Genomic DNA, 108,834 nt, shown 5'->3' with positions numbered 1-108,834 from the left:
CCAGAGAGTTCAATCTTGGTTTCATCAGACAAGAGAATCTTGTTTCTCACGGTCTGAGAGTCTTTAGGTGCCTTTTGGCAAACTCCAAGCGGGCTGTCATGTGCCTTTTACAGAGGAGTGGCTTCCGTCTGGCCACTCTACCATAAAGGCCTGATTGGTGGAGTGCTGCTGAGATAGTTGTCCTTCTGGAAGGTTCTCCCATCTCCACAGAGGAACACTGGAGCTCTGTCAAAGTGACCATCGGGTTCTTGGTCATCTCCCTGACCAAGGCCCTTCTCCCCCGATTGCTCAGTTTGGCCGGGCGGCCAGCTCTAGGAAGAGTCTTCGTGGTTCCAAACTTCTTCCATTTAAGAATGATGGAGGCCACTGTGTTCTTGGAGACCTTCAATGCTGCAGAAATGTTTTGGTACCCTTCACCAGATCTGTGCCTCGACACAATCCTGTCTTGGAGCTCTACGGACAATTCCTTCGACCTCAAGACTTGGTTTTTGCTCAGACATGCACTGTCAACTGTGGGACCTTATATAGACAGGTGTGTGCCTTTCCAAATCATGTCCAATCAATTGAATTTACCACAGGTGGACTCCAATCAAGTTGTAGAAACATCTCAAGGATGATCAATGGAAACAAGATGCAACTGAGCTCAATTTCGAGTCTCATAGCAAAGGGTCTGAATACTTATGTAAATACGTTTTTTATTTTTTTATTTTTTTATTAAAATTAATGTAATCGCTTTTAGAATAAGGCTGTAACGTAAAAATATGTGGAAAAAGTCAAGGGGTCTGAATACTTTCCGAATGAACTGTATGTAAAATTAGTTCAGATTTAGAATGGCCCATTTTCCAATGGGCAGAAACAGGGGAAGGGGGAAAGATATGTAATCCGTATCCACTCTAATAGTGAATGGAGAACGCTTTCCCACCCGTTTGTTTTTCACTCATGCTGGGTCGGCTACTCCGGTTATTTCACTGCACACATCAACCACTGCTTGAGGAGCATGCAGCCTCTCGCTGCGCGACAGGTGATATTCCGTCCAAACTCTGTATGCCATGGGCTCTCCAACCCTGTCCCTCCAGCTACCCAGTACTCTGTATGCCATGGGCTCTCCAACCCTGTCCCTCCAGATACCCTGTACTCTGTATGCCATGGGCTCTCCAACCCTGTTCCTGTAGCTACCCAGTACTCTGTATGCCATGGGCTCTCCAACCCTGTTCCTGTATCTACCCAGTACTCTGTATGCCATGGGCTCTCCAACCCTGTTCCTCCAGCTACCCAGTACTCTGTATGCCATGGGCTCTCCAACCCTGTTCCTGTATCTACCCAGTACTCTGTATGCCATGGGCTCTCCAACCCTGTCCCTCCAGCTACCCAGTACTCTGTATGCCATGGGCTCTCCAACCCTGTTCCTCCAGCTACCCAGTACTCTGTATGCCATGGGCTCTCCAACCCTGTTCCTCCAGCTACCCAGTACTCTGTATGCCATGGGCTCTCCAACCCTGTTCCTCCAGATACCCAGTACTCTGTATGCCATGGGCTCTCCAACCCTGTTCCTGTATCTACCCAGTACTCTGTATGCCATGGGCTCTCCAACCCTGTTCCTCCAGCTACCCAGTACTCTGTATGCCATGGGCTCTCCAACCCTGTTCGCCCAGCTACCCAGTACTCTGTATGCCATGGGCTCTCCAACCCTGTTCCTGTATCTACCCAGTACTCTGTATGCCATGGGCTCTCCAACCCTGTCCCTCCAGCTACCCAGTACTCTGTATGCCTAGGCATTTCAAAATCAAATACAAATTCACTAATTGTATGCTAACTCTGTAAGCCGCCCTGCACAATCAATGAACCAACAGCATCACCTAGATCTATACGTTCTCTCCCAATGAACCAACAGCATGGCCTAGACCTATACGTTCTCTCCCAATGAACCAACAGCATCACCTAGACCTATACGTTCTCTCCCAATGAACCAACAGCATGGCCTAGACCTATACGTTCTCTCCCAATGAACCAACAGCATGGCCTAGACCTATACGTTCTCTCCCAATGAACCAACAGCATCACCTAGACCTATACGTTCTCTCCCAATGAACCAACAGCATCACCTAGACGTTCTCTCCCAATGAACCAACAGCATCCCCTAGACCTATACGTTCTCTCCCAATGAACCAACAGCATCACCTATACGTTCTCTCCCAATGAACCAACAGCATCACCTAGACCTATACGTTCTCTCCCAATGAACCAACAGCATCACCTAGACCTATACGTTCTCTCCCAATGAACCAACAGCATCACCTAGACCTATACGTTCTCTCCCAATGAACCAACAGCATCACCTAGACCTATACGTTCTCTCCCAATGAACCAACAGCATGGCCTAGACCTATACGTTCTCTCCCAGTGAACCAACAGCATCACCTAGACCTATACGTTCTCTCCCAGTGAACCAACAGCATCACCTAGATCTATACGTTCTCTCCCAATGAACCAACAGCATGGCCTAGACCTATACGTTCTCTCCCAATGAACCAACAGCATCACCTAGACCTATACGTTCTCTCCCAATGAACCAACAGCATGGCCTAGACCTATACGTTCTCTCCCAATGAACCAACAGCATGGCCTAGACCTATACGTTCTCTCCCAATGAACCAACAGCATCCCCTAGACGTATACGTTCTCTCCCAATGAACCAACAGCATCACCTATACGTTCTCTCCCAATGAACCAACAGCATCACCTAGACCTATACGTTCTCTCCCAATGAACCAACAGCATCACCTAGACCTATACGTTCTCTCCCAATGAACCAACAGCATCACCTAGACCTATACGTTCTCTCCCAATGAACCAACAGCATCACCTAGACCTATACGTTCTCTCCCAATGAACCAACAGCATGGCCTAGACCTATACGTTCTCTCCCAGTGAACCAACAGCATGGCCTAGACCTATACGTTCTCTCCCAATGAACCAACAGCATCACCTAGACCTATACGTTCTCTCCCAATGAACCAACAGCATCACCTAGACCTATACGTTCTCTCCCAATGAACCAACAGCATCACCTAGACCTATACGTTCTCTCCCAATGAACCAACAGCATCACCTAGACCTATACGATCTATCCCAGTGAACCAACAGCATCACCTAGACCTATACGTTCTCTCCCAATGAACCAACAGCATCACCTAGACCTATACGTTCTCTCCCAATGAACCAACAGCATGGCCTAGACCTATACGTTCTCTCCCAATGAACCAACAGCATCACCTAGACCTATACGTTCTCTCCCAATGAACCAACAGCATCACCTAGACCTATACGTTCTCTCCCAATGAACCAACAGCATGGCCTAGACCTATACGTTCTCTCCCAATGAACCAACAGCAAGGCCTAGACCTATACGTTCTCTCCCAATGAACCAACAGCATCACCTAGACCTATACGTTCTCTCCCAATGAACCAACAGCATCACCTAGACCTATACGTTCTCTCCCAATGAACCAACAGCATCACCTAGACCTATACGTTCTCTCCCAATGAACCAACAGCATCCCCTAGACCTATACGTTCTCTCCCAATGAACCAACAGCATCACCTAGACGTTCTCTCCCAATGAACCAACAGCATCCCCTAGACCTATACGTTCTCTCCCAATGAACCAACAGCATGGCCTAGACCTATACGTTCTCTCCCAATGAACCAACAGCATCACCTAGACCTATACGTTCTCTCCCAATGAACCAACAGCATCACCTAGACCTATACGGTCTCTCCCAATGAACCAACAGCATGGCCTAGACCTATACGTTCTCTCCCAATGAACCAACAGCATCACCTATACGTTCTCTCCCAATGAACCAACAGCATCACCTAGACGTATACGTTCTCTCCCAATGAACCAACAGCATCCCCTAGACCTATACGTTCTCTCCCAATGAACCAACAGCATGGCCTAGACCTATACGTTCTCTCCCAATGAACCAACAGCATCACCTAGACCTATACGTTCTCTCCCAATGAACCAACAGCATCCCCTAGACCTATACGTTCTCTCCCAATGAACCAACAGCATCACCTAGACGTTCTCTCCCAATGAACCAACAGCATCCCCTAGACCTATACGTTCTCTCCCAATGAACCAACAGCATCACCTAGACGTTCTCTCCCAATGAACCAACAGCATGGCCTAGACCTATACGTTCTCTCCCAATGAACCAACAATATCACCTAGACCTATACGTTCTCTCCCAATGAACCAACAGCATCACCTAGACCTATACGTTCTCTCACAATGAACCAACAGCATCCCCTAGACCTATACGTTCTCTCCCAATGAACCAACAGCATCACCTAGACCTATACGTTCTCTCCCAATGAACCAACAGCATCACCTAGACCTATACGATCTCTCCCAGTGAACCAACAGCATCACCTAGACCTATACGTTCTCTACCAATGAACCAACAGCATCACCTAGACCTATACGTTCTCTCCCAATGAACCAACAGCATGGCCTAGACCTATACGTTCTCTCCCAATGAACCAACAGCATCACCTAGACCTATACGTTCTCTCCCAATGAACCAACAGCATCCCCTAGACCTATACGTTCTCTCCCAATGAACCAACAGCATCACCTAGACGTTCTCTCCCAATGAACCAACAGCATCCCCTAGACCTATACGTTCTCTCCCAATGAACCAACAGCATCACCTAGACGTTCTCTCCCAATGAACCAACAGCATCCCCTAGACCTATACGTTCTCTCCCAATGAACCAACAGCATCACCTAGACTATACGTTCTCTCCCAATGAACCAACAGCATGGCCTAGACCTATACGTTCTCTCCCAATGAACCAACAGCAAGGCCTAGACCTATACGTTCTCTCCCAATGAACCAACAGCATCACCTAGACCTATACGTTCTCTCCCAATGAACCAACAGCATCACCTAGACCTATACGTTCTCTCCCAATGAACCAACAGCATCACCTAGACCTATACGTTCTCTCCCAATGAACCAACAGCATCCCCTAGACCTATACGTTCTCTCCCAATGAACCAACAGCATCACCTAGACGTTCTCTCCCAATGAACCAACAGCATCCCCTAGACCTATACGTTCTCTCCCAATGAACCAACAGCATGGCCTAGACCTATACGTTCTCTCCCAATGAACCAACAGCATCACCTAGACCTATACGTTCTCTCCCAATGAACCAACAGCATCACCTAGACCTATACGGTCTCTCCCAATGAACCAACAGCATGGCCTAGACCTATACGTTCTCTCCCAATGAACCAACAGCATCACCTAGACGTATACGTTCTCTCCCAATGAACCAACAGCATCCCCTAGACCTATACGTTCTCTCCCAATGAACCAACAGCATGGCCTAGACCTATACGTTCTCTCCCAATGAACCAACAGCATCACCTAGACCTATACGTTCTCTCCCAATGAACCAACAGCATCCCCTAGACCTATACGTTCTCTCCCAATGAACCAACAGCATCACCTAGACGTTCTCTCCCAATGAACCAACAGCATCCCCTAGACCTATACGTTCTCTCCCTATGAACGAACAGCATGGCCTAGACCTATACGTTCTCTCCCAATGAACCAACAGCATCACCTAGACGTTCTCTCCCAATGAACCAACAGCATGGCCTAGACGTATACGTTCTCTCCCAATGAACCAACAGCATCCCCTAGACCTATACGTTCTCTCCCAATGAACCAACAGCATCACCTAGACCTATACGTTCTCTCACAATGAACCAACAGCATCCCCTAGACCTATACGTTCTCTCCCAATGAACCAACAGCATCACCTAGACGTTCTCTCCCAATGAACCAACAGCATCCCCTAGACCTATACGTTCTCTCCCAATGAACCAACAGCATGGCCTAGACCTATACGTTCTCTCCCAATGAACCAACAGCATCACCTAGACCTATACGTTCTCTCCCAATGAACCAACAGCATTCCTAGACCTATACGTTCTCTCCCAATGAACCAACAGCATCACCTAGACCTATACGTTCTCTCCCAATGAACCAACAGCATGGCCTAGACCTATACGTTCTCTCCCAATGAACCAACAGCATCCCCTAGACCTATACGTTCTCTCACAATGAACCAACAGCATCCCCTAGACCTATACGTTCTCTCCCAATGAACCAACAGCATCACCTAGACGTTCTCTCCCAATGAACCAACAGCATCCCCTAGACCTATACGTTCTCTCCCAATGAACCAACAGCATGGCCTAGACCTATACGTTCTCTCCCAATGAACCAACAGCATCACCTAGACCTATACGTTCTCTCCCAATGAACCAACAGCATTCCTAGACCTATACGTTCTCTCCCAATGAACCAACAGCATCACCTAGACCTATACGTTCTCTCCCAATGAACCAACAGCATCACCTAGACCTATACGTTCTCTCCCAATGAACCAACAGCATGGCCTAGACCTATACGTTCTCTCCCAATGAACCAACAGCATCACCTAGACCTATACGTTCTCTCCCAATGAACCAACAGCATCACCTAGACCTATACGTTCTCTCCCAATGAACCAACAGCATGGCCTAGACCTATACGTTCTCTCGCAATGAACCAACAGCATCACCTAGACCTATACGTTCTCTCCCAATGAACCAACAGCATCACCTAGACCTATACGTTCTCTCCCAATGAACCAACAGCATGGCCTAGACCTATACGTTCTCTCCCAATGAACCAACAGCATGGCCTAGACCTATACGTTCTCTCCCAATGAACCAACAGCATCACCTAGACCTATACGTTCTCTCCCAATGAACCAACAGCATCCCCTAGACCTATACGTTCTCTCCCAATGAACCAACAGCATCACCTAGACGTTCTCTCCCAATGAACCAACAGCATCCCCTAGACCTATACGTTCTCTCCCAATGAACCAACAGCATCACCTAGACCTATACGTTCTCTCCCAATGAACCAACAGCATCCCCTAGACCTATACGTTCTCTCCCAATGAACCAACAGCATCACCTAGACGTTCTCTCCCAATGAACCAACAGCATCCCCTAGACCTATACGTTCTCTCCCAATGAACCAACAGCATCACCTAGACGTTCTCTCCCAATGAACCAACAGCATGGCCTAGACCTATACGTTCTCTCCCAATGAACCAACAATATCACCTAGACCTATACGTTCTCTCCCAATGAACCAACAGCATCACATAGACCTATACGTTCTCTCACAATGAACCAACAGCATCCCCTAGACCTATACGTTCTCTCCCAATGAACCAACAGCATCACCTAGACCTATACGTTCTCTCCCAATGAACCAACAGCATCACCTAGACCTATACGATCTCTCCCAGTGAACCAACAGCATCACCTAGACCTATACGTTCTCTCCCAATGAACCAACAGCATCACCTAGACCTATACGTTCTCTCCCAATGAACCAACAGCATGGCCTAGACCTATACGTTCTCTCCCAATGAACCAACAGCATCACCTAGACCTATACGTTCTCTCCCAATGAACCAACAGCATCACCTAGACTATACGTTCTCTCCCAATGAACCAACAGCATGGCCTAGACCTATACGTTCTCTCCCAATGAACCAACAGCAAGGCCTAGACCTATACGTTCTCTCCCAATGAACCAACAGCATCACCTAGACCTATACGTTCTCTCCCAATGAACCAACAGCATCACCTAGACCTATACGTTCTCTCCCAATGAACCAACAGCATCACCTAGACCTATACGTTCTCTCCCAATGAACCAACAGCATCCCCTAGACCTATACGTTCTCTCCCAATGAACCAACAGCATCACCTAGACGTTCTCTCCCAATGAACCAACAGCATCCCCTAGACCTATACGTTCTCTCCCAATGAACCAACAGCATGGCCTAGACCTATACGTTCTCTCCCAATGAACCAACAGCATCACCTAGACCTATACGTTCTCTCCCAATGAACCAACAGCATCACCTAGACCTATACGGTCTCTCCCAATGAACCAACAGCATGGCCTAGACCTATACGTTCTCTCCCAATGAACCAACAGCATCACCTAGACGTATACGTTCTCTCCCAATGAACCAACAGCATCCCCTAGACCTATACGTTCTCTCCCAATGAACCAACAGCATGGCCTAGACCTATACGTTCTCTCCCAATGAACCAACAGCATCACCTAGACCTATACGTTCTCTCCCAATGAACCAACAGCATCCCCTAGACCTATACGTTCTCTCCCAATGAACCAACAGCATCACCTAGACGTTCTCTCCCAATGAACCAACAGCATCCCCTAGACCTATACGTTCTCTCCCAATGAACGAACAGCATGGCCTAGACCTATACGTTCTCTCCCAATGAACCAACAGCATCACCTAGACGTTCTCTCCCAATGAACCAACAGCATGGCCTAGACCTATACGTTCTCTCCCAATGAACCAACAGCATCCCCTAGACCTATACGTTCTCTCCCAATGAACCAACAGCATCACCTAGACCTATACGTTCTCTCACAATGAACCAACAGCATCCCCTAGACCTATACGTTCTCTCCCAATGAACCAACAGCATCACCTAGACGTTCTCTCCCAATGAACCAACAGCATCCCCTAGACCTATACGTTCTCTCCCAATGAACCAACAGCATGGCCTAGACCTATACGTTCTCTCCCAATGAACCAAAAGCATCACCTAGACCTATACGTTCTCTCCCAATGAACCAACAGCATTCCTAGACCTATACGTTCTCTCCCAATGAACCAACAGCATCACCTAGACCTATACGTTCTCTCCCAATGAACCAACAGCATCCCCTAGACCTATACGTTCTCTCACAATGAACCAACAGCATCCCCTAGACCTATACGTTCTCTCCCAATGAACCAACAGCATCACCTAGACGTTCTCTCCCAATGAACCAACAGCATCCCCTAGACCTATACGTTCTCTCCCAATGAACCAACAGCATGGCCTAGACCTATACGTTCTCTCCCAATGAACCAACAGCATCACCTAGACCTATACGTTCTCTCCCAATGAACCAACAGCATTCCTAGACCTATACGTTCTCTCCCAATGAACCAACAGCATCACCTAGACCTATACGTTCTCTCCCAATGAACCAACAGCATCACCTAGACCTATACGTTCTCTCCCAATGAACCAACAGCATGGCCTAGACCTATACGTTCTCTCCCAATGAACCAACAGCATCACCTAGACCTATACGTTCTCTCCCAATGAACCAACAGCATCACCTAGACCTATACGTTCTCTCCCAATGAACCAACAGCATGGCCTAGACCTATACGTTCTCTCCCAATGAACCAACAGCATCACCTAGACCTATACGTTCTCTCCCAATGAACCAACAGCATCACCTAGACCTATACGTTCTCTCCCAATGAACCAACAGCATGGCCTAGACCTATACGTTCTCTCCCAATGAACCAACAGCATGGCCTAGACTTATACGTTCTCTCCCAATGAACCAACAGCATCACCTAGACCTATACGTTCTCTCCCAATGAACCAACAGCATCCCCTAGACCTATACGTTCTCTCCCAATGAACCAACAGCATCACCTAGACGTTCTCTCCCAATGAACCAACAGCATCCCCTAGACCTATACGTTCTCTCCCAATGAACCAACAGCATCACCTAGACGTATACGTTCTCTCCCAATGAACCAACAGCATCCCCTAGACCTATACGTTCTCTCCCAATGAACCAACAGCATCACCTAGACCTATACGTTCTCTCCCAATGAACCAACAGCATCACCTAGACCTATACGTTCTCTCCCAATGAACCAACAGCATCACCTAGACCTATACGATCTATCCCAGTGAACCAACAGCATCACCTAGACCTATACGTTCTCTCCCAATGAACCAACAGCATCACCTAGACCTATACGTTCTCTCCCAATGAACCAACAGCATGGCCTAGACCTATACGTTCTCTCCCAATGAACCAACAGCATCACCTAGACCTATACGTTCTCTCCCAATGAACCAACAGCATCACCTAGACCTATACGTTCTCTCCCAATGAACCAACAGCATGGCCTAGACCTATACGTTCTCTCCCAATGAACCAACAGCAAGGCCTAGACCTATACGTTCTCTCCCAATGAACCAACAGCATCACCTAGACCTATACGTTCTCTCCCAATGAACCAACAGCATCACCTAGACCTATACGTTCTCTCCCAATGAACCAACAGCATCACCTAGACCTATACGTTCTCTCCCAATGAACCAACAGCATCCCCTAGACCTATACGTTCTCTCCCAATGAACCAACAGCATCACCTAGACGTTCTCTCCCAATGAACCAACAGCATCCCCTAGACCTATACGTTCTCTCCCAATGAACCAACAGCATGGCCTAGACCTATACGTTCTCTCCCAATGAACCAACAGCATCACCTAGACCTATACGTTCTCTCCCAATGAACCAACAGCATCACCTAGACCTATACGGTCTCTCCCAATGAACCAACAGCATGGCCTAGACCTATACGTTCTCTCCCAATGAACCAACAGCATCACCTATACGTTCTCTCCCAATGAACCAACAGCATCACCTAGACGTATACGTTCTCTCCCAATGAACCAACAGCATCCCATAGACCTATACGTTCTCTCCCAATGAACCAACAGCATGGCCTAGACCTATACGTTCTCTCCCAATGAACCAACAGCATCACCTAGACCTATACGTTCTCTCCCAATGAACCAACAGCATCCCCTAGACCTATACGTTCTCTCCCAATGAACCAACAGCATCACCTAGACGTTCTCTCCCAATGAACCAACAGCATCCCCTAGACCTATACGTTCTCTCCCAATGAACCAACAGCATCACCTAGACGTTCTCTCCCAATGAACCAACAGCATGGCCTAGACCTATACGTTCTCTCCCAATGAACCAACAATATCACCTAGACCTATACGTTCTCTCCCAATGAACCAACAGCATCACCTAGACCTATACGTTCTCTCACAATGAACCAACAGCATCCCCTAGACCTATACGTTCTCTCCCAATGAACCAACAGCATCACCTAGACCTATACGTTCTCTCCCAATGAACCAACAGCATCACCTAGACCTATACGATCTCTCCCAGTGAACCAACAGCATCACCTAGACCTATACGTTCTCTACCAATGAACCAACAGCATCACCTAGACCTATACGTTCTCTCCCAATGAACCAACAGCATGGCCTAGACCTATACGTTCTCTCCCAATGAACCAACAGCATCACCTAGACCTATACGTTCTCTCCCAATGAACCAACAGCATCCCCTAGACCTATACGTTCTCTCCCAATGAACCAACAGCATCACCTAGACGTTCTCTCCCAATGAACCAACAGCATCCCCTAGACCTATACGTTCTCTCCCAATGAACCAACAGCATCACCTAGACGTTCTCTCCCAATGAACCAACAGCATCCCCTAGACCTATACGTTCTCTCCCAATGAACCAACAGCATCACCTAGACTATACGTTCTCTCCCAATGAACCAACAGCATGGCCTAGACCTATACGTTCTCTCCCAATGAACCAACAGCAAGGCCTAGACCTATACGTTCTCTCCCAATGAACCAACAGCATCACCTAGACCTATACGTTCTCTCCCAATGAACCAACAGCATCACCTAGACCTATACGTTCTCTCCCAATGAACCAACAGCATCACCTAGACCTATACGTTCTCTCCCAATGAACCAACAGCATCCCCTAGACCTATACGTTCTCTCCCAATGAACCAACAGCATCACCTAGACGTTCTCTCCCAATGAACCAACAGCATCCCCTAGACCTATACGTTCTCTCCCAATGAACCAACAGCATGGCCTAGACCTATACGTTCTCTCCCAATGAACCAACAGCATCACCTAGACCTATACGTTCTCTCCCAATGAACCAACAGCATCACCTAGACCTATACGGTCTCTCCCAATGAACCAACAGCATGGCCTAGACCTATACGTTCTCTCCCAATGAACCAACAGCATCACCTAGACGTATACGTTCTCTCCCAATGAACCAACAGCATCCCCTAGACCTATACGTTCTCTCCCAATGAACCAACAGCATGGCCTAGACCTATACGTTCTCTCCCAATGAACCAACAGCATCACCTAGACCTATACGTTCTCTCCCAATGAACCAACAGCATCCCCTAGACCTATACGTTCTCTCCCAATGAACCAACAGCATCACCTAGACGTTCTCTCCCAATGAACCAACAGCATCCCCTAGACCTATACGTTCTCTCCCTATGAACGAACAGCATGGCCTAGACCTATACGTTCTCTCCCAATGAACCAACAGCATCACCTAGACGTTCTCTCCCAATGAACCAACAGCATGGCCTAGACGTATACGTTCTCTCCCAATGAACCAACAGCATCCCCTAGACCTATACGTTCTCTCCCAATGAACCAACAGCATCACCTAGACCTATACGTTCTCTCACAATGAACCAACAGCATCCCCTAGACCTATACGTTCTCTCCCAATGAACCAACAGCATCACCTAGACGTTCTCTCCCAATGAACCAACAGCATCCCCTAGACCTATACGTTCTCTCCCAATGAACCAACAGCATGGCCTAGACCTATACGTTCTCTCCCAATGAACCAACAGCATCACCTAGACCTATACGTTCTCTCCCAATGAACCAACAGCATTCCTAGACCTATACGTTCTCTCCCAATGAACCAACAGCATCACCTAGACCTATACGTTCTCTCCCAATGAACCAACAGCATGGCCTAGACCTATACGTTCTCTCCCAATGAACCAACAGCATCCCCTAGACCTATACGTTCTCTCACAATGAACCAACAGCATCCCCTAGACCTATACGTTCTCTCCCAATGAACCAACAGCATCACCTAGACGTTCTCTCCCAATGAACCAACAGCATCCCCTAGACCTATACGTTCTCTCCCAATGAACCAACAGCATGGCCTAGACCTATACGTTCTCTCCCAATGAACCAACAGCATCACCTAGACCTATACGTTCTCTCCCAATGAACCAACAGCATTCCTAGACCTATACGTTCTCTCCCAATGAACCAACAGCATCACCTAGACCTATACGTTCTCTCCCAATGAACCAACAGCATCACCTAGACCTATACGTTCTCTCCCAATGAACCAACAGCATGGCCTAGACCTATACGTTCTCTCCCAATGAACCAACAGCATCACCTAGACCTATACGTTCTCTCCCAATGAACCAACAGCATCACCTAGACCTATACGTTCTCTCCCAATGAACCAACAGCATGGCCTAGACCTATACGTTCTCTCCCAATGAACCAACAGCATCACCTAGACCTATACGTTCTCTCCCAATGAACCAACAGCATCACCTAGACCTATACGTTCTCTCCCAATGAACCAACAGCATGGCCTAGACCTATACGTTCTCTCCCAATGAACCAACAGCATGGCCTAGACCTATACGTTCTCTCCCAATGAACCAACAGCATCACCTAGACCTATACGTTCTCTCCCAATGAACCAACAGCATCCCCTAGACCTATACGTTCTCTCCCAATGAACCAACAGCATCACCTAGACGTTCTCTCCCAATGAACCAACAGCATCCCCTAGACCTATACGTTCTCTCCCAATGAACCAACAGCATCACCTAGACCTATACGTTCTCTCCCAATGAACCAACAGCATCCCCTAGACCTATACGTTCTCTCCCAATGAACCAACAGCATCACCTAGACGTTCTCTCCCAATGAACCAACAGCATCCCCTAGACCTATACGTTCTCTCCCAATGAACCAACAGCATCACCTAGACGTTCTCTCCCAATGAACCAACAGCATGGCCTAGACCTATACGTTCTCTCCCAATGAACCAACAATATCACCTAGACCTATACGTTCTCTCCCAATGAACCAACAGCATCACCTAGACCTATACGTTCTCTCACAATGAACCAACAGCATCCCCTAGACCTATACGTTCTCTCCCAATGAACCAACAGCATCACCTAGACCTATACGTTCTCTCCCAATGAACCAACAGCATCACCTAGACCTATACGATCTCTCCCAGTGAACCAACAGCATCACCTAGACCTATACGTTCTCTCCCAATGAACCAACAGCATCACCTAGACCTATACGTTCTCTCCCAATGAACCAACAGCATGGCCTAGACCTATACGTTCTCTCCCAATGAACCAACAGCATCACCTAGACCTATACGTTCTCTCCCAATGAACCAACAGCATCACCTAGACTATACGTTCTCTCCCAATGAACCAACAGCATGGCCTAGACCTATACGTTCTCTCCCAATGAACCAACAGCAAGGCCTAGACCTATACGTTCTCTCCCAATGAACCAACAGCATCACCTAGACCTATACGTTCTCTCCCAATGAACCAACAGCATCACCTAGACCTATACGTTCTCTCCCAATGAACCAACAGCATCACCTAGACCTATACGTTCTCTCCCAATGAACCAACAGCATCCCCTAGACCTATACGTTCTCTCCCAATGAACCAACAGCATCACCTAGACGTTCTCTCCCAATGAACCAACAGCATCCCCTAGACCTATACGTTCTCTCCCAATGAACCAACAGCATGGCCTAGACCTATACGTTCTCTCCCAATGAACCAACAGCATCACCTAGACCTATACGTTCTCTCCCAATGAACCAACAGCATCACCTAGACCTATACGGTCTCTCCCAATGAACCAACAGCATGGCCTAGACCTATACGTTCTCTCCCAATGAACCAACAGCATCACCTAGACGTATACGTTCTCTCCCAATGAACCAACAGCATCCCCTAGACCTATACGTTCTCTCCCAATGAACCAACAGCATGGCCTAGACCTATACGTTCTCTCCCAATGAACCAACAGCATCACCTAGACCTATACGTTCTCTCCCAATGAACCAACAGCATCCCCTAGACCTATACGTTCTCTCCCAATGAACCAACAGCATCACCTAGACGTTCTCTCCCAATGAACCAACAGCATCCCCTAGACCTATACGTTCTCTCCCAATGAACGAACAGCATGGCCTAGACCTATACGTTCTCTCCCAATGAACCAACAGCATCACCTAGACGTTCTCTCCCAATGAACCAACAGCATGGCCTAGACCTATACGTTCTCTCCCAATGAACCAACAGCATCCCCTAGACCTATACGTTCTCTCCCAATGAACCAACAGCATCACCTAGACCTATACGTTCTCTCACAATGAACCAACAGCATCCCCTAGACCTATACGTTCTCTCCCAATGAACCAACAGCATCACCTAGACGTTCTCTCCCAATGAACCAACAGCATCCCCTAGACCTATACGTTCTCTCCCAATGAACCAACAGCATGGCCTAGACCTATACGTTCTCTCCCAATGAACCAACAGCATCACCTAGACCTATACGTTCTCTCCCAATGAACCAACAGCATTCCTAGACCTATACGTTCTCTCCCAATGAACCAACAGCATCACCTAGACCTATACGTTCTCTCCCAATGAACCAACAGCATCCCCAGACCTATACGTTCTCTCACAATGAACCAACAGCATCCCCTAGACCTATACGTTCTCTCCCAATGAACCAACAGCATCACCTAGACGTTCTCTCCCAATGAACCAACAGCATCCCCTAGACCTATACGTTCTCTCCCAATGAACCAACAGCATGGCCTAGACCTATACGTTCTCTCCCAATGAACCAACAGCATCACCTAGACCTATACGTTCTCTCCCAATGAACCAACAGCATTCCTAGACCTATACGTTCTCTCCCAATGAACCAACAGCATCACCTAGACCTATACGTTCTCTCCCAATGAACCAACAGCATCACCTAGACCTATACGTTCTCTCCCAATGAACCAACAGCATGGCCTAGACCTATACGTTCTCTCCCAATGAACCAACAGCATCACCTAGACCTATACGTTCTCTCCCAATGAACCAACAGCATCACCTAGACCTATACGTTCTCTCCCAATGAACCAACAGCATGGCCTAGACCTATACGTTCTCTCCCAATGAACCAACAGCATCACCTAGACCTATACGTTCTCTCCCAATGAACCAACAGCATCACCTAGACCTATACGTTCTCTCCCAATGAACCAACAGCATGGCCTAGACCTATACGTTCTCTCCCAATGAACCAACAGCATGGCCTAGACTTATACGTTCTCTCCCAATGAACCAACAGCATCACCTAGACCTATACGTTCTCTCCCAATGAACCAACAGCATCCCCTAGACCTATACGTTCTCTCCCAATGAACCAACAGCATCACCTAGACGTTCTCTCCCAATGAACCAACAGCATCCCCTAGACCTATACGTTCTCTCCCAATGAACCAACAGCATCACCTAGACGTATACGTTCTCTCCCAATGAACCAACAGCATCCCCTAGACCTATACGTTCTCTCCCAATGAACCAACAGCATCACCTAGACCTATACGTTCTCTCCCAATGAACCAACAGCATCACCTAGACCTATACGTTCTCTCACAATGAACCAACAGCATCCCCTAGACCTATACGTTCTCTCCCAATGAACCAACAGCATCACCTAGACCTATACGTTCTCTCCCAATGAACCAACAGCATCCCCTAGACCTATACGTTCTCTCCCAATGAACCAACAGCATCACCTAGACCTATACGTTCTCTCACAATGAACCAACAGCATCCCCTAGACCTATACGTTCTCTCCCAATGAACCAACAGCATCCCCTAGACCTATACGTTCTCTCCCAATGAACCAACAGCATGGCCTAGACCTATACGTTCTCTCCCAATGAACCAACAGCATCACCTAGACCTATACGTTCTCTCCCAATGAACCAACAGCATCACCTAGACCTATACGTTCTCTCCCAATGAACCAACAGCATCACCTAGACCTATACGTTCTCTCCCAATGAACCAACAGCATGGCCTAGACCTATACGTTCTCTCCCAATGAACCAACAGCATCCCCTAGACCTATACGTTCTCTCACAATGAACCAACAGCATCCCCTAGACCTATACGTTCTCTCCCAATGAACCAACAGCATCACCTAGACGTTCTCTCCCAATGAACCAACAGCATCCCCTAGACCTATACGTTCTCTCCCAATGAACCAACAGCATGGCCTAGACCTATACGTTCTCTCCCAATGAACCAACAGCATCACCTAGACCTATACGTTCTCTCCCAATGAACCAACAGCATTCCTAGACCTATACGTTCTCTCCCAATGAACCAACAGCATCACCTAGACCTATACGTTCTCTCCCAATGAACCAACAGCATCACCTAGACCTATACGTTCTCTCCCAATGAACCAACAGCATGGCCTAGACCTATACGTTCTCTCCCAATGAACCAACAGCATCACCTAGACCTATACGTTCTCTCCCAATGAACCAACAGCATCACCTAGACCTATACGGTCTCTCCCAATGAACCAACAGCATGGCCTAGACCTATACGTTCTCTCCCAATGAACCAACAGCATCACCTAGACCTATACGTTCTCTCCCAATGAACCAACAGCATCACCTAGACCTATACGTTCTCTCTAAATGAACCAACAGCATGGCCTAGACCTATACGTTCTCTCCCAATGAACCAACAGCATCACCTAGACCTATACGTTCTCTCCCAATGAACCAACAGCATCCCCTAGACCTATACGTTCTCTCCCAATGAACCAACAGCATCCCCTAGACCTATACGTTCTCTCCCAATGAACCAACAGCATCACCTATACGTTCTCTCCCAATGAACCAACAGGATGGCCTAGACCTATACGTTCTCTCCCAATGAACCAACAGCATGGCCTAGACCTATACGTTCTCTCCCAATGAACCAACAGCATCACCTAGACCTATACGTTCTCTCCCAGACTCATGGATAGACATTCTGGAGCGTAACATAAGGTAACCAGTCCATCCATAAGGTAACCAGTCCATCCATAAGGTAACCAGTCCATCCATAAGGTAACCAGTCCATCCATAAGGTAACCAGTCCATCCATTAGGTAACCAGTCCATCCATAAGGTAACCAGTCCATCCATAAGGTAACCAGTCCATCCATAAGGTAACCAGTCCATCCATAAGGTAACCAGTCCATCCATTAGGTAACCAGTCCATCCATTAGGTAACCAGTCCATCCATTAGGTAACCAGTCCATCCATAAGGTAACCAGTCCATCCATAAGGTAACCAGTCCATCCATAAGGTAACCAGTCCATCCATAAGGTAACCAGTCCATCCATAAGGTAACCAGTCCATCCATAAGGTAACCAGTCCATCCAGTATGAATAATAATACAGTCCACACTCCGAGGCCATTACTAGAATGTGTATAATGTTGGAGTCTAGGTTAGACCAATGATGTACCAAAGACATCTCCAATCAGTGTATTTAAATGTGTTTCTGCCATGTGTAATATGGGGTAGACTATGTATTGTATAACGACACAATCATTATTTAATTCAGTTTTTTGGGGGGGGAGGGGCTTGGGCTCATATACAGTGGGGGGAAAAAGTATTTAGTCAGCCACCAATTGTGCAAGTTCTCCCACTTAAAAAGATGAGAGAGGCCTGTAATTTTCATCATAGGTACACGTCAACTATGACAGACAAATGGAGAATTTTTTTCTCCAGAAAATCACATTGTAGGATTTTTAATGAATTTATTTGCAAATTATGGTGGAAAATAAGTATTTGGTCACCTACAAACAAGCAAGATTTCTGGCTCTCACAGACCTGTAACTTCTTCTTTAAGAGGCTCCTCTGTCCTCCACTCGTTACCTGTATTAATGGCACCCGTTTGAACTTGTTATCAGTATAAAAGACACCTGTCCACAACCTCAAACAGTCACACTCCAAACTCCACTATGGCCAAGACCAAAGAGCTGTCAAAGGACACCAGAAACAAAATTGTAGACCTGCACCAGGCTGGGAAGACTGAATCTGCAATAGGTAAGCAGCTTGGTTTGAAGAAATCAACTGTGGGAGCAATTATTAGGAAATGGAAGACATACAAGACCACTGATAATCTCCCTCGATCTGGGGCTCCACGCAAGATCTCACCCTGTGGGGTCAAAATTATCACAAGAACGGTGAGCAAAAATCCCAGAACCACACGGGGGGACCTAGTGAATGACCTGCAGAGAGCTGGGACCAAAGTAACAAAGCCTACCATCAGTAACACACTATGCCGCCAGGGACTCAAATCCTGCAGTGCCAGACGTGTCCCGCTGCTTAAGCCAGTACATGTCCAGGCCTGTCTGAAGTTTGCTAGAGTGCATTTGGATGATCCAGAATAGGATTGGGAGAATGTCATATGGTCAGATGAAACCAAAATAGAAATTTTTGGTAAAAACTCAACTCGTCGTGTTTGGAGGACAAAGAATGCTGAGTTGCATCCAAAGAACACCATACCTACTGTGAAGCATGGGGGTGGAAACATCATGCTTTGGGGCTGTTTTTCTGCAAAGGGACCAGGACGACTGATCCGTGTAAAGGAAAGAATGAATGGGGCCATGTATCGTGAGATTTTGAGTGAAAACCTCCTTCCATCAGCAAGGGCATTGAAGATGAAACGTGGCTGGGTCTTTCAGCATGACAATGATCCCAAACACACCGCCTGGGCAACGAAGGAGTGGCTTCGTATGAAGCATTTCAAGGTCCTGGAGTGGCCTAGCCAGTCTCCAGATCTCAACCCCATAGAAAATCTTTGGAGGGAGTTGAAAGTCCGTGTTGCCCAGCGACAGCCCCAAAACATCACTGCTCTAGAGGAGATCTGCATGGAGGAATGGGCCAAAATACCAGCAACAGTGTGTGAAAACCTTGTGAAGACTTACAGAAAACGTTTGACCTGTGTCATTGCCAACAAAGGGTATATAACAAAGTATTGAGAAACTTTTGTTATTGACCAAATACTTATTTTCCACCATAATTTGCAAATAAATTCATTAAAAATCCTACAATGTGATTTTCTGGATTTTTTTTCCTCATTTTGTCTGTCATAGTTGACGTGTACCTATGATGAAAATTACAGGCCCCTCTCATCTTTTTAAGTGGGAGGACTTGCACAATTGGTGGCTGACTAAATACTTTTTTCCCCCACTGTATACACCAATACCTATGAATAAGCTGTGAGATGGAGTATGGGTGTTTTGAAATAATCATCCCCTTAGAAAGCGCTGTCCATTTCGTTGTGTTTGGCTTTGAAACAACATCCCCAATCCACAACGATCATGTTTCCACTCAGTTTCAACCTGTTGTTGAACTTCTTTCAGTCACAGTGAGGTGAGTTTTAAAAGCATGATACTGTTTTGATGATAAGTGTTTGATGTGATTTTAGATGGCAGTGATGTCAGAGTGGTTAGAGGGACAATAGAGCCCTGAGTACCAGGCCATTAGGACCTGATGGTTAGAGGGACAATAGAGCCCTGAGTACCAGGCCATTAGGACCTGATGGTTAGAGGGACAATAGAGCCCTGAGTACCAGGCCATTAGGACCTGATGGTTAGAGGGACAATAGAGCCCTGAGTACCAGGCCATTAGGACCTGATGGTTAGAGGGACAATAGAGCCCTGAGTACCAGGTCATTAGGACCTGATGGTTAGAGGGACAATAGAGCCCTGAGTACCAGGCCATTAGGACCTGATGGTTAGAGGGACAATAGAGCCCTGAGTACCAGGTCATTAGGACCTGATGGTTAGAGGGACAATAGAGCCCTGAGTACCAGGCCATTAGGACCTGATGGTCAGAGGGACAATAGAGCCCTGAGTACCAGGCCATTAGGACCTGATGGTTAGAGGGAAAATAGAGCCCTGAGTACCAGGCCATTAGGACCTGATGGTCAGAGGGACAATAGAGCCCTGAGTACCAGGCCATTAGGACCTGATGGTTAGAGGGACAATAGAGCCCTGAGTACCAGGCCATTAGGACCTGATGGTTAGAGGGAAAATAGAGCCCTGAGTACCAGGCCATTAGGACCTGATGGTTAGAGGGAAAATAGAGCCCTGAGTACCAGGCCATTAGGACCTGATGGTTAGAGGGACAATAGAGCCCTGAGTACCAGGCCATTAGGACCTGATGGTTAGAGGGACAATAGAGCCCTGAGTACCAGGCCATTAGGACCTGATGGTTAGAGGGAAAATAGAGCCCTGAGTACCAGGCCATTAGGACCTGATGGTTAGAGGGACAATAGAGCCCTGAGTACCAGGCCATTAGGACCTGATGGTTAGAGGGACAATAGAGCCCTGAGTACCAGGCCATTAGGACCTGATGGTTAGAGGGACAATAGAGCCCTGAGTACCAGGCCATTAGGACCTGATGGTTAGAGGGACAATAGAGCCCTGAGTACCAGGCCATTAGGACCTGATGGTTAGAGGGACAATAGAGCCCTGAGTACCAGGCCATTAGGACCTGATGGTTAGAGGGACAATAGAGCCCTGAGTACCAGGCCATAAGGACCTGATGGTTAGAGGGACAATAGAGCCCTGAGTACCAGGCCATAAGGACCTGATGGTTAGAGGGACAATAGAGCCCTGAGTACCAGGCCATTAGGACCTGATGGTTAGAGGGACAATAGAGCCCTGAGTACCAGGCCATTAGGACCTGATGGTTAGAGGGACAATAGAGCCCTGAGTACCAGGCCATTAGGACCTGATGGTTAGAGGGACAATAGAGCCCTGAGTACCAGGCCATTAGGACCTGATGGTTAGAGGGACAATAGAGCCCTGAGTACCAGGCCATTAGGACCTGATGGTTAGAGGGACAATAGAGCCCTGAGTACCAGGCCATTAGGACCTGATGGTCAGAGGGACAATAGAGCCCTGAGTACCAGGCCATTAGGACCTGATGGATAGAGGGACAATAGAGCCCTGAGTACCAGGCCATTAGGACCTGATGGCCATCAGTAAGTTGGGTTCTACCAACGCATGTCCACAGTGCATAAGAGGAGACTGATGACTGTGGGTGTGGCAGTAATACGGTCACCACAACAGCCCTACACACACACACACACACGGCATACCCGAGCAGAGGTTTCTCCAAACAGAGGTCTGTTGTCAAGGCCGCTGGTGCCATATGTTCTGGTGGTGAAGTCATTGGTAGTGAAGTCATCCATGGCTCAGCAGCTCCACCTCATGGACACACAGAGGAACTGCATGCTAGCACCTCCACAGGGGCAGGTCTTACTGGACAGGAAGCAGGGCCAGCCAACCAGATGGAAGGAAGAGGAGAGGGAAGTTAATAGCCTGTCCCTCACCCCATAATGGGACTGGCTGTAACACTTCCTCCACTGCATTTACAATCCCAAATCCGCCCCCTCCCATCTCTGTCCCCAGCCCAATCCCAAATCCACCCCTAGACACTATGCCCTATGCACTTGTGGAGATCTGAGATGATTGAATGGGTCTAAGCAATATGGTGAAACTTCCACCGTGTTTATCAGAGGGAAAGTTACAACTATTCTCCAACTGCTTCCACCTAGCCTCTCCTCCCCCACCCCCCCCCGCCCGCATCCCCTCTACTCCATCTCCTCCGTTCCCCCCTGCATCCCCTCTACTCCATCTCCTCCTCCGTTCCCCCCTGCATCCCCTCTACTCCATCTCCTCCTCCGTTCCCCCCTGCATCCCCTCTACTCCATCTCCTCCTCCGTTCCCCCCCTGTATCCCCTCTACTCCATCTCCTCTGTCCCCCCCTGCATCCTCTACTCCATCTCCTCCATTCCCCCCTGCATCATCTCCTCCTCCGTTCCCCCCCTGTATCCCCTCTACTCCATCTCCTCCGTCCCCCCCTGCATCCTCTACTCCATCTCCTCCATTCCCCCCTGCATCCCCTCTACTCCATCTCCTCCTCCGTTCCCCCCCTGTATCCCCTCTACTCCATCTCCTCCGTCCCCCCCTGCATCCTCTACTCCATCTCCTCCATTCCCCCCTGCATCCCCTCTACTCCATCTCCTCCTCCGTTCCCCCCCTGTATCCCCTCTACTCCATCTCCTCCGTCCCCCCCTGCATCCTCTACTCCATCTCCTCCATTCCCCCCTGCATCCATCTCCTCCTCCGTTCCCCCCTGCATCCATCTCCTCCTCCTCCTCCCTCTCCTACATTCTCCTGTGTTCAGTCCCAGTTTTCAGAAATGCTTTAATCCCAGAAGGAGTCTGTTTCCTCTCTACCCTAGCTGTATGTCACTGCACAGAGCAGAAGACCATTCTAGACTGTTTCCTGTTGCAACAACATTCTGGGTGAAAAGAAGCCAGAAGTCCTGATCCAGCTTTGTGCTCCGAACCCACAGGAACAAGAGGTCCATTATGACATGGGAACCAGCCGCCACTCTCTAGCCTCCAGCTCCATTCCAGCCTGGCCTTGTGATCCCCTGCATCCCCTCTACTCCATCTCCACTCTCTAGCCTCCAGCTCCATTCCAGCCTGGCCTTGTGATCCCCTGCATCCCCTCTACTCCATCTCCACTCTCTAGCCTCCAGCTCCATTCCAGCCTGGCCTTGTGATCCCCTGCATCCCCTCTACTCCATCTCCACTCTCTAGCCTCCAGCTCCATTCCAGCCTGGCCTTGTGATCCCCTGCATCCCCTCTACTCCATCTCCACTCTCTAGCCTCCAGCTCCATTCCAGCCTGGCCTTGTGATCCCCTGCGCTCCATAACACATCACAACCCTAAGATCTGATGCCTGGGATCATGTGAATAGCTACACTGAAAACAACAGCAGTCACCCAACTGGAGTCTAAATGGCCTTGCTAGTTACTAAACATCCTCTCATATTAATGAAGATGACTGAGTTTGACCATTATTATGATCCAAATCTTTTCATCCAATAACCCAACAGCTGTCAGCAGCCCAGCAGCCCTGAGAAGCCCACCTACAGCTTGTTACACCAGATCATTGTTGGAGTTACAGGATAGGTACTGTTTGGTGTAGCACAGAATTTGTGGAAACAGGAGTCTCACAAAAAATGTCCTTGTCCAGTTGCAGGGGGTCTGTTTGAATTTAGAAAATGCTCTGTTATTAAAATAAATACTTGTTTTGGTTCATGAAGTAATCCAACAATGTGTACGCCGCCATCTAATCTATTTCAAGTCTTCTCTCATTGATCGAGACAGACAATCTGGACCCTTTCTTTCTAAAACTAGCCGCCGAAATTGTCGCAATCCCTATTACTAGCCTGTTCAACCTCTCTTTCGTAACGTCTGAGATCCCCAGAGATTGGAAAGCTGCCCCGGTCATCCCCCTCTTCAAAGGGGGTGACACTCTAGATCCAAACTGTTACAGACCTATATCCATCCTGCCCTGCCTTTCGAACGTTTTTGAAAGCCAAGTTAACAAACAGATCACCGACCATTTCGAATCCCACCGTACCTTCTCCGCTATGCAATCCGGTTTCCGAGCTGGTCATGGGTGCACTTCAGCCACGCTCAAGGTCCTAAACGATATTATAACCGCGATCGATAATAGACAGTACTATGCAGCCGTCTTCATCGACCTGGCCAAGGCTTTCGACTCTGTCAACCACCGCATTCTTATTGGAAGACTAAATAGCCTTGGTTTCTCAAATGACTGCCTCGCCTGGTTCACCAACTACTTCTCAGATAGAGTTCAATGTGTCAAATCGGAGGGCCTGTTGTCTCTATGGGGGTGCCACAGGGTTCAATTCTCGGGCCGACTCTAGTCTCTGTGTATATCAATGATGTCGCTCTTGCTGCTGGTGACTCTCAGATCCACCTCTACGCAGACGACACCATTTTGTATACATCTGGCCCTTCATTGGACACTGTGTTAACAAACCTCCAAACGAGCTTCAATGCCGTACAACACTCCTTCAGTAGCCTCCAACTGCTCTTAAACACTAGTAAAACTAAATGCATGCTCTTCAATCGAACGCTGCTGGCACCCGCCCACCCGACTAGAATCACTACTCTCGACGGGTCTGACAACTACAAATACCTAGGTGTCTGGTTAGACTAAACTCTCCTTCCAGACTCACATTAAGAATCTCCAATCCAAAGTTAAATCTAGAATTGGCTTCCTATTTCGCATCAAAGCCTCCTTCACTCATGCTGCCAAACATGCCCTCGTAAAACTGACTATCCTACCGATCCTTGACTTCGGCGATGTCATTTACAAAATAGCTTCCAACACTCTACTCAGCAAATTGGATGTAGTCTATCACAGTGCCATCCGTTTTGTCACCAAAGCCCCATACACTACACACCACTGTGACCTGTACGCTCTTGTTGGCTGGTCCTCACTACATATTCGTCGCCAAACCCACTGGCTCCATGCCATCTATAAATCACTGCTAGGCAAATCCCCGCCTTATCTTAGCTCATTGGTCACCATAGCAACACCCACCCGTAGTCTGTGCTCCAGCAGGTATATCTCACTGGTCATCCCCAAAGCCAACACCTCCTTTGGCCGCCATTCCTTCCAGTTCTCTGCTGCCAATGACTGGAACGAACTGCAAAAATCTCTGAAGCTGGAGACTCTTATCTCCCTCACTAACTTTAAGCATCAGTCGTCAGAGCAGCTTACCGATCACTGCACCTGTACACAGCCCATCTGAAATTAGCCCACCCAACTACCTCATCCCTATATTGTTATTTATTTTGCTCATTTGCACCCCAGTATCTCTATTTGCACATCATCTCTTGCACATCATTCCAGTGTTAATACTAAATTGTAATTATTTTGCACTATGGCCTATTTATTGCCTTACCTCCATAACTTGCTACATTTGCACACACTGTATATATATTTTCTGTTGTATTTTTGACTTTATGTTTTGTTTACCCCATATGTAACTCTGTGTTGTTGTTTTTATCGCACTGCTTTGCTTTATCTTGGCCAGGTCGCAGTTGTAAATGAGAACTTGTTCTCAACTGGCTTACCTGGTTAAATAAAGGTTAAATTAAAAATTAAAAATAAAAAGGTGTCTGTCATCATGACATGCAGCACTTTGGGGTAGAGGTCTTCACGGTTCCACCTGTACCTGAATACCAGAGACCCGATCCGGGACCCGAGCGGGTCCGGATTCAGAATTCTAAATAATGTCACGGGTCTGGGTTGGATCTGATATGTGCAATATGAACTGACTTGTCCGGAAGGGCCCGTACAGACCCTAACAGACTGCTGCAGCAGAGAGAGAGATGAGAACAGAGGATCAATGCTAGCTGTAGTTGCTAGTTGACCAGAGGATCAATGTCAGCTGTAGTTGCTAGTTTACCAGAGGATCAATGTTAGCTGTAGTTGCTAGTTGATGAGAACAGAGGATCAATGTTAGCTGTAGTTGCTAGTTTACCAGAGGACCAATGTTAGCTGTAGTTGCTAGTTTACCAGAGGATCAATGTTAGCTGTAGTTGCTAGTTGATGAGAACAGAGGATCAATGTTAGCTGTAGTTGCTAGTTTACCAGAGGATCAATGTTAGCTGTAGTTGCTAGTTGACCAGAGGATCAATGTCAGCTGTAGTTGCTAGTTGACCAGAGGATCAATGTTAGCTGTAGTTGCTAGTTGACCAGAACAGAGGGTCAATGTTAGCTGTAGTTGCTAGTTGACCAGAGGATCAATGTTAGCTGTAGTTGCTAGTTGACCAGAGGATCAATGTTAGCTGTAGTTGCTAGTTGACCAGAGGATCAATGTTAGCTGTAGTTGCTAGTTGACCAGAGGATCAATGTTAGCTGTAGTTGCTAGTTGACCAGAGGATCAATGTTAGCTGTAGTTGCTAGTTGACCAGAGGACCAATGTCAGCTGTGACTGAAAACGTGTTTGATGTATTTTATACCATTCCACTCCAGCCATTACCACGAGCCCGTCCTCCCCAGTTAAGGTGTATTTTATCCCATTCCACTCCAGCCATTACCACGAGCCCGTCCCCATTCCACTCCAGCCATTACCACGAGCCCGTCCTCCCCATTCCACCCATTCCACTCCAGCCATTACCACGAGCCCGTCCTCCCCATTCCGCTCCAGCCATTACCACGAGCCCGTCCTCCCCATTCCACCCATTCCACTCCAGCCATTACCACGAGCCCCTCCCCATTACCACGAGCCCGTCCTCCCCATTACCACGAGCCCGTCCTCCCCATTCCACCCATTCCACTCCAGCCATTACCACGAGCCCCTCCCCATTACCACGAGCCCGTCCTCCCCATTACCACGAGCCCGTCCTCCCCATTCCACCCATTCCACTCCAGCCATTACCATGAGCCCGTCCTCCCCATTACCACGAGCCCGTCCTCCCCATTACCACGAGCCCGTCCTCCCCATTCCACTCCAGCCATTACCACGAGCCCGTCCTCCCCATTCCACTCCAGCCATTACCACGAGCCCGTCCTCCCCATTCCACTCCAGCCATTACCACGAGCCCGTCCTCCCCATTACCACGAGCCCGTCCTCCCCATTACCACGAGCCCGTCCTCCCCATTACCACGAGCCCGTCCTCCCCATTACCACGAGCCCGTCCTCCAGTCATTACCACGAGCCCGTCCTCCCCATTACCACGAGCCCCTCCTCCCCATTACCACCAGCCCGTCCTCCCCATTACCACGAGCCCGTCCTCCCCATTACCACGAGCCCGTCCTCCCCATTACCACGAGCCCGTCCTCCCCATTACCACGAGCCCGTCCTCCCCATTACCACGAGCCCGTCCTCCCCATTACCACGAGCCCGTCCTCCCCATTACCATGAGCCTGTCCTCCCCATTACCATGAGCCCGTCCTCCCCATTCCCCTCCAGCCATTACCACGAGCCCGTCCTCCCCATTACCACCTGCAGAGAGAGAGTCATTACCACGAGCCCCTCCTCCCCATTACCACGAGCCCCTCCTCCCCATTACCACGAGCCCCTCCTCCCCATTACCACGAGCCCGTCCTCCCCGTTACCACGAGCCCGTCCTCCCCAATTAAGGTGCCACCAGCCTCCTGTGGTGTGCATGTGGAAATGATTTTGATGCGATATGAAAATAAAAAGGGCTTTATGTTTCTAGAACTGTATCGCAATTGAGAACCGATTCACGTTTAGATGGAGTATTTGGCTATTTTGGGATATTTGGATGAAACCAGATCAAAGTATGATGACCAAAGTCTGAAAAATGACTGTTGCTTCTGCACTAATAAAGTTTGATCATAAAGTTACTGGTCCCCTCCCGTGTCAAACACTTGGATTAAGGAGGTGGGATTATTAAAACTGCAATAAGTAACTTTTTGGGCGACCTGACCAAATTCACATAGAAATGTGATTTATAGATCTGTCACTCATTGAAAGCAAGTCTAAGAAGCAGTAGATCTGTTCTATGTGGGCTATTTCTATGCTTCCTGTTCTTAAGTTTCGTTTTTGTATCTTTTACTTTCGGTTTTGGACACCAGCTTCAAAACAGTTGAAAATACAATATGTTTGGTTATTGAAAATATATTTCACAGCGGTTTAGATGGCACAATGATTCTCTACACTATACATTGCTTTTTTAATAATCGAACCGAAACAACGTAGAACATTTTGTTTAACAAGTAACCTAAGTTGCATGGACTCACTCTTTGTGCAATAATAGTGTTTAACATGATTTTTGAATGACTAGGCTACCTCATCTCTGTACCCCACACATTTATCTGTAAGGTCCCTCAGCCGAGCAGTGAATTTCAAACAAACATTCAACCACAAAGACCAGGGACGTTTTCATATGCCTCGCATAGAAAAGCAGACACTGAATATCCCTTTGAGCATGGTGATGTTATTAATTACACTTTGGATGGTGTATCAATACACCCAGTCACTACAAAGATACAGGCATCCTTCCTAACTCAGTAGCCGAAGAGGAAGGAAACCGCTCAGGGATTTCACCATGGCACCAATGGTGACTTTAAAACAGTTACAGAGTTTAATGGCTGTGATAGGAGAAAACTGAGGATGGATAAACAGTTAGAGTTTAATGGCTGTGATAGGAGAAAACTGAGGATGGATCAACAACATTGTAGTTATCCCACAATACTAACCTAAATGACAGAGTGAAAGGGAAGCCTGTACAGAATAAATAATATTCCAAAACATGCATCCTGTTTGCATTAAGGCACTAAAGTAAAACTGCAAAAAAAAATCCTGAATGCATACTTTGCTTGTCCTATCACACAAACTGAAATTAGGCAAACTATTAGAATTTTAGCAACCAGGAAAAGGCTGAGCCATTTCTGCATATTGCTCCTTTAACTCTAATTTTAATACACCAATGGTAACATGATATTCTCTTACCTCATTTAAATAATTACCGCCTTGCAACCATCATCGGAGAAGGTGTGTTTGCAGAGGGGCGTGGTTTATATAGCTAGAAGCTACTCTACTGGTGCCAAAATGTTACTGTAGGGTGTCAGAAAATATCATTAGAAGTTTACCCTATTCATCTATGGCAAAGATACTTATGTTTCCCCTATAATATGTCTGGTGTTAGCTAGTTACTGGCTAGCTAGGTCTTCATCTGTCTGGTGTTAGCTAGTTACTGGCTAGCTAGGTCTTCATCTGTCTGGTGTTAGCTAGTTACTGGCTAGCTAGGTCTCCATCTGTCTGGTTTTAACTAGTTACTGGCTAGCTAGGTCTTCATCTGTCTGGTGTTAGCTAGTTACTGGCTAGCTAGGTCTTCATCTGTCTGGTGTTAGCTAGTTACTGGCTAGCTAGGTCTTCATCTGTCTGGTGTTAGCTAGTTACTGGCTAGCTAGGTCTTCATCAGAGTCTGGTGTTAGCTAGTTACTGGCTAGCTAGGTCTTCATCTGTCTGGTGTTAGCTAGTTACTGGCTAGCTAGGTCTTCATCTGTCTGGTGTTAGCTAGTTACTGGCTAGCTAGGTCTTCATCTGTCTGGTGTTAGCTAGTTACTGGCTAGCTAGGTCTTCATCAGAGTCTGGTGTTAGCTAGTTACTGGCTAGCTAGGTCTTCATCTGTCTGGTGTTAGCTAGTTACTGGCTAGCTAGGTCTTCATCTGTCTGGTGTTAGCTAGTTACTAGCTAGCTAGGTCTTCATCTGTCTGGTGTTAGCTAGTTAATGGCTAGCTAGGTCTTCATCTGTCTGGTGTTAGCTAGTTACTGGCTAGCTAGGTCTTCATCTGTCTGGTTTTAGCTAGTTACTGGCTAGCTAGGTCTTCATCTGTCTGGTTTTAGCTAGTTACTGGCTAGCTAGGTCTTCATCTGTCTGGTTTTAGCTAGTTACTGGCTAGCTAGGTCTTCATCTGTCTGGTGTTAGCTAGTTACTAGCTAGCTAGGTCTTCATCTGTCTGGTGTTAGCTAGTTACTGGCTAGCTAGGTCTTCATCTGTCTGGTGATAGCTAGTTACTAGCTAGCTAGGTCTTCATCTGTCTGGTGTTAGCTAGTTAATGGCTAGCTAGGTCTTCATCTGTCTGGTGTTAGCTAGTTACTGGCTAGCTAGGTCTTCATCTGTCTGGTTTTAGCTAGTTACTGGCTAGCTAGGTCTTCATCTGTCTGGTTTTAGCTAGTTACTGGCTAGCTAGGTCTTCATCTGTCTGGTGTTAGCTAGTTACTGGCTAGCTAGGTCTTCATCTGTCTGGTGTTAGCTAGTTACTGGCTAGCTAGGTCTTCATCTGTCTGGTTTTAACTAGTTACTGGCTAGCTAGCTAAGTCTTCATCTGTCTCGTGTTAGCTAGTTAGTGGGTAGCAAGGTCGTCATCTGTCTGGTTTTAGCTAGTTACTGGCTAGCTAGGTCTTCATCTGTCTGGTGTTAGCTAGTTAATGGCTAGCTAGGTCTTCATCTGTCTGGTGTTAGCTAGTTACTGGCTAGCTAGGTCTTCATCTGTCTGGTGTTAGCTAGTTACTGGCTAGCTAGGTCTTCATCTGTCTGGTGTTAGCTAGTTACTGGCTAGCTAGGTCTTCATCTGTCTGGTGTTAGCTAGTTACTGGCTAGCTAGGTCTTCATCTGTCTGGTGTTAGCTAGTTACTGGCTAGCTAGGTCTTCATCTGTCTGGTGTTAGCTAGTTACTGGCTAGCTAGGTCTTCATCTGTCTGGTTTTAGCTAGTTACTGGCTAGCTAGGTCTTCATCAGAGTCTGGTGTTAGCTAGTTACTGGCTAGCTAGGTCTTCATCTGTGTCTGGTGTTAGCTAGTTACTGGCTAGCTAGGTCTTCATCTGTGTCTGGTGTTAGCTAGTTACTGACTAGCTAGGTCTTCATCTGTCTGGTGTTAGCTAGTTACTGGCTAGCTAGGTCTTCATCTGTCTGGTGTTAGCTAGTTAGTGGCTAGCTAGGTCTTATCTGTCTGGTGTTAGCTAGTTACTGGCTAGCTAGCTAAGTCTTCATCTGTCTCGTGTTAGCTAGTTAGTGGGTAGCAAGGTCGTCATCTGTCTGGTTTTAGCTAGTTACTGGCTAGCTAGGTCTTCATCTGTCTGGTTTTAACTAGTTACTGGCTAGCTAGGTCTTCATCTGTCTGGTTTTAACTAGTTACTGGCTAGATAGGTCTTATCTGTCTGGTGTTAGCTAGTTACTGGCTAGCTAGCTAAGTCTTCATCTGTCTCGTGTTAGCTAGTTACTGGCTAGCTAGGTCTTCATCTGTCTGGTGTTAGCTAGTTACTAGCTAGCTAGGTCTTCATCTGTCTGGTGTTAGCTAGTTACTAGCTAGCTAGGTCTTCATCTGTCTGGTGTTAGCTAGTTACTGGCTAGCTAGGTCTTCATCTGTCTGGTTTTAGCTAGTTACTGGCTAGCTAGGTCTTCATCTGTCTGGTGTTAGCTAGTTACTAGCTAGCTAGGTCTTCATCTGTCTGGTGTTAGCTAGTTACTGGCTAGCTAGGTCTTCATCTGTCTGGTGTTAGCTAGTTACTGGCTAGCTAGGTCTTCATCTGTCTGGTTTTAACTAGTTACTGGCTAGCTAGGTCTTCATCTGTCTGGTGTTAGCTAGTTACTGGCTAGCTAGGTCTTCATCTGTCTGGTGTTAGCTAGTTACTGGCTAGCTAGGTCTTCATCTGTGTCTGGTGTTAGCTAGTTACTGGCTAGCTAGGTCTTCATCTGTCTGGTTTTAGCTAGTTACTGGCTAGCTAGGTCTTCATCTGTCTGGTGTTAGCTAGTTACTGGCTAGCTAGGTCTTCATCTGTGTCTGGTGTTAGCTAGTTACTGGCTAGCTAGGTCTTCATCTGTCTGGTTTTAGCTAGTTACTGGCTAGCTAGGTCTTCATCTGTCTGGTGTTAGCTAGTTACTGGCTAGCTAGGTCTTCATCTGTCTGGTTTTAACTAGTTACTGGCTAGCTAGGTCTTCATCTGTCTGGTGTTAGCTAGTTACTGGCTAGCTAGGTCTTCATCTGTCTGGTGTTAGCTAGTTACTGGCTAGCTAGGTCTTCATCTGTGTCTGGTGTTAGCTAGTTACTGGCTAGCTAGGTCTTCATCTGTCTGGTTTTAGCTAGTTACTGGCTAGCTAGGTCTTCATCTGTCTGGTGTTAGCTAGTTACTGGCTAGCTAGGTCTTCATCTGTGTCTGGTGTTAGCTAGTTACTGGCTAGCTAGGTCTTCATCTGTCTGGTTTTAGCTAGTTACTGGCTAGCTAGGTCTTCATCTGTCTGGTGTTAGCTAGTTACTGGCTAGCTAGGTCTTCATCTGTGTCTGGTGTTAGCTAGTTACTGGCTAGCTAGGTCTCCATCTGTCTGGTGTTAGCTAGTTACTGGCTAGCTAGGTCTTCATCTGTCTGGTGTTAGCTAGTTACTGGCTAGCTAGGTCTTCATCTGTGTCTGGTGTTAGCTAGTTACTGGCTAGCTAGGTCTTCATCTGTCTGGTTTTAGCTAGTTACTGGCTAGCTAGGTCTTCATCTGTCTGGTGTTAGCTAGTTACTGGCTAGCTAGGTCTTCATCTGTGTCTGGTGTTAGCTAGTTACTGGCTAGCTAGGTCTTCATCTGTCTGGTTTTAGCTAGTTACTGGCTAGCTAGGTCTTCATCTGTCTGGTGTTAGCTAGTTACTGGCTAGCTAGGTCTTCAGCCAGCATGGTACAAGGGGGGGGGGGGATCGTTCAAAACTCTGACGCAGTTGTCATGTCAACACATCCGTCAGTGCTGCTGTGAACCACATCACAAGAGACATTTTTGACATCATTGATGCAATTTCGATGTTGTTTGAGTTGCTTTGTGGATCACCAAATTTGCTTGAGATGATTTTACTGCAACACTGCATCCAAGTTGCTTGACATTTCAAAGAGGAATATAATGAATATAAGCTCCCCGCCCACTCAGCCTGTCTTTTCAAACTTCCTGGTAGTTGGCCATGAGAGAAAAAGTACTTTTTCTCAAATGTTTTATAATTTCTATCCAAAACAAATATTATGGGTGATATTTTAGTCAGTCAAAAGGCTATTTTAGATGGGATTCAGAATGACTGTTCAGGACCTTTAAGGGATAAAGGTACCGTTTGGCTCCTTAGGAGTACATCTTGGGCTAGCTACAACCCATATCTAGCTAACGTTAGGCTCCTTAAGAGTACATCTTGGGCTAACTCCAACCCATATCTAGCTAACGTTAGGCTCCTTAAGAGTACATCTTGGGCTAGCTACAACCCATATCTAGCTAACGTTAGGCTCCTTAGGAGTACATCTTGGGCTAGCTACAACCCATATCTAGCTAACGTTAGGCTCCTTAAGAGTACATCTTGGGCTAGCTACAACCCATATCTAGCTAACGTTAGGCTCCTTAGGAGTACATCTTGGTCTAGCTACAACCCATATCTAGCTAACGTTAGGCTCCTTAAGAGTACATCTTGGGCTAGCTACAACCCATATCTAGCTAACGTTAGGCTCCTTAAGAGTACATCTTGGGCTAGCTACAACCCATATCTAGCTAACGTTTGGCTCCTTAAGAGTACATCTTGGTCTAGCTACAACCCATATCTAGCTAACGTTAGGCTCCTTAAGAGTACATCTTGGGCTAGCTACAACCCATATCTAGCTAACGTTAGGCTCCTTAAGAGTACATCTTGGGCTAGCTACAACCCATATCTAGCTAGCGTTAAATACTGGTAGACTCCTGTCGGTAAAAATGGCGTCCCTTAAGAGGGCAAGAACGAGATATGGAGGAGAAGTATACTTGGAATACGGAGGAGGAATGGAGGGAAAAAGAGGCAGAGAAGGTCGGAGAGAGGGAGGAAGAGGGGGAGCTTGAATCAGTTAAAAATGGCGGGAAAAAGGGAGATGGTTTGTCGATGAAGAATGGTAGAAAGTGTTAGCAGAGTGAGCTGAAGACAGGAGGAGAAATGGAAGAGAATGAGGGTGAATTATCGATGAATTATGGGGGTGAATTATCGTTAGTCGAGGTACTGCCCCTTGGATGCAGTACCTCGACTAACCTGTACCTCGGTACCGGTACCCACTGTATATAGCCTCGTTAATGTTATTTTATTGTGTTACTTTTTATTTTATTTTCGTAAATATTTTCTTAACTCTATTTCTTGAACTGCATTCTTGGTTAAGGGCTTGTCAGTAAGCATTTCACAGTAAGGTTGTATTCGGCGCAAGTGACAAATAAAACTGGATTTGATAGCAGGTTATTTGTTTATTTATTTCCGTTTTTCCAAGCAAAGTATAAGGGAGGTTTGTTTGTTGTTTTAGTCATTTAGCAGACGCTCTTATCCAGAGCGACTTACAGGAGCAATTTGGGTTAAGTGCCTTGCTCAAGGGCACATCGACAGATTTTTCACCTAGTCGGCTCGGGGATTAGAACCATTATACTCCAGTCTAGTAGGTGGCAGTAATACAACATGCATTGGATGCCAACAGCCTTAAGACCTAATCGAAGAAGAACATTAAATAATTCAATTGAACTGCCAATCATATTGGCTACTCCACACGACGTTAGGACATACGGGAACCCAAACTGGCTAGCTAACTAAATCACTCGTTGGAAATAGTCGGCTAACAGCTGGTAGTCGTTAGCTAAACTAGCTAGCTACCCACGCCTATCTTGGGCGCTGACCTCGCAGTTCTTCATTTAAAATTAATTTTAAAAAACTAATCAAAGCTCACAAAACATATTTACGAGCTTAATAGAAGACGGCTAGCTAGCTAGTAAGCCTGCTGGTTGTCTAACATTAGTTTGTTATTGATAGCATGTCCGCTAACAATAATACAGCTAGGACGGTTCCAATCATCTGCCGAAAAGGTTGAACCAAACTTTTATTTTATTTCAATGTACTTACGTGTCAGAGCATAATAAGAGGTTGTGTTTCAGATGAATGTGTGTCAACTACTTGTCACTTATCCAGTGTCCACAAAACTTCCAGGAGCAAAATTATTCTGATCGGGTCAACCAGAAATGACAGCCTGCCAGTTTAAAGGGAACGCGACAGTACTCTTAAAGGCAAAATGTCTTATTACGCCGATAAACATTTCGGCAAAGAAAGATTTGCCTTTATTTAATACAGTGTACTACATGCATTGATGGGTCTGTTTTAATTGAGTTGATGAGTGTAGATTAATGCAAACCTTCTTTATGGACACCATTCTGCAGAAATGTTTGTGGAAATCCAGTCGTTATCTTCATATCATATGAATGATCATTGTAAACTTGTAAGTATATTAATCAGAACCAATACTTAGCCCAAATAGTTGTAAAGTGTTTTACCTACCTGCTAACTGCCATACCAGTTCAGCTCTCAATCCACTCTAACTGGGCCCCATATCACCCACAGGAGTATCCAGGAAGATGCAACTTTACAGAACATTCATATAGAAATGTATGTTTATAGAATAACCATGAATGTCATGCAGCAGAATATGTCCTCAGCAGCTCTGTGTTTTAGTTGGAGTACTGGTATATGTGAATCATAGTTAGTGTACTGGTATGTGATTAACCACGTCAGGGGGTCCGAGTTTAAGTATTTTTTTTACGGTAATCCCAGTCCTCATACTAACATCACATGATGAGGGTGTGATAGCCTCCGTCCCAAATCCCCTCTCACACGCTTCAATACTTCATCTGGATCCACAATGAAACATTCATCAGAGGACCCTTATAACACACACACACACACATACCTCCCCTCACAGGTTCACACACATCAGACAGCTTCAGCCTCACACCCTTTATTCAGTGAACTGATCTACATTCCACAGCTGGGATGGTGCTGCCTTCCTTCCTACTGACGTCTTCTTCAAAAATATGGGAAAAGTTATTCAAAATGGAAAAGAGATGATAATATAATAATAATATATAATAATATAATATGCCATTTAGCAGACGCTTTTATCCAAAGCGACTTACAGTCATGCGTGCATACATTTTTGTGTATGGGTGGTCCTGGGGATCGAACCCACTACCTTGGCGTTACAAGCGCCGTGCTCTACCAGCTGAGCTACAGAGGACCACAGGATTGCTGTACACTTCTGACTTTAGTATGCATAGACCTTCACTTTATGGACTTCTCTGTCTGCACATTCTCTTTTTCTGTTGTAGTAATAGAATGTGTTGTCTCGACGCTGAAGCTTCTTCACAAACCCAGTCTCAGGCCACCTGTCAATCTAAGACAAAGAAGCAATTCCATAGTGACACATTCATCTTGTAATGAACCAACTGTCAGTGGCAATGCTTTTAGCCAGTGATTAAGGATTCATTTAAGTTGTTTACCAAGTCAACTTGCTTTACTTGTTTGTATTCCAGTTCATCTCTGTAGCCTGCCTGTTGGAATCTGTATAAGTTCTCCACCTCGTCAGTCCATTGTTTGGCTCTGCTCATGGACTTTGGCGTTGCGTTGCCATCTAAGTATGCTGCACAAGACATTGTGCTGCAGAGAGGATGTCCACAGGCGACCTACAGGAGCAAATAGTGGGCTCAATTAGCCAAGTTCAAGTTTCTCTATATACCCACATGACAGTCATAGACACTGAAATACATATGGACAAAATAAATAAACAGTAAAACACTATTTAAAAAGAATGGCAATTACATAGTAGGTTATATGGGGAGGGGGATCCTCTAATGTTCATTAGGTGGCAGAAGTAGGGTATGGCTGATATTCTATTTCTCTCCGTTCTCCTGTCCTGGGGTGCAGCAGGTGGTTCTGCCTGTCACTTGTCAGATAGCCAGTCTCGGTACAGGAAACTGTAGAGGGAGACCAGGCAGAACTGCTCTCTTCATTCTTACACGCTAACCATCTTAATGGCGAAAAAATACAATCTACATATTTCTCGAGCTGATTTCAGTTTCAATATTTGGCTGAAACCAATCAAATTGAATTTGCACACTTGACACTAACGTTGCCAAACGTACAGTTGCTAGCTAGCTAACGTTAGCTAGCTAGCCAAGATTAGAATTAACCCAAACATGTTAGCACTAGCTTCAGGCTATGGTAGATATAATATAGAAGTCACAATTACGAAAATAGACTGAATCTGGCTAGCTAGCTATACATTTTTTCTCAATTTGATTAAGTAGCTAATACCACGTTACTTACAGCTGTATCGGGCAAGACTCACAAGTCTCAAGTGTTGATGATGAGGTAGCTTGTCCTCAGTAGCCTAGCAACCCAAACCTTCCTCCTTCTTCTTCTTCTTCTTTGGTTTTGTATTGTGTAACCAAATATGTTTCATGTCTAGTCCATTTTATAACTAGCTAGCTCATTGTTCTATCTGTGGTGTGACCATCAGTTGAACATGTTCTTACATTGTAACTTGGCAGATAAGCTAGCTATCTAACAAGGTGTTGTTTTTGTAACTGACTAGTGGTTGCAAAGATATATGCTAGCGACGTGGTAGTTATTGTGAACAGGTCAAATTGAGATCCAATGCTGGCAGTGGCAACGTTTTGTTTTGGCTCCCATCCACTAGGTGGCTTAGTTAGCTAGTCAAGTCTCCCGACCAAAATCAGCACAAATGTCACCTAGCAGCAGTCAACGAGAGGGTGGGAGTTTCGAAAAGATTGGAGCTAATCTTCAATCAAAATGAGTTCGTTCGCCGGTCGCATGAAGGAGTATCCCAACATGTCGCTGGACCGTTTTGACAGGGAGAATCTACATGCAAGGGCTTATTTTTTATCTCACTGTCATAAAGGTAAAGAAATACTCTTTGAAATACAGTGAGCCAAACAGCAGTTAGCTAGCTAAAGATAACTAGCCAGGATTTGCTCTAACGTTAACTGTTACACAGTGTACATGTAACTAGCTAGCTACTTATCTGTCACGTATTCTCTGCAGATCACATGAAGGGACTGAAGGGGCCTCTGTTGAAAAGAAAGTTGAAATTCAGGTGATTTCACAACGTTTTATTTTGATGGTCTGAAAGTTCAATGAAAAGTTTCAAGCTTGTACAAGGCTGGCTAACTGATGTTGTTAATGGCCTAACGTTACTGTCTGTTCATTTGTTCCAGTCTGACAGTCAAACTGTACTGTTCATTTGTAACTAAGGAACTGTTGCTCAGCAATCCAAAATATGCCTTCTGGGAAGATCACATAGTAAGTAGCTAGTTGTCTAAAATCATTCTGAATACTGAACACTGGTTATGGACGTATTGCTAGGTAAGCTTTGTTTTGTTTGATTTGATTTGACATGCTTCTGTTTGTCCAGGTTGCTTTGGAACTGGAGAGTCCCACACTAATCACTTTGATAGATGAGGCTTCAGGAGAGGTACAACACTGGTTCATCATTACAACACATATAGGGTCATATTGATAGATGAGGCTTCAGGAGAGGTACAACACTGGTTCATCATTACAACACATATAGGGTCATATTGATAGATGAGGCTTCAGGAGAGGTACAACACTGGTTCATCATTACAACACATATAGGGTCATATTGATAGATGAGGCTTCAGGAGAGGTACAACACTGGTTCATCATTACAACACATATAGGGTCATATAAGGGCTGATCACTGTTAGTTTGCTATATGACCGCCTCTTTGATGACTGATATTGTGTGTGTCCACAGAGGGAAGAGCTTGTGGTGACTCTGCTTCCTGCAGGTCACTGTCCAGGCTCCGTCATGTGAGTATTGTGTGTGTGTGAGCATGCGAGCGTGTGTGTGTGTGTTTATGTGGTAAAATGACCTATCACCTAGCTGGTGTGTTTGTGTGTGTGTTAGGCTTGGGTGATATACCCTATATAGCTACCGTATACCGGGGTATTTAGAAATACTGACAGTTGGATATTTTTGTGGGGCGGCCTTCTAAAGCTCTGAATCTCGTGGGGCTTCGTGCTACGCCACTGCTTATAACTATAAGTTAACTAACTAAGATGTACCAAGTAAAGGATCTCCAGCCAGGGATCCAGCTCTGCGTTTGGTTTGCTAACTTGCTAGCTAAACATTAGACGGCAAGATCAAGCTTCTTGGTTACAGCAGACACAATCAATGTCTGGATCCAAATCCCTGCTGTCTTAATATTTGTTTTGTGCGTGCAGCAAACTGTGAGTAGCCTTTTGAGATAGTTGTAGAACTTTATGAGCTGGGTCGTCTGTCCTTGCAATTCGTTTATGTGCGCTTGTTAGCATTTAGCTAGCGTCCGCTATGGGAATTCGCTAGTAATTTGTAAGCATTTGTTGGGACCCCAACTGAAAACATTAGGAACACCTGCTCTTTCCATGACAGACTGACCAGGTGAATCCAGGTGAAAGCTATGATCCCTTATTGATGTCACCTGTTAAATCCACTTCAGTCAGTGTAGATGAAGGGGAGGAGACAGGTTAAAGAAGGATTTTTAAGCCTTGAGACAATTGAGACATGGATTGTGTATGTGTGCCATTCATGGGGGGGGGGTGCAACTCAATATTATGAAGGTGAGTGTACGAAACATTAAGAACAACTTCCTAATATTGAGTTGCACCCTTGATACACACAGGAAACTGTTGAGCGTGAAAAACCAAGCAGCGTTGCAGTTCTTGACACAAATCGTTGCACCTGGCACCTACTTCCATACCCTGTTCAAAGGCACTTCAATCTTTTGTCTTGCCCATTCACCCTCTGAATGGAACACATACACAATCCATGTCTCAAGGCTTAAAAATCCTATATATATATAATCATATATATATATATATATATAATTAACAGGTGTGCCTTTTTAAAAGTTCAAGCCAACTTGTGGGAGGTGCTTCAGGAAGCATGGGGTGAAATCTCTTCAGATTACCTCAGCAAATTGACAACTAGAATGCCAAAGGTCTGCAAGGCTGTAATTGCTGCACATTTATTTTATTTTATTTTTTTAGTCATTTAGCAGACGCTCTTATCCAGAGCGACTTACATGAGCAATTAGGGTTAAGGGCCTTGCTCAAGGGCACATCGACAGATTTTTCACCTAGTCGGCTCGGGGATTAGAACCAGCGACCTTTCGGTTACTGGCACAATGCTCTTAACCACTAAGCTACCTGCCGCCCCAAATGGAGGATTCTTTAATGAAAGCAAAGTTTGAAGGACACAATTATTATTTCAATTAAAAATAATTATTTCTAACCTTGTCAATGACTACATTTCCTATTAATTTAGCTATATTTCCTATTCAAACTAATTTCATGTATGTTTTCATGGAAAACAAGGACATTTCTAAGTGACCCCAAACTTTTGAACGGTAGTGTATATATTCATTCATTCAGTGACTGACAGTAATACCGTATACCCCGGTATGGTACAGGAACAATATAAAGGTATGCTAATCTGGTTATCACCCAACCCTAGTGTGTGTGGGTTATCACCCAACCCTAGTGTCTGTAGGTTATCACCCAACCCTAGTGTGTGTGGGTTATCACCCAACCCTAGTGTCTGTAGGTTATCACCCAACCCCAGTGTGTGTGGGTTATCACCCAACCCTAGTGTGTGTGGGTTATCACCCAACCCTAGTGTGTGTGGGTTATCACCCAACCCTAGTGTCTGTAGGTTATCACCCAACCCTAGTGTGTGTGGGTTATCGCCCAACCCCAGTGTGTGTGGGTTATCGCCCAACCCCAGTGTGTGTGGGTTATCGCCCAACCCCAGTGTGTGTGGGTTATCGCCCAACCCCAGTGTGTGTGGGTTATCGCCCAACCCCAGTGTGTGTGGGTTATCGCCCAACCCCAGTGTCTGTAGGTTATCACCCAACCCCAGTGTCTGTAGGTTATCGCCCAACCCCAGTGTGTGTGGGTTATCGCCCAACCCTAGTGTCTGTAGGTTATCACCCAACCCCAGTGTCTGTAGGTTATCACCCAACCCTAGTGTGTGTCTGTAGGTTATCACCCAACCCTAGTGTGTGTCTGTAGGTTATCACCCAACCCCAGTGTGTGTGGGTTATCACCCAACCCCAGTGTGTGTCATCACCCAACCCTAGTGTGTGTCTGTAGGTTATCACCCAACCCCAGTGTGTGTCTGTAGGTTATCACCCAACCCTAGTGTGTGTGGGTTATCGCCCAACCCCAGTGTGTGTGGGTTATCGCCCAACCCCAGTGTGTGTGGGTTATCGCCCAACCCCAGTGTGTGTGGGTTATCGCCCAACCCTAGTGTCTGTAGGTTATCGCCCAACCCTAGTGTGTGTGGGTTATCACCCAACCCCAGTGTGTGTGGGTTATCGCCCAACCCTAGTGTGTGTGGGTTATCGCCCAACCCTAGTGTCTGTAGGTTATCGCCCAACCCTAGTGTGTGTGGGTTATCACCCAACCCCAGTGTGTGTGGGTTATCACCCAACCCCAGTGTGTGTGGGTTATCACCCAACCCCAGTGTGTGTGGGTTATCACCCAACCCTAGTGTGTGTGGGTTATCACCCAACCCTAGTGTGTGTGGGTTATCACCCAACCCCAGTGTGTGTGGGTTATCGCCCAATCCTAGTGTGTGTGGGTTATCACCCAACCCCAGTGTGTGTGGGTTATCGCCCAATCCTAGTGTGTGTGGGTTATCACCCAACCCTAGTGTGTGTGGGTTATCACCCAACCCCAGTGTGTGTGGGTTATCACCCAACCCTAGTGTGTGTCTGTAGGTTATCACCCAACCCTAGTGTGTGTCTGTAGGTTATCACCCAACCCTAGTGTGTGTCTGTAGGTTATCACCCAACCCTAGTGTGTGTCTGTAGGTTATCACCCAACCCCAGTGTGTGTGGGTTATCACCCAACCCTAGTGTGTGTCTGTAGGTTATCACCCAACCCTAGTGTGTGTCTGTAGGTTATCACCCAACCCTAGTGTCTGTAGGTTATCACCCAACCCTAGTGTGTGTCTGTAGGTTATCACCCAACCCTAGTGTGTGTCTGTAGGTTATCACCCAACCCCAGTGTGTGTGGGTTATCACCCAACCCCAGTGTGTGTCATCACCCAACCCCAGTGTGTGTCTGTAGGTTATCACCCAACCCCAGTGTGTGTCTGTAGGTTATCACCCAACCCTAGTGTGTGTCTGTAGGTTATCACCCAACCCCAGTGTGTGTGGGTTATCACCCAACCCCAGTGTGTGTGGGTTATCACACAACCCTTGTGTGTGTAGGCTATCACCCAACCCCAGTGTGTGTGTTTGTGTGTAGGTTCTTGGTAGAGGGGGCCCAGGGGACGGTGTTGTACACAGGAGACTTCAGACTGGCAAAGGGAGACGCCTCCCGCATAGAACTCCTCCACTCTGGGAACAGGTACACACATATATATATACTACCTACAGTATATACAGACAGAATGACTACCACTACTATATACTAACTACAGTATATACAGACAGAATGACTACCACTACTATATACTACCTACAGTATATACAGACAGAATGACTACCAAAGGCTGTGAAGAAATACTACTTATCATAGGACAATAGAGAGAAGTTGGTCGTATCAGAGCTGTGAAGTGGAGCAGAGCATGCTGGGTGATCGTATCAGAGCTGTGAAGTGGAGCAGAGCATGCTGGGGGATCTCCAGCTCAGAGAACATCAGCTGAGGAGTCTAGTGACAGGAAGTTCCAGCCATCCTGTGTTTTCCCACCAGTTAGCTCTCGTTGTGTTAGAGGAGTCTAGTGACAGGAAGTTCCAGCCATCCTGTGTTTTCCCACCAGTTAGCTCTCGTTGTGTTAGAGGAGTCTAGTGACAGGAAGTTCCAGCCATCCTGTGTTTTCCCACCAGTTAGCTCTCGTTCTGTTAGAGGAGTCTAGTGACAGGAAGTTCCAGCCATCCTGTGTTTTCCCACCAGTTAGCTCTCGTTCTGTTAGAGGAGTCTAGTGACAGAAAGTTCCAGCCATCCTGTGTTTTCCCACCAGTTAGCTCTCGTTCTGTTAGAGGAGTCTAGTGACAGGAAGTTCCAGCCATCCTGTGTTTTCCCACCAGTTAGCTCTCGTTCTGTTAGAGGAGTCTAGTGACAGGAAGTTCCAGCCATCCTGTGTTTTCCCACCAGTTAGCTCTCGTTCTGTTAGAGGAGTCTAGTGACAGGAAGTTCCAGCCATCCTGTGTTTTCCCACCAGTTAGCTCTCGTTGTGTTAGAGGAGTCTAGTGACAGAAAGTTCCAGCCATCCTGTGTTTTCCCACCAGTTAGCTCTCGTTCTGTTAGAGGAGTCTAGTGACAGGAAGTTCCAGCCATCCTGTGTTTTCCCACCAGTTAGCTCTCGTTCTGTTAGAGGAGTCTAGTGACAGGAAGTTCCAGCCATCCTGTGTTTTCCCACCAGTTAGCTCTCGTTCTGTTAGAGGAGTCTAGTGACAGGAAGTTCCAGCCATCCTGTGTTTTCCCACCAGTTAGCTCTCGTTCTGTTAGAGGAGTCTAGTGACAGGAAGTTCCAGCCATCCTGTGTTTTCCCACCAGTTAGCTCTCGTTGTGTTAGAGGAGTCTAGTGACAGAAAGTTCCAGCCATCCTGTGTTTTCCCACCAGTTAGCTCTCGTTCTGTTAGAGGAGTCTAGTGACAGGAAGTTCCAGCCATCCTGTGTTTTCCCACCAGTTAGCTCTCGTTCTGTTAGAGGAGTCTAGTGACAGGAAGTTCCAGCCATCCTGTGTTTTCCCACCAGTTAGCTCTCGTTCTGTTAGGAGTCTAGTGACAGGAAGTTCCAGCCATCCTGTGTTTTCCCACCAGTTAGCTCTCGTTCTGTTAGAGGAGTCTAGTGACAGAAAGTTCCAGCCATCCTGTGTTTTCCCACCAGTTAGCTCTCGTTGTGTTAGAGGAGTCTAGTGACAGGAAGTTCCAGCCATCCTGTGTTTTCTCACCAGTTAGCTCTCGTTCTGTTAGAGGAGTCTAGTGACAGGAAGTTCCAGCCATCCTGTGTTTTCCCACCAGTTAGCTCTCGTTCTGTTAGAGGAGTCTAGTGACAGGAAGTTCCAGCCATCCTGTGTTTTCCCACCAGTTAGCTCTCGTTGTGTTAGAGGAGTCTAGTGACAGGAAGTTCCAGCCATCCTGTGTTTTCCCACCAGTTAGCTCTCGTTCTGTTAGAGGAGTCTAGTGACAGGAAGTTCCAGCCATCCTGTGTTTTCCCACCAGTTAGCTCTCGTTCTGTTAGAGGAGTCTAGTGACAGGAAGTTCCAGCCATCCTGTGTTTTCCCACCAGTTAGCTCTCGTTCTGTTAGAGGAGTCTAGTGACAGGAAGTTCCAGCCATCCTGTGTTTTCCCACCAGTTAGCTCTCGTTCTGTTAGAGGAGTCTAGTGACAGGAAGTTCCAGCCATCCTGTGTTTTCCCACCAGTTAGCTCTCGTTGTGTTAGAGGAGTCTAGTGACAGGAAGTTCCAGCCATCCTGTGTTTTCCCACCAGTTAGCTCTCGTTGTGTTAGAGGAGTCTAGTGACAGGAAGTTCCAGCCATCCTGTGTTTTCCCACCAGTTAGCTCTCGTTCTGTTAGAGGAGTCTAGTGACAGGAAGTTCCAGCCATCCTGTGTTTTCCCACCAGTTAGCTCTCGTTCTGTTAGAGGAGTCTAGTGACAGGAAGTTCCAGCCATCCTGTGTTTTCCCACCAGTTAGCTCTCGTTCTGTTAGAGGAGTCTAGTGACAGGAAGTTCCAGCCATCCTGTGTTTTCCCACCAGTTAGCTCTCGTTGTGTTAGAGGAGTCTAGTGACAGGAAGTTCCAGCCATTCTGTGTTTTCCCACCAGTTAGCTCTCGTTCTGTTAGAGGAGTCTAGTGACAGGAAGTTCCAGCCATCCTGTGTTTTCCCACCAGTTAGCTCTCGTTCTGTTAGAGGAGTCTAGTGACAGGAAGTTCCAGCCATCCTGTGTTTTCCCACCAGTTAGCTCTCGTTCTGTTAGAGGAGTCTAGTGACAGGAAGTTCCAGCCATCCTGTGTTTTCCCACCAGTTAGCTCTCGTTCTGTTAGAGGAGTCTAGTGACAGGAAGTTCCAGCCATCCTGTGTTTTCCCACCAGTTAGCTCTCATTCTGTTAGAGGAATCTAGTGACAGGAAGTTCCAGCCATCCTGTGTTTTCCCACCAGTTAGCTCTCGTTCTGTTAGGAGTCTAGTGACAGGAAGTTCCAGCCATCCTGTGTTTTCCCACCAGTTAGCTCTCGTTCTGTTAGAGGAGTCTAGTGACAGAAAGTTCCAGCCATCCTGTGTTTTCCCACCAGTTAGCTCTCGTTGTGTTAGAGGAGTCTAGTGACAGGAAGTTCCAGCCATCCTGTGTTTTCTCACCAGTTAGCTCTCGTTCTGTTAGAGGAGTCTAGTGACAGGAAGTTCCAGCCATCCTGTGTTTTCCCACCAGTTAGCTCTCGTTCTGTTAGAGGAGTCTAGTGACAGGAAGTTCCAGCCATCCTGTGTTTTCCCACCAGTTAGCTCTCGTTGTGTTAGAGGAGTCTAGTGACAGGAAGTTCCAGCCATCCTGTGTTTTCCCACCAGTTAGCTCTCGTTCTGTTAGAGGAGTCTAGTGACAGGAAGTTCCAGCCATCCTGTGTTTTCCCACCAGTTAGCTCTCGTTCTGTTAGAGGAGTCTAGTGACAGGAAGTTCCAGCCATCCTGTGTTTTCCCACCAGTTAGCTCTCGTTCTGTTAGAGGAGTCTAGTGACAGGAAGTTCCAGCCATCCTGTGTTTTCCCACCAGTTAGCTCTCGTTCTGTTAGAGGAGTCTAGTGACAGGAAGTTCCAGCCATCCTGTGTTTTCCCACCAGTTAGCTCTCGTTGTGTTAGAGGAGTCTAGTGACAGGAAGTTCCAGCCATCCTGTGTTTTCCCACCAGTTAGCTCTCGTTGTGTTAGAGGAGTCTAGTGACAGGAAGTTCCAGCCATCCTGTGTTTTCCCACCAGTTAGCTCTCGTTCTGTTAGAGGAGTCTAGTGACAGGAAGTTCCAGCCATCCTGTGTTTTCCCACCAGTTAGCTCTCGTTCTGTTAGAGGAGTCTAGTGACAGGAAGTTCCAGCCATCCTGTGTTTTCCCACCAGTTAGCTCTCGTTCTGTTAGAGGAGTCTAGTGACAGGAAGTTCCAGCCATCCTGTGTTTTCCCACCAGTTAGCTCTCGTTCTGTTAGAGGAGTCTAGTGACAGGAAGTTCCAGCCATCCTGTGTTTTCCCACCAGTTAGCTCTCGTTCTGTTAGAGGAGTCTAGTGACAGGAAGTTCCAGCCATCCTGTGTTTTCCCACCAGTTAGCTCTCGTTCTGTTAGAGGAGTCTAGTGACAGGAAGTTCCAGCCATCCTGTGTTTTCCCACCAGTTAGCTCTCGTTCTGTTAGAGGAGTCTAGTGACAGGACGTTCCAGCCATCCTGTGTTTTCCCACCAGTTAGCTCTCGTTCTGTTAGAGGAGTCTAGTGACAGGAAGTTCCAGCCATCCTGTGTTTTCCCACCAGTTAGCTCTCGTTCTGTTAGAGGAGTCTAGTGACAGGAAGTTCCAGCCATCCTGTGTTTTCCCACCAGTTAGCTCTCGTTGTGTTAGAGGAGTCTAGTGACAGGAAGTTCCAGCCATCCTGTGTTTTCCCACCAGTTAGCTCTCGTTCTGTTAGAGGAGTCTAGTGACAGGAAGTTCCAGCCATCCTGTGTTTTCCCACCAGTTAGCTCTCGTTCTGTTAGAGGAGTCTAGTGACAGGAAGTTCCAGCCATCCTGTGTTTTCCCACCAGTTAGCTCTCGTTGTGTTAGAGGAGTCTAGTGACAGGAAGTTCCAGCCATCCTGTGTTTTCCCACCAGTTAGCTCTCGTTCTGTTAGAGGAGTCTAGTGACAGGAAGTTCCAGCCATCCTGTGTTTTCCCACCAGTTAGCTCTCGTTCTGTTAGAGGAGTCTAGTGACAGGAAGTTCCAGCCATCCTGTGTTTTCCCACCAGTTAGCTCTCGTTCTGTTAGAGGAGTCTAGTGACAGGAAGTTCCAGCCATCCTGTGTTTTCCCACCAGTTAGCTCTCGTTCTGTTAGAGGAGTCTAGTGACAGGAAGTTCCAGCCATCCTGTGTTTTCCCACCAGTTAGCTCTCGTTCTGTTAGAGGAGTCTAGTGACAGGAAGTTCCAGCCATCCTGTGTTTTCCCACCAGTTAGCTCTCGTTCTGTTAGAGGAGTCTAGTGACAGGAAGTTCCAGCCATCCTGTGTTTTCCCACCAGTTAGCTCTCGTTCTGTTAGAGGAGTCTAGTGACAGGACGTTCCAGCCATCCTGTGTTTTCCCACCAGTTAGCTCTCGTTCTGTTAGAGGAGTCTAGTGACAGGAAGTTCCAGCCATCCTGTGTTTTCCCACCAGTTAGCTCTCGTTCTGTTAGAGGAGTCTAGTGACAGGAAGTTCCAGCCATCCTGTGTTTTCCCACCAGTTAGCTCTCGTTCTGTTAGAGGAGTCTAGTGACAGGAAGTTCCAGCCATCCTGTGTTTTCCCACCAGTTAGCTCTCGTTGTGTTAGAGGAGTCTAGTGACAGGAAGTTCCAGCCATCCTGTGTTTTCCCACCAGTTAGCTCTCGTTCTGTTAGAGGAGTCTAGTGACAGGAAGTTCCAGCCATCCTGTGTTTTCCCACCAGTTAGCTCTCGTTCTGTTAGAGGAGTCTAGTGACAGGAAGTTCCAGCCATCCTGTGTTTTCCCACCAGTTAGCTCTCGTTCTGTTAGAGGAGTCTAGTGACAGGAAGTTCCAGCCATCCTGTGTTTTCCCACCAGTTAGCTCTCGTTCTGTTAGAGGAGTCTAGTGACAGGAAGTTCCAGCCATCCTGTGTTTTCCCACCAGTTAGCTCTCGTTGTGTTAGAGGAGTCTAGTGACAGGAAGTTCCAGCCATCCTGTGTTTTCCCACCAGTTAGCTCTCGTTCTGTTAGAGGAGTCTAGTGACAGGAAGTTCCAGCCATCCTGTGTTTTCCCACCAGTTAGCTCTCGTTCTGTTAGAGGAGTCTAGTGACAGGAAGTTCCAGCCATCCTGTGTTTTCCCACCAGTTAGCTCTCGTTGTGTTAGAGGAGTCTAGTGACAGGAAGTTCCAGCCATCCTGTGTTTTCCCACCAGTTAGCTCTCGTTCTGTTAGAGGAGTCTAGTGACAGGAAGTTCCAGCCATCCTGTGTTTTCCCACCAGTTAGCTCTCGTTCTGTTAGAGGAGTCTAGTGACAGGAAGTTCCAGCCATCCTGTGTTTTCCCACCAGTTAGCTCTCGTTCTGTTAGGAGTCTAGTGACAGGAAGTTCCAGCCATCCTGTGTTTTCCCACCAGTTAGCTCTCGTTCTGTTAGAGGAGTCTAGTGACAGAAAGTTCCAGCCATCCTGTGTTTTCCCACCAGTTAGCTCTCGTTGTGTTAGAGGAGTCTAGTGACAGGAAGTTCCAGCCATCCTGTGTTTTCTCACCAGTTAGCTCTCGTTCTGTTAGAGGAGTCTAGTGACAGGAAGTTCCAGCCATCCTGTGTTTTCCCACCAGTTAGCTCTCGTTCTGTTAGAGGAGTCTAGTGACAGGAAGTTCCAGCCATCCTGTGTTTTCCCACCAGTTAGCTCTCGTTCTGTTAGAGGAGTCTAGTGACAGGAAGTTCCAGCTCTCGTTGTGTGAGCCAAGGCCAGTGTGCGTCCTTGCCGATATGTAAGTACATATTCTACATTCATGTGTTTATGCACTTACCTATGTTATTGTCATATTTTATGGTTCTTCTAATTAAGTGTTTAGCACGAGCTACTGCGGTAACGACCATCAGGTCCTGTGGACATGCATTGGTAGAGCCCAACTGGCTAACGACCATCAGGTCCTTTGGACATGCATTGGTAGAGCCCAACTGGCTAACGAACATCAAGTCCTAATGGCCTGGTACTCAGGGCTCTATTGTCCCTCTAACCATCAGGTCCTAATGGCCTGGTACTCAGGGCTCTATTGTCCCTCTAACCATCAGGTCCTAATGGCCTGGTACTCAGGGCTCTATTGTCCCTCTAACCATCAGGTCCTAATGGCCTGGTACTCAGGGCTCTATTGTCCCTCTAACCATCAGGTCCTAATGGCCTGGTACTCAGGGCTCTATTGTCCCTCTAACCATCAGGTCCTAATGGCCTGGTACTCAGGGCTCTATTGTCCCTCTAACCATCAGGTCCTAATGACCTGGTACTAATGGGCGGCAGGTGGCTTAGTGGGTAAGAGCGTTGTGCCAGTAACCGAAAGGTCGCTGGTTCTAATCCCCGAGCCGACTAGGTGAAAAATCTGTCGATGTGCCCTTGAGCAAGGCACTTAACCCTATTTGCTCCTGTAAGTCGCTCTGGATAAGAGCGTCTGCTAAATGACCAATTATTTTAATTATATGGTACTCAGGGCTCTATTGTCCCTCTAACCATCAGGTCCTAATGGCCTGGTACTCAGGGCTCTGTTGTCCCTCTAACCATCAGGTCATAATGGCCTGGTACTCAGGGCTCTATTGTCCCTCTAACCATCAGGTCCTAATGGCCTGGTACTCAGGGCTCTATTGTCCCTCTAACCATCAGGTCATAATGGCCTGGTACTCAGGGCTCTATTGTCCCTCTAACCATCAGGTCCTAATGGCCTGGTACTCAGGGCTCTATTGTCCCTCTAACCATCAGGTCATAATGGCCTGGTACTCAGGGCTCTATTGTCCCTCTAACCATCAGGTCATAATGGCCTGGTACTCAGGGCTCTATTGTCCCTCTAACCATCAGGTCCTAATGGCCTGGTACTCAGGGCTCTATTGTCCCTCTAACCATCAGGTCCTAATGGCCTGGTACTCAGGGCTCTATTGTCCCTCTAACCATCAGGTCCTAATGGCCTGGTACTCAGGGCTCTATTGTCCCTCTAACATCTTTTCCCTGCTGTCACATGACTGACTTTCAGCCCTGCTATTGGCTGTTCACAACAGACCTGAACACTGTCAGACAAATACCTCATTTTCATCCATGATTCCAAATGATTTCAATTTAGACAACACAGGTGTTGGTGAGCTGATCTGTTAGTAGTTAGTCCACATTGGAATGGGTTACATGTACTAGGGCTGTCCCCGACAATAAACTACAGTGGGGGAAAAAAGTATTTAGTCAGCCACCAATTGTGCAAGTTCTCCCACTTAAAAAGATGAGAGAGGCCTGTAATTTTCATCATAGGTACACGTCAACTATGACAGACAAATTGAGGGGAAAAAATCAAGAAAATCACATTGTAGGATTTTTAATGAATTTATTTGCAAATTATGGTGGAAAATAAGTATTTGGTCACCTACAAACAAGCAAGATTTCTGGCTCTCACAGACCTGTAACTTCTTATTTAAGAGGCTCATCTGTCCTCCACTCGTTACCTGTATTAATGGCACCTGTTTGAACTTGTTATCAGTATAAAAGACACCTGTCCACAACCTCAAACAGTCACACTCCAAACTCCACTATGGCCAAGACCAAAGAGCTGTCAAAGGACACCAGAAACAAAATTGTAGACCTGCACCAGGCTGGGAAGACTGAATCTGCAATAGGTAAGCAGCTTGGTTTGAAGAAATCAACTGTGGGAGCAATTATTAGGAAATGGAAGACATACAAGACCACTGATAATCTCCCTCGATCTGGGGCTCCACGCAAGATCTCACCCCGTGGGGTCAAAATGATCACAAGAACGGTGAGCAAAAATCCCAGAACCACACGGGGCGACCTAGTGAATGACCTGCAGAGAGCTGGGACCAAAGTAACAAAGTCTACCATCAGTAACACACTACGCCGCCAGGGACTCAAATCCTGCAGTGCCAGACGTGTCCTCCTGCTTAAGCCAGTACATGTCCAGGCCCGTCTGAAGTTTGCTAGAGTGCATTTGGATGATCCAGAAGAGGATTGGGAGAATGTCATATGGTCAGATGAAACCAAAATATAACTTTTTGGTAAAAACTCAACTCGTCGTGTTTGGAGGACAAAGAATGCTGAGTTGCATCCAAAGAACACCATACCTACTGCGAAGCATGGGGGTGGAAACATCATGCTTTGGGGCTGTTTTTCTGCAAAGGGACCAGGACGACTGATCCGTGTAAAGGAAAGAATGAATGGGGCCATGTATCGTGAGATTTTGAGTGAAAACCTCCTTCCATCAGCAAGGGCATTGAAGATGAAACGTGGCTGGGTCTTTCAGCATGACAATGATCCCAAACACACCGCCCGGGCAACGAAGGAGTGGCTTTGTAAGAAGCATTTCAAAGTCCTGGAGTGGCCTAGCCAGTCTCCAGATCTCAACCCCATAGAATATCTTTGGAGGGAGTTGAAAGTCCGTGTTGCCCAGCGACAGCCCCAAAACATCACTGCTCTAGAGGAGATCTGCATGGAGGAATGGGCCAAAATACCAGCAACAGTGTGTGAAAACCTTGTGAAGACTTACAGAAAACGTTTGACCTGTGTCATTGCCAACAAAGGGTATATAACAAAGTATTGAGAAACTTTTGTTATTGACCAAATACTTATTTTCCACCATAATTTGCAAATAAATTCATTAAAAATCCTACAATGTGATTTTCTGGAATTTCTTCTCTCATTTTGTCTGTCATAGTTGACGTGTACCTATGATGAAAATTACAGGCCTCTCTCATCTTTTTAAGTGGGAGAACTTGCACAATTGGTGGCTGACTAAATACTTTTTTCCTCCACTGTACATCCACCCTTACAGCACACTGGAGTGAACACATCAAGCAACACCTAGAGAATATACATCCACCCTTACAGCACACTGGAGTGAACACACCAAGCAAAACCTAAACAATATACTGTCACCAGTCCTCAGTTCCAATGCCAGACAGTATGCTGTGTGGTGTTCCAGGGTGAAAGACATCAAGAGTGTGTATCTGGACTCCACCTTCTACGACCCTCGCTTCTACCAGATCCCCAGCAGGGTGAGTGAGTGGGATTCGGAGAAAGCTAGAGAGAGGGAGGGAGAGGGAGAGCTAGAGAGGGAGAGCTAGAGAGAGGGAGGGAGAGAGAGAGAGGGAGAGGGAGGCTAGAGAGAGGGAGGGAGAGAGAGAGAGAGTGATACAAAGAGAGAGTTTTATAATATGTCAGATTGGTGAGTCTACTTTTGATGTCCTGTGGTATTCATTGTCTGGTACAGGACTGAGTCAGTAGGACTGTGTGTGTGTGTGTGTGTGTGTGTGTGTGTGTAGGAGACGTGTCTACATGCTATCCGGGGGCTGGTACAGGACTGGGTCAGTAGGAGTGAGTACCATGCAGTGTGGCTCAACTGTAAAGCTGCATACGGATATGAATACCTCTTCACTAACCTGGGGGACGAGTTTCACACACAGGTAGGTGACCAACACACACACACACACACACACACACTTTGTGTTAAGGATGACAAATAATGACACATGGTGTGTTGTAGATTCATGTCAACACCCTGGACATGTTTAAGAAGATGCCAGAGATTCTGAGTCATGTGACCACGGATCGAGCCACTCAGATCCATGCCTGCCGTCACCCCAAGGTAACGCTGCTTCACACCCCCTTTCCCTTACCAAGCCCTAACCAATGGAAACATTAGCCCCTTACCAAGCCCTAACCAACGGAAACATTAGCCCCTTACCAAGCCCTAACCAATGGAAACATTAGCCCCTTACTTTACCAAGCCCTAACCAATGGAAACATTAGCCCCTTACCAAGCCCTAACCAATGGAAACATTAGGCATGTTGTGGTCTGTGTGTAGGATGAGGAGTTTGTGCGTGCCAGCAGGCTGCCCTGTGGTTCCTCTGCACCAGATGGAACTCCTCTGAGGATCATCAGTATCAAACCCTCCACTATCTGGTTTGGAGAGAGAACACAGAGGACTAACGTCATCGTCAGGTACACACACACACACACAGTATAAACACACTCACACTCAGACAAACGCACACTATCATCTTACACAGATGTGGAATGTTTTCAGGACAGGCGCCAGTTCCTACAGAGCCTGCTTTTCCTTCCACTCATCCTACTCTGAGGTGAGACGCCTGCCTGCCTGCCTGCCTGCCTGCCTGCCTGCCTGCCTGCCTGCCTGCCTGCCTGCCTGCCTGCCTGCCTGCCTGTCTGTCTGTCTGCCTGCCTGGCTCTGTGTGTGATGCTCTTCTCTTCTTCCTGTTTTCAGATCAAAGACTTCCTGTCTTATCTCCAGCCAATCAACATCTACCCCAGTGTCATTCCTATTGGCCGAACCCACGCTGATGTCACAGAGCTGTGAGCCAATCATCATTCACTCTAGTCATCCTCTATATACTGAGTGTCCTCTCTCCACTCTAGTCATCCCCTCTCCACTCTAGTCATCCCCTCTCCACTCTAGTCATCCCCTCTCCACTCTAGTCATCCCCTCTCCACTCTAGTCATCCTCTCTCCACTCTAGTCATCCTCTCTCCACTCTAGTCATCCCCTCTCCACTCTAGTCATCCTCTCTCCACTCTAGTCATCCTCTCTCCACTCTAGTCATCCTCTATATACTGAGTGTCCTCTCTCTACTCTAGTCATCCCCTCTCCACTCTAGTCATCCCCTCTCCACTCTAGTCATCCTCTCTCCACTCTAGTCATCCCCTCTCCACTCTAGTCATCCCCTCTCCACTCTAGTCATCCTCTATATACTGAGTGTCCTCTCTCCACTCTAGTCATCCTCTCTCCACTCTAGTCATCCCCTCTCCACTCTAGTCATCCTCTATATACTGAGTGTCCTCTCTCCAATCTAGTCATCCTCTCTCCACTCTAGTCATCCTCTCTCCACTCTAGTCATCCTCTATATACTGAGTGTCCTCTCTCCACTCTAGTCATCCTCTCTCCACTCTAGTCATCCCCTCTCCACTCTAGTCATCCTCTATATACTGAGTGTCCTCTCTCCACTCTAGTCATCCTCTCTCCACTCTAGTCATCCCCTCTCCACTCTAGTCATCCTCTATATACTGAGTGTCCTCTCTCCACTCTAGTCATCCTCTCTCCACTCTAGTCATCCTCTCTCCACTCTAGTCATCCCCTCTCCACTCTAGTCATCTCCTCTCCACTCTAGTCATCCTCTCTCCACTCTAGTCATCCCCTCTCCACTCTAGTCATCCCCTCTCCACTCTAGTCATCCTCTCTCCACTCTAGTCATCCTCTCTCCACTCTAGTCATCCTCTATATACTGAGTGTCCTCTCTCCACTCTAGTCATCCTCTCTCCACTCTAGTCATCCTCTCTCCACTCTAGTCATCCTCTCTCCACTCTAGTCATCTCCTCTCCACTCTAGTCATCCTCTCTCCACTCTAGTCATCCCCTCTCCACTCTAGTCATCCCCTCTCCACTCTAGTCATCCTCTCTCCACTCTAGTCATCCCCTCTCCACTCTAGTCATCCTCTCTCCACTCTAGTCATCCTCTCTCCACTCTAGTCATCCTCTCTCCACTCTAGTCATCCTCTCTCCACTCTAGTCATCCCCTCTCCACTCTAGTCATCCTCTATATACTGAGTGTCCTCTCTCCACTCTAGTCATCCCCTCTCCACTCTAGTCATCTCCTCTCCACTCTAGTCATTCTCTCCACTCTAGTCATCCTCTCTCCACTCTAGTCATCCTCTCTCCACTCTAGTCATCCTCTCTCCAATCTAGTCATCCTCTCTCCACTCTAGTCATCCCCTCTCCACTCTAGTCATCCTCTATATACTGAGTGTCCTCTCTCCACTCTAGTCATCCCCTCTCCACTCTAGTCATCTCCTCTCCACTCTAGTCATTCTCTCCACTCTAGTCATCCTCTCTCCACTCTAGTCATCCTCTCTCCACTCTAGTCATCCCCTCTCCACTCTAGTCATCTCCTCTCCACTCTAGTCATCCCCTCTCCACTCTAGTCATCCTCTCTCCACTCTAGTCATCCCCTCTCCACTCTAGTCATCCCCTCTCCACTCTAGTCATCCTCTCTCCACTCTAGTCATCCTCTCTCCACTCTAGTCATCCCCTCTCCACTCTAGTCATCCCCTCTCCACTCTAGTCATCCTCTCTCCACTCTAGTCATCCTCTCTCCACTCTAGTCATCCCCTCTCCACTCTAGTCATCCCCTCTCCACTCTAGTCATCCCCTCTCCACTCTAGTCATCCTCTATATACTGAGTGTCCTCTCTCCACTCTAGTCATCCTCTCTCCACTCTAGTCATCCCCTCTCCACTCTAGTCATCCTCTATATACTGAGTGTCCTCTCTCCACTCTAGTCATCCTCTCTCCACTCTAGTCATCCTCTCTCCACTCTAGTCATCCCCTCTCCACTCTACTCATCCTCTCTCCACTCTAGTCATCCTCTCTCCACTCTAGTCATCCTCTCTCCACTCTAGTCATCCCCTCTCCACTCTACTCATCCTCTCTCCACTCTAGTCATCCCCTCTCCACTCTAGTCATCCTCTCTCCACTCTAGTCATCCTCTCTCCACTCTAGTCATCCCCTCTCCACTCTAGTCATCCTCTCTCCACTCTAGTCATCCTCTCTCCACTCTAGTCATCCTCTCTCCACTCTAGTCATCCTCTCTCCACTCTAGTCATCCTCTATATACTGAGTGTCCTCTCTCCACTCTAGTCATCCTCTCTCCACTCTAGTCATCCTCTCTCCACTCTAGTCATCCTCTCTCCACTCTAGTCATCCCCTCTCCACTCTAGTCATCCCCTCTCCACTCTAGTCATCCTCTATATACTGAGTGTCCTCTCTCCACTCTAGGGGGGGGGCAAGTCAATATTAGGAAGGTGTTCTTAATGTTTGGTACTTTAAGTGGTGGAACGTCCCTTTAACCAAGACACCCTCACACCCTATCCCTTCCACCCTAACCCTTCCACCCTAGCCCTTCCACCCTAACCCCCTTCCACCCTAGCCCTTCCACCCTAACCCTTCCACCCTAGTCCTTCCACCCTAGCCCTTCCACCCTAACCCTTCCACCCTAGCCCTTCCACCCTAACCCTTCCACCCTAGCCCTTCCACCCTAACCCTTCCACCCTAGCCCTTCCACCCTAACCCTTCCACCCTAACCCTTCCACCCTAACCCTTCCACCCTTCCACCCTAACCCCCTTCCACCCTAGCCCTTCCACCCTAACCCTTCCACCCTAACCCTTCCACCCTAGCCCTTCCACCCTAGCCCCTTCCACCCTAACCCTTCCACCCTAGTCCTTCCACCCTAGCCCCTTCCACCCTAACCCTTCCACCCTAGTCCTTCCACCCTAGCCCCTTCCACCCTAACCCTTCCACCCTAGTCCTTCCACCCTAGCCCCTTCCACCCTAGCCCCTTCCACCCTAACCCTTCCACCCTAGTCCTTCCACCCTAGCCCCTTCCACCCTAACCCTTCCACCCTAGCCCTTCCACCCTAGCCCTAGCCCTTCCACCCTAACCCTTCCACCCTTCCACCCTAACCCTTCCACCCTAACCCTTCCACCCTAACCCTTCCACCCTTCCACCCTAGCCCTTCCACCCTAACCCTTCCACCCTAGCCCTTCCACCCTAACCCTTCCACCCTAGCCCTTCCACCCTAACCCTTCCACCCTAGCCCTTCCACCCTAACCCCCTTCCACCCTAGCCCTTCCACCCTAACCCTTCCACCCTAGCCCTTCCACCCTAACCCTTCCACCCTTCCACCCTAACCCCCTTCCACCCTAGCCCTTCCACCCTAACCCTTCCACCCTAGCCCTTCCACCCTAGCCCCTTCCACCCTAACCCTTCCACCCTAGTCCTTCCACCCTAGCCCCTTCCACCCTAACCCTTCCACCCTAGTCCTTCCACCCTAGCCCCTTCCACCCTAACCCTTCCACCCTAGTCCTTCCACCCTAGCCCCTTCCACCCTAGCCCCTTCCACCCTAACCCTTCCACCCTAGTCCTTCCACCCTAGCCCCTTCCACCCTAACCCTTCCACCCTAGCCCTTCCACCCTAGCCCTAGCCCTTCCACCCTAACCCTTCCACCCTTCCACCCTAACCCTTCCACCCTAACCCTTCCACCCTAACCCTTCCACCCTTCCACCCTAGCCCTTCCACCCTAACCCTTCCACCCTAGCCCTTCCACCCTAACCCTTCCACCCTAACCCTTCCACCCTAACCCTTCCACCCTAACCCTTCCACCCTAGCCCTTCCACCCTATCCCTTCCACCCTAGTCCTTCCACCCTAGCCCTTCCACCCTAACCCTTCCACCCTAGCCCTTCCACCCTAACCCCCTTCCACCCTAACCCTTCCACCCTAGCCCTTCCACCCTAGCCCTTCCACCCTTCCACCCTAACCCTTCCACCCTAACCCTTCCACCCTTCCACCCTAGCCCTTCCACCCTAACCCTTCCACCCTAGCCCTTCCACCCTAACCCCCTTCCACCCTAACCCTTCCACCCTAACCCTTCCACCCTAACCCTTCCACCCTAACCCTTCCACCCTAGCCCTTCCACCCTATCCCTTCCACCCTAGTCCTTCCACCCTAGCCCTTCCACCCTAACCCCCTTCCACCCTAACCCTTCCACCCTAGCCCTTCCACCCTAGCCCTTCCACCCTTCCACCCTAACCCTTCCACCCTAACCCTTCCACCCTAATCCTTCCACCCTTCCACCCTAACCCTTCCACCCTAACCCTTCCACCCTAACCCTTCCACCCTTCCACCCTAGCCCTTCCACCCTAACCCTTCCACCCTAACCCTTCCACCCTAACCCTTCCACCCTAACCCTTCCACCCTAGCCCTTCCACCCTAACCCTTCCACCCTAACCCTTCCACCCTAGCCCTTCCACCCTAACCCTTCCACCCTAGCCCTTCCACCCTAACCCTTCCACCCTAACCCTTCCACCCTAACCCTTCCACCCTAACCCTTCCACCCTAACCCTTCCACCCTAACCCTTCCACCCTAACCCTTCCACCCTTCCACCCTAACCCTTCCACCCTAACCCTTCCACCCTTCCACCCTAGCCCTTCCACCCTAGCCCTTCCACCCTAACCCTTCCACCCTAACCCTTCCACCCTAACCCTTCCACCCTTCCACCCTAGCCCTTCCACCCTAGCCCTTCCACCCTAACCCTTCCACCCTAACCCTTCCACCCTAACCCTTCCACCCTTCCACCCTAACCCTTCCACCCTAACCCTTCCACCCTTCCACCCTAACCCTTCCACCCTAGCCCTTCCACCCTAGCCCTTCCACCCTAACCCTTCCACCCTAACCCTTCCACCCTAACCCTTCCACCCTAAAGGTGTCAGTATGCTTCAGTTCGGCTGGTGTCTAGCTGAACTCTGAACTCTGAACCCAATGCGTTGCTCCATACTCCCTTAAAAGACCTTCGCTTGAAGAAAGAGGAAAAAAGCGGCAATAGTACTTGAGACGCCGAGCCATTACACACTTCCTCAAAATAATCAGAATTCATCTAAGATAAATCTGTCATAAATGTTGACGTTTTTGTCGAGGAGATCTTAGTCGCTGGGCTGGTGTGTTATACGTGTTCTGCGGTTGTGAGACCCCCTACACCCTAACCCCTACACCCTACCCCCTACACCCTAACACCCTAACCCCTACACCCTAACCCCTACACCCTAACCCCTACACCCTAACCCTTAGACCCTAACCCCTACACCCTAACCCTTAGACCCTAACCCCTACACCCTAACCCCTACACCCTAACCCCTACACCCTAACCCTTAGACCCTAACCCCTACACCCTAACCCCTACACCCTAACCCCTACACCCTAACCCCTAAACCCTACCCCCTACACCCTAACCCCTACACCCTAACCCCTACACCCTAACCCCTACACCCTAACCCCTACACCCTACCCCTTAGGCCCTAACCCCTACACCCTAACCCCTACACCCTACACCCTAACCCTTAGACCCTAACCCCTACACCCTAACCCTTAGACCCTAACCCCTACACCCTAACCCTTAGACCCTAACCCCTACACCATAACCCTTAGACCCTAACCCCTACACCCTAACCCCTACACCCTAACCCTTAGACCCTAACCCTTAGACCCTAAACCCTACCCCTTACACCCTAACCCTTAGACCCTAACCCCTACACCCTAACCCCTACACCCTAACCCTTAGACCCTAACCCCTACACACTAACCCTTAGACCCTAACCCCTACACCCTAACCCCTACACCCTAACCCCTACACCCTAACCCCTACACCCTAACCCCTACACCCTAACCCCTACACCCTAACCCTTAGACCCTAACCCCTACACCCTAACCCCTACACCCTAACCCCTACACCCTAACCCTTAGACCCTTAAACCCTAACCCCTACACCCTAACCCTTAGACCCTAATCCTTAGACCCTAACCCCTACCCCCTACACCCTACACCCTAACCCCTACACCCTAACCCTTAGACCATAACCCCTAACCCCTACACCCTACCCCTTAGACCCTAACCCCTACACCCTAACCCCTACACCCTACCCCCTACACCCTACCCCCTACACCCTAATCCTTAGACCCTAACCCCTACACCCTAACCCCTACACCCTAACCCCTACACCCTAACCCTTAGACCCTAACCCCTACACCCTAACCCCTACACCCTAACCCTTAGACCCTAACCCCTACACCCTAACCCCTTACACCCTAACCCCTACACCCTAACCCTTAGGCCCTAACCCCTACACCCTAACCCCTACCCCCTACACCCTAACCCTTAGACCCTAACCCCTACCCCTACACCCTAACCCTTAGACCCTAACCCCTACACCCTAACCCTTAGACCCTAACCCCTACACCCTAACCCCTACACCCTAACCCCTACACCCTAACCCTTAGACCCTAACCCCTACACCCTAACCCTTACACCCTAACCCTTAGACCCTACACCTTACACCCTACCCCCTACACCCTAACCCCTACACCCTAACCCCTACACCCTAACCCCTACACCCTAACCCCTACACCCTAACCCCTACACCCTAACCCTTACACCCTAACCCCTAGACCCTAACCCCTACACCCTAACCCCTACACCCTAACCCTTACACCCTAACCCTTAGACCCTAACCCCTACACCCTAACCCCTACACCCTAACCCCTACACCCTAACCCCTACACCCTAACCCTTAGGCCCTAACCCCTACACCCTAACCCCTACCCCCTACACCCTAACCCTTAGACCCTAACCCCTACCCCTACACCCTAACCCTTAGACCCTAACCCCTACACCCTAACCCCTACACCCTAACCCTTAGACCCTAACCCCTACACCCTAACCCCTACACCCTAACCCCTACACCCTAACCCCTACACCCTAACCCTTAGACCCTAACCCCTACACCCTAACCCTTACACCCTAACCCTTAGACCCTACACCTTACACCCTACCCCCTACACCCTAACCCCTACACCCTAACCCCTACACCCTACACCCTAACCCCTACACCCTAACCCCTACACCCTAACCCCTACACCCTAACCCTTACACCCTAACCCCTAGACCCTAACCCCTACACCCTACACCCTAACCCTTACACCCTAACCCCTACACCCTAACCCTTAGACCCTAATCCTTAGACCCTAACCCCTACCCCTTAGACCCTAACCCCTACACCCTACCCCCTACACCCTAACCCCTACACCCTAACCCCTACACCCTAACCCCTACACCCTAACCCTTAGACCCTAACCCCTACACCCTAACCCCTACACCCTAACCCCTAAACCCTACCCCCTACACCCTAACCCTTAGACCCTAACCCCTACACCCTAACCCCTACACCCTAACCCCTACACCCTACCCCTTAGGTCCTAACCCCTACACCCTAACCCCTACACCCTACACCCTAACCCTTAGACCCTAACCCCTACCCCTACACCCTAACCCTTAGACCCTAACCCCTACACCCTAACCCTTAGACCCTAACCCCTACACCATAACCCTTAGACCCTAACCCCTACACCCTAACCCCTACACCCTAACCCTTAGACCCTAACCCTTAGACCCTAAACCCTACCCCTTACACCCTAACCCTTAGACCCTAACCCCTACACCCTAACCCCTACACCCTAACCCTTAGACCCTAACCCCTACACACTAACCCTTAGACCCTAACCCCTACACCCTAACCCCTACACCCTAACCCTTAGACCCTAACCCCTACACCCTAACCCCTACACCCTAACCCCTACACCCTAACCCTTAGACCCTTACACCCTAACCCCTACACCCTAACCCTTAGACCCTAATCCTTAGACCCTAACCCCTACCCCCTACACCCTACACCCTAACCCCTACACCCTAACCCTTAGACCCTAACCCCTAACCCCTACACCCTACCCCTTAGACCCTAACCCCTACACCCTAACCCCTACACCCTACCCCCTACACCCTACCCCCTACACCCTAATCCTTAGACCCTAACCCCTACACCCTAACCCCTACACCCTAACCCTTAGACCCTAACCCCTACACCCTAACCCCTACACCCTAACCCTTAGACCCTAACCCCTACACCCTAACCCCTTACACCCTAACCCCTACACCCTAACCCCTACCCCCTACACCCTAACCCTTAGACCCTAACCCCTACCCCTACACCCTAACCCCTACACCCTAACCCCTACACCCTAACCCCTACACCCTAACCCCTACACCCTAACCCTTAGACCCTAACCCCTACACCCTAACCCCTACACCCTAACCCCTACACCCTAACCCCTACACCCTAACCCTTAGACCCTAACCCCTACACCCTAACCCTTACACCCTAACCCTTAGACCCTACACCTTACACCCTACCCCCTACACCCTAACCCCTACACCCTAACCCCTACACCCTACACCCTAACCCCTACACCCTAACCCCTACACCCTAACCCCTACACCCTAACCCTTACACCCTAACCCCTAGACCCTAACCCCTACACCCTAACCCCTACACCCTAACCCTTACACCCTAACCCCTACACCCTAACCCTTAGACCCTAATCCTTAGACCCTAACCCCTACCCCTTAGACCCTAACCCCTACACCCTACCCCCTACACCCTAACCCCTACACCCTAACCCTTAGACCCTAACCCCTACACCCTAACCCCTACACCCTAACCCTTACACCCTAACCCTTAGACCCTAACCCCTACACCCTAACCCTTAGACCCTAACCCCTACACCCTAACCCTTAGACCCTAACCCTTAGACCCTAACCCCTACACCCTAACCCCTACACCCTAACCCTTAGACCCTAACCCCTACACCCTAACCCCTACACCCTAACCCTTAGACCCTAATCCCTACACCCTAACGCTTAGACCCTAACCCCTACACCCTAACCCCTACACCCTAACCCTTAGACCCTAACCCCTACACCAATGCTGTTGAATCCATGACAGGACTGTGGAGAATTAGGCCTGTGTGTGTGTTTTTATATTTGTAACAGTGTGTGTGTGTGTGTGTGTGTGTGTGTGTGTATTTGTAACTGTATATGTGTGTGTGTATACAGTGCCTTCAGAAAGTATTCAGACCCCTTGACTTTTTCCACATTGTTACATTACAGCCTTATTCTAAAATGGATTAAATCGTTTTTTTCCTCATCGATCTACACACAATACCCCAAAATGACAAAGCAAAAATAGCTTTTTAGAAATTTTTACAAATGTATAAAAAATGGAAATATTACATTTCATAAGTATTCAGACCCTTTACTCAGTACTTTGTTGAAGCACCTTTGGCAGCGATTACAGCCTCGAGTCTTCTTGGGTATGACGCTACAAGCTTGGCACACCTGTATTTGGGGAGTTTCTCCCATTCTTCTCTGCAGATCCTCTCAAGCTCTGTCAGGTTGGATGGGGAGCGTCGCTGCACAGCTATTTTCAGGTCTCTCCAGAGATGTTTGATGGGGTTCAAGTCCGGGCTCTGGCCGGGCCACTCAAAGATATTCAGAGACTTGTCCTGAAGCCACTCCTGCGTTGTCTTGGCTGTGTGTTTAGGGTCGTTGTCCTGTTGAAAGGTGAACATTCACTCCAGTCTGAGGTCCTGAGCGCTCTGGAGCAGGTTTTCATCAAGGATCTCTCTGTACTTTGCTCCGTTCATCTTTCCCTCGATCCTGACAAGTCTCCCAGTCTCTGCCGCTGAAAAACATCCCCACAGCATGATGCTGCCACCACCATGCTTCACCGTAGGGATGGTGCCAGGTTTCCTCCAGACGTGATGCTTGGCATTCAGGCAAAGAGTTCAATCTTGGTTTCATCAGACCAGAGAATCTTGTTTCTCATTTGCATTTGCATTCTCATGGTCTGAGAGTCCTTTAAGTGCCTTTTGGCAAACTCCAAGCGGGGTGTCATGTGCCTTTTACTGAGGAGTGGCTTCCGTCTGGCCACTCTACCATAAAGGCCTGATTGGTGGAGTGCTGCTGAGATGGTTGTCCTTCTGGAATGTTCTCCCATCTCCACAGAGGAACTCTGGAGCTCTGTCAGAGTGACCATCGGGTTCTTGGTCACCTCCCTGACCGAGGCCCTTCTCAGTTTGGCCGGGCGGCCAGCTCTAGGAAGAGTCTTGGTGATTCCAAACTTCTTCCATTTAAGAATGATGGAGGCCACTGTGTTCTTGGGGAACTTCAATGCTGCAGAGTTTTTTTTGGTACCCTTCCCCAGATCTGTGCTTCGACACAATCCTGTCTTGGAGCTCTACGGACAATTCCTTCGACCTCATGGCTTGGTTTTTGCTCTGACATGCACTGTCAACTGTGGGACCTTACATAGACAGGTGTGTACCTTTCCAAATCATGTCCAATCAATTGAATTTACCACAGGTGGACTCCAATCAAGTTGTAGAAACATCTCAAGGATGATCAATGGAAACAGGATGCACCTGAGCTCAATTTCGAGTCTCATAGCAAAGGGTCTGAATACTTATGTAAATAAGGTATTTGTTTATTTTTAATAAATTAGCAAAAATGTCTAAAAACCTGTTTTTGCTTTGTCATTATGAGATATAGTGTGTAGATGGATTAAATAATTGTTTTCCTCATCAATTTTAGAATAATTAATATGAATAAGGCTGTAATGTAACAAAATGTGGAAAAAGTGAAGGGGTCTGAATACTTTCCGAATGCACTGTATTTGTTACCATATGTGTGTGTTTAAATGTGTAACCGTATGTCTCCAGGTTGAAGCCTGTGTGTAACCGTGTGTCTCCAGGTTGAAGCCTGTGTGTAACCGTGTGTCTCCAGGTTGAAGCCTGTGTGTCTCCAGGTTGAAGCCTGTGTGTAACTGTGTGTCTCCAGGTTGAAGCCTGTGTGTAACTGTGTGTCTCCAGGTTGAAGCCTGTGTGTCTCCAGGTTGAAGCCTGTGTGTAACTGTGTGTCTCCAGGTTGAAGCCTGTGTGTAACCGTGTGTCTCCAGGTTGAAGCCTGTGTGTAACCGTGTGTCTCCAGGTTGAAGCCTGTGTGTAACCGTGTGTCTCCAGGTTGAAGCCTGTGTGTAACCGTGTGTCTCCAGGTTGAAGCCTGTGTGTCTCCAGGTTGAAGCCTGTGTGTAACTGTGTGTCTCCAGGTTGAAGCCTGTGTGTAACCGTGTGTCTCCAGGTTGAAGCCTGTGTGTCTCCAGGTTGAAGCCTGTGTGTAACCGTGTGTCTCCAGGTTGAAGCCTGTGTGTAACCGTGTGTCTCCAGGTTGAAGCCAATGCGTAGGGACGTGTCCTCTTCATCTGTGATCTACAGACCTCTGGGAACACTGAAACGCACCAGACAGGAGCAGCACACCCACGGTGAGACTCTCTCTCTCCTGACCACAGCCAGTTCTTCTTACATACAACTAACCCTTATCACTTCACACTATCCTTTTACTGCTTTGTGATTGGCTCTGTGTTGTGTCTGTCAGATGTGGACTGTGCTGATTGGCTGTTTGAGGGGGCGGACCTGGCCCCTGTGAGGAAGAGGGTGATGATGCAGGAGGCCACACCCACAACTCTTCCTAACCCTCTGGACGAACCACTACCTCTACCCCTCCCTCTGGACGAACCACTACCTCTACCCCTAACACACACACCTCTCACCACAGGAGAATACATGGACTGTACTGAATCTAATGAGGAAGAGGAGAGTGACTTGGAGGAAGAAGAGAGAGAACAGGAGAGAGACTTGGAGGAAGAAGAGAGAGAACAGGAGAGAGACTTGGAGGAAGAAGAGAGAGGTGGGGACGAGGGGTGTGTATCTAATTCTGGCCCCTCTCCTCCTCGCTGGGAGGAGTTTTTCACCACAGAGACTCTGACGGACAGCCAGAACAGCCAACCACACTCCTGCTCTCACACAAGCCCCTCCCACTCCACACTCACAGGCTCTCAGACACCAGAGCTGTTTGTTGATGACTCCGCCCAAATCCCCTTGCCGTCCATTCCCATCTCAGCTGGGCGAGGCCTGAGCCAGGCTGACAGCATGCTCATCCAATCAGAAGACTGGTGTCAGGGAGATGTATTGACCAATCTGGAGGCTGGGGGGGAGGAGTGTGGCAGTCAAACTCACCAATCGGAGTCTCAGGTGTCATCGGACTTTGACATTCCGTCTACGCCGGATTCACAAACACCTGGACCGGACGACCTGAGCGCTCTGTACAGGAGACTGGCCGCTGGAGAGGAAGTGGTCATCAGGACAGGAAGTCCGTCCCTCTGACCCCGTCTAACTCTGTGTATATAGACACCACAGGGAAGAGGAAGCTACACATCCCACTCACTAGTTTCTTCTGATTGATATACAGTCAATGAGCTGAGCGGACCAAACCCAGCTGCTAATGCATTGGTGCTGATGGGAGAGCCTCCATCTATAGCAGACCTGAACTGACTAATGTTGAATGGCCTGAGTGGCCCATCTTCATTTAGCCTCCATCCTTGTATCTGTGCCATTTTAGAGTGTCTGACATTGAGGCTCTCCTTTTTATAGTAGTCAATTTTGTGTTAAAGTGTAAAGCTAATATTGGGGATTTAGCGCCATCTGCAGTGCTGGAGTCCTGAACCAAATCATTCATGGCCACTTGGACAGCTGTGATATACAGTAGCTTAGTCATTTCCAAACCATAGCACCCAATGAAGACAATGCTCTGATCATTGGCTGATCGCTCGCATCCAGGTGACTACTTTAAAATGGTGAAAGCCCTCAATGTCCAGGTTATAGATACAGCTAGTTTGAGTCAGTGGTTTTTCAATGGATGATTGTCAAGAACCCACGTCTTCCTTTTTACGCATGAAGCTCACTGGAAAATAGTTGACTTGAAGTTGATAAATGCATATATACACGATTTCATGTGGCGCTGTAGCATTCTTCTACACACACACACACACCTTACCTATGCCCTACTTTACTATATACACCTTACCCATGCCCTACTATACTATACACACCTTACCCATGCCCTACTTTACTATACACACCTTACCCATGCCCTACTATACACACCTTACCCATGCCCTACTTTACTATACACACCTTACCCATGCCGTACTTTACTATATACACCTTACCCATGCCCTACTATACACACCTTACCCATGCCCTACTATACTATACACACCTTACCCATGCCCTACTTTACTATACACACCTTACCCATGCCCTACTATACTATACACACCTTACCCATGCCCTACTTTACTATATACACACCTTACCCATGCCGTACTTTACTATATACACACACCTTACCCATGCCCTACTATACTATACACACCTTACCCATGCCCTACTTTACTATATACACACCTTACCCATGCCGTACTTTACTATATACACACACCTTACCCATGCCCTACTATACTATACACACCTTACCCATGCCCTACTATACTATACACACCTTACCCATGCCCTACTATACTATACACACCTTACCCATGCCCTACTTTACTATACACACCTTACCCATGCCCTACTTTACTATACACACCTTACCCATGCCCTACTTTACTATACACACCTTACCCATGCCCTACTATACTATACACACCTTACCCATGCCCTACTATACTATACACACCTTACCCATGCCCTACTATACTATATACACACCTTACCCATGCCCTACTATACTATATACACCTTACCCATGCCCTACTATACTATACACACCTTACCCATGCCCTACTATACTATATACACCTTACCCATGCCCTACTATACTATACACACCTTACCCATGCCCTACTATACTATACACACCTTACCCATGCCCTACTTTACTATACACACCTTACCCATGCCCTACTTTACTATACACACCTTACCCATGCCCTACTTTACTATATACACACCTTACCCATGCCCTACTTTACTATACACACCTTACCCATGCCCTACTTTACTATACACACCTTACCCATGCCCTACTATACTATACACACCTTACCCATGCCCTACTTTACTATACACACCTTACCCATGCCCTACTTTACTATACACACCTTACCCATGCCCTACTTTACTATATACACACCTTACCCATGCCCTACTTTACTATACACACCTTACCCATGCCCTACTTTACTATACACACCTTACCCATGCCCTACTTTACTATACACACCTTACCCATGCCCTACTATACTATATACACCTTACCCATGCCCTACTTTACTATACACACCTTACCCATGCCCTACTTTACTATACACACCTTACCCATGCCCTACTTTACTATACACACCTTACCCATGCCCTACTATACTATATACACACCTTACCCATGCCCTACTATACTATACACACCTTACCCATGCCCTACTATACTATACACACCTTACCCATGCCCTACTTTACTATATATACACACCTTACCCATGCCCTACTATACTATACACACCTTACCCATGCCCTACTTTACTATACACACCTTACCCATGCCCTACTATACTATACACACCTTACCCATGCCCTACTTTACTATACACACCTTACCCATGCTCTACTATACTATACACACCTTACCCATGCCCTACTATACTATATACACCTTACCCATGCCCTACTTTACTATACACACCTTACCCATGCCCTACTTTACTATACACACCTTACCCATAACCTACTATACTATACACACCTTACCCATGCCCTACTTTACTATACACACCTTACCCATGCCCTACTTTACTATACACACCTTACCCATGCCCTACTATACTATATACACACCTTACCCATGCCCTACTTTACTATACACACCTTACCCATGCCCTACTATACTATACACACCTTACCCATGCCCTACTATACTATACACACCTTACCTATGCCCTACTATACTATACACACCTTACCCATGCCCTACTTTACTATACACACCTTACCCATGCCCTACTATACTATACACACCTTACCCATGCCCTACTATACTATATACACCTTACCCATGCCCTACTATACTATATATATACACCTTACCCATGCCCTACTTTACTATATACACACCTTACCCATGCCCTACTATACTATACACACCTTACCCATGCCCTACTATACTATACACACCTTACCCATGCCCTACTTTACTATACACACCTTACCCATGCCCTACTTTACTATACACACCTTACCCATGCCCTACTTTACTATATACACACCTTACCCATGCCCTACTTTACTATATACACACCTTACCCATGCCCTACTTTACTATACACACCTTACCCATGCCCTACTTTACTATACACACCTTACCCATGCCCTACTTTACTATACACACCTTACCCATGCCCTACTTTACTATACACACCTTACCCATGCCCTACTTTACTATATACACCTTACCCATGCCCTACTTTACTATATACACCTTACCCATGCCCTACTATACTATATACACACACCTTACCCATGCCCTACTTTACTATACACACCTTACCCATGCCCTACTTTACTATATACACCTTACCCATGCCCTACTTTACTATATACACCTTACCCATGCCCTACTTTACTATATACACCTTACCCATGCCCTACTTTACTATATACACCTTACCCATGCCCTACTATACTATACACACCTTACCCATGCCCTACTATACTATACACACCTTACCCATGCCCTACTTTACTATATACACACCTTACCCATGCCCTACTTTACTATACACACACCTTACCCATGCCCTACTTTACTATACACACCTTACCCATGCCCTACTTTACTATACACACCTTACCCATGCCCTACTATACTATACACACCTTACCCATGCCCTACTTTACTATACACCCCTTACCCATGCCCTACTATACTATACACACCTTACCCATGCCCTACTTTACTATATACACACCTTACCCATGCCCTACTATACTATACACACCTTACCCATGCCCTACTTTACTATACACACCTTACCCATGCCCTACTTTACTATACACACCTTACCCATGCCCTACTTTACTATATACACACCTTACCCATGCCCTACTATACTATATACACCTTACCCATGCCCTACTATACTATATACACACCTTACCCATGCCCTACTTTACTATACACACCTTACCCATGCCCTACTATACTATACACACCTTACCCATGCCCTACTTTACTATACACACCTTACCCATGCCCTACTTTACTATATACACCTTACCCATGCCCTACTATACTATATACACACCTTACCCATGCCCTACTATACTATACACACCTTACCCATGCCCTACTATACTATACACACCTTACCCATGCCCTACTATACTATATACACCTTACCCATGCCCTACTTTCCTATACACACCTTACCCATGCCCTACTATACTATATACACACCTTACCCATGCCCTACTATACTATACACACCTTACCCATGCCCTACTATACTATACACACCTTACCCATGCCCTACTATACTATACACACCTTACCCATGCCCTACTATACTATACACACACCTTACCCATGCCCTACTATACTATACACACACCTTACCCATGCCCTACTTTACTATATACACACACCTTACCCATGCCCTACTTTACTATACACACCTTACCCATGCCCTACTATACTATATACACACCTTACCCATGCCCTACTATACTATATACACCTTACCCATGCCCTACTTTCCTATACACACCTTACCCATGCCCTACTATACTATATACACACCTTACCCATGCCCTACTATACTATACACACCTTACCCATGCCCTACTATACTATACACACCTTACCCATGCCCTACTATACTATATACACACCTTACCCATGCCCTACTATACTATACACACCTTACCCATGCCCTACTATACTATACACACCTTACCCATGCCCTACTATACACACCTTACCCATGCCCTACTATACTATACACACCTTACCCATGCCCTACTTTACTATACACACCTTACCCATGCCCTACTATACTATACACACCTTACCCATGCCCTACTTTACTATACACACCTTACCCATGCCCTACTATACTATACACACCTTACCCATGCCCTACTATACTATACACACCTTACCCATGCCCTACTTTACTATATACACACCTTACCCATGCCCTACTTTACTATACACACACCTTACCCATGCCCTACTTTACTATACACACCTTACCCATGCCCTACTTTACTATACACACCTTACCCATGCCCTACTTTACTATACACACCTTACCCATGCCCTACTTTACTATACACACCTTACCCATGCCCTACTTTACTATACACACCTTACCCATGCCCTACTTTACTATACACACCTTACCCATGCCCTACTATACTATATATACACACCTTACCCATGCCCTACTATACTATACACACCTTACCCATGCCCTACTATACTATACACACCTTACCCATGCCCTACTATACTATACACACCTTACCCATGCCCTACTTTACTATATACACACACCTTACCCATGCCCTACTTTACTATATACACACCTTACCCATGCCCTACTATACTATATACACACACCTTACCCATGCCCTACTTTACTATATACACACCTTACCCATGCCCTACTTTACTATACACACCTTACCCATGCCCTACTTTCCTATACACACCTTACCCATGCCCTACTTTACTATACACACCTTACCCATGCCCTACTATACTATACACACCTTACCCATGCCCTACTATACTATACACACCTTACCCATGCCCTACTTTACTATATACACACCTTACCCATGCCCTACTTTACTATACACACACCTTACCCATGCCCTACTTTACTATACACACCTTACCCATGCCCTACTTTACTATACACCTTACCCATGCCCTACTTTACTATACACACCTTACCCATGCCCTACTATACTATATATACACACCTTACCCATGCCCTACTATACTATACACACCTTACCCATGCCCTACTATACTATATACACACACCTTACCCATGCCCTACTTTACTATATACACACCTTACCCATGCCCTACTATACTATACACACCTTACCCATGCCCTACTATACTATATACACCTTACCCATGCCCTACTTTACTATATACACACCTTACCCATGCCCTACTATACTATATACACACCTTACCCATGCCCTACTATACTATACACACCTTACCCATGCCCTACTTTACTATATACACACACCTTACCCATGCCCTACTTTACTATACACACCTTACCCATGCCCTACTATACTATATACACACCTTACCCATGCCCTACTATACTATACACACCTTACCCATGCCCTACTTCACTATATACACACCTTACCCATGCCCTACTATACTATATACACACCTTACCCATGCCCTACTTTACTATATACACACCTTACCCATGCCCTACTATACTATACACACCTTACCCATGCCCTACTATACTATATACACACCTTACCCATGCCCTACTTTACTATACACATCTTACCCATGCCCTACTATACTATATACACCTTACCCATGCCCTACTTTACTATATACACACCTTACCCATGCCCTACTATACTATATACACACCTTACCCATGCCCTACTATACTATACACACCTTACCCATGCCCTACTTTACTATACACACACCTTACCCATGCCCTACTTTACTATACACACCTTACCCATGCCCTACTTTACTATACACACCTTACCCATGCCCTACTTTCCTATACACACCTTACCCATGCCCTACTTTACTACACACACCTTACCCATGCCCTACTTTACTATACACACCTTACCCATGCCCTACTTTACTATACACACCTTACCCATGCCCTACTTTCCTATACACACCTTACCCATGCCCTACTATACTATACACACCTTACCCATGCCCTACTTTTCTATACACACCTTACCCATGCCCTACTATACTATACACACCTTACCCATGCCCTACTATACTATACACACCTTACCCATGCCCTACTATACTATACACACCTTACCCATGCCCTACTATACTATACACACCTTACCCATGCCCTACTATACTATACACACCTTACCCATGCCCTACTTTACTATACACACCTTACCCATGCCCTACTATACACACCTTACCCATGCCCTACTATACTATATATACACACCTTACCCATGCCCTACTTTACTATATACACACCTTACCCATGCCCTACTTTACTATACACACCTTACCCATGCCCTACTATACACACCTTACCCATGCCCTACTATACTATATATACACACCTTACCCATGCCCTACTTTACTATATACACACCTTACCCATGCCCTACTTTACTATACACATCTTACCCATGCCCTACTTTACTATACACACCTTACCCATGCCCTACTTTACTATACACACCTTACCCATGCCCTACTTTACTATACACACCTTACCCATGCCCTACTATACTATACACACCTTACCCATGCCCTACTATACTATACACACACCTTACCCATGCCCTACTATACTATACACACACCTTACCCATGCCCTACTATACTATATACACCTTACCCATGCCCTACTTTACTATATACACACCTTACCCATGCCCTACTTTACTATATACACACCTTACCCATGCCCTACTATACTATACACACACCTTACCCATGCCCTACTTTACTATACACACCTTACCCATGCCCTACTATACTATACACACCTTACCCATGCCCTACTATACTATACACACACCTTACCCATGCCCTACTATACTATATACACCTTACCCATGCCCTACTTTACTATATACACACCTTACCCATGCCCTACTTTACTATATACACACCTTACCCATGCCCTACTATACTATATACACACCTTACCCATGCCCTACTATACTATATACACACACCTTACCCATGCCCTACTATACTATACACACCTTACCCATGCCCTACTTTCCTATACACACCTTACCCATGCCCTACTATACTATACACACCTTACCCATGCCCTACTTTTCTATACACACCTTACCCATGCCCTACTATACTATACACACCTTACCCATGCCCTACTATACTATACACACCTTACCCATGCCCTACTATACTATACACACCTTACCCATGCCCTACTATACTATACACACCTTACCCATGCCCTACTATACTATACACACCTTACCCATGCCCTACTTTACTATACACACCTTACCCATGCCCTACTATACACACCTTACCCATGCCCTACTATACTATATATACACACCTTACCCATGCCCTACTTTACTATATACACACCTTACCCATGCCCTACTTTACTATACACACCTTACCCATGCCCTACTATACACACCTTACCCATGCCCTACTATACTATATATACACACCTTACCCATGCCCTACTTTACTATATACACACCTTACCCATGCCCTACTTTACTATACACATCTTACCCATGCCCTACTTTACTATACACACCTTACCCATGCCCTACTTTACTATACACACCTTACCCATGCCCTACTTTACTATACACACCTTACCCATGCCCTACTATACTATACACACCTTACCCATGCCCTACTATACTATACACACACCTTACCCATGCCCTACTATACTATATATACACACCTTACCCATGCCCTACTTTACTATATACACACCTTACCCATGCCCTACTTTACTATACACATCTTACCCATGCCCTACTTTACTATACACACCTTACCCATGCCCTACTTTACTATACACACCTTACCCATGCCCTACTTTACTATACACACCTTACCCATGCCCTACTATACTATACACACCTTACCCATGCCCTACTTTACTATACACACACCTTACCCATGCCCTACTTTACTATACACACCTTACCCATGCCCTACTTTACTATACACACCTTACCCATGCCCTACTTTCCTACACACACCTTACCCATGCCCTACTATACTATACACACCTTACCCATGCCCTACTTTTCTATACACACCTTACCCATGCCCTACTATACTATACACACCTTACCCATGCCCTACTATACTATACACACCTTACCCATGCCCTACTATACTATACACACCTTACCCATGCCCTACTATACTATACACACCTTACCCATGCCCTACTATACTATACACACCTTACCCATGCCCTACTTTACTATACACACCTTACCCATGCCCTACTATACACACCTTACCCATGCCCTACTATACTATATATACACACCTTACCCATGCCCTACTTTACTATATACACACCTTACCCATGCCCTACTTTACTATACACACCTTACCCATGCCCTACTATACACACCTTACCCATGCCCTACTATACTATATATACACACCTTACCCATGCCCTACTTTACTATATACACACCTTACCCATGCCCTACTTTACTATACACATCTTACCCATGCCCTACTTTACTATACACACCTTACCCATGCCCTACTTTACTATACACACCTTACCCATGCCCTACTTTACTATACACACCTTACCCATGCCCTACTATACTATACACACCTTACCCATGCCCTACTATACTATACACACACCTTACCCATGCCCTACTATACTATACACACACCTTACCCATGCCCTACTATACTATATACACCTTACCCATGCCCTACTTTACTATATACACACCTTACCCATGCCCTACTTTACTATATACACACCTTACCCATGCCCTACTATACTATACACACACCTTACCCATGCCCTACTATACTATACACACCTTACCCAGGCCCTACTTTACTATACACACCTTACCCATGCCCTACTATACTATACACACCTTACCCATGCCCTACTATACTATACACACACCTTACCCATGCCCTACTATACTATACACACACCTTACCCATGCCCTACTATACTATACACACCTTACCCATGCCCTACTTTACTATACACACCTTACCCATGCCCTACTATACTATACACACCTTACCCATGCCCTACTATACTATACACACACCTTACCCATGCCCTACTATACTATATACACCTTACCCATGCCCTACTTTACTATATACACACCTTACCCATGCCCTACTTTACTATATACACACACCTTACCCATGCCCTACTTTACTATACACACCTTACCCATGCCCTACTTTCCTATATACACCTTACCCATGCCCTACTATACTATACACACCTTACCCATGCCCTACTATACTATATACACACCTTACCCATGCCCTACTTTACTATACACACCTTACCCATGCCCTACTATACTATATACACACCTTACCCATGCCCTACTATACTATACACACCTTACCCATGCCCTACTTTACTATATACACCTTACCCATGCCCTACTTTACTATACACACCTTACCCATGCCCTACTATACTATATACACACCTTACCCATGCCCTACTTTACTATACACACCTTACCCATGCCCTACTTTACTATATACACCTTACCCATGCCCTACTATACTATACACACCTTACCCAGGCCCTACTTTACTATACACACCTTACCCATGCCCTACTATACTATACACACCTTACCCATGCCCTACTTTCCTATACACACCTTACCCATGCCCTACTTTACTATACACACCTTACCCATGCCCTACTATACACACCTTACCCATGCCCTACTTTACTATATATACACACCTTACCCATGCCCTACTTTACTATACACACACCTTACCCATGCCCTGCTATACTATACACACCTTACCCATGCCCTACTTTACTATATACACCTTACCCATGCCCTACTATACTATACACACCTTACCCATGCCCTACTATACTATACACACCTTACCCATGCCCTACTTTACTATACACACCTTACCCATGCCCTACTTTCCTATACACACCTTACCCATGCCCTACTATACTATACACACCTTACCCATGCCCTACTATACTATACACACCTTACCCATGCCCTACTTTACTATACACACCTTACCCATGCCCTACTTTACTATACACACCTTACCCATGCCCTACTTTACTATATACACACCTTACCCATGCCCTACTATACTATACACACCTTACCCATGCCCTACTTTACTATATATACACACCTTACCCATGCCCTACTTTACTATACACACACCTTACCCATGCCCTGCTATACTATACACACCTTACCCATGCCCTACTTTACTATATACACCTTACCCATGCCCTACTATACTATACACACCTTACCCATGCCCTACTATACTATACACACCTTACCCATGCCCTACTTTACTATACACACCTTACCCATGCCCTACTATACTATACACACCTTACCCATGCCCTACTTTCCTATACACACCTTACCCATGCCCTACTATACTATACACACCTTACCCATGCCCTACTATACTATACACACCTTACCCATGCCCTACTTTACTATACACACCTTACCCATGCCCTACTTTACTATACACACCTTACCCATGCCCTACTTTACTATATACACACCTTACCCATGCCCTACTATACTATACACACCTTACCCATGCCCTACTTTACTATACACACCTTACCCATGCCCTACTTTACTATATACACCTTACCCATGCCCTACTATACTATACACACCTTACCCATGCCCTACTTTCCTATACACACCTTACCCATGCCCTACTTTACTATACACACCTTACCCATGCCCTACTTTACTATACACACCTTACCCATGCCCTACTTTACTATATACACACCTTACCCATGCCCTACTATACTATACACACCTTACCCATGCCCTACTTTACTATACACACCTTACCCATGCCCTACTTTACTATATACACCTTACCCATGCCCTACTATACTATACACACCTTACCCATGCCCTACTTTCCTATACACACCTTACCCATGCCCTACTTTACTATACACCCCTTACCCATGCCCTACTTTACTATATATACACACCTTACCCATGCCCTACTATACTATATATACACACCTTACCCATGCCCTACTATACTATACACACCTTACCCATGCCCTACTATACTATACACACCTTACCCATGCCCTACTATACTATACACACCTTACCCATGCCCTACTATACACACCTTACCCATGCCCTACTATACTATATACACACCTTACCCATGCCCTACTTTACTATACACACCTTACCCATGCCCTACTTTACTATATACACACCTTACCCATGCCCTACTTTACTATATACACACCTTACCCATGCCCTACTTTACTATACACACCTTACCCATGTCCTACTTTACTATATACACACCTTACCCATGCCCTACTTTACTATATACACACCTTACCCATGCCCTACTATACTATATATACACACCTTACCCATGCCCTACTATACTATATACACACCTTACCCATGCCCTACTATACTATACACACCTTACCCATGCCCTACTATACTATATATACACCTTACCAATGCCCTACTTTCCTATATACACACCTTACCCATGCCCTACTATACTATATACACACCTTACCCATGCCCTACTATACTATACACACCTAACCCATGCCCTACTTTACTATACACACCTTACCCATGCCCTACTATACTATACACACCTTACCCATGCCCTACTATACTATACACACCTTACCCATGCCCTACTTTACTATATACACCTTACCCATGCCCTACTTTACTATACACACCTTACCCATGCCCTACTATACTATACACACCTTACCCATGCCCTACTTTACTATACACACCTTACCCATGCCCTACTTTACTATACACACCTTACCCATGCTCTACTTTACTATATACACCTTACCCATGCCCTACTTTACTATACACACCTTACCCATGCCCTACTATACTATATACACCTTACCCATGCCCTACTTTACTATACACACCTTACCCATGCCCTACTATACTATACACACCTTACCCATGCCCTACTATACTACACACACCTTACCCATGCCCTACTTTACTATACACACCTTACCCATGCCCTACTTTACTATATACACACCTTACCCATGCCCTACTTTACTATACACACCTTACCCATGCCCTACTATACTATATACACCTTACCCATGCCCTACTATACTATACACACCTTACCCATGCCCTACTTTACTATACACACCTTACCCATGCCCTACTTTACTATACACACCTTACCCATGCCCTACTTTACTATACACACCTTACCCATGCCCTACTTTACTATATACACACCTTACCCATGCCCTACTATACTATATATACACACCTTACCCATGCCCTACTATACTATATATATACACCTTACCCATGCCCTACTATACTATATACACACCTTACCCATGCCCTACTATACTATACACACCTTACCCATGCCCTACTATACTATACACACCTTACCCATGCCCTACTATACTATACACACCTTACCCATGCCCTACTATACTATACACACCTTACCCATGCCCTACTTTACTATACACACCTTACCCATGCCCTACTATACTATATACACCTTACCCATGCCCTACTTTACTATATACATGCCTTACCCCCACCAGTTCCTGCTGCACACGTGGCCTATCAGGGCCAAGAGAAACCACAGCCTCCACCACCCTGTGAAATGTTCAGTAGGGAACAAAACATTTTCCACCGCTAACTGTAATCTGATCCTGACAGACCACAGAAAACTAACGCTGTTCTTAACTGAACAGAATAAAGGAACTGAGTTAAACAATGTCTTTATTTCAACTTTTAAAACAACTTGAACAACAAGTATAGTGACATTGAGTTGAAGATAGTGGTGATCTCAGCAGGCTGCTGGTATGCTGATGGCTTCGGTCTTCCCACTGCTCTGCTCCACACAGCTCACATGGAGAGATCCGTCCCTGAAACACAGGTCAGACCCAGTAAACACACAGACACCAGGTCCAGTCCACAGCTGGTTAGACCCAGTAAACACACAGACACCAGGTCCAGTCCACCACAGGTTAGACCCAGTAAACACACAGACACCAGGTCCAGTCCACCACAGGTTAGACCCAGTAAACACACAGACACCAGGTCCAGTCCACAGCTGGTTAGACCCAGTAAACACACAGACACCAGGTCCAGTCCACCACAGGTTAGACCCAGTAAACACACAGACACCAGGTCCAGTCCACCACAGGTTAGACCCAGTAAACACACAGACACCAGGTCCAGTCCACAGCAGGTTAGACCCAGTAAACACACAGACACCAGGTCCAGTCCACCACAGGTTAGACCCAGTAAACACACAGACACCAGGTCCAGTCCACCACAGGTTAGACCCAGTAAACACACAGACACCGGGTCCAGTCCACCACAGGTCAGACCCAGTAAACACACAGACACCAGGTCCAGTCCACCACAGGTCAGACCCAGTAAACACACAGACACCAGGTCCAGTCCACCACAGGTTAGACCCAGTAAACACACAGACACCAGGTCCAGTCCACCACAGGTTAGACCCAGTAAACACACAGACACCGGGTCCAGTCCACAGCTGGTTAGACCCAGTAAACACACAGACACCGGGTCCAGTCCACAGCTGGTTAGACCCAGTAAACACACAGACACCAGGTCCAGTCCACCACAGGTTAGACCCAGTAAACACACAGACACCGGGTCCAGTCCACAGCTGGTTAGACCCAGTAAACACACAGACACCGGGTCCAGTCCACAGCTGGTTAGACCCAGTAAACACACAGACACCGGGTCCAGTCCACAGCTGGTTAGACCCAGTAAACACACAGACACCGGGTCCAGTCCACAGCTGGTTAGACCCAGTAAACACACAGACACCGGGTCCAGTCCACAGCTGGAAGCAGTGTGCTGCTGGGCGTTACCTCTTCATGGTTACCACGGCATCAATGTCATGGTTGTCCTCTTTGGTCTCCAGGTCTCTCAGAACAATCTGCAGACAAGAGGGAGACCTGTTGGTTCTCTGGTGGAGGGGTGTGTGTGTGTGTGTGTGTGTGTGTGTGTGTGTGTGTGTGTGTGTGTGTGTGTGTGTGTGTGTGTGTGTGTACACGTACCTTGGCCAGTCTCTCTGGCTGCTCTGTGGTTTTCTGGTAAAGCTCCAGACAGAGGGATGCCAGGCGGCCGGGACCGGACAGGATGTGATGTCGCCGAGCAGGAAGGGGCGTGCCCGAGGGGAGGAGCACAGAGAACACCTCAGCCCCAGTTTCATCCACCTCCTGTCAATCACAAAGATTAGCCAATCAGAAGCTACTCTACTAGTCACTGATCTCTCTGTGTGTGTGTGTGTGTGTGTGTGTGTGTGTGTGTGTGTGTGTGTGTGTGTGTGTACCTTGAGCAGAATGTCTGAGACACAGGCTTCCACGGTAACAGACTCGGGGGAGGAGCCAATCTCCCGGCCAACTAGAAGGCCCGCCTCCATCGCTGCGCCGACAGCAATGACCTCATCAGGAGGGGCGGAGCTGAGCAGCTCCACGTCAGCGAACAGATCTTTGATCATCTGCTGCAGCCGAGGAATCCTCGCAGATCCCCCGCATAGAACCACCTAGAACACACACAATTAAAACCCCTGCATAGAACCACCTAGAACACACAGAATCCCCACATAGAACCACCTAGAACACACAGAATCCCCACATAGAACCACCTAGAACACACAGAATCCCCACATAGAACCACCTAGAACACAGAATCCCCACATAGAACCACCTAGAACACACAGAATCCCCACATAGAACCACCTAGAACACACAGAATCCCCACATAGAACCACCTAGAACACAGAATCCCCACATAGAACCACCTAGAACACACAGAATCCCCACATAGAACCACCTAGAACACACAGAATCCCCACATAGAACCACCTAGAACACACAGAATCCCCACATAGAACCACCTAGAACACAGAATCCCCACATAGAACCACCTAGAACACACAGAATCCCCACATAGAACCACCTAGAACACACAGAATCCCCACATAGAACCACCTAGAACACACAGAATCCCCACATAGAACCACCTAGAACACACAGAATCCCCACATAGAACCACCTAGAACACACAGAATCCCCACATAGAACCACCTAGAACACACAGAATCCCCACATAGAACCACCTAGAACCCCCACATAGAACCACCTAGAACACACAGAATCCCCACATAGAACCACCTAGAACACACAGAATCCCCACATAGAACCACCTAGAACACACAGAATCCCCACATAGAACCACCTAGAGCACACAGAATCCCCACATAGAACCACCTAGAACACACAGAATCCCCACATAGAACCACCTAGAACACAGAATCCCCACATAGAACCACCTAGAACACAGAATCCCCACAGAACCACCTAGAACACAGAATCCCCACATAGAACCACCTAGAACACACAGAATCCCCACATAGAACCACCTAGAACACACAGAATCCCCACATAGAACCACCTAGAACACAGAATCCCCACATAGAACCACCTAGAACACACAGAATCCCCACATAGAACCACCTAGAACACACAGAATCCCCACATAGAACCACCTAGAACACAGAATCCCCACATAGAACCACCTAGAACACACAGAATCCCCACATAGAACCACCTAGAACACACAGAATCCCCACATAGAACCACCTAGAACACAGAATCCCCACATAAGCAGTTGACACTCAGTTTGGACACTCATCGGTACAACACACAGAACAAAAATATAAACGCAACATGTAAAGTGTTGGTCCCATGTTTCATGAGCTGAAATAAAAGATCCCAGAAATGTTCCATACCCACAAAAAGCTTATTTCTCTACAGTTTTGTGCACAAATGTTTTTACATCCCTGTTAGTGAGCATTTCTCCAAGATAATCCATCCACCTGACAGGTGTGGCATATCAAGAAGCTGATTAAACAGCATGATCATTACACAGGTGCACCTTGTGCTGGGGACAATAAAAGGCCACTAAAATGTGCAGTTGTCACAACTTAATGCCACAGATGTCTCAAGTTGAGGGAGTGTGTAATTGGCATGCTGACTGCAGGAATGTCCACCAGAGCTGTTGCCATAGAATGTAATGTTAATTTCTCTATCATAAGCCGCCTCTCCAACGTTGTTTTAGAGAATTTGGCAGTACGTCCAACCCGCCTCACAACCGCTGACCACGTGTAACCACGCCAGCCCAGGACCTCCCCAGACCACGTGTAACCACGCCAGCCCAGGACCTCCCCAGACCACGTGTAACCACGCCAGCCCAGGACCTCCCCAGACCCCGTGTAACCACGCCAGCCCAGGACCTCCCCAGACCACGTGTAACCACGCCAGCCCAGGACCTCCCCAGACCACGTGTAACCACGCCAGCCCAGGACCTCCCCAGACCACGTGTAACCACGCCAGCCCAGGACCTCCCCAGACCACGTGTAACCACGCCAGCCCAGGACCTCCCCAGACCACGTGTAACCACGGCAGCCCAGGACCTCCCCAGACCACGTGTAACCACGGCAGCCCAGGACCTCCCCAGACCACGTGTAACCAGGCCAGCCCAGGACCTCCCCAGACCACGTGTAACCACGCCAGCCCAGGACCTCCCCAGACCACGTGTAACCACGCCAGCCCAGGACCTCCCCAGACCACGTGTAACCAGGCCAGCCCAGGACCTCCCCTGACCACGTGTAACCACGCCAGCCCAGGACCTCCCCAGACCATGTGTAACCACGCCAGCCCAGGACCTCCCCAGACCACGTGTAACCACGCCAGCCCAGGACCTCCCCAGACCACGTGTAACCACGCCAGCCCAGGACCTCCCCAGACCCCGTGTAACCACGCCAGCCCAGGACCTCCCCAGACCCCGTGTAACCACGCCAGCCCAGGACCTCCCCAGACCCCGTGTAACCACGCCAGCCCAGGACCTCCCCAGACCCCGTGTAACCACGCCAGCCCAGGACCTCCCCAGACCCCGTGTAACCACGCCAGCCCAGGACCTCCCCAGACCACGTGTAACCACGCCAGCCCAGGACCTCCCCAGACCCCGTGTAACCACGCCAGCCCAGGACCTCCCCAGACCCCGTGTAACCACGCCAGCCCAGGACCTCCCCAGACCACGTGTAACCACGCCAGCCCAGGACCTCCCCAGACCACGTGTAACCACGCCAGCCCAGGACCTCCCCAGACCACGTGTAACCACACCAGCCCAGGACCTCCACAGGCCACGTGTAACCACGCCAGCCCAGGACCTCCCCAGACCACGTGTAACCACGCCAGCCCAGGACCTCCCCAGACCACGTGTAACCACGCCAGCCCAGGACCTCCCCAGACCACGTGTAACCACGCCAGCCCAGGACCTCCCCAGACCACGTGTAACCACGCCAGCCCAGGACCTCCCCAGACCCCGTGTAACCACGCCAGCCCAGGACCTCCCCAGACCCCGTGTAACCACGCCAGCCCAGGACCTCCCCAGACCACGTGTAACCACGCCAGCCCAGGACCTCCCCAGACCACGTGTAACCACGCCAGCCCAGGACCTCCCCAGACCCCGTGTAACCACGCCAGCCCAGGACCTCCCCAGACCACGTGTAACCACGCCAGCCCAGGACCTCCCCAGACCACGTGTAACCACGCCAGCCCAGGACCTCCCCAGACCACGTGTAACCACGCCAGCCCAGGACCTCCCCAGACCACGTGTAACCACACCAGCCCAGGACCTCCACAGGCCACGTGTAACCACGCCAGCCCAGGACCTCCCCAGACCACGTGTAACCACGCCAGCCCAGGACCTCCCCAGACCACGTGTAACCACGCCAGCCCAGGACCTCCCCAGACCACGTGTAACCACACCAGCCCAGGACCTCCCCAGACCACGTGTAACCACGCCAGCCCAGGACCTCCCCAGACCACGTGTAACCACGCCAGCCCAGGACCTCCCCTGACCACGTGTAACCACGCCAGCCCAGGACCTCCCCAGACCACCTGTAACCAGGCCAGCCCAGGACCTCCACATCCGGCTTCTACACCTACAGGATCGTCTGAGGCCAGCCACCCGGACAGCTGATGAAACTGAGGAGTATTTGTCTGTATTGAAGGCCTTGTGTGGGGGGAAAACTCATTCTGATTGGCTGGGCCTGGCTCCCCAGTGGGTGGGCCTATGCCCTCCCAGGCCCACCCATGGCGGTGCCCCTGCCCAGCCATGTGAAATCCATAGATTAGGGCCTAATTTAAGTTATTGCATGTTGTTCAGTATATAGTATTGTAATTTGCACTGTACTATGTATTAGACCTAGATAGTGTGTATGTACTGATATGTAGGCTGTCGTTCTGTACTATGGATTAGACCTAGATAGTGTGTATGTACTGATATGTAGGCTGTAGTTCTGTACTATGGATTAGACCTAGATAGTGTGTATGTACTGATATGTAGGCTGTAGTTCTGTACTATGGATTAGACCTAGATAGTGTGTATGTACTGATATGTAGGCTGTAGTTCTGTACTATGGATTAGACCTAGATAGTGTGTATGTACTGATATGTAGGCTGTAGTTCTGTACTATGGATTAGACCTAGATAGTGTTTATGTACTGATATGTAGGCTGTAGTTCTGTACTATGGATTAGACCTAGATAGTGTTTATGTACTGATATGTAGGCTGTGTGATATTTTAAATGTATGTATTTCAGTCCTTGACTAATAATGTTCTGTACTATGTATTATGTCATGTTTCATGTGGACCCCAGGAAGAGTAGCTGACGCTTTTGCAGCGGCTAATGGGGATCCTAATAAATACCAATAGAACCACCTAGACCACAGTTAGAACCCCCACCTAGAACACACACAGAGACACACAGAACCACATTTAGAACCCCCTAGAACACGCACAGTTAGAATGCCCACATTGAACCACCTATAACAGTTAGAACCCCCACATAGAACACAGAAGCACCAAGAACACAACCCACACCATTTAGAACCCCCACAGATCCACCTAGAACACGCCGACATTAGAACCCCCACATGGAGATTCAATTGGGGCCGTATTCGGTATCCTTCGGACTTCCCTACCCCTAAACTTAACGCTTACCGTAACCAACATTACCTCTAAACTACTTGCGTGCGCACCTCCTCCAGGACTGCTGCGCAGACGCATGAGAATGACCTTCATTGAGTTCCGACACATTAGTTTGCACTATATAGATCACCGTTTTTTTCTATGATCGAATCAACATTATATCAGGCCGTTTTCAATGCAACAAACCAAAACAAATCTAACTCTGCAAGATTGAGTGATTTTATTGTAGGCAGAGCCAGAGCCAACGGAGTAGAATTCTATCGGCGGGGGTTGAGTCCCACGACCCGTCTTTCAATCACCCGCGAGTGAATGCGCTTTTCAGATCAGAGCGCAGAGACGCGCGTCTCCACCTTTCTACATATTATTTGCTAGTTAGCGAGTTATTAGCCCAGTTCTAGTTAGCGAGTTATTAGCCCAGTTATAGGTAAGTATAGGTCAGCAATGGGGAGTTACTGCTTCCTACAAGAGCACAAACCGTGTAGGCTACATTTCAAGCTGTCTGAAAAGCCAGTCAGGTAAAAAAAAGAGCTTATGTCTTAATTAAAGGGGCAGTGTTGTATTTTGAGACAGGCTTGAATGTGCAAATAAGCCAATAGGCAGAGGGGTAGCCCACATTGTCGAATTCTCTGTATGGTAATCATTACTTTTATTTTGTAAAGTGGTTTCTTGCATCATACAACAATGACATTTACAGTCACCTATTTGGCCCACGGTGTTACAGACCAAGTAAAAAAAATAATTAAAATGTCAAGTCCTTCATAATGTAGAAACGTTAAGTCTCATGCAACGTAGGTCTGCATTGAACACTACATATATGCTACATCATAGAAATCAAAAGCTATTTCCATGTGAAAATGTTATGGGATTCGCTCCATTGGTTTTGTTGGTAGGCCTACATTATGCTCAGATAGTAGCCAATAGGTTATTGTGGCTGTCTAAAACTGTCAGGGTTCAGCCTGTTGGCTACTGTCTAAAACTGTCAGGGTACAGCCTGTTGGCTACTGTCTAAAACTGTCAGGATACAGCCTGTTGGCTACTGTCTAAAACTGTCAGGATACAGCCTGTTGGCTACTGTCTAAAACTGTCAGGGTACAGCCTATTGGCTACTGTCTAAAACTGTCAGGATACAGCCTGTTGGCTACTGTCTAAAACTGTCAGGATACAGCCTGTTGGCTACTGTCTAAAACTGTCAGGATACAGCCTGTTGGCTACTGTCTAAAACTGTCAGGATACAGCCTGTTGGCTACTGTCTAAAACTGTCAGGATACAGCCTGTTGGCTACTGTCTAAAACTGTCAGGATACAGCCTGTTGGCTACTGTCTAAAACTGTCAGGGTACAGCCTGTTGGCTACTGTCTAAAACTGTCAGGGTACAGCCTGTTGGCTACTGTCTAAAACTGTCAGGGTACAGCCTGTTGGCTACTGTCTAAAACTGTCAGGGTACAGCCTGTTGGCTACTGTCTAAAACTGTCAGGATACAGCCTGTTGGCTACTGTCTAAAACTGTCAGGGTTCAGCCTGTTGGCTACTGTCTAAAACTGTCAGGATACAGCCTGTTGGCTACTGTCTAAAACTGTCAGGGTACAGCCTGTTGGCTACTGTCTAAAACTGTCAGGGTTCAGCCTGTTGGCTACTGTCTAAAACTGTCAGGGTACAGCCTGTTGGCTACTGTCTAAAACTGTCAGGGTACAGCCTGTTGGCTACTGTCTAAAACTGTCAGGATACAGCCTGTTGGCTACTGTCAGGGTACAGCCTGTTGGCTACTGTCTAAAACTGTCAGGGTTCAGCCTGTTGGCTACTGTCTAAAACTGTCAGGGTACAGCCTGTTGGCTACTGTCTAAAACTGTCAGGGTACAGCCTGTTGGCTACTGTCTAAAACTGTCAGGGTACAGCCTCATTGTTCACTAAACGCGCCCCCGGAAGTTGCACAAAATTCTCAATGTTCAAGTTTCCGCTCACAAGATAAAAAATTTGCTCAGTGCCCCAAAATAGAGGGGAACATTGACCGTAACCATTTAAAAATGTCAACTTCTATGTGGGTAAGGACGTCCCACGGATCCCGGATTGAACGAACCCAATTTAATCTCCGTTTACGTAGTACAAGTAAAAAGTCGGTGGTTTTAGTCGCTAAAAGTATGCATATTTTCAGAATTGACATTTTTACAACAAATCGACTGATGGTGACTCAATGTTGTTGCTAGCAAATCCCTTGACCAGTCATCAAACCTCAACTCTGCCTCGATATAAGAGAACTGAGTTCAGGGTTCCTCAGCCACTGGCTAGCTAGCTAATAAATGTACTGAGTCAGACCAAACGTAGCTAGCTAGTAAATGTATTGAGTCAGACCAAACGTAGCTAGCTAGTAAATGTACTGAGTCAGACCAAACGTAGCTAGCTAATAAATGTACTGAGTCAGACCAAACGTAGCTAGCTAATAAATGTACTGAGTCAGACCAAACGTAGCTAGCTAATAAATGTATTGAGTCAGACCAAACGTAGCTAGCTAATAAATGTATTGAGTCAGACCAAACGTAGCTAGCTAATAAATGTATTGAGTCAGACCAAACGTAGCTAGCTAATAAATGTACTGAGTCAGACCAAACGTAGCTAGCTAATAAATGTACTGAGTCAGACCAAACGTAGCTAGCTAATAAATGTACTGAGTCAGACCAAACGTAGCTAGCTAATAAATGTATTGAGTCAGACCAAACGTAGCTAGCTAATAAATGTACTGAGTCAGACCACACGTAGCTAGCTAATAAATGTACTGAGTCAGACCACACGTAGCTAGCTAATAAATGTATTGAGTCAGACCAAACGTAGCTAGCTAATAAATGTACTGAGTCAGACCAAACGTAGCTAGCTAATAAATGTATTGAGTCAGACCAAACGTAGCTAGCTAATAAATGTACTGAGTCAGACCAAACGTAGCTAGCTAATAAATGTACTGAGTCAGACCAAACGTAGCTAGCTAATAAATGTACTGAGTCAGACCAAACGTAGCTAGCTATACAGCCTGGTACCAGTGATGGTGTAAACCTAGATCAGCATGTTTGTGCAACAGTATCTTCTAAATCAAAGAGGAATAAGTGAAGCATGAATATGTTACCAACATCAGAGAGCTGTATATAAATGACGAGATGCTCATGTCTTTGCCCTAACAATAGGAGTCGTCCCAAAGGCTGGAAGGCAGGCAACAAGCTTAGGTCCAAAATAAGCCCATAGAAACACATTGGGCTTATTTTGGACTGATTTTGGCAGTGTGAAACCTCTCACTGTGCTACTTCATGTAGCCTGAGAGGAAGACGCGAAGAGAACATTTAATGTAGCCAAAGATTACAGGGTCCCCTAGGAAACACTGACCAACACTATGGTTCCTACACCGTCAACTCCTCCCTGGCTTTTTCATTCGTTGTCATGCCAACGCTGTATTCAAAGTGCCCACTATTATATTCTAACTATAGAATTAGAATATTCACCTTTTTACCCCCCCATTATTCCAAAAGTTCACCCAAGTGTTTGATCTAAATCGCAATATCTGGTTCTAAATAAGGCCTATATTTTTACCCATATTGAGCAGCCGTACGTGGCAGCGTGGAAATGCAGAAATGGATTAATGATTTTTGGTTGAAGTTTAATTGAACAGTATAAAACAAAATCAGAATGGAGAAAGATCCATTTGAAATCACTTTAAAAGTTATGTGTTGCCACCCTAGGGTCACGCACTACTCAAAACATACTTAGAACTAGGTACTCACATCTGAGCCATCTTTGTTGCAGGTTCATCGTAACACTTGAATAACACGAGAAAAGAGAAACCTGCACACTGCTCTTGCTAGTATCACTGTTCTTTATTCATTTAGCAGATGCTCTTATCCAGAGTGACTTACAGTTAGTGAGTGCATACATTTTTTTTTTTTCATTCCATACTGGCCCCCCGTGGGAATCGAACCCACAACCCTGGCGTTGCAAGCGCCATGCTCTACCAACTGAGCTACACGGGGCTATTATTCAGCTTACATATCGGCCTCAAGGCCTTCAGAGCTTTTGTGAGTGTGTTTAATTTGCACCCTTATGTAGACATTGCTCCACCCACATCCGTTCAGTGAATTGAATGGGGTTTGAGTCGAGGAATAAATATGTACGTTTTCATAAATCATTGGGTACAGTGCAGGATAAAAAAACGTCAGAGTAGGCTGAAGTGGTTTAACGACAAGGTATTCATTCATGCTGACATTTACAACAACATGCATTTCATCATTAAGACCTTTTAGGGAATCATGTCTGGAGGATGAAAACCAACGAGTATTTCGATCCCCTCCCCTGGCTGATGTCTTGACTTTCTCTATGCCACAAAATAACTAAATGTAGACGTCATGTTTTTATTCGTTAAAATGTACTGCGACAGGATAATCCCTGACATTTCTCCTAAATGAATTTATGTTCACTAATTCTCTGAAATAACGAGTTTTCTATATAACACAACCCACATGGACATTTAATCATGTAGATAACATGGGTGGAGGAGCACGTAATAAATGGAATTTATTTGGGACCCTTAGTTGGAAATATTAACGCGTCATCATATCGTTGCACTGTGAGCCACCTCTGCATTTATAGCTACTATTCAGAAGAGTCTGGCTTATTTTCTTTAGTGGCTGGCAGTTGGCATGGACCAACTGGTCTTCTCTCCTATAGACAATAAGTGGTGGGTTCTTCAATTCAGCTGGCAAAGCACATAATAAAACATGCCAGTGTTTCTTGCTGGTCCCATGATAAAACATGCCAGTGTTTCTTGCTGGTCCCATGATAAAACATGCCAGTGTTTCTTGACAGCATCTCCCACGTTGCGCCAGTTCAAAGTCTATGTGGTGGTGAACATTCCAGTGTTCATCTCTTGTTTTCCATAGTGCCATATTAAAGAGCTTCATCCACACATTGTGGAGGGTAGCCTCTTATCAGAAACCTGTTGCGCATCTCTGCTGCTTTTTCTAGATAACTCTGGAGTGGCATATACGGGCAGACTGAAACTGGCTCCTTCCAAGTCCTCTTTTTAAAATGTCTCTGGGTGGAAGCGTCCCCCGGTAATATAGTATCTCTGTCCATTACTCTTCTGTAGAGTTGTAAACAGGGTTCCAATTGATTTCTCGATCCACATATCGGGGTAATGAACACATTTAATACATTTTACATACAGTACCAGTCCAACGTTTGGACACACCTACTCATTCAAGGGGTTTTCTTTATTTTTACTATTTTCAACATTGTAGAATAATAGTGAAGACATCACATGAGGTAGTCACCTGGAACGCATTTCAATTAACAGGTGTGCTGCCTTAAAAGTTAATTTGTGGAATTTCTTTCCTCCTTAACGCGTTTGAGCCAATCAGTTGTGTTGTGACAAGGTAGGGGGGTATACAGAAGATAGCCCTATTTGGTAAAAGACCAGGTCCATATTATGGCAAGAACAGCTTAAATAAGCAAAGAGAAACGACAGTCCATCATTACTTTAAGACATGAAGGTCTGTCAAGCCGGAAGATTAAGAACTTTGAAAGTTTCTTCAAGTGCAGTCAAAAAAACCATTAAGCGCTATGATGAAACTGGCTCTCATGAGGACTGCCACAGGAATGGAAGACCCAGAGTTACCTCTGCTGCAGAGGATAAGTTTATTAGATTTACCAGCCTCAGAAATTGCAGCCCAAATAAATGCTTCACAGAGTTCAAGTAACAGATGTCAACATCAACTGTTCAGAGGGGACTGTGTGAATCAGGCCTTCACGGTCAAATTTCTGCAAAGAAACCACTACTAAAGGACACCAATAAGAAGAGACCTGCTTGGGCCAAGAAACACGAGCAATGGACATTAGACCGGTGGAAATCTGTCCTTTGGTCTGGAGTCCAAATTTGAGATTTTTGGTTCGAGACACGGTGTGGGTGAACGGATGATCTCCGCATGTGTGGTTCCCACCGTGAAGCATGGAGGAGGAGGTGTTATGGTGCTTTGCTGGTGACACGGTCTGTGATTTATTTAGAATTCAAGGCACACTTAACCAGCATGGCTACCACAGGATTCTGCAGCGATACGCCATCCCATCTGGTTCGCGCTTAGTGGGCATATATATATTTTTTCAACAGGACAATGACCCAACACACCTCCAGGCTGTGTAAGGGCTTTTTAATCAAGAAGGAGAGTGATGGAGTGCTGCATCAGATGACCTGGCCTCCACAATCTCCCAACCTCAACCCAATTGAGATGGTTTGGGATGAGTTGGACAGCAGAGTGAAGGAAAAGCAGCCAACAAGTGCTCAGCATATGTGGGAACTCCTTCAAGACTGTTAGAAAAGCATTCCAGGTGAAGCTGGTTGAGAGAATGCCAAGAGTGTGCAAAGCTGTCATCAACGCAAAGGGTGGCTACTTTGAAGAATATAAAATATATTTTATTACTTTCTTGGTTACTACATGATTCCATATGTGTTATTTCATAGTTTTGATGTCGTCATCATTATTCTACAAGGTAGAACATAGTAAAAATAAAGAAAACCCTTGAATGAGTAGGTGTGTCCAAACTTTTGACTTGTACTGTACGTTATTATAATATTTATGAAATGCACATTGTTCTAACATTTGTTTTTCCTCGACTCCAAACACATTCGATGCACTGAATGGATGAGGGTGGAGCAATGTCTACACAAGGGTGCAAATTAAAAACTCAAAAGCACTGATGGAGGCCTTGAGGCCGATACGGAAGCTGAATAAAGAACAGTGATACTAGCAGGAGCAGTATGCGGGTTTCTCTTTTTTCACATGATTTAAAAACAAAATATTGTGCTATTATATTTTGGCCATATCAGTCAGCCCTAGCTAACAGCCTAGTACTAGACTATACAGGTGGTGACCAGGGCAGAACAATACAACTGGAAAAGAACAGAACACTAGCAACATACACAGATCACATTAAGAGAAAGCCAGTTTGTTGAGCTCAGACTTAAAGGCAGTGGGTTAGGGTTAGGGTCTGGGGCATGCAGAGGGTTAGGGTTAGGGTTAGGGTTAGGGTTAGGGTCTGGGGCATGCAGAGGGTTAGGGTTAGGGTTAGGGTTAGGGTCTGGGGCATGCAGAGGTAGAGCCGGGGGCCGAGACAGCAGAACGCTCAGTCACCCATGGTTTTTAGGAGGGTTAGGGTCTGGGGCATGCAGAGGTAGAGCCGGGGGCCGAGACAGCAGAACGCTCAGTCACCCATGGTTTTGGGAGGGTTAGGGTCTGGGGCATGCAGAGGTAGAGCCGGGGGCCGAGACAGCAGAACGCTCAGTCACCCATGGTTTTTGGAGGGTTAGGGTCTGGGGCATGCAGAGGTAGAGCCGGGGGCCGAGACAGCAGAACGCTCAGTCACCCATGGTTTTTAGGAGGGTCTCTGGGACTGCAAGGAGACTGATCATTTGACCGGCGTAAATGTGAAGTCTGTTTGGGGCTGCGGAGTTCAATGAGGTATTGGGGACCAGAGGCACTGAGGGGTTTGGAGACTAACAGGAATATTCTGAAGTTGATTCTGGATTGGATGGGCAGCCTGTGGAGAGAGGCTAGCATGGGGGTGATGTTGGCAGATCTCTGGGTTGCTGTGAGGACCCTGGCAGTGCTATTCTGCAGCCTGTGGAGAGAGGCTAGCATGGGGGTGATGTTGGCAGATCTCTGGGTTGCTGTGGGGACCCTGGCAGTGCTATTCTGCAGCCTGTGGATGCTTGAGGGGAGACCACCAGGGAGAGCATTGCAGTAATCGAGTCGGAAGGTGACTAGGGAGTTGACCAGCCTCTCCAGATCAGGTTTAGAGAACAGTACTGAGTCAGTGATGTTTCTCAGGTTAAATAATGATTATTTATGTGGTCGGAGAAAGTCCAAATAGCCAGCTAGCCAGAGAGTCCACATAGCCAGCTAGCCAGAACGTCCAAATAGCCAGCTAGCTAGAGAGTCCAAATAGCCAGCTAGCCAGAGAGTCCAAATAGCCAGCTAGCTAGAGAGTCCAAATAGCCAGCTAGCTAGAGAGTCCACATAGCCAGCTAGCCAGAACGTCCAAATAGCCAGCTAGCCAGAGAGTCCACATAGCCAGCTAGCTAGAGAGTCCACATAGCCAGCTAGCTAGAGAGTCCAAATAGCCAGCTAGCCAGAGAGTCCAAATAGCCAGCTAGCTAGAGAGTCCACATAGCCAGCTAGCTAGAGAGTCCAAATAGCCAGCTAGCCAGAGAGTCCAAATAGCCAGCTAGCTAGAGAGTCCAAATAGCCAGCTAGCTAGAGAGTCCAAATAGCCAGCTAGCTAGAGAGTCCAAATAGCCAGCTAGCCAGAGAGTCCAAATAGCCAGCTAGCTAGAGAGTCCAAATAGCCAGCTAGCTAGAGAGTCCAAATAGCCAGCTAGCCAGAGAGTCCAAATAGCCAGCTAGCTAGAGAGTCCAAATAGCCAGCTAGCTAGAGAGTCCAAATAGCCAGCTAGCCAGAGAGTCCAAATAGCCAGCTAGCCAGAGAGTCCACATAGCCAGCTAGCCAGAGAGTCCAAATAGCCAGCTAGCTAGAAAGTCCAAATAGCCAGCTAGCTAGAAAGTCCAAATAGCCAGCTAGCCAGAGAGTCCACATAGCCAGCTAGCCAGAGAGTCCACATAGCCAGCTAGCCAGAAAGTCCAAATAGCCAGCTAGCTATCAAGCCAAACAAGTTTACTTTTCATCCCGCAAAATAATGTAAATGTTATTTGTTTTAAGTAACAATATGTCCAGTATTTACAGAGCTCTATGCCTATGCTACTTCAGTGCCATGGCAACTTCCAAGCCCATATTAGGTAGGTAGGGGTCAGGACTTCCAAGCCCATGTCAGGTAGGTAGGGGTCAGGTAGGTAGGTAGGGGTCAGGTAGGTAGGTAGGTAGGGGGTCAGGTAGGTCAGGTAGGTAGGTAGGGGGTCAGGTAGGTAGGTAGGGGGTCAGGTAGGTAGGTAGGGGGTCAGGTAGGTAGGTAGGGGGTCAGGTAGGTAGGTAGGGGGTCAGGTAGGTAGGTAGGGGGTCAGGTAGGTAGGGGTCAGGTAGCTCAGCTGGTAGAGCACGGCGCTTGTAACGCCAAGGTAGTGGGTTCGATCCCCGGGACCACCCATACACAAAAAAAATGTATGCACGCATGACTGTAAGTCGCTTTGGATAAAAGCGTCTGCTAAATGGCATATTATATTATATATTAAGGTAGGTAGGGGTCAGGTAGGTAGGTAGGTAGGGGTCAGGTAGGTAGGGGTCAGGTAGGTAGGGGTCAGGTAGGTAGATAGGGGTCAGGTAGGTAGATAGGGGTCAGGGTTACCTTGTTGATGTCACTAGTAGAGAGCCCAGTTGTCTCCAGCAGGGTTCTGATTGGTTGGACACTCTTGTTGAACAGGGACGAACACAGCAGCTCAAAACGGGCCCTGAGAAAAAAACACAAGAGCATGACTTTCCTGTGGCATTGTATGAAGAGGAGGATTGTGGTGGGTAAGAGAGCAGGGGCTTGTGGGTAGTGTAGTCACCTGGAGACGTTGCAGTCAAAGTCCATGCCGTCGTGTAGAGAGTCAACGAAGCAATTGGCAGAACCCAGCGTGGAGAGAGAATGTTTGGCCATGTCTGCTCCATTCATCAGCTTCAACATGGCCCGCACACTACGACTAACATCCTGTTTAAACGACCTACAGACAGACAGACAGCATTAAAACCAGAGGATCAGATGTAGGAGACTAAGTTCCCTCATGTCACCCCGCGCACTACGACTAACATCCTGTTTAAACGACCTACAGACAGACAGACAGCATTAAAACCAGTGGATCAGATGTAGGAGACTAAGTTCCCTCATGTCACCCCGCTCCTCCACACACTCCACTGGCTTCCAGTCGAAGCTCCCATCCACTATAAGACTATGGTGCTTATCTACAGAACAGCAAGAGGAACTGCCCCTCCCTATCTCCAGGCTATGCTCCAACCCTACACTCCAACCTGAGTCCCTATCTCCAGGCTATGCTCCAACCCTACACCCCAACCCGAGTCCCTATCTCCAGGCTATGCTCCAACCCTACACTCCAACCTGAGTCCCTATCTCCAGGCTATGCTCCAACCCTACACTCCAACCTGAGTCCCTATCTCCAGGCTATGCTCCAACCCTACACCCCAACCTGAGTCCCTATCTCCAGGCTATGCTCCAACCCTACACCCCAACCTGAGTCCCTATCTCCAGGCTATGCTCCAACCCTACACCCCAACCTGAGTCCCTATCTCCAGGCTATGCTCCAACCCTACACCCCAACCTGAGTCCCTATCTCCAGGCTATGCTCAAACCCTACACTCCAACCAGAGCACTCCGTTCTGCCACCTCAGGTCTCTTGGCCCTCCCACCCCTATGAGAGGGCAGCTCCCCTACAGCCCAGTCCAAGCTCTTCTCTGTCCTGGCACCCCAATGAGAGGGCAGCTCCCCTACAGCCCAGTCCAAGCTCTTCTCTGTCCTGGCACCCCAATGAGAGGGCAGCTCCCCCTCAGCCCAGTCCAAGCTCTTCTCTGTCCTGGCACCCCAATAGTGGAAGCAGCTTTCCCCTGAAGCTAGGACAGCAGAGTCCATGCCCCTTTTTTCCTGCTAGAAACGCTCTGAATCTGGGCTGACAGGCCAAGCTAACAGGCTGAACCGTTTGAACTCTGCAGCCAGGTGTGTGTGTGTGTGTGTGTGTGTTACCGTTTGAACTCTGCAGCCAGGTGTGTGTGTGTGTGTGTGTGTGTTACCGTTTGAACTCTGCAGCCAGGTGCTGTGCCAGGGCGATAGTGAAGCTCTCTCCTCCGATGCTGTGGTCTGTATGTGTGTTCAGAACCCGGAACATTCCACCGTTCACTTGCAGCACCGTCACACTCAGAGACGTCCCACCTAGTTTATACACTAGGACATGACTACACACACACACACAATGACCAGTTATACACCAGGACAGGACCAGTTTATACACCAGGACAGGACCAGTTTATACACCAGGACATGACCAGTTTATACACCAGGACATGACCAGTTTATACACCAGGACAGGACCAGTTTATACACCGGGACAGGACCAGTTTATACACCGGGACATGACCAGTTTATACACCGGGGCATGACCAGTTTATACACCAGGACATGACCAGTTTATACACCAGGACAGGACCAGTTTATACACCAGGGCATGACCAGTTTATACACCAGGACATGACCAGTTTATACACCAGGACAGGACCAGTTTATACACCAGGACAGGACCAGTTTATACACCAGGACAGGACCAGTTTATACACCAGGACAGGACCAGTTTATACACCAGGACAGGACCAGTTTATACACCAGGACAGGACCAGTTTATACACCAGGACAGGACCAGTTTATACACCAGGGCAGGACCAGTTTATACACCAGGGCAGGACCAGTTTATACACCAGGGCAGGACCAGTTTATACACCAGGGCAGGACCAGTTTATACACCAGGGCAGGACCAGTTTATACACCAGGGCAGGACCAGTTTATACACCAGGACAGGACCAGTTTATACACCAGGACAGGACCAGTTTATACACCAGGACAGGACCAGTTTATACACCAGGACAGGACCAGTTTATACACCAGGACAGGACCAGTTTATACACCAGGACAGGACCAGTTTATACACCAGGACAGGACCAGTTTATACACCAGGACAGGACCAGTTTATACACCAGGACAGGACCAGTTTATACACCAGGACAGGACCAGTTTATACACCAGGACAGGACCAGTTTATACACCAGGGCATGACCAGTTTATACACCAGGGCATGACCAGTTTATACACCAGGGCATGACCAGTTTATACACCAGGGCATGACCAGTTTATACACCGGGGCATGACCAGTTTATACACCGGGGCATGACCAGTTTATACACCGGGGCATGACCAGTTTATACACCGGGGCATGACCAGTTTATACACCGGGGCATGACCAGTTTATACACCGGGGCATGACCAGTTTATACACCAGGGCATGACCAGTTTATACACCAGGGCATGACCAGTTTATACACCAGGGCATGACCAGTTTATACACCAGGGCATGACCAGTTTATACACCGGGGCATGACCAGTTTATACACCGGGGCATGACCAGTTTATACACCGGGGCATGACCAGTTTATACACCAGGGCATGACCAGTTTATACACCAGGGCAGGACCAGTTTATACACCAGGAAAGGACCAGTTTATACACCAGGACATGACCAGTTTATACACCAGGACATGACCAGTTTATACACCAGGACAGGACCAGTTTATACACCAGGACAGGACCAGTTTATACACCAGGGCATGACCAGTTTATACACCAGGGCATGACCAGTTTATACAACAGGGCATGACCAGTTTATACACCAGAAGGAGTAGTGGGTACCTCTTCCCAGATGGACAGTCCTGTCCGATGCCGTACGCCAGTAAAGCAGCTGCTGGCTCGTGGATCAGCCTCAACACCCGGAACCCTGCCGCCTCCGCAGCCTCCCTCAACGCCACCTTCTGAGCATGTGCGAACTCGAAGGGGACAGTGATGACAGCCTCCGTGACATCAGCACCCAAGGCCGACTGAGCCGTCTCTATGGAAACAACAATAGATGGGAGGTCCAATCCCAGGTGGATCTCTAGTACTACACCCTCCCCCTAGACATCTGACAGGTTTCACAGGTGGATGCAGTTGGGAACGGAGGAGATGGAGTAGAGGGGATGCAGGGGGAAACGGAGGAGGAGATGGAGTAGAGGGGATGCAGGGGGGGACGGAGGAGGAGATGGAGTAGAGGGGATGCAGGGTGGAACGGAGGAGGAGATGGAGTAGAGGGGATGCAGGGGGGAACGGAGGAGGAGATGGAGTAGAGGGGATACAGGGGGGAACGGAGGAGGAGATGGAGTAGAGGGGGAACGGAGGAGGAGATGGAGTAGAGGGGATGCAGGGGGGGAACGGAGGAGGAGATGGAATAGAGGGGATGCAGGGGGGAACGGAGGAGGAGATGGAGTAGAGGGGGAACGGAGGAGGAGATGGAGTAGAGGGGATGCAGGGTGGAACGGAGGAGGAGATGGAGTAGAGGGGATGCAGGGGGGAACGGAGGAGGAGATGGAGTAGAGGGGATGCAGGGGGGAACGGAGGAGGAGATGGAGTAGAGGGGATGCAGGGGGGAACGGAGGAGGAGATGGAGTAGAGGGGATGCATGGGGGGAACGGAGGAGGAGATGGAGTAGAGGGGATGCAGGGTGGAACGGAGGAGGAGATGGAGTAGAGGGGATGCAGGGGGGAACGGAGGAGGAGATGGAGTAGAGGGGATGCAGGGGGGGAACGGAGGAGGAGATGGAATAGAGGGGATGCAGGGGGGAACGGAGGAGGAGATGGAGTAGAGGGGATGCAGGGGGGAATGGAGGAGGAGATGGAGTAGAGGGGATGCAGGGGGGAACGGAGGAGGAGATGGAGTAGAGGGGATACAGGGGGGAACGGAGGAGGAGATGGAGTAGAGGGGATGCAGGGGGGAACGGAGGAGGAGATGGAGTAGAGGGGATGCGGGGGGGAACGGAGGAGGAGATGGAGTAGAGGGGATGCAGGGGGGAACGGAGGAGGAGATGGAGTAGAGGGGATACAGGGGGGGGACGGAGGAGGAGATGGAGTAGAGGGGATGCAGGGGGGAACGGAGGAGGAGATGGAGTAGAGGGGATGCAGGGGGGAACGGAGGAGGAGATGGAGTAGAGGGGATGCAGGGGGGAACGGAGGAGGAGATGGAATAGAGGGGATGCAGGGGGGAACGGAGGAGGAGATGGAGTAGAGGGGATACAGGGGGGAACGGAGGAGGAGATGGAGTAGAGGGGATGCGGGGGGGAACGGAGGAGGAGATGGAGTAGAGGGGATACAGGGGGGAACGGAGGAGGAGATGGAGTAGAGGGGATACAGGGGGGAACGGAGGAGGAGATGGAGTAGAGGGGATGCGGGGAGGGAACGGAGGAGGAGATGGAGTAGAGGGGATACAGGGGGGAACGGAGGAGGAGATGGAGTAGAGGGGATGCGGGGGGGAACGGAGGAGGAGATGGAGTAGAGGGGATACAGGGGGGAACGGAGGAGGAGATGGAGTAGAGGGGATGCAGGGGGGAACGGAGGAGGAGATGGAGTAGAGGGGATGCAGGGGGGAACGGAGGAGGAGATGGAGTAGAGGGGATGCAGGGGGGAACGGAGGAGGAGATGGAGTAGAGGGGATGCAGGGGGGAACGGAGGAGGAGATGGAGTAGAGGGGATGCAGGGGGGGAACGGAGGAGGAGATGGAGTAGAGGGGATGCAGGGGGGGAACAGAGGAGGAGATGGAGTAGAGGGGATGCAGGGGGGAACGGAGGAGATGGAGTAGAGGGGATGCAGGGGGGAACGGAGGAGGAGATGGAGTAGAGGGGATGTAGGGGGGAACGGAGGAGGAGATGGAGTAGAGGGGATGCAGGGGGGAACGGAGGAGGAGATGGAGTAGAGGGGATGCAGGGGGGAACGGAGGAGATGGAGTAGAGGGGATGCAGGGGGGAACAGAGGAGGAGATGGAGTAGAGGGGATGCAGGGGGGAACGGAGGAGGAGATGGAGTAGAGGGGATGCAGGGGGGAACGGAGGAGGAGATGGAGTAGAGGGGATGCAGGGGGGAACGGAGGAGGAGATGGAGTAGAGGGGATGCAGGGGGGAACGGAGGAGGAGATGGAGTAGAGGGGATGCAGGGGGGGGGGGAGATGGAGTAGAGGGGATGCAGGGGTGAACGGAGGAGGAGATGGAGTAGAGGGGATGCAGGGGGGAACGGAGGAGGAGATGGAGTAGAGGGGATGCAGGGGGGGGAACGGAGGAGGAGATGGAGTAGAGGGGATGCAGGGGGGGACGGAGGAGGAGATGGAGTAGAGGGGATGCAGGGGGGGGACGGAGGAGGAGATGGAGTAGAGGGGATGCAGGGGGGGGACGGAGGAGGAGATGGAGTAGAGGGGATGCAGGGGGGGGACGGAGGAGGAGATGGCGTAGAGGGGATGCAGGGGGGAACGGAGGAGGAGATGGAGTAGAGGGGATGCAGGGGGGGAACGGAGGAGGAGATGGAGTAGAGGGGATGAAGGGGGGAACAGAGGAGATGGAGTAGAGGGGATGCAGGGGGGGGAACGGAGGAGGAGATGGAGTAGAGGGGATGCAGGGGGGAACGGAGGAGGAGATGGAGTAGAGGGGATGCAGGGGGGAACGGAGGAGGAGATGGAGTAGAGGGGATGCAGGGGGGGGTGGAGGAGGAGATGGAGTAGAGGGGATGCAGGGGGGAACGGAGGAGGAGATGGAGTAGAGGGGATGCAGGGGGGAACGGAGGAGGAGATGGAGTAGATGGGATACAGGGGGGAACGGAGGAGGAGATGGAGTAGAGGGGATGCAGGGGGGAACGGAGGAGGAGATGGAGTAGAGGGGATGCAGGGGGGAACGGAGGAGGAGATGGAGTAGAGGGGATGCAGGGGGGAACGGAGGAGGAGATGGAGTAGAGGGGATGCAGGGGGGGACGGAGGAGATGGAGTAGAGGGGATGCAGGGGGGGACGGGGGAGGAGATGGAGTAGAGGGGATGCAGGGGGGAACGGAGGAGGAGATGGAGTAGAGGGGATGAAGGGGGGAACGGAGGAGGAGATGGAGTAGAGGGGGAACGGAGGAGGAGATGGAGTAGAGGGGATACAGGGGGGGAACGGAGGAGGAGATGGAGTAGAGGGGATGCAGGGGGGAACGGAGGAGGAGATGGAGTAGAGGGGATGCAGGGGGGAACGGAGGAGGAGATGGAGTAGAGGGGATGCAGGGGGGAACGGAGGAGGAGATGGAGTAGAGGGGATGCAGGGGGGAACGGAGGAGGAGATGGAGTAGAGGGGATACAGGGGGAAACGGAGGAGATGGAGTAGAGGGGATGCAGGGGGGAACGGAGGAGGAGATGGAGTAGAGGGGATGCAGGGGGGAACGGAGGAGGAGATGGAGTAGAGGGGATGCAGGGGGGAACGGAGGAGGAGATGGAGTAGAGGGGATGCAGGGGGGGGTGGAGGAGGAGATGGAGTAGAGGGGATGCAGGGGGGGAACGGAGGAGGAGATGGAGTAGAGGGGATGCAGGGGGGGGACGGAGGAGGAGATGGAGTAGAGGGGATACGGAGGAGATGGCGTAGAGGGGATGCAGGGGGGAACGGAGGAGATGGAGTAGAGGGGATGCAGGGGGGAACGGAGGAGGAGATGGAGTAGAGGGGATACAGGGGGGAACGGAGGAGATGGAGTAGAGGGGATGCAGGGGGGGAACGGAGGAGGAGATGGAGTAGAGGGGATGCAGGGGGGAACGGAGGAGGAGATGGAGTAGAGGGGAATCAGGGGGGAACGGAGGAGGAGATGGAGTAGAGGGGATGCAGGGGGGAACGGAGGAGGAGATGGAGTAGAGGGGATGCAGGGGGGAACGGAGGAGGAGATGGAGTAGAGGGGATGCAGGGGGGGTGGGGGGAGATGGAGTAGAGGGGATGCAGGGGGGAACGGAGGAGGAGATGGAGTAGAGGGGATGCAGGGGGGAACGGAGGAGGAGATGGAGTAGAGGGGATGCAGGGGGGGAACGTTGGAGGAGATGGAGTAGAGGGGATGCAGGGGGGGGGAACGGAGGAGGAGATGGAGTAGAGGGGATGCAGGGGGGAACGGAGGAGATGGAGTAGAGGGGATGCAGGGGGGGAACGGAGGAGGAGATGGAGTAGAGGGGATGCAGGGGGAACGGAGGAGGAGATGGAGTAGAGGGGATGCAGGGGGGAACGGAGGAGGAGATGGAGTAGAGGGGATGCAGGGGGGGAACGGAGGAGGAGATGGAGTAGAGGGGATGCAGGGGGGGAACGGAGGAGATGGAGTAGAGGGGATACAGGGGGGGGAACGGAGGAGATGGAGTAGAGGGGATGCAGGGTGGAACGGAGGAGGAGATGGAGTAGAGGGGATGCAGGGGGGGAACGGAGGAGGAGATGGAGTAGAGGGGATGCAGGGGGGAACGGAGGAGGAGATGGAGTAGAGGGGATGCAGGGGGGGAACGGAGGAGATGGAGTAGAGGGGATACAGGGGGGGGAACGGAGGAGATGGAGTAGAGGGGAAGCAGGGGGGAACGGAGGAGGAGATGGAGTAGAGGGGATGCAGGGGGGAACGGAGGAGGAGATGGAGTAGAGGGGAAGCAGGGGGGAACGGAGGAGGAGATGGAGTAGAGGGGATGCAGGGGGGGAACGGAGGAGGAGATGGAGTAGAGGGGATACAGGGGGGAACGGAGGAGATGGAGTAGAGGGGATGCAGGGGGGAACGGAGGAGGAGATGGAGTAGAGGGGATGCAGGGGGGGAACGGAGGAGGAGATGGAGTAGAGGGGATGCAGGGGGGGGAACGGAGGAGGAGATGGAGTAGAGGGGATGCAGGGGGGGGAACGGAGGAGGAGATGGAGTAGAGGGGATGCAGGGGGGAACGGAGGAGGAGATGGAGTAGAGGGGATGCAGGGGGGAACGGAGGAGGAGATGGAGTAGAGGGGATACAGGGGGGAACGGAGGAGGAGATGGAGTAGAGGGGATGCAGGGGGGGGAACGGAGGAGGAGATGGAGTAGAGGGGATGCAGGGGGGAACGGAGGAGGAGATGGAGTAGAGGGGATGCAGGGGGGAACGGAGGAGGAGATGGAGTAGAGGGGATGCAGGGTGGAACGGAGGAGGAGATGGAGTAGAGGGGATGCAGGGGGGGGGAACGGAGGAGGAGATGGAGTAGAGGGGATGCAGGGGGGAACGGAGGAGGAGATGGAGTAGAGGGGATGCAGGGGGGGGTGGAGGAGGGATTGGGCTGGGGACAGAGATGGGAGGGGGTGGATTTGGGATTGGGCTGGGGACAGAGATGGGAGGGGGTGGATGTGGGATTGGGCTGGGGACAGAGATGGGAGGGGGTGGATTTGGGATTGGGCTGGGGACAGAGATGGGAGGGGATGGGACAGAGATGGGAGGGGGTGGATTTGGGATTGGGCTGGGGACAGAGATGGGAGGGGGTGGGATTGGGCTGGGGACAGAAATGGGAGGGGGTGGATTTGGGATTGGGCTGGGGACAGAGATGGGAGGGGATGGGACAGAGATGGGAGGGGGTGGATTTGGGATTGGGCTGGGGACAGAGATGGGAGGGGTGGATTTGGGATTGGGCTGGGGACAGAGATGGGAGGGGTGGATGTGGGATTGGGCTGGGGACAGAGGTGGGAGGGGGGTGGATTTGGGATTGGGCTGGGGACAGAGATGGGAGGGGGTGGATGTGGGATTGGGCTGGGGACAGAGATGGGAGGGGGTGGATGTGGGATTGGGCTGGGGACAGAGATGGGAGGGGGTGGATTTGGGATTGGGCTGGGGACAGAGATGGTAGGGGGGTGGATTTGGGATTGGGCTGGGGACAGAGGTGGGAGGGGGGTGGATGTGGGATTGGGCTGGGGACAGAGATGGGAGGGGGTGGATGTGGGATTGGGCTGGGGACAGAGATGGGAGGGGGTGGATGTGGGATTGGGCTGGGGACAGAGATGGGAGGGGGTGGATTTGGGATTGGGCTGGGGACAGAGATGGGAGGGGATGGGACAGAGATGGGAGGGGGTGGATTTGGGATTGGGCTGGGGACAGAGATGGGAGGGGGTGGGATTGGGCTGGGGACAGAAATGGGAGGGGGTGGATTTGGGATTGGGCTGGGGACAGAGATGGGAGGGGATGGGACAGAGATGGGAGGGGGTGGATTTGGGATTGGGCTGGGGACAGAGATGGGAGGGGGTGGATGTGGGATTGGGCTGGGGACAGAGATGGGAGGAGGTGGGATTGGGCTGGGGACAGAGATGGTAGGGGGGTGGATGTGGGATTGGGCTGGGGACAGAGGTGGGAGGGGGGTGGATGTGGGATTGGGCTGGGGACAGAGATGGGAGGGGGTGGATGTGGGATTGGGCTGGGGACAGAGATGGGAGGGGTGGATTTGGGATTGGGCTGGGGACAGAGATGGGAGGGGTGGATTTGGGATTGGGCTGGGGACAGAGATGGGAGGGGGTGGATGTGGGATTGGGCTGGGGACAGAGGTGGGAGGGGGGTGGATGTGGGATTGGGCTGGGGACAGAGATGGGAGGGGTGGATTTGGGATTGGGCTGGGGACAGAGATGGGAGGGGGTGGATGTGGGATTGGGCTGGGGACAGAGATGGGAGGGGGTGGATTTGGGATTGGGCTGGGGACAGAGATGGGAGGGGATGGGACAGAGATGGGAGGGGGTGGATTTGGGATTGGGCTGGGCACAGAAATGGCAGGGGGCGGGACAGAGATTGGGCTGGTGTGTATGTTCTAACCTTTCATCTTGTGTAGGATGAGTTTGGCGACATCTTGAGGAGCCACCTGTCTGGTCATCTCTCCAGTCATCTCATACACTGGCTTCTCTCCCTTGTTGACCAACTGACACACATCATCATCATCATCATTAGCTTCTCTATTACACACCATCCCTGATAACTTAGTGTTAGGTAGTCTGGAATAGAGACATGTCTACCAGGTACATCCCTGATAACTTAGTGTTAGGTAGTCTGGAATAGAGACATGTCTACCAGGTCCATCACTGATAACTTAGTGTTAGGTAGTCTGGAATAGAGACATGTCTACCAGGTACATCACTGATAACTTAGTGTTAGGTAGTCTGGAATAGAGACATGTCTACCAGGTACATCACTGATAACTTAGTGTTAGGTAGTCTGGAATAGAGACATGTCTACCAGGTCCATCACTGATAACTTAGTGTTAGGTAGTCTGGAATAGAGACATGTCTACCAGGTCCATCCCTGATAACTTAGTGTTAGGTAGTCTGGAATAGAGACATGTCTACCAGGTACATCACTGATAACTTAGTGTTAGGTAGTCTGGAATAGAGACATGTCTACCAGGTCCATCACTGATAACTTAGTGTTAGGTAGTCTGGAATAGAGACATGTCTACCAGGTACATCACTGATAACTTAGTGTTAGGTAGTCTGGAATAGAGACATGTCTACCAGGTCCATCACTGATAACTTAGTGTTAGGTAGTCTGGAATAGAGACATGTCTACCAGGTACATCACTGATAACTTAGTGTTAGGTAGTCTGGAATAGAGACATGTCTACCAGGTCCATCACTGATAACTTAGTGTTAGGTAGTCTGGAATAGAGACATGTCTACCAGGTCCATCACTGATAACTTAGTGTTAGGTAGTCTGGAATAGAGACATGTCTACCAGGTCCATCACTGATAACTTAGTGTTAGGTAGTCTGGAATAGAGACATGTCTACCAGGTCCATCACTGATAACTTAGTGTTAGGTAGTCTGGAATAGAGACATGTCTACCAGGTACATCACTGATAACTTAGTGTTAGGTAGTCTGGAATAGAGACATGTCTACCAGGTCCATCACTGATAACTTAGTGTTAGGTAGTCTGGAATAGAGACATGTCTACCAGGTACATCACTGATAACTTAGTGTTAGGTAGTCTGGAATAGAGACATGTCTACCAGGTCCATCACTGATAACTTAGTGTTAGGTAGTCTGGAATAGAGACATGTCTACCAGGTACATCACTGATAACTTAGTGTTAGGTAGTCTGGAATAGAGACATGTCTACCAGGTACATCACTGATAACTTAGTGTTAGGTAGTCTGGAATAGAGACATGTCTACCAGGTCCATCACTGATAACTTAGTGTTAGGTAGTCTGGAATAGAGACATGTCTACCAGGTACATCACTGATAACTTAGTGTTAGGTAGTCTGGAATAGAGACATGTCTACCAGGTCCATCACTGATAACTTAGTGTTAGGTAGTCTGGAATAGAGACATGTCTACCAGGTACATCACTGATAACTTAGTGTTAGGTAGTCTGGAATAGAGACATGTCTACCAGGTCCATCACTGATAACTTAGTGTTAGGTAGTCTGGAATAGAGACATGTCTACCAGGTACATCACTGATAACTTAGTGTTAGGTAGTCTGGAATAGAGACATGTCTACCAGGTACATCACTGATAACTTAGTGTTAGGTAGTCTGGAATAGAGACATGTCTACCAGGTACATCACTGATAACTTAGTGTTAGGTAGTCTGGAATAGAGACATGTCTACCAGGTACATCACTGATAACTTAGTGTTAGGTAGTCTGGAATAGAGACATGTCTACCAGGTACATCACTGATAACTTAGTGTTAGGTAGTCTGGAATAGAGACATGTCTACCAGGTCCATCACTGATAACTTAGTGTTAGGTAGTCTGGAATAGAGACATGTCTACCAGGTACATCACTGATAACTTAGTGTTAGGTAGTCTGGAATAGAGACATGTCTACCAGGTACATCACTGATAACTTAGTGTTAGGTAGTCTGGAATAGAGACATGTCTACCAGGTCCATCACTGATAACTTAGTGTTAGGTAGTCTGGAATAGAGACATGTCTACCAGGTACATCACTGATAACTTAGTGTTAGGTAGTCTGGAATAGAGACATGTCTACCAGGTACATCACTGATAACTTAGTGTTAGGTAGTCTGGAATAGAGACATGTCTACCAGGTACATCACTGATAACTTAGTGTTAGGTAGTCTGGAATAGAGACATGTCTACCAGGTACATCACTGATAACTTAGTGTTAGGTAGTCTGGAATAGAGACATGTCTACCAGGTACATCACTGATAACTTAGTGTTAGGTAGTCTGGAATAGAGACATGTCTACCAGGTACATCACTGATAACTTAGTGTTAGGTAGTCTGGAATAGAGACATGTCTACCAGGTACATCACTGATAACTTAGTGTTAGGTAGTCTGGAATAGAGACATGTCTACCAGGTCCATCACTGATAACTTAGTGTTAGGTAGTCTGGAATAGAGACATGTCTACCAGGTACATCACTGATAACTTAGTGTTAGGTAGTCTGGAATAGAGACATGTCTACCAGGTCCATCACTGATAACTTAGTGTTAGGTAGTCTGGAATAGAGACATGTCTACCAGGTACATCACTGATAACTTAGTGTTAGGTAGTCTGGAATAGAGACATGTCTACCAGGTATCACTGATAACTTAGTGTTAGGTAGTCTGGAATAGAGACATGTCTACCAGGTCCATCACTGATAACTTAGTGTTAGGTAGTCTGGAATAGAGACATGTCTACCAGGTCCATCACTGATAACTTAGTGTTAGGTAGTCTGGAATAGAGACATGTCTACCAGGTCCATCACTGATAACTTAGTGTTAGGTAGTCTGGAATAGAGACATGTCTACCAGGTACATCACTGATAACTTAGTGTTAGGTAGTCTGGAATAGAGACATGTCTACCAGGTCCATCCCTGATAACTTAGTGTTAGGTAGTCTGGAATAGAGACATGTCTACCAGGTCCATCACTGATAACTTAGTGTTAGGTAGTCTGGAATAGAGACATGTCTACCAGGTACATCACTGATAACTTAGTGTTAGGTAGTCTGGAATAGAGACATGTCTACCAGGTCCATCACTGATAACTTAGTGTTAGGTAGTCTGGAATAGAGACATGTCTACCAGGTCCATCACTGATAACTTAGTGTTAGGTAGTCTGGAATAGAGACATGTCTACCAGGTCCATCACTGATAACTTAGTGTTAGGTAGTCTGGAATAGAGACATGTCTACCAGGTCCATCACTGATAACTTAGTGTTAGGTAGTCTGGAATAGAGACATGTCTACCAGGTACATCACTGATAACTTAGTGTTAGGTAGTCCTGGAATAGAGACATGTCTACCAGGTACATCACTGATACTTAGTGTTAGGTAGTCTGGAATAGAGACATGTCTACCAGGTACATCACTGATAACTTAGTGTTAGGTAGTCTGGAATAGAGACATGTCTACCAGGTCTACACTGATAACTAGGTGTTAGGTTGTCTGGAATAGAGACATGGTCTACCAGAGTCCATCACCTGCATAAACTGTAGTGTTAGGTAGTACTGGAATAGAGACATGTCTACCAGGTCCATCCCATGAAACCTTAGTGTTAGGTAGTCTGGAATAGAGACATGTCTACCAGGTACATCACTGATACTTAGTGTTAGGTAGTCTGGAATAGAGACATGTCTACAGGTCCATCACTGATAACCTTAGTGTTAGGTAGTCTGGAATAGAGACATGTCTACCAGGTAC

General features: G+C 48.2%; 2 protein-coding genes and 2 long non-coding RNA genes across 13 annotated transcripts; 2 read left to right on the top strand and 2 right to left on the bottom strand.

Annotated features, from left to right (window-relative positions):
- Positions 1-38,005: 38,005 nt before the first annotated feature.
- Positions 38,006-66,456, top strand: LOC311126129 (protein artemis-like; the record flags this gene model as incomplete). The annotated part of the gene is made up of 12 exons (XM_084200144.1): positions 38,006-38,080; positions 38,628-38,687; positions 38,993-39,048; positions 42,532-42,633; positions 52,086-52,158; positions 52,426-52,566; positions 52,647-52,748; positions 52,969-53,105; positions 53,191-53,245; positions 53,389-53,477; positions 64,841-64,935; positions 65,049-66,456. 12 exons carry the CDS (start codon positions 38,006-38,008, stop codon positions 65,834-65,836), a joined length of 1,773 nt encoding a protein of 590 aa, XP_084056270.1. The 3' UTR covers positions 65,837-66,456.
- Positions 66,457-79,298: 12,842 nt separating this feature from the next.
- On the bottom strand, positions 79,299-105,216 carry LOC311126130 (heat shock 70 kDa protein 14-like). The gene is made up of 9 exons (XM_084200145.1): positions 104,997-105,216; positions 98,053-98,248; positions 96,390-96,551; positions 95,156-95,311; positions 94,954-95,056; positions 80,907-81,119; positions 80,632-80,793; positions 80,443-80,510; positions 79,299-79,461 (listed from the first exon to the last, which is right to left on the bottom strand). Exons 1-9 carry the CDS (start codon positions 105,145-105,147, stop codon positions 79,383-79,385), a joined length of 1,290 nt encoding a protein of 429 aa, XP_084056271.1. The 5' UTR covers positions 105,148-105,216; the 3' UTR covers positions 79,299-79,382.
- Positions 81,126-82,219, bottom strand: LOC311126132. Its single transcript, XR_014612963.1, has 3 exons — positions 82,187-82,219; positions 81,967-82,124; positions 81,126-81,878 (listed from the first exon to the last, which is right to left on the bottom strand). It is a non-coding gene; the product is annotated as an uncharacterized lncRNA (long non-coding RNA).
- A 299-nt stretch (positions 105,217-105,515) lies between the features above and the next one.
- Positions 105,516-108,534, top strand: LOC311126131. 10 transcript variants are annotated; one of them, XR_014612955.1, is made up of 4 exons: positions 105,516-105,581; positions 105,637-105,801; positions 106,022-107,726; positions 107,945-108,205. It is a non-coding gene; the product is annotated as an uncharacterized lncRNA (long non-coding RNA). The 10 variants fall into 10 exon arrangements; XR_014612953.1 differs by lacking the exon at positions 105,516-105,581 and adding an exon at positions 108,495-108,534 and having other exon boundaries at positions 105,736-105,801; positions 107,945-108,164; XR_014612954.1 differs by lacking the exon at positions 105,516-105,581 and adding an exon at positions 108,385-108,405 and having other exon boundaries at positions 105,736-105,801; positions 107,945-108,164.
- The last annotated feature ends 300 nt before the right edge of the window (positions 108,535-108,834 follow it).

The sequence above is a fragment of the Coregonus lavaretus genome, assembly GCF_964263955.1.
Source record: "Coregonus lavaretus genome assembly, contig: HAP1_SCAFFOLD_1566, whole genome shotgun sequence".
NCBI lineage: Eukaryota > Metazoa > Chordata > Actinopteri > Salmoniformes > Salmonidae > Coregonus > Coregonus lavaretus.
The sequence above is the reverse complement of the archived record's forward strand: the minus strand, read 5'-3'. Positions and strand labels throughout refer to the sequence as shown.

Coding starts and splice junctions, on each gene's coding strand:
- LOC311126130 (XM_084200145.1), bottom strand. CDS start 105,147: ATGGTGTGTAATAGAGAAGCTAATGATGATGATGATGATGTGTGTCAG. Junction 95,312..96,389: donor CTGGCTGCAGAGTTCAAACG/GTAACACACACA, acceptor GTCTGTCTGTAG/GTCGTTTAAACAGGATGTTA. Junction 95,057..95,155: donor TTTGACTGCAACGTCTCCAG/GTGACTACACTA, acceptor TTTTTTTCTCAG/GGCCCGTTTTGAGCTGCTGT.